We start from the raw sequence: 121,896 nt of genomic DNA on the forward strand, positions 1-121,896 counted from the left end.
ATCTGCATGTCCATGTTACCTCTCAGTACACTGCAAAAGATCTTAAACAATAGAAATGAAAATGACAGGGCATAAGATCTTGTCCTGGGTTGTGTGGATACTTCCCAGTTTAACTATAGGGCTCTGCATGTTCCATCTTCCCTCAGGCATCGATTTTTGATAGTCTTTAAGTGCCTGCTGCAAGGCAATTAGCTGTGCTGAGTAGGTCTGGAGGTCAGTCCCTCTTGAGCTGAGTCATAAACTGCCCTTGGCAATAAGACAGAGAGGTGGTCCCTGTTTTGCCCAGGTCTTAGTGCAGTGCATCTGTCTGCTTGCCAGGTTTGCCCAGAGATGGGAAGAAGTCTGCACTTAGGTGAACTCATCAATAAATACAAACGAGTTTGCTGGCCAGACCCTCTGTTTGCAGGGTAGAGCCTTTTTATGTAGCTGGATTTTTAACAGAAGGTGTTTCATTAAATAGCCCAGACCTTGTCTCTGTTCTATACTGTTTTATCTCTGTGCACTGCATCTGATAATCTTATACATCACATTGAACCAAGCCAAAAATAAAACGTGCACCAGACCTTCCTAGCTGTCCGTGACTGTCTTGAGAAGCACTTCCATCAAGCACTGTGGATTTGTTCTTATCCAGATTTCAGCCTGTTTGCCATCTGCAAATATTTCCTTAGTACCACTCCTCAAGAACTATTTTAGATGTCAGATACAACACCTTTTCCTTTGAAAGAAGAAAAAATCAGGATCCATTTTCTCTAATTTTGTGACAAATTCTGAAATCAGTTATTGGAAAGGTACCATTCCTCTGCCCTAATTGGATAGCTGGAAAGTGTCTTAACAGCTATCAGAGATTCTCAGGTGAGTAAAATGCAGTGCTAAAATTTTAGGAAAGTTTTTATAAGTGAGCTGTACTCACTGATGTCATTCATTGGAACATCCAGAGGAGTTTACCCTTTCCTCTGGTTCATGTGCTCTGCAGGCTGGCCAAAGCTACTTGCCTTTTTTTTTTTTTTTTTTTTTTTTTTGTTTTAATGGCATATATTGAAATATCCTTAAAATAACGGCTCAAGGAAGGCTAATAAGGGCAATAGCTAACAAAGAATCAAAAAAGGTCTTTTCCAACCAAAATGATTCTAAGATCATGAAATCCAACCATTCTCTAACTCTATCAAGGCTGGTGTAAACCATGTCCCTCAGCACCATATATTTCTGCCTCTTTTAAACCCCTCCAGGGATAGGGATTCAACCACCTCCCTGGGGAGTCTGTTTCAGGCTTTGAGAACCCTTTCAGTAAGGAAGTTACTTCTAAATCTCCCCTGGTGCAACCTGAAGCCATTTCTTCTCATCCCATCACTTGTTAGTAGGTAGAAGAGACCAATCCCCCCCTTTCTACAACCTTCTTTCAGGGAGTTGTAGAGAATGAGAAGGTCACCCTTCAGCCTCCTTTTTTCCAGGGAAAAAAAAAAAAAAGGACCCTCTTGCCTTTCATGGTGAAACTTGGCTTACTGAGTGTATTGGTTTGTTCTTCTCATTTCTTTTCTCTTGATCAGAACCATCTGACCCTAGTGTTTAAAGGAAAGTTCTTTGCAGGTTTGAAGTCTGCCTATTATAACATCAGTTCTGCAACCTGTGAAAGGAGCAGGCAGATGCACACTCAGCTGATACTTAACAAATCTGTCTCTCTTGGCATGCAGAATCCACGCGTGGAGCATCTCCGCAGTGGCCTTGGACCCTATGCAGAGTGTAAAAATCCAAAGTTACAGACTCCCTCACTCTGTCAAAATGTTCTTACATGTACAAAACACTGCACACCGTTGTCTTGTGCAAGCCTTCCCTCCTCCTGTTTGGGATGGCAGCTTTTAGCTTAGTTTGAAATGCATTTTCCTCTCCTCTGCATGAAAAATATTCCCAGCCTCTCCCTTACACATGCTGTTTTTAAAGGCAAAAGAAAAATACTGGATGCGAAGAGAAGTGCACCCAGCAGCATGAGAAAAATGTGCTAACAAGTCAGGCAGTATACACCCAGCTTGTGCACAGGACCAAGATCAATGCCTTAGCAGTGACATCATGCAGGCTTCAGGAGGAAACAAAGAGAGCTGAGGTGGGGATTGCTGTGATACATGGGCTCCCTATTTTATGTTCCCAAAATCTCTGCTGTCAGAACAGAGCAGCAGGCAGTTTGTGTTTAGTTCATTGCAGAATGGCAGAGTAGAGAGGGTAGTTCTGTTCCTGGAGCCACATTTCTTGTTCTTTGAAAGTGCAGTTTCATGTTTCAGTCAAGCTGGTCTAAACTGGCTTTGTCTCCAAATTGTGTGGTTTTGCCCCTTCCCTTCAGCAGGCAGACATGATGGCAGGCAGGCAGTTGGTCATCGGGATGAGGAGGCTGAAATCTAAAGTGCCTTGCCCCCTTCCTTGCCATATCAGCTCCATGATCTGTCTGACTTAAGGTCAAGCAGGAGCAGGAGATGAGAGGCCCACAGCTTCTGACAGCAGGAGAGGTTGCTGGTTTAGTAGACAGCAAAACACTACCTTCACTGATAACTGCATTAGGATGCAAGAGCCTCTTTATGCTTAAAGCTCCGTCAGCTTTCCAGTTAGTAACTTCCTAGGAAAAACAACTCATTGGTGTTGCAGAAAGAGTCAGAAAGCACCAATCTGGTGGTCTGGTGCAAATGAGCTCTCTTTTTCTGCTGATGTGAGACCTCTTGGTTTTGCCAAAATTCCATTTTCCTTTAGACCAAAGGAAATTTGAAATTAGGATTTCAGACTAGATCTTGTCCCATGCAGTTTTGGTAAACCAGCCATCGTTTAGATACCTAAATGGGGAGTTGAACTAATCTGGAAAATTTGTCCTTAATTTTTGGTATCAAACCATGAAAAAGTACCTTCTTTGTGTTACTACTTAGAAGTGTCACCAAAATTGCTGCTTTGGGTTTGAAATTCCTGGCTCTCAATTCAGAACTTGACCTCCTCTGAAAATTCCAGGCACTTTTCAGTTATTTAATTGTATAAATACACCCCTGGTTTAATTCCTGGCTTAAACTGTTCTCATTAAGGTGTTACTTCTGACTTACAGGACTCTGAGGTTAGAAACTGACCCTGATGATAACAGCTGTCCTTGTGTGGTTTGTCTCTGGTTAAATGTGATTTGTAGGTCTCTCATGAAAGCAAGTGATGGGTTAAAAGGAGCATGGTTGTGTGCCTAACACATTTGTATCTCAGACTTAGCACAGCTAGAGAGGGCTGTGCTAACCACACAGAGATTTTACAGCAGTCACTGACCAGGTGCTTCTCTGGAAGGATTTCTCACATCTCATTTCATTACCAGTCGTAAAATAGGTCACTTGGTGGCTCTGAATTCTGTAGTGAATCTGTTCAGGTGACCTCACAGCAGCATCTGACAATCTGGCATGGTGGGTTGCAGCAGCAACAATTTCTTCACAGCATGAACCTGCCACTGCCCTTCCTGAGTTTTCTTTGAAGTAGGTCAAGTCTGTGAACTGCTAAGACTCTGTGGACCCCTCATTATTTGAGCATTCTAGCCTCCAGGATGCAGGGCAGAGAGATCACCTCCTTGGTTCTGTCTGAGCACTGGCAGCTGAGGTGCAGGGCACGGGTGGTGCTAGGTCTGAAGCAGAAAGGCTCTCATGGTGTGCTTTAAAGAGTCAGGGAAAGCAGTTTCCTGTCAGAAGGCATCATCAGGTCTCGCGGCTCAGGACTGTGGGAGATCTGTAGCAAACATGTCTAACTTTGTCACTGCTAGGGTTAGGGCTGTCCCAAGATGCTTGGCAGCTGGTCTCCTCCCTTGTGAATGGTGTTGCACAATTACATCAAGGTAATGAATGCACTTCTAAGCAGAGAATAGGTAATTTCCCCCACTTTACTGACTGAGGAAGTTAAGGTCTAGAGAAAAGAAGTGATTAACAGAGCTTGAGGAGGAAATTGAGTCCAGAATGGTGTATGACAGACCCTGCACAGTGTGACATGCCCTGAAATATCCATCACATGCCAAAGAAATAAAATACCTGTTGCTCTTCTGTTTAACCAACTATCCCTCTTTCTTTTTTTCAGCTAATCTCTTGGAGCCAGGATGTGAGTGCACAGATGATGTACACCCAGCAAAATCATTGGTAAGTCAGTTACATTTCATACTCTAACCAAAGGAGCATGGTCAGTGACCCTGCTGTGAGACTTCATTTGCCAGTCAGCTGCAGCAGAGCAGCCAGTGGCCTTAAAAGCTTAGTCCACTGAATTTGAGAAGGGCTTTGCTGTTAACTCTGCTAGAATCAGGAGGGGCAGCCTAGTTTTGTTTACTGCTCTGGATAAATTTGAGTATGAAATCCCCACATTCATTCATTCATTCATTCTTTTAATTCCTGGGTACCAAAGCAGGCAGCATCAGCTGCAAAGTACTGGTTAAAGAAAACTTCCCCCTGGCTGCAAATGAAGATTGTTATGCTTAGCTTAGGTCAGATAATGGAGTAGCTGGAGGATGGCTTGTTGGGGTCTTGCAGTTAGTTATTTTCACATCCTCTGTCAAACAGAATTTCTTCAATTAATACCAAGAATTTTATGCAGGAGAACTTGGAAGAACCAGGTTGCACAAATGCCCTTTTTTTTTTTTTTTCTGCCTTAAGTTGCATTGCTGCATGTGATTTTACTCTTCTCTTCTCTCTGTGGAGCTGCAAAAGTGACAGTGCTTTAAATGGAAAGATTTGCAGCAAGCCATCAGTCATTGTGCATGGAGGATATATCTCCTGGTTTAGTCTTGCTTGTGCTTCCATAAATCAGCATAGCTAAAATATTTGTGGTTGCCTGTAGGAGATTTATGCAGGTGGGAGATTGGAGTCAGTCTGTCATTTTTGTGGGGGAAGTGAGAGATGGAAGGGGCTGGGGAATGCTGGCTTGCAGGAAGGAAGGGTTTATAATAATGTCAGTGAATATTTAGGGGTTCCATAGAGACCTTTAGCCAAAGTCTGTGTGTGTACATGTGTACATACCTCTCTGCTTTGGAAACAGGCTGTTGTCTCTCTGTATCATGTTGGAGTTAGAGGCACTATTTGGAAGCATTGCTTGAGTCAGGCTTGGGATTCTCTTCTGTATTATTCAGAGTGATGTGTATATAGGCTACTTGCTTATGCTGGCAAATACCTGTTCTGAAAATTGGCTGGAGGAATCATTCTGTCAGGTTACAAAGGTCTTATGACTGTCTCTTGTCACACACAGGCCTAGGTACCTTTGCTAATACCTGAGTTCACCTGAGCATGGGATGAAGAGTCAGGAGGGGCATGAGAAGTGCTTCTAATATTGGCAGCAAAATCCAGGTCACCTTTTCAGGTGCTGTAGCATTGGATGACTCCACTGGCCCTGCTTCCCTGGTTAACAGCAGCAATGAACCTGGCCGCTGTCTTCAGTGGTGATGCTGACTTATATCAGCTAAGAGCCCAACACTTCATTTTGGTGTGACAGAAGCAGTGCACCAGGAGTGCCAAGCATGGGACAGCTGCAGGTGGCCTCTGCCAGTTCCTCTTCCCTTTTTAGTCTCAGCCAGGACTGAGCAGTGTGAAGGCTACTGCTGTAGCTTCTCTTTCACCTCATTGCTAATGAGATCAGCCTTGTTCCTGAGTGCTTGCTGGTTTAGGGGAGATTCAGCAGGCCCTGGAGGAGGCTGAAGAACCTCAGATCCTTGTAAATACGTTTTGGGAAGCTTAAAAGTATAAAAAAAATTAGAAGGACAGTATAAAATACAATAGTTGAAAGTTCTTTAGCCTCCTTTCTCCCTTTGTGCAGTAGGTTTCTGATTCTCCAAATACCTCTTCTGCACCCTCTGATTCTGGTTCCCCCTCATCCCCCACCTCAGTTTTTACTTCAGTCTGAACTGTAACATGAGAAAACCAGGCAGCAACAGCCAGCCTGCCTTCAGAGGGAGCCTGGGGCATCCAGTGGAACTCCAGCAGACCAGTCTGCAGATTCCTGCCCTGAATTAATTTAATTTAGGATTTGAGGAAGGGGCAACTCCACCTGGAGGACTCCCCAGATCAACACACTGACCCAGTGGCACCAAAACCTGACTGGGTGAAAAATGATCCCCAAATTCATTAAGCCAAAATGAAAATCTCCAGTGCATTATTCATAGAGGTGCTTTGCCAGTACTATTCTGGGGGGAGAAAGAGATGAAGAAAGGAAGTTTTAACAGCTTTGTTGCAGTAGCATTGCTGTGCTGCATTGCCACCATTTACTCCATTAAACTTGAGGAAAAATCATTTCCAGGGGGGTGTGTGTAACATGAAAGGACAGAGATAGTGGGCTTAAAGCAGACTTTTTTTTTTGTTGTTGTTTTCCATCTTTGCCAAGTCCCTATAAATCTTTGCAGTTGTAGAGACAGCCTGAAAAACTGCTAACATTTTCAACTGCAGAGCATAACACTGAATAAGGATAGTTGAAAAATTTCTGTCAAAACTGTGTTTAATGGAAAATAGAGTTTTGATAAAATAGCATTTCCACCCAAAATAGCTGCCTTCCATGGAGAATGTTGGTTTTTCATTGCAATATTTTGACAGAAACTTTAAAATCTTGGGTTGAAATGTGTACAGCTGTTCAAGTCCGTCTAGTGCCACTCAGATTTCTTCACCTCTTCAAATCTGAGATGTTTTGCCAGCTCTTTGGTTTTAACATTGTGATACTTGGGGAGTTTTTGTCAAGCCCACCTCTAGGTTTGTGTTGTTGGACTCCTAGCTTCATGTTTAAAAAGCTGAGTTTCAATGGCTTTTGAAGCTGGAGGAAAAGACCTCTTGAAAGTGTGACCCAAGCAGATCAGGAATTAGAAATCAAAAGAAGCAAAGAGATTCCGTTTTCTTGTTCAAATAACTCTCAGGATTTGTAAGCCATGTAGGAAATATTTCTAGATGCAAAGTGCTTCATGGTCTCACTAATTATTTTGAATACATTTCTTTGCCTAACTTTCAGATGTGTATGATTTGTTAACCAAATTGTGTAAGGAATGCTTAAAAAAACCCCAATCCCAAACAACCAGAAAACACACACAAGAAAAGCACAAAACCCAAACCACCAAAACCACCTTAATTTTGTGCTGTGAAGTGAGTGATAATGATGGTTCCTTTAACCAGGCTGTGGTAACGTTCATTGGGAGTGTGTAAAACACTGTGTGGTCTTCATACCTCTGCTTCTTAGTTGGGTGGTGTAGCACAAACATGCAGCACCAAACAGGTCCAGATGTGGTGTAGCAGGAATTGACATCCAGACCCATTGCATAGGTGACAACACACAGGACACTTCTGGGGTAGGCTTGGAGGAAGCCTGTGTGATACCAGCTCCTTGCCATACTGGCTAGAATAAATCAACCTGAGAACAGATCCACAGCAACAGGCAAAAGATTTGCCTGGCCCAATATCCTGCCTCTGAGAACTGCTCACATTGTCACAAGCCCAGGAAAGAGTACCGCAGAGCAAAGGTACAGAGGTAGATGATCCTGCATTGGTAAAGTGCTGGAATGTTTCTTGGCAGAATTCTGGCCCACAACAGCAATCTTTTTCTGAGCGGCTCCCAGGTATGGTTTGAAGTTGGGTGGTGTGCCCCATGAGTCGTTTATGTGCAGTCACCATGCTCCAGAGTGATTTCTGACAAAGCTGTGAGCCACCCTCTGTCAGCTGCCTTTCATGTTGGCAGCATTCCTATGCACTTTTTGTGAATGGGGGTACCTGTTACACGGAGTTGAAATCTGCCTAACCCCCCTTTTGCTTTTCATGTCAACTGTACCTTTTAAAGACAGTGACATCACCACTGAAGGTACTTCAGGAGTTTGTTTACATGGTGTTTACTCTAAATGATACTCCTGTGGGTGTCACTGCAGCTGATGCTGTGCTCAGTGATTGCCTTTGATCAGGCAGAAAAACTTAGTGATTTAAAATGATGTTCAGGGGCATGAACTTTATGCAGCAGTGTGTGTGCATGTGTAATAAACTTCTGAACAATATTAATTAGTTTGTGATGTGCTGGCTATGAAGAGAGATCAAAGATACACTTCTCTAGAGCTATGTTCATAGGTAGTAGGAAGTTCTCAGCCCCAAAATACCACAGTTTGGAGTGTCTTAGGGTCAGCCTTTTATTTGATGGTCCAGGAAGTGCAAGGTAGTGGCTAATATAACATTCAGAAACTGGTATGTTATAAAGGAGAATGTGTGAGAGAGATACAGGCTTGGTGCTGCTGATTATCAAGGTTTTCCTTACACATTCTAAATAATTTGAGATCTGTTTGATTTGTCAGGATGAATTAAAAATGAGTGCTTCTGGGCAGTGAGTTTGGGGGTTGACTCCATGTTAGTTAACCCAGTAAAGAAGTGTTAGTAGCTGGGCCAGGTTGACTGAGGTGAAGGAGAAGGTCTGGTGCCTTTAGAGTAAATGCTGCAGCAGAAATGGGGCAGAGCTGGAAAGCAGAATGTGTAATTGAGACATGAAAGGACTAAAGGCTCCAGTGATGGGAGCTGCAGGCTTGCAGACTTTCTTCCAGCTTCACAGCTCCTTTAAAAAAGACATCAAGCAGATGCCAGTTTACTGGTTTCCATGGTGACTGTTACTCTGATGTGCAAATGCTGTGACATCAGTGATCACTGGAGGACCAGGATCATGAGAACTGGTCAAGAGTTAGGTCGGGCACTGCTGCACAGAGACCTGCACACACTGCCCTTAGCTGGAGGAAGGGAAGAAACTCCAGCCCCTGTGGAGTGGCTCCAATGACATTTCATAGGAAGGACTTCAGCCACTACTCAGCTTCTGATCAAAGAGGGGATAGCTGTCCTCAACCTGAGCTCACAGAGTACTTTCCTACTAAGTCACAGACAAAGTGACAGACATGAGCAGTTTGAGGGTTTGGAGTCCATGAACATCTACACGAGACCTTTCTGTCCCTGCATTGGGCTCTGACTCCAGCCCTACAGAGAACCTGAACAGTTCCAACTTCTGTAACAAAGTCACAAGGCATGTGAAAGAAAATTTCCCAGACTTGTTTGAAAGCAGGTTTTGGCCTTGTTGGAGATGAAATGCTTGTCAAGGTTTACAAGCTTTCCTGGTAAATTTTAGCCTTGTGTCAGGGGAATTCCCTGCAGGGGGTGGTGGTAAATTTTGAGGGAAGAGCTCTAATGCATTTGTGAAAGCATGAGAAACCATAGAGGGGTTTTCAAATGAATTTTCAGGTTTGTTCACAGCTTGGCTGAAGAGCAGCTGTGGGAAACAAACCTCCTGAGAACTGAAACCACCAAGTCTAGCTCAGAGATGCAGTTCTAATGTGAGGCAGGGAATGTTAGCATTTCGGTGGTGGGGAAACGAAACTGGCCAGGGCTCTATTTCACTGGGTGAGCAAGCAGCGCTTGTGGTGTGGACTTCATCACAGAGAAATTTTCAAGATAGAGGAAAAGGAAGGAGTTACTTTAGATTCCCTTTAGCCCTGACGTGTTTGGGAGGGGGATTATTTCTGGTTAAAATTTCAGATCATCTAGAGAGATCCTGAGCATCATTTCTGAAAGCATTGGGCCCCTGTAGGTGCCACGGAGCTCCTGACGTTAGCTTGTGCCTGACTGATGCTCCAGCCTTGCACACTGGACAGCATGCTGCATCCCAGTGGGAGGGTCAGGATGAGCTGAGTTCAGAGAGATGGTGCTCTGGGGTTTTGTCAGAAGAAATCTGCCTTTGGGCAGCCACACAGCCATCAGTGTTGCCTTTGCTCAAGCTTTGTGTTTTGCTGAGTGCAGACTCCCTGAGCACATGTAAACAATTTCCTGAGCGGTGTCAGCGGCACTACCAGCTGAAGGATCACAATATGCTTGCTAGCTGTGTTCTCTGCATGGGGGACAGGAGGGAATATGGAGTATGCTTCCCTCCTTCTCTTTGCAACTCCAATTTGCAGATCCATTTGCTCCACATAAATTCTTGGTGGAGCAGACTTTTTTTTTTTTTTTTTGAGAAGCATGTTATAAATGTGATGACTTTAAAATCAATGGCACTAGGATCCAGATTCTCAGAGGCTCTTAAGTGCTTTATGTCCAATGATGTCAATTGGCATCAGACACTTCTACGTCTTTTGCAGGTCTGTGACTTCATCTTTTCATTGCCACTAGAACAGAGGTGGAGTTTTCCAAGCCTGCCTGTCCTTCTGATAGCCTCATCTTCTAGTGGCCACTCTACAAGACCTCCCTAGCTTTATCTCTAAAATACCAAGTTCTTTGAATGAATCTTCATTTGTTCTTGGCCAGATAAGCAGTATCCCTGTAACATCCACTTCAGCACTGTCTTCCTTGACGTATGCAGCCTGTATGGTTAAGTCTTTATCAGATTAGGGCTTATCAGACTGCACAAATGCAGCCTGGACACTCTCCTATCTCCAGGGTTATGTTGAAGACTGCTCTGCCCTGCAGTTAACACAGGCTCGATTCTGGAAAGTGCCTAAGCACAGGCTTGGGCAAGTGCATAGTCCCATTTCGTGGTGATAGTTACTCCTTGGCTTTTTTAAGAGTAGCTTAAACACTTTCTTGGATTAGAGTTGGAGGCTGGCAGACTCATCCACTAAGTATTCATCTGTGTAGGAGCAGAGGTGTTAATTGTCCAAGCAGAAATAGGTCCTGGTGTTGCCTAGTTAAATGCGAACAGTCTGCACCTATTGCAGGGGCTGTTGGTGGAAGGGCAACTATCAGTTTTCCAGCAGTACCCAAGTAGTCTTGAGGCATGAAAAATACTGGCAGAGGAGAATGTTGTGCTGCAGAAGGTGCTGATGCACTGTGTTGTAAACTCTAGATCAGACTTAATGCAGGAAGGTCACTTGTGTAATGGGTAATTGAAATACAGCCTCAGTGCACATGATCTGAATCCATGCTGAGGGGAAAAAAATTCCACGGAGAAACACAACCAATGGGCAGGTTGTTGCCAGGACAAAGTAATGTTGCTTTTAAAGCAAAGGAATGTTTTCTGTTTCATAAGGCTCTGGGGTTGTAGAGAGGCAGGGATGACAGCAGAGCTCCCTGTTCAGCCAGCCTCTGCAGTTAGCAGTCAAGGCACAGCTCCAGCGGAAGGCACACGAGGTCACCTCTGCTCCTGCCCTCCAACCTGAGCTGCTCAATATTGGTGTAATCACTGATGTAAGTGGGACTGACAGCTGTGGAGTTCTTCCCAAGTGTGTTCTCTCTGAGGTGACAGACAGTCAGCTCCACCAGGGGAAAACTGCACTGCAGGATTCTGCTGATTTGTAGCTGAGTTCGCTTGGGGGAAGACACAGGGAAGAGGGGAGTGGGGAGCAGGGAAAAAGCCCTGGAACAGTGGCAGTAGTTATAGGTCATGACCTGCAACAGAGAGTCAAAAACATGCCTTGGTGATTTCTGCCAGATGGTTCAAGGCTTTAGCTCCCCCCAATTTCAGCTGCTTGCAAGAGACAAAACCATGTCTTTGGTGAAAAGGGAGGGTAAGTTGTTGTTTTGTTTTTTTTTCCAGAATACTTTCCCTGGATCGTGTCCCTTGCTTCATGGCTGCTTGCGACACAAGTCTCAGAGAGATAAAGAGCATTGTCTGGAAAGAGATAACTATATGTGGGTTTGTAGCCTGGCTTTGGAGGTGTCACAGAGAAGCACCTGAGGTGTCTGAAAGCACCACTGCCTTCAGCAGCTTGAATTTGCTTACAATTTCTTACTCATCCCACTGAAAGTGCCAAAGAAATGAAGCTCTTCTTTTGTATCCTTCCAAAACAGGCAGCAAGTACTCCCAGATGTTCAAGAAAAGCACCAGGCGTAACAGGATGCCCAAAATTCAGAGGACTTGACTGTCCCTGCCTTTCTTCCCTGAACTTCAGTGCCATCAATTCTGTCTGCATGAGTGGGTCGTTAGCATCTGATTGCTTTGGTCACCCAAACTGTAGATAATGAAATATCAGGCCTGAGAAATGTGATGTGTTCTTGAAGAAGCAACATTTTGGATCTTTCAATAAGAAGTGTTAGCTAACTTACAATATTGGTTGTGGTTCTGTGAATCTGTGGTAGGTGTGAGCCTCTCTGAGCCCCTTGGCAGCCATGGCTGTGTCTCACCTGAGCTGTGAGATTAATCTTTGGACTGCAGAGATCCTTGGTCTGATCTCCAGTGTGGCAGCAAGATAACAGCCATTAGGCAGGGTGCTGATTTAGGCTGAGTTTCAGTTCATACTCATTTTGTAAATGATTGATAGCTGCTTTAGTAAATGATTATTAACCCTAGCCTGTGGAGTGCTCAACCTGTAAAATGTTTATAACCTCTCTGAATGGTTTATTGCTTCTAAGTGGAACCTTGGTATGAGGCGTGAGTAAGTGCAGGAATAGGGGAGGAGAGGATAGGGTGTTTGGTATCAAGATCCACTGGACCTACCCATCTTTGTAGGCAAGTGAGCCCCTCTGTAGCTCTGAGCAGTGGCACCACCTGTGCTGTTCAGTGTACAGGAACTAGGACTTGTCAGAGCCCTTTGGTCTCCAGTGCATGTGGGATTTACCTTGAAGATGCAGAAGAGAAGGTGTGAGGGTGAGTGGCAGCTGGCAGAAGATGGGAAGCTCTGCCTGTTTCACTGGGAGCAGGCTTCTGTGGCTCTCAGATGTGCTGCATTTCCACTGATGACCTACACAGTGTTGGAAGAGTCAGTCCCTTCCTTTCCCAGTGCCTCTTTCTCCAGCCACTTTGTTTTTCATTGCTCCATCACAAATCACTTTGGTCTGTGTCTGTATCTCAGACTCCCTTCAGTCCTCCAAATTCTACCCAAATATAAATAATCCACAAAAAAAAAAAGGAGTAAGAAAAAATCACAAATACCTTCCAGGATAAGCATGATAAACATATTTTCCTGTATTTTCTCTTTCATCTTTCGTTTAATGATGCTTTTGTGTCTGGCTTGACTCGCCCACGTTCCTTCCATTTGGACTGGCTTCTGGTGTGAAGTTTAGCAGCTGTACCTTTTTTGATGTGTTCTCTCACTGCTGCAGCATGTGAAATTGCAGCTTTTTGTATGACAGCTTCTTACGTGGCTGCCTTAGCCAGCAAACACCACACTGTCAAACAGGCAGAAATCTGAACTGGTATTATCTGGGGTGACAGCCTGTGCCACCCCACCCCTCCACACCCCAGAGCTCTGGGGGAGCTCTAAGGACAGGGTTTGGTTAGGTCAGAATGAACCCAAGCAGCCTGGCATTTGTGTGTTGTCCTGAGCTGCTCTTCTTCCACAGGCTCATTCGTTGGGCTAGAATAACAGAAATAGAAAACCAGTCTAGGATCTCTTCTCTTGCTCCAGGCCTCAAAAAGGAGATGAACATGTTAGAACATGTTGCATGATCATGTGAACTGTTGGCCTGCAAAGGACTCCCTGAGGCATATATGAAAGCCTATGGAAAACCAAACAGAAATACTCAGAGAACAGTTGAGGCCAGAAGGGACCTTTAGAAGTCCTAGTCCAGACTCTAAATATATTTCTCTTTATGTTTTCTTACAAGGTTTAAATGGCAAAGTTGGAGGGAGCAGAGAAATGCCTTTAGTGGGGGAGTCTCAGGACAGCAACTTGCAGGGTGAGCTCAGTGGGGATTTCCACCATGAGTAAAACTCCTGCTCCATGGAGGTGTTTTCAGACTCGTTCATTATCTGATCTCGGGGCTGCTCGGTCGTTTCCACATAGCTGGCTCTCTCTCATGTTTGACAGAAAAATTGCTATGACAAAATGCTAAAAGCTCTTGCTCTGGGCTATTTTTAATCTACTGTAGGTGAAAGATCAGAAGGCTGTTTTGGAAGATTTGTGTGTCATACCCCTGTGCTGTGCTGGGCAGGATAAATGGGAGTTAACAAACTACAGGACAGGAGATTTAAACCATTGACCTCTGACACCAGGAGTCATCACAAGTGGATGTTGGCACGTTTGTGTTCAGGAGTCGAAGGCTTTACTCACAGGGAATCTCCTGAGTGCCTGGCAGAGGTGCACAAACAGCTCTTGGTCTTGATGCTTTCCTGTTGGTGATCAATAGTGAGGTCTCCTCTCAGGCCATTGTGGAGTGTTGGGTATTTGTAAGCAGTCTGAGTCTGGGAGTTTTTTGCGTAGAACAATCATCTCCTTTTCTTGCAAAGGGTGTAGCTGCTCAGTGACAGCCCAGCTTCAGCAGCCCCACTGTTTGCTGATCCATTAACAGACCACTCCTTCAAACAGCTTCCCAGCTCTAGGGTCTCTCGTTCACTGTGTCCGTTTCTAAAACAAAAGCCCTGATAAAGCAGAAAGACTTCAGGATGTGTGAAACTGCTTCCATACCAAGTGTCTGCTGCAGCCTCCTGCTGAACTAAGCCCCAAATTTCTGCAGTGCCTCATAACGCAAGAGAATAATAGGGGGAGGCTAGGCGCATGCAGCTGCTCCTCTGCCTGTGTGACAGATGTCATCTGAAACTGTTAGAGAACAGGGAGAAGAGGAATGAAGCAGTGAGGGTGAAGCTGATGGAGTGGAAGGTGAGTTGAAAGGTGATGGCCAAAGGGAAGGACTGAGCTTACTGCAAGCTGAGGCACTGCTCTTGTCAGTCCCCAGGCTGGAACCTGTCCTGTGCAGAGGATCCTGGCGTTCACTGCCTTCTCAGGCATGTGCAGCTGACCCCAGGTTCAGACACAGGCTGCATGCAATCCTGAGAGCAGCTCATGATGCTCACCATGCAGTGCATGTGTCCTAAATTACACGTCATTACGAGGGACACATCGTTAATTAGTGCATGGATTTGTTCTGCATGTGCAAATCTTTTCTTGGGCTAAGGAAGTGTCATAGAGACTTGGCTGAAGAAAAAAAGAAAACAGTTTAATCTTAAATGGTAATTGTCATCCTCTGGCTACCGATAAGCAATATTATGGCCTGCATATCAGCTGTAATGAAGCAGGGAGACACAGCAAGGTGTATGTTGCAGAGAGATAAGGCAGTGCTTAAGAGCCAGTGACCTGCAAGCGATTTATCTCCCAGCTGCAGGAGCCCTGCAGAGTGTTTGTACCTGTGTGCTGGTGAATCCACTGTCCTGCTTCCCCCATCCTCACTCTGCTTGTCAAGGTGCAAAAGCTGCAAGGGATTTTCATGTTACTTGTGTCACAGGACTTTAAAAAGCTCTCTTCTTGTGTTAGTCAGCCTCTGCACATGGGCTAAGCCTGCATGGAGCTTCCTAAGTTGTCATTCACCGGAGTTCTGGCAAACTGGCATCACTTAAAACGAGGCCTTCAGTGGTTTGTTAGACAAGTAGGTATGGAACGTGCAGGAAGGGTGCTCAGTGCTGAGTCAGGCACTAAACTGGCTCCTTGATGCCTCCCTGGAAGCAGTAAAACCTCCTCTGCCTTTGACCCATCTAGGTCAGGTGGGGTTTTTCTCTTGCAGTACAGGAGATAGTCATCGTGGGCATAAGGGGCAGAAGGGCCAGAGGACCCGGACAGCTGGGCCAGGACAGGCTCTGTCTGGGGAAGTGCTTGAAAACATCCAGTTCTCAGGGTTCCAGACTAAGGAGCTGAGTCAGCAGCAAACAAATACAAATTAAGTTCAGACAGAGGAGCCAGGGAAGCACAGAACAGTGCAGCTCCACGAGCTCCGTGCAGAGCTGTGGAAACTTTCTTCCCTCCCAAAGAGAAGTGTGTGGGAATCTGACTGCAGTCAGGTACCCTTCCAGTGCACATAAGCCAGCTAATAAAAATTCCTCTGGAGCGTACGTCACACAGCTGTGCTTTATGGTGTTTGTGCTCTTGTCCCACTGACAGAGCCTCTAGACCTGGATTACTCACATATCATCATTAACTCTGACACTCCTGGGTTTTTACTGCTTCCCTGCTTCCTATCAGCCTCTGCAAGTTTTATCCCTTCCTTGCAGCTGTGCCAAGATGTTTTCTTTAATGTCTTTTCAGCAAGCGAACGCAGGACTGCGTAAGGAGGGAGGTTTGGGTGCCTTGAAGCAAAGGCTCCCATTTCTGCTGAGTCCCCATCAAAGCTCTGCTGCTGTGTGCTTGGGGAGTTCTCCCTCTGCTCCACCTGCCAGGTAACTCAGGGGCTGGTGGTGAAGTGGTGATGACCGAGGTGCCGCCTGAGCTGAGGCTTAACCCCGGTTATGTTTCTGGAGCCAGCTTTTCTGCAGGGGCTCCACAGCGGTGAACTGGCAATGTATGCACCAGGGTCAGAGGAGCAGCTCCAAGACCGTGTGTGATCTGGGTGGGGGTTTGGTGTGTGTTTGTTTTCCTGGTGAATAACATCAGCTGTTGAATAAGACATGAAGGGTTCGTACTTCAGGACTCAGGAAATTTGATTTTTATTTCTGCTCTCCAGCAGCTTGTTTGAGCTGGGCTCAGTTCAGCTACCTTTGCCAAGTGATCTTTGGGGAGGGGGTGTGGAAGGACACAGCTGGAGCCTTGCAGTGATGCAGGCCAGGAGTGTTGACCACTGCCCCCTTGCTCAGAGCTCTGCCCATGGCCAGGTGGCAGAAACAGGCAATGCCCCAGCACCTCTGACAGCGAGAGGCTGTGGTGAGGCAGCAATGGAAGCAGATTTATTTTTTGAAGCCGTTTGATCATTCTCTGCCTTTTCCACTGCTTTACAGGGACTTGTTCAGAAATGTCCCAGAGCTGTGGAAACTCTGCAGCCATTTCTCAGAAAACCATGAGAGAATGGCTTTAACTCATGTTTCCATCCTCTGCCTCCTGTGTTTTTCCCTTCTTGTGTTTCTTTTTCTCTGCCCTGCTACAAACTTTCATACACCCATGACTCTTGTTAGCATTTCCCCACCAAGTCATGTGCATCCTTCCCACTTCAACCCCACTCTCCTTGCAGGCCTGAAAGAAAGTGTCTAGTTGAATGATGCCCCAGAGGGGCTCATTAAGAGAAACTCTGAGCAAGGTGCTACTCTAGCTCAGGCTGTTCAGGTGCCTCAGCTGCTCGTTGGGGTTGGTATGCCAGGACAGAGAGAACTTCGCAAATCCAGAGCGTGATGCTGTAGAGAAAATTGGGCTTGTGGTGAGCAGTGGGGTCTGAGAGTGTGCCCAGGAGAGAATGAGGGTAAGCTCCATGAGCTCCAAACTGGGCTCTAGGAGTGGTTTTGATCGGTCCTGTTGCTGTTACTTCTGTTGGTGCTTTGGATCCGCACTTGTGTGCAGCCTGGGGAATGGACACAAGTAGTTGTGTGTGTGCAGCTTTTGGAATGTTGTGGTGCTTAAGCTAAAATGAGGAAGTTTTGCCTTTTCCAAAAGAAGGTGCCCAGCACTCCTCAGATCCTGGGCCAGCCAGAAGTTTGGGAAGCCCACAAAGCAGACCAGAGCTCCTGCTGTTTTTTTTTTTTTTTTCTGGACAAACAGTTTTATTTTAGGTAATGCGTCTATACACTGTACATTCAGTCACTGTGGTATATAAGCATAGCTATTTTCATACATAATCTCATAAAGTCCTTTATTTTACAATATTATCTGCTTCCAGGGGAGGGGCTGTGGAAAAGGGGGTGGAAAAGGACTATCAAGGTACACAGCGAAATAGATAAATATGCCAAGCTTTTTTCTTATTTTTGTTTGTTTTTTGTTTAAATCAGGCATTTATAAACAAGAAAGCATACATTACTTACATAAAAATAGTTCTAGAATAGTAGAGTAAGTCATAATATTGTCATTAGCAGCAGCATAGGAGAGACCAGGATAACAAAAATGTGCTGAAATGCTATTGGCTATTATAAAGGTAAAGATTTTCTTTTTTTCTTCAATTGAAAAAATGTCATTTCTGTGAGTTTTGCTGATTTAAAATAATAAAAAAAGAACAAACCCAAAACAACAACCAAACCAACAGGAAAAAAAAAACAAACAACAAACCCTCTATAACACATGGACTGATGAGAGGGCAGAATGGAAAGGAAGGAAAAAAAAAATATATCACCCTTTTGGTAATAAAATACTTTACAGTGAAAATTAGGACAAATAAAAACGTGAACGCCAGAGAAAAGGTTTAACCCACATTGAAAACTTGCAAAAAGTTTTTGTCTCATTTTTGTTGTTGTTGTGTTGTTTTTTTTTTTTTTCTCCTAACAGACAGCAAAGGTTCTTCTCGGTTAAAAACACAACTCAGAAAACAAGACAACTACCAGGTAAGAAAGAGTTCTGAAAAAGTAAACACCATATACACTTATAATACAACAGTGTAAAATGAAAACAAGTATTTACAGGTTGGACTTTTACTTTTTTTACTTTTTTTCCTTTTTTTGTGTGGGTTTTTTTTTTTTTTTACATTGGCTAGTTCTGTCTGAAAAGCAGAATATTCTGTATAGAGTTAGCTGCTCCGTAGATATGAATGTTATTGCTGTTGGTTTTATTTTTTTCTTTCCCCTTCGTTAAGTCTTCGTTCAGTAATAGAAACAATGAGTAATTAAACTGAATATACAAGTAGTTAAGTAATATATTTTTAAGTAGAGGGAGAGTCAATAGCCTGTAGGAAACACCTCTTCTCCCTTTTAACTTCTTAAAGGAAACTAAAGAGCTGCTGAAATGAGAGGATGAGGGCTGACATGTCCTGCACTCCTGGCTGGAGTGCAAGTGGAATGCAGCAGGGACTGGAGGTGAGCAGAAGCAGCAGCCCCTGCCAGGCTGTGGCTGTGCAGAGGGTAGTGCGGGCAGAAATTACACAGAGAACTCCTCACCCTCAGCAGTTTCCCCTGCAGGTCCCCACCCTCTTGACAGCCTTTCTCAGTTAGTGTCTCTAGCAGTCCTTGGGCCATGCTGAACTTAAGTGCAGGGAAATTCTGAACTGGATGTGAATTCAGTGCTGCAGCAATAACAGGGCTGTGGTGACTGCAGTTATCACAGACACAGCTGAGCCTGTGCAACCCTCCCCTGCTGCTGCACTGCTGCTGTACAATGTCTGTTCCTTACTTCACCTTCCTGGTTTTAAACCTCAGTTTCTAAAAGTGTTTTTCCTGGGAGGCTTTCACTCTGAGCCCTAACCTCAACCACTGTGCACCTTGTCCTATGTCACACCTTAGAGTTCCTGCTTTGCACAGCCAGAGGAGGAACCCTTGGGTCTAACAGAGCTGTGCCTCCAGGCTGGAGCCTTCTTCCTTGCCAATCTGATCCCATTGACATGTGGAGCACAGTGCTGCTGGCTGCTTGACAAGAATAACTACCTATGGGTAAGAGACTGCTGCTGGAGTGCACTGCTCTGTCTCTTTCCTTTGAAAAAAGGAAATTTGGAGGCTGAAAGCATCGTGGGCACAGAGGAAAGGCTGCTGGTGGATCACACAGGAAACTGCTGCGTGTCACAGGTAAGGGGGCTGCTTTGCCTGGGCCAATAAGAGAGATGGACTTGCTGCCAGTCTTCTTGTTGAGGCATAAGGGAGAGACAGGGGGAAAACCCCAAACACCAAAATTTCACCAGTAAGGCTTTGAAGCAGCTGCCAGTGGGGGTGGGGCTGTTTGTTCTGTGTGTAATTTCTCAGCGGAGCAGGACAGCAAAGCAGGAGCGCTCTGAACACAGCTAGCACCTAAGGCTGGAGTTTAGTTTCCCTTGAAGAAATGTGAGTAACACAGCTCTGGAACTCATAAGGCTGAGAACATTTTATGCACACTGCATAACAAAAGAAACCCTTTACATAAGACAGTAATAATGCCCATTAATGACTATACGTGTGGCAGAGACTTTACTTCCATGCATATGATTTAATAATTGCAGGAAAAAAAACATACAAAGAAGCAAAAAAAAAAAAAAAACAACCCCAAAACAAACCAACAAAAAACCACATTAAAAAAAAAAAAAACAAACACCAAAACCAAACCTGCTTAAGCATAATCAAAATTCCTTTTGCATTGCACTTTGGAAGAGGAGATCTGCACCTAGACTCAGTCTCCAGCCTCCCAAACACAGGAGGGTAAAGCTCTCCAGGAACGGACAGTTTCACCTCCTCTACTTGGTAGAAGTGTTTCTTGCTCCCAACAGTCTGACACTGTCACAGGCACCCAGCTCCTTCCAGACTGCTGCTTTCTGTACCAGAAAGGTGCCCAGGGACTTCTTGCTAATGCTCACAGTTGTTAGGGTGGTGAAGATGGCTTCAAGCTCTTGTTTAAAAAAAAGACTCTAAGGTCCTGTAAGTGAAGGCTCTAATTTCAGGACTGGAAGCTGCTTTCTGCCTACTGAGAAAGAATTTTGAAGCTCACACAGCTTGTGTTGCTGTCCAAAAGCAAGTGGAGGTTGTTGGAAATGGTGTCTTTGTTCAGAATAACTCCTGTGGATGATGATGCATGGGTTTGGGTGGTTTTTTTTCTTTTTTTCCTCCTTTTTATTCTTTAAGGTAAAAATAGTGTCAGCATTGCCTCCTAGAACGTGCTGAGAGGAGAAATGAGCTGGAAGGCACATCTGCAGCCCCAGGTCACATTGTCACTTCCTGCTGAGGAGCTCAAGTGTGTAAGAGGTGAGAGTTTGTGGGTGAAAATCATTTTGCTCTGTTCAGCAAAGCACTTTAATCACAAAGCACTTCCATGAGCATCTCTAGTGCTCCCCAACCTCCCTTGGCTACAACCCACATAGAACAGGTTTAAAACTGAGCCAGCAGTGCACGGGCCTGGAGAATTCATGTTTGGGAGCGTTCCACACCATGTAAAAGTGTCAGGGGGGTGGAGAGCAGATGGCTTGCATGGGTCGGGCAGGGCAGGCTGGAGAGCACTGGCTGTAAACGTGGCAGACATGGACTGCAATGCAGAGTGAGGGTGGACAAAGTGCAGTTAAATGACAACTCAACACCCAGAGTACCAGCACCAAGCCAGCAGTGACTCGCTATGGTGCGCTTCTATTCTGGGGCTGTGGCTTGGATCCCAAAATTAAAGCAACTTCTCTTTCAAAACAAAAAAAAAGGGTTAAGATGGAGGCTTATTCACAGCAGCACAAAGGTGGCTTCTGGGTTCTGGAGCATGCAGCACTGCGCCGCTGCGCTCCGTGGGCACAGAGCTCCTGACTGACAGTTCAAGACAAAAGCAGGAGAATACGGAGGGCATGGTGAGGTGGTGCAGCAGAGATGAGGCTTAAGGAAACTGAGAGCTGAAGTAAAGATTTCAGAGCGACTTCCAAACCTGTGCCTGCCTGTGCAGCTCAGCCATTGCCTTCTGCGCTGCCTTCTTCCTTTTCCTACAGCTGAAGTCTCTCTTGAGGGGAGTCCTTGCACGCAGCAGTGAATGAAGATGTCTTCAGAGAAGATGGTTTGGTCTGCAAGGCTGGGTTGTCATTCTAGAGCACACCTCCTCCTCTTCCCACCCAGCCCGCTTTACAATCCTGCATCTTCCTTTCTGCTTGTGTTCAGGACAGGAAAGGGAGAATTCTCCCTAAGGAACAGACCGGCTCAGAAAAGCAGCCTGCACTTCCACAGCCAGGGGACGGGATCAGAACTGCGATGGCTTCCTGGGTGGCTGGAAAACTGCTAATGAAGTGGTGTCATCACCAGAGGGCTTCTGCCATGAGAATCCCAAAGCCTGTTACAAGTCATTAAAAATTGTGCATCCAAGGTTTTGCTTTTACAGGTTCATATAAAAATCTTGTTAGTTTTTTTAATACCAAGTCTGTGTAATGAATTATTTTAAATAGCTTATAAGAAAAGTTTGTTTTTTAAATTCCAAAATGTTCCAAGAGGCAGAAGGGCAACACAAAACCACTGCCATGCTTGCCTTTGACTCTGATTTCAGTTGGACGATGCTGCTTGCTTGGAGTTTGCCGGTAGAAAATTTGCTGTGGACTCAAAAGTATTTTGTTTACAAACACTTCGTGTTTTATAGGCACAGTAAGACGTTGTGCTATGGACTGGAGAAACAAGAGGCGTAACTCAGTGCTTCTGTTAGCAAGAGGAACGTTTGCCTTCCACCTAATGGGAATCCACACGGCTAGACCTGTGTGCCAGGACACAACTACTCACACATGCATCACACGTACCCCACACACCTCCCTTACTGTGCAGACACCTCCTGCTCTGGGCTCTAATTGCTGTGGTGCTTCAGTTCTCCAGGCTGCTTGTCGTAGTCTCGCTGCTGGACTGACTGCTGGATTTAGGCCACAGTTGTTCCTGAAGTTCCTTGACTACCTTTTCCAGGTGTTCTCGAGCCTCCCTTTCATGCATCAGGTCAGCCCGGAGCTGCTCCCTGTCAGCCTCTGCGTGCTGAAGCTTAACCTGCAGGTCCTCAATCTAGAGAAAAGCAAATTAGAAATGCAAACTATTTGTGTATTTCAGTGCCACTGTGATGCTGTAGACTTAACCACGGACAATATGAGAACAGTAACAAACCCCTCCATTTCCAGCCTGATCCCTACTTTTTTCCCCTACTGCTACACAGCTATGAACTGTTTCACCCTGAACTACTTCAAGATTTCTGGTGGCTTAAGTTCCAGAAAGGAGAGTGTGCGCCAGAAAGGTCAGGAGTGCCTTGGTGGAACAGCTCTCTGCTCACTGCAGCCCTTAATCTTTTACAGCTGAGTGTGCTATCACAGCTCTGCCACCCCCCTGTGCTGGTGAGGTCGCAGCCCCCCTAAGCACACAAAACAGGACCCTACCAGTGTGCCAGCAGCGGCCTTAGCAAAGCCCAACCTGCAGCAGGTTCACCTGCTGCAGTCCTTTTTGCAGTGACTTCAGCCTTTCCTATCACCCTGTTTGTTCCGTCCCAAGGAGCAATGTAAGAGGACACTGAAACTCCCCACAGACAGAACCTTTCAGCCCCATCACACCACCAGGGAGGAGACACCTGCAGCCCTGCAGAGCTCTCTGGTACCTTCACTGTTTACTTTTATCTGCACTTGCTGTGGCCTTGGTTTGTTTGGATTTCTTTTTGCTTGAGTGGAAGTGAACTGCTGGTAACGCCCAGCACAGCAGCTCTGCTCTGGTTGTGTTTAGTCTGGACACCTCTTATCAGTGAGACATCCTGTGATGGCAGAGAGGAAGCCCACATCATTTCCTGCTCCTGGTTAGACATGTCTCATAGTGGTACCAGTGGACCACTCCCCTTCCCGTTATTGAGAGCCTGGGCTGAGAAGAATTTCTGATTGCTGCTGCTTTTTCTTTTCCTCTTTCCCTCCTCCCTTAAAGTGCCACGGGCAGCTCTTGCATCAGGTGTCACAGCAGGGCCACCAAGCACCAAGCAGGAGCTGCTGCAGCACACACAGGCTCCAAGAGCTCCCTGTAACACCACTCCAGGAGTTATCCTTAGGGAGAGAGAATGCGCAGGAGCCCCTTTGTAGAGGATGTGGGACTGACACAGGTGGTGCAGCAAGTTGGTAACAGCCTGTGTAAGGACTGAGGTTGTCAAGGACATGATGTGGGCAGAGTCACAGACAGCAGCCAGGTTTGTATCAAGCCAGACAAAACAAGGCCACTGGCATTAGACTACAGACAGAGCCTGAAGGCTGCAGAGCCAGTAAAGCTCCCCTGCTGGCACAGCTTCCTGTGCTGGGCTTACCTGTGCTGAGTACTTGGCCCGCAGCCTGCCGGCTTCGCAGCCCTTGTCACACACCCGGATCTGCCTGGCCTGCTCCAGCTCCCTCTTCAGCCTCACCCGGGACTCGTTGGCCTCCTTCATCTTCTTCTCATTCTCAGCTCTCAGGCGCTCAATCTCTTTCCTTAAGTTGCGCTTTGCCTCTGTTGCTTCTCTCAGCTTCTCCTTCTTAGCCACTCTTAGGAACTCCAGCTCCTAGAGAACAAAAGCAGGGGCCCTGTGAGAACTCAAGAGTGCAAGGAAACAAGAGCTGTGCAGGGATCAGCCCAGACCAGAACCCCCATCTGCTAGTTATGACCAGGGCTGATGCCTAAAGCTCACTCTGTACAAGCCCTTCTCCTTTAAACCAGCACCAGATCCTGCACTCAAGATACCCTGAGTTCTTGGATAATGAAGAGCTACAGCCACATTTTGCTTTGTCAAGCAAAATAGCTGTGACCATCTGTGACTGAATAAAGATGAAGTGCAGTTGGAGAGAGCTCTGAGCAATGTGCTCTGCACCAGCTCAAAGTTTCAAACCCCCAAGTGCCAGAATGCCTGCGCTGAAACTGAAGGCACTGAAGATGCTCAGTGCTATGAGAGGTGCAGTCTTTGAGTGCCCTTTGTGGAGAGCAAAGCTGAACAGGAAAGTTTGTACCTGCTGAGGCAATCCATCAACAGCTCCATTTTATCAAGTCTCTCAAGGCAAGCATCAGAAAAACCAATTTGTGAATCTTCTTTCTAATTCTAGGCAGTTTGGGTTTGTTAGAGATGACTGGGGTGCAGCAGGAAGGCTCCTGGCAACCAGCCCATGGACAGCTCTGTCACAGCATCTGGAAATCTCCAGGCTAAAACTTCAGCTAAATCAAAACCAGGCTTTGCTCTGGAAACTGCCACTGTCCAAGTCCTCAGCAGGAGCTGCTACCTGGAAATCTCACGTCCAAGAGAGAGCAATTAAGTGAAGTGATAAAGACAAGGAGCCTAAAGGTCCAAGGGAACAAACTCCTAGGCTGTTACAAAGCTGTTAAGGGACATGTCCAGCAGCAGCACAAGGATGGGGCTCACTAAAGGGCTGTCTCCTAAATGGTTAAATTAGAAACTGAAGGTTGATTTTTTTTTTTCCCTGTGAAGCAGCATTTCCTCTGTCAGAGTCAAACCCTCACAGCAGCTCATTTCTGTGAGTTACACTGCAGTGGGGTCATGGGAAATTCACTCTTCTAACAATCTCACCTCCCGGGCAGGCTGTGGTCAGCTCAGCCCTGCCCCTGGAGCACCCACAGCTCCTGCTCTGGAGCTGGGAACCTGCAGCTGCCCAGGTGGGAAGCACGGGCCAGGTTCCCTCTCAGCCCAAGGTGCACTGAATGCCGCAGCACTGCCTCAACCACTCCTTTGTCTAAGGCCTCTTCACTTCAAGTGCAAGCTGACTATTTATTTAGACATGGAAAAAATCGGTTTAAATATCTGTTACTTATAAACATCTACTTTTTAAATACATAAAGCCAAGCATCTATTTGCTGAAACAGAAGGGAATGAAGTGGCAGGCTGCAGGTGACAAAGAACCAGTGTGTCAGTTGAGAGGACAGCTCTGAGCCTCCCCTCCCTGGGCCCTTTGTACTCCAGTTGTGGTCACATCCACACACCTCACACCATCCTCCTTCACCTCCTCCTGCCTGCTGGAATCTGCTACTGGCCATTAGGGTTTGGGTGCTTCTTCAAACAGTCCCACTGGATGCAAATCCCATCTGTGAGCTACTGTTCTTTACTCCATTCACCAAAGAAACAGAACACCTCGTGCCAGCAGCTGCCCAGAGCACACACCTGCTCTCACCACCAGTACTGGGGGGTACTAGTTTGCTGTCTTCCATGCCAGATGACACAAGGCTCATCTGTCACAGCTGGCACCCATTTCATGGCTGCCACTTCTAGCTGGGTTACAGCACCATAGGCCCTTCTACACATTCTATCTTCCATTTCCATGTTCCACTTCTGCCCCAGCTCAAAGAAAGAAGGTCCCTGGCTGCTCAGTCCCTGTGATTTGTGTCCCCCTGTGATTTGCCCATGGCCAGTGCTTATCTGCAGCCTTTTCTGCTCTGGCCACCGTTGGACAGCACCAGCAGCTGGACAGCAGTGCTGGATTGAGGACTTCCAGAATGAAGGAACTGCTTCTCTGTCTGAAGCTTCCAGTGAAGTGTGGTTTATGCTTAACAAAGACCTGCAGTTCAGCTCTTCAGCAGAGCTTCCACCAGTGTCTGTGTCCCAGGAATACCCTCCCTCAGGATTTCCACAAATCTTTAAAAACTATGGATAAATCCTCCATCAGAACAGAAATGTTTCTAGTTCAGTGAAATGAAAACAAAATAAACTGTGCTGGACTAGAGGATTTTGACAGTAATGACGAGATGTTGATTTTGGTAACCATGGATTTATACCCGAAGGCAAAAGCAGGTGGCCAGCTTACAACTGTCGGAATGGTTCCTGCACACTCCAGTTTCCCAACTGGATTTACAGCAGCAACCCAGAGAGGGCTGTTGCTATTTGGGAAAAATGAGGCAACGCTCCTTCACAGGAGACCACCTCATGGTGTCTACCTGGACAAACATTTGCAGGCAGTGCTAAGAGAAAGCTGCTTTGGCCTTACCTGATGTAGACTGCGTTTGGCTTGCAAGGCAGCGTTTAGCTTCTCTTCCTGCTTCACTCTCATCTTCACAACTTCATGGAGGAATTTTTCTTTGGCTTCTTTAGTATCTAGGCCACTGTCCAGGGCCTGCCTTAGGTGCTCCAGCTCAGCTTCCAACCCGCTGCTGTGAGAGTCAGAATGTGTTGCAACCTCATAGGAACTGTTGACTGTGACTGGGGCTTGCATCCCAGGTGAGCTCATGTCCTTTGCAGAGCTGGATGAAGTAAATGATGGGGAGGAGAGCGAGGATAAGGAGGAGGTGACTGAAAGACAGAAATGTCAAAAATCAATTTTAAAAATGTCTAAAATAGCATAACCCCCCCTCCCAGTTATGTTCCACTCTTGGTTTTCACTCCCACTGAAGGCTGTTTTACCCCCCACTAAGGTATTTTGAACACAAGCCAAGCAGCTAACTCCTGTGATTCCTGAGGAAAATCCAGCACAGACAGAACAAGGTAAAGGCAGCTCTGTCACTTACATTCTTCCCTGGTTTCTACTTCAATTTCTGCTTCTGACTCCTTGTCCTCTTCAGGCGCAGTAACAGTGGCTGCAGCAGTGGCTGCTGCCTCTGGGACAGTTGTGTTCTCTGCAGCCAGCTTCCTCTTCCGTGGCTGGACAGTGCTGCTCAGGGGCTCGCTGCTCCGTGATACCACCGTGGCACAGGGTGGGTTGCTCACAATCTTCTGTTGGGCTGGAGGTGCAAGTGCCACATTGGGGGCCACAGCATTCTCAAAGCTTTTGTAGGAGTAAAAGCTGCTTTAGAGGGGGAGGCAAAAGGAGAAATCAGTCACATTCTTGGCTTTCAAATGCTTTCCAGGCCATGTGTTACAGTGAAACTGCAAGACATTTCCTGGAATGCCAGTGAAGTTCCACTGCTTTTCACCAGCTAAGACTCTGTCCTTATTTGTTTAGTGTTCTGCACTCACTTAGACAGGGAGATGATTCCTGCAGCTGACCTCCAGCCAGTTCAGAAGGGGACACATTCAAAATGCCACATGTTCTGAGAGCACCAGAGATGAGATCTTACAGAGTCTGGAGGTCATGCTGCTGTTTATGATCTCCCTGCATAATTAGTTTACTTTTGCCTATCCACAAATGTTTGGTGAACTTGGCAAAGGTACCTCCTTAAGAAGGCAGAGCAAAAAAAACCTCTTCTTGAGCATCTTTAGCTTTTGACCCAATGTGAGTCTGAGAGCATAGATGGCAAACCACAGCCCAAACCCCAACGAAGGGCAGCAAAACTGTAATGCCAAACATGGAAGTTTGCAAAAACCATAGCAAAGACCCTCTCTGCAACTTCAGTTCACTATATACTGCAGTTATAAACTAAAATGTCCCCACAGCTTCGAAGAAATTTGTTCATATGGGCAGCAAAATCTGTTCTCCAGAATGCTCCCTAAAAATACCTGGCCACTTCTAGTCAAACTTTCCAAAAGCAATCATTACCCTTGGACAGAAATCTGGCTCAAAAGTTTGTCAGACTGAAGAGTTCCAATTGCCTTGATACCTTCCATTCTGTGACACCAGTGACTCATTCTGATACCAAGTGCAGGATCTGGCCTACAGCAGCTTTCTAATGGGTCTTACAAGCTGAGGAGTCTTCCACAGGCTCTCCTGCCCAGTGTGCTCCACCATGACCACCTGGACCCCTAGCCATCAGGAGGGAATGGTGTTGCCTGGATTGAGTCCTTCCTCTTCCCATGGCGCTGCCAGTGTTACACAGCTGCTGCAGGCACCAGTTGGAAATTGCCTGGAAATAGCTGGCTGGTCCCTGACCACCACTAAGAGTAACTCAATTTTCCTCTAAACAGTGAAGTCTTAAGAGCTTCTGATGACTGTACCCACAAATGATCCTAAGTTCCCAGCAGCAACCTTCCTTTAGCCTTCTGTGGCCTAAGAAAACCTCTTTCCTGGACCCACCAAATACCCATTCCATTGCTGTCTCCCTTCTGCATCTGCAAATGCTTTTACATCTGACAGGAGTGGGCTGAGTGAGTTACAAAGCCACAGGTTAAAAGTGCCAGAGAACAACCATCAAGCAATCTGGCATCAAATAAATCTCCCCAGCCCCCAAGCCCTGCCCCTTCAGCCACTGTCCCCTCACCTGTCTCGGATCAAGGCAGGCAGATGGGTGGAGAGCTCCTTCTCATTTGCTGACACCGCGGGGGACCAGGGCCGGAAAGCAGAGAGACGCTGGCGAGGATGGACACAGCCGATGCTCTGTGGAGGAGGGGAAAGAAAAATAAGTCCATAGGAACAATCTTCTAAACTATGAATCACAGCAGAGTGATGCTGATGCTTCCCAGGGCACAGTCTGGCATCTCTGAAACTACTCCCCATGGGCTAGAACCTGATCTGTAGACTCCCTGGGAGAGGTGAACTGCACTGGTGTCCAACTTCCCATGGCTTGGCTCTGCCAGTGAAGAACATGGAGCTTGCAGAGACCACAAAAGGCTTCTGGGTCTTGCAGGATTCTTGTAGCTCAAAGGTGTGAAGGGATTGTGTCCTTCACTGTCACAGTCAAGGACAGTGAGCACTGGAAGATGACAAGGGAACTGGGAGGACTGCAGAGCTCAGTGTTTACTGGGAAAAGGATGGAGATGTTACTGATGTAGAAACCTGGGCAAGCTCTTCCTCTCCTTTTCCTTTCTGATTTCAGCAGAGTCCTTGAGCAACCTGCTGTAGTGGGAGGTGTCCCTGCCCATGGCAGCGGGGTTGAAACTAGATGATCTTTAAGGTCCCTTCCAACCCAAACCATGCTACATGCATCACTCTTTGGACTGCAAAGTATTCAGCAATCACCTTGTTAGATGAACTGGATAAGGACCGTAACCAACTGGACTGTTTTTCCTTCTCAGAAGAAGCTGGAGATTGGGAAGCAGAGTCATCTATTTTGGGCTTTTTGGAAGCAGGAGGATCTGACAGGACCTGAAACAAAGACAGGCAAGAAAAATCAAAGACAGAATTACTCATTTTGCAATCAGCTTAGAAACAAGTTACAAGGCAAAAGTAAATTCTATATTTAAAAGAAACATGGGGAGGGGTTCTGCTTTTTTTTAAGCCTAAGGACAAACAAAGGAGGGACAGGCACAAGCTATGGCACAGTGTGGCTTCATCCCTGTATTTAACATGTTCTGATCGAGTGTGGATGGTGCTGGAGCAATAGGCAGTGCTGCAGTGAGACATTCACACCATGATACAGAGAACCATCAGCCCTTTCTTATTTTTGCATGCAGAAAGGTGAGGTTTAATGTGGCTGCTGAACTGGAAAGATTATTTTAAACGAGAACAGAACAGACTTTGTTATTCTGTTTGCAGTGGTTGTTATGCCGATGACTTCACTACCCCACAGCTGCAGTGGATTCTGGGGGTGCTGCCAAGAGCTGCTTTGCCTTTTCCACAAGTGGCTCAGCTTGGCCCATAAATCATCCTCAAGCATAAGAAAGCCCTTTGGCAAGCAAAATCCCTTTCCTTCAACACTGTGAAGGAATAAAATTCCTATAGTCCCAGCGTGGCTTGCAAAAAAATTGGTAACTACTGGTTTAACTGGTGCACTGGGGATACCAGCCTGAAGCCCTGCCAGCACAAATACATCTATCAGGAGGGAGGGAGAAGGTTCTGGACCTTATGCTGTGCCATGACCAGAAGTAAGAAGAGAAATGTACCACCTTGGCTTCTATTTTTTCTTCTTTCTGACTGTCTGCCTTTCCATATTCCCATGCAACCTGGTTCTAAGGAAGGTAGTGGAACCACGCTGCTCTTGTTTGCATTCATTTTTATCATCCTTACACCTCGCTGTGATTTTTGTGTATTTATACAGGTGTGTCTGCACAACATCTGGAGATCCTGAAACGCTCCAAAGCCAGGTCTCTTGCCAGTGAAAGGAAGGATCTTATTTACCAATGTCTTGTGTTCAGAACATCAGTCCCCATCAAGGCATCTTAAACTGGGGACTTGGAGACTGCCCTCCAATGACGATCCCCTCCTGAGGGTGGCACCTCTGTGGCTTTACCTCAGGAATACAGGACAAACCACAAGCAGCATTTTTAAAATGCACTTCTCCAGGCTCCCCCACCTGACTTCCAGGCCACTAACTAGAGCAGTGCCATCCCTTTTGCACACCTGAAAGAGGAGGAAATTATGACCTCATGCCCATGCAGAGTCTGCTACTTCCATGGCAGCAGGGCAGTGGTGTGGAACTGTCCAGCTGATGCCAGTTCATCTGGCAGCACACACCACTCTTACTGCTTCCCCAGCCCAGAGTGCATAGTAACATAATCAAACCAAGGCTGGAGGCTTTAGTACAACATTCCCTGGCGCTCAGAGCTTGGGGCAGCTTTCCATATGTAGCAGATGAAGAGGAATGACATGGGTGTGTATGTGTCACCCCAAGTATAAAATTAGCCTATGCCAGTGCCAAATGCCAGCTCCAATGGATTTGCAGAGGATTCTTTGGGCACAGCTTCAGGCTTCCCTAGGGCTGATTCTTGTAGTGGCTGTAGCACAGTCCCTCCCATCTAAGCCAAGGAAGAAAAAGGCATTTCTGTAGAAAACGCAGGACAATGCGTTGGAAAAGATTTGGGTTTGCTTTCAGAGATGCTGTCTGTGCAGAATTAGTGACAGCATTAGAAAGGTATTTGGCAAATGACCACTGATCCCAACCCTATCCACTGGGGACGGTGAGCTGTGTGGGGAGGGGAACTTGGGGTGGAGGGTGGGGAGGAAGGGGGCTTGGAATGAGAAAGGCAACAGGTGGCAAGACTCAGCATGGAAACCCATTCCTCCCCCCGACCATCCACACTCTGCTGTCTGCAGAACATTCTGTTCAGGCAGGCGTGGAGTTGGCCATCCTGGGCCCTGTACCCCCCACGTACCCTCCTCCACCACAGGGCTCCCACAGCCAGACTGGGACCAGTACCATGGGTCCCGTATGAAAATAAGCAGCTCTGGGGAAAGGAAAGCAAGTGTCAGGTTTTAGAAAGGTTGGAGGCAAGGCACAGCAACAGAGTGATTTCAGGGGCAGTTCTACAGAAATGGTGTCTCACCTCCAGCTTTCTCCTCTGTCCCTCACTCCCTCCCTTTTAAATCAAGGCTGACACCGAGGATCAGGAGGGCTCTGAGCACAGAACATTTCAGCAGACCTGGGAAATGATGCTTAACCTCTTGTTGCCAGGAGCCAGTATTGATCTGAAAACATGAGCTGCTGCTAGAAAAGCCCCAGCAGCAAACAAGGGCATGCATGGGGACAAAATAGGTTTGTCTTCCCCACAGAGAGATGAAGGAGTGAAAAAGGGGGCAGAAGAGCAGGTGCTAAGGGGGGTGTGCAGATTTCTCTAACTTCAAGACATTTCCCACCATAGCACTCACCAGTGCTGTCTGGAGTGGTTACACACTTCAGCTGGCCTCTAAAAAGGTCTGCTGCCAACTTAATCTGTGAACTGCTGGGGTGACCTCTGTCAAGTTTCTTCTCCATCCACTCCTCCTATTCAGTTTACACAGATCATCTGCTGCTTGAGGCAGGAATTGCCTCTCAGCACACGCTTAACCAACTCAGCATGCATCCAGCTTCCATTTTAACAATGCAAAAATGTCACAGTTCCAGTGGTTTCCCACCTGGTCCATGAAACATAAAGGCACTACACACTGCTATCAGGCAAGAAATGTAGGTTCATCTCTGAAAGTCACCAAACAGCTTCTAACTACAACCTGTGGCCATTTGATTCTATTTTTGCTATTGCATCTTTCTATCTGCTTGGACATCCCACTGAAAACTGCCCATGGCAGAGGGGTTGGAACTAGATGATCTTTAAGGTTCCTTCCAACCCAAACCATTCTATGATATGATATAGAAGACTTTTGTCCCCCTCTCTGGAACTGCTGCAGCTGTGAGGTACTGCACCTCTCTTACTTCGTGCAGCCCCTGATGCTGAAAGGGGCAGAAGCACATCTGCTCAGAAGACAACACTTAGATGTGGAACAAGACTAGATACTGAACACAAAACCTCCTCTTCACATGACTCACCAATTACATCCCACTCTAGGACAGGTTCCAGGCAACCATATACCCCATTCTGACACTTCCAACCCAGCCACAGCAGCCAGCAAACCTTGGTATTGGCTCAAATGTGGATGATTTTACTTCATTTTCTCTCTTTGCCAAATAATGAAACATACAAGGTTGCAAAATACTGAAAATATGATGTAACTTTTTTGTCATCTTCATAAAATGACTTAAGAAAAACTTGAACACAAACCCTAGAAAGCTGAAATAAATATTTCCTTGCTTCAAATACCATTTTTCTTCCATTGAAGGAAACTTAATAATTTGTTGTCAAATGGGCTTTGTGCTGGGCAAAGTGATTTGGTAATATTTATTTTCTCCAGCCCACAGAAGAAACTTTGTGATACAAAATGGGACTAGGAAGGCGATGTGAAACATTTACTTAAGCTTTTGGATGTTGTTTTCTGAAGCAATTGGGTTTTGAGGAAAAACAGATCTAGAAAGATTTATAAAGTTACTAAAAAAAGCTTTCCAAAGTACATTCCAAAGGGAAGTTTGGGCATGTGAACTTTACTGTCAGCCATTTTAAGGCAAACTGAAATTAAGCAGCCCAGTTTGGCCTCTAGCCAGCCAGGGCCACATTTGACATGTCAGATCACATTTTCTACTTCGATTAAGTGTTACAGTAACAAACCCTGAGAGCAGGAGAATTATTGACCCCCTCCTCCTCACACAGAAAAGCCTTCCCCAGTGCTCTGCACCCAAACAGAACCAGCAGGCCTAGCAGCAGCAGCAGCACCAGCACCTTGCTTCGCCTTGCAGCAAAGAAGCAGGAAAAAGCAAAAGTCTTCAACGTTAAGATTTGGGAGTGCTGATGGCTGAGCTTCTTGATTCCAAACCCCATTCCCTGAAGTGATTTTCCTTCCCTTATTTCAAACACTCTTAACTGGGTTGAGGAGATGACTTCTGCTCTCTCCTCCCCCATTGCTTGCTCTGTCCCAGAGGCCGCTCTGTGCTGTCGGCGGCATCCACTAGGGGCTAAGCTAAGACCACTCCAACAGGACAGAGCCTGGGCCTTGGGAGGGACACTGCCAGACCAGGCCACGACCTGCGCTGCTCAGAGCTCACAGCACTGACAGCCCAGGCCTGCACAAAGGCTCCTACTGCTGAACGACCCTGTGTAAAACCCCCACCAGCACCGAACGAGTGCTCTGCACCTTGTGTGAAACCCCACCAGCACCTACTGCCCAACGAGTGCCCTACACCCTGTGTAAAACACCATCCAGCTCCTACTGAACAAGCTAACACCGCCCCCTGCAACCCCACGTCCACAAATCATTGAGGTCCCTCTTAAAATCCCTCCGATTTCTGCTTGCTCTTTCTCAACCCAGTATTTGCTTTGTTGCTAAATCATGTGCAGGGGCAGTGAAAACTGGGCTGCTTTTGCCTCGTTAAGAATGGAAAAACCTTAGGTGAAGGGAGTTGAAAATATTTAAGAGGCCTCCTTGCCTGTGGAACTTTGAGCTTAGAAAAGCACCTTCAGAAAAGCAGCCCATGCTCCACATTCAGATCTCTCCCCTGCCAATAAAATCTGCCCATAACTGGGGCTAAGTCTGGCATCCAGCTTCAATCCCTAATTGAAAACACAGATCTCGGTTAAAGCAGGGCGAGAGCCAATGTTAGTCTGTGGTTGCAACCTTTCCAGGGCTAGGTGTGAATGCATTTCCACCACGTGTGGTGAAGGGTATGAGTGAAAGAGTAAGAACTCCAGGCTTCTCTGCTCTTCAAAGGCAGGGATGCAGGGCCAGCCTGGTGCTGGAGCAGCTCTCATGGTGGCTTTGAGAGCCTCTGACAGGCAGGGAGCAGGTGCAGTGACCCACACTGCATGGGGCTGCTCATTCATCTCTATGCAGGAGGCAGCTGAAGGGGCACAGCATGCTCTGTGCAGACACTGATGAAGCTGGGCAAACTGTCCCTTGGCTCAGGCCACTCCTTTTAAAGAGGGACTGGGAATGTGGATGCCATGCCAGCAGAAATCACAGCATCCTATGCGGCATCTTCAGAAACAAAAGATTTAAAGCTCCCCAAATCTATCAAGGACCCCAACACACAAAGACCCCAAGGTCTCTTGAAAAAATTAATTGGGAAGATACTGGGAGGCTAAGGAATTCAATTTCACATCCTAACTTGGTATAAAATCAGGAACATCTCCTCTGAACACACTGCAGTTAGAAAAACAGGTAGAGCCAGAGCAGGCTAAAGAACAGAAATGGGCTGTAAATCTCTAGATAGCTCAGTATCATTTGGTTCAAGCTCCTGCTTCTGCTGCTGGTTCATGCAAAGAGCTGAGTTCAGTTATACCATGAGAAAGGGTGAGGCTTCCTGTCTCCTCCATACCCTGTCTGGGTGTGAAAATCAAGCAGCTTTCTCATTTCAGGCACAAACCACAAGCCCAGAGGCTGGTCTGATATAAGCATGGAGAAACCCCAGAGGCTGCCTGGGTTCACAACGTGTCAGACACCTGAAGGTAAAAATACTCTGCAAGAGCAAAAAGCTGATGGTGTGCATCCTGCACCACCAGCTTGGAATGCCCATGTTGGCGCTCAGTGCTGAAGCTGCAAGCTAGCCTGTGCTGCACCAGTACAGCACTGCAGGCTCAACTGGTCTGTGCCTGAGGAGCACTGAGGGTCCACTGGGTGAGCAGAATCTTCCACTCATTTAGTGAGCCTCTGATTCAAAGTTATCTGGTTATTTACTATGTTTTTGTTAAAACCTCTCATCTGCCCATCTCAGCTCACATTTACTCCAAGAGAATCTGTTGCAGAAGCAAAGACCTCGACCAGCAACTGTCCTACAGAGAGAGCAGAGGTGCAACTCCTGCTGGCAATGAACATGTCTGCACCACAAGCCATGGAAATTTTGAGACCAGTCTAACACCGCAACCAAACTTCCCTCCTATGGTAAACTGCCTGGAAGAGATGACTTTGCAGAGGACACAGTGGTGGAACACACAGGCAGAGAAGGGCTTGTGACTCCAGGTTTTGCTACTGATTGATCCCCCTGATTCTATGCAAATCATTTCCACTGCCCTCCCTGAGGAAGCCAACACTATTTCAGTTCTACTTCAAAAGACATGTCAAGAATAAAAGCTATCTCAGGCATGCTGCTGAGATGCTCTATGTATTCTCCAGGCTTTGCCAAGCTTACTTCACCACCACTAGCTTGCTCTTAGCAATACACTTATCCAATAGCCAAACCCCCATACACAGTGAAACCAATGGATTGAAAGCACCTTTCCAGGCAACTGCATTGCTCTCAGTTATGGCATTTGCAAGTGAAGCACATGACAATGCTTCTTGTTGGTCTGGGACTGGGACAAAGCCCTTCATTAACATTTCCTTGCAGGAAACGCACTACAAAAAGCGAAATACTGGGAGTCAAAGCATAGCAGGAATAAAAAATGGGAGAGATTATTGTTCTCATTACCTGCACAACTATTCAATAAAATACATGAAGTCTGAGAAGCTCTAGAAGCACCTTTCTACAGGAATCGTAGATGATGACATGCCAGTCTAAGCCACTACCCTAACCTGCTGATTTCATGCTGTTGGTAATGCCAGAAGAGCCCCAGGAGTCTCTAGAAAATATTTGCATAGACCATTGCTGAGAAATCAGTGTGTGAGCTCTGCTCCTACTCCATGCAGAGCACACTGAGTAAATTCAAGTGGTAATTGAAAGACAGAACTTTTAGGTTCTCCTCTAAATGGCTTGACTTGCTCACTGGTGTGACCATGGAGCAGTGAACTCAGCTGACCCTGTAGAGATAAACCAGTCAGTATTACTTGTCCATTTTTAAAGAGTGCTAAGAGGTTTATCTTCTACTTTTACTCGGAAGAAAAGGATGCAAAGACTTATTTTAAGCACAATGAAGCCAAGGCACTGAGTGGTGACTCTACCAGTGTCATTTTTTTTCTCCAGAGCCCTAAGACTGGTACTGACACACAGATGTCTTGTTGCACAGCCTTGTAAAGTGGCATTTCAGGAGAAATGGACCTCTACCAGTGATCAGTACTCAACACTGCTTCTGGAGGTTACGGAGACCACAACTCCTGAGCTTGGGAACTGAACTTAGAATTCTCCTCATGGTGATTTTATCAACTGCAGGCCTGAGTCTGTCTAAGAACAGCCCGACCCACGTGAGAAGAGAGTGTGTTCCCTGCTCCTCTGGTTCTCTGAAGACTTCAGATTTTGAGTTAAAATGAAACTAAACAAGGCAAAATGAGAGGTACCTTCAGTGGGGGTAAAAGGGCCCTTTATCTGCCCCCTTTAAGCCTTCACAAGCTATGGATAGAACACTTGCTTCCTAAAGCCTCTTTGTGACGTGGTCCAGAAATGATTAATAAGGCATTAAAGATCTTTCTAAGGACTACACTTTCACATGGATTAAAAAGAATAAATATATCCAGCTAGAGATTGAAAGCTACAAAGAGTTTGTGTCAATAATAAAAACCAGCTAAAAATACTGCTGTGCCAGGGGGGTGTAAGAAGCTTTACTGCTTATCTACTGTATACCCTGAAAAGAGGAAAAAGCCTTCCACACTGCAGTGTGGTTCTAGGCAGTGTAGGGAGCATTTGTTTTATTTTCTTTTTTACAATTTTGGTTTGATTGGGCAGGAGTCCAGACTTTCCATCTTCCCATTTTTCACTGCTCTGGTGGAAGCAAAAGTACTCATTTTACCCTGTCATTTTGGGACGTGTGATTACGGGAAGTATTTGCTTTCTATTCCTGCCTTCACAGCACACATGCTGGCTTCCAGTGTGTCCCCCAAGTTTGACCTGTGGGGAATCTTCAAAAACCACACTTGAGAACGCTTTGGAGAGTGCCTGTAATGCACAGGCATAAAAATGAGCTGTGAAAAAAACCCTCATTGGAACCAACCTGCTCTCCCTATTGCTGAGCTGACAAGGACTCACTTTGTCTCATCCAGAGGGGGGATCTTCTGGTTGTGCAAAGGCCTGATTTTACTTCACTGGTTGCAATGTAAAGCCACCTTCCTATCCCAGCCAGTCCAAGGAGGTGATGTCTTATTCACATGGTTATAGAGGAAGCTCATCTTAAAGAAATCAAGAAACAAGTTTCTCAAACCTCTGCAAAATCTTTAATGTGGAATCACATCCAAAATCTACCGCAGAAGAAGTGAAAAGGGACTGGACTATTTTATTCCAGACACAACCTCAGTTTAAGGCAAATTCCTACAGAGTACACTTTGATGAATTGATTTTGTAAAGGCAAATCTAAAATATTCTCTAGAACACCCTATCCAGAACCTGGTGTAAGCCATCATCTATTTTCAAAGCTTCTTGGCTAGCATAAAAGAAGAACAAAGTTTTTTCTCCTGTCTCAACATTTCTTTCTCTTATTCTTTAATACAGAAATGGGGCCAGATGATATCTGATGATTGCTCTTATCCTAAGGAGCACATAGTAAGGCATTTCTGCTAAGCTGAGGTATAGCAAAACCAGCAACAACTTCCAGCTCCAGAAACCTGATTTTGAAATGGAAAGAGGAAATGGAAATCATCTCTCGAGGAAATGGAAATCATCTCTCTACTTTTCTAGTCAACCATAGGACTGGTAAAATTTCTGGGATTCCACTGGGCCATTGGAGACTTTACAGCAGCTTGCTAACTTTTTCCTGAGTCCAGTATTAGTGAAGCTTGGTTAAAATGCTGCTTAGAAGCTTGCACTGAGGAATCCGTGGTCTCAACAATTACTCTTTTATGTCACTGTTCTACTTGCTATTATATAAAACTAATCTTTCATATAGATCTGATCCTATAAATCCTAAAAACTCTCCAAATCTTCTACAAATATTTACTTTTCAACAGCCACTCTTGCACTCTCACATTTCCATGAATTTTTAGTAGCTGCTCAACAAAATGAGTATTTCCCATTCAAAGTGATTTTGCTTCTTTGATTCTTCCAGTTGAAATCCCTCTGCTGAGGGCAAGCATAAGACCACCAAAGCCATCATACTATGGTGTGATGATACCCACTGCACAGATGGGAAAACTGAAATAAGCCAGAACCAAAGTAAAAGCCATGTGTGAAATGTGGCTGTCAACTAGCTCCATGTCAGCATTAAATCCCTCAAATCAAGCACTCCCTTGACTTCCCCACCCCCCACACCCCCTTTTTTCTTTTAAAGACAACTGATTACTTGTTACATGGTGTACTTGAGTTTTGCCTCTTGGCCAATGCAACTGAAAGCCTCTTTTCCACTGGCTAAGAGAGTCTGTTTTGCCCTTCCAGTGGAAACTAAAAGTTACAGCTTGAAAAGAATTCCCTGCCCTGTGCCTGAAAACAAAACAAAACCACAGAAAAAAACTTCAGCTCACACTTCCCACTGGCTGAGCAGAGCCAGTGATGGAGACAAGCATAAACCAGGTCAGAGGGGCTAAGGAGGAAGAATGGCCTCTTTTCCCCTGGTCGTTTTTATTGGCAGCAGTTGCCTGGGAACTCTGCTGCCCTGTCAGTGCGACGGGAAGGGATGCAGCCGAGTGCGGAAAACAAGTGGAGCAGTAACTGTGCCATGGGTGTTCCAGGGAAGCAGAGCAGCCCTGGCAGCTGGGATGAGCTGAGGGCTCTGCTGTGCTCTGACTGAAGCTGAGGGAAGTTCTGCCCTTGGATTCATCAAGCAAAACTCCAAATTTCCTCTATGAACAGATTTGTTTTGTCCAGTCTTTGCTGCATTATCTATGGGGTCAGGGCCCTGGTAATTAAAAAGCTGCTTGCAGACAGCATTTTCTCCTCATATTTTCTCTGAAATGGAATCAGGTTCTCCTGCTGGAACTGCATGCAAGTTCTAGCTCCAAACTCTCTCCAAGGCAGCAGTTCCTGTACTGCAGAGACAAGTCCACTCTGCCAGCCAAAATCCCCACTTCAGTCTCAAACGTTACATAAGGGATAAGCATTCCCTTTGTGATTCCCACCAGCCCCAGCTCTTCTCCCAGCACAGGCTCTTCCCCAGGTAGCAACTAACACTTAATGACCTTCAGCAACCAGACACTTTATGAAGCCAGGGAAGGGGCTCTAAACTTTTGGAAAGGGTTTTTGGTGCTCTTTTGTCCAACCATCATGCAGTTCATCTGAATTTCATCTCCCTTACTTTGGCATCTTTCCTACTCACAGGACCAGGAGCTGGCTCTTTGCTTTGAAGCCCAAGTGCTACAAGGCACAACTGCAATTAGCCCAAATGTCCTCCAAAGTCACTGACTGAGTATAACACATCACCAGTAACTGATTTTTTTTCTGTTTTAACCAACAGACAATGCAGTTTTTCGACCCAAGACTGCTTTAAACCTATCTTGGTGAAAGTATAGTGGCAATACATTGATCATGGATCATAGTTACAAATCCTATTAAGGTTAAAATATCATGCAGTGGAAAACCCCTGCTCCCAGTGAAACAAAATGGTTATCCACCCTGTTGTACAGGAAACTACCACCCTGTTATCAAAAGATGAGCACATTTCTGACTGAAGAAGAAGAGTAGCAAGCATATAGCTAAGGATATTTTAGGTGCCAAGAGCTTTAAGGTACTGAGCAAATTTTTTATCATTAAAAGGAACTTGGTTTTCCTTCACATCCTTTCAGTCAAGGCCATTTCTGCAAGAACACACTTTTTTGAAGAGTAACTTCTCACCATCCATATATAGAAGACAGGAAAACCCTAAATTCTTTGCTTACAAAATGTTTTGAAAGCTACAGACAGGCAGATGCTTCCTTAAGCAGCCGACAACTAACGTGCTCTACAATTCTAAGAAAGCCACAAGAAGCTCATCTACTTTAAGTAACAGTTATTACTTCTGAAACCTCCCCAGAGCTCCAAGGATAAAGGCAGACAACCAATTACAGTCTTAGACTTTCAAAGCTTATTTTGCTGCCTTTAGAAATAAGCATCACATGCTCTTTCCACCAGATGCTGAGATAAAGGGGGGTTGGTGTTAAGAGGGGAAGGAGAGAGTAGGAGGAATGAAGGAGAGGAGAGGACCCTTTGGTTTGCTCTTTCTGGTAAACCCATGCAGCACATCAGTCCTCTGTCAGCAAGGGTTTGCTTTGGAAAAACCTTTTCTGTTCCACTGACTTGTCTAAATAGAACTAATTTTAGCTGGAACATTAACCATGCAGGAGTGATACACTTAGAAAAGGATTTCTTTGTCCTTCGAAAGAGCTACAAAAGAGAAACATTTGCAACAGTTACCAAAAAATTAAATAGCAGAGCAAAATACTACCCTGGGCCTACCAACATGAACACCCATGCTAAAGAAGAAGCCTTTAGCAAATTGTCCCTTTCAATACACAAATTTTTAACAAAAAGCCCTGGTTTTCCTTTTTTCCCCCCCACCTTTTGACTACAGATCAGAGATCCAAGATGAAATGCCCACAGAATTCTGCAATGATGTACAGAGATACACAACAGATTTCAAAAGAGCTATTTTGTATAACACCAAATGAGGCAGCAAAAGATAAATGTGAAAGAGAAAATGGAAGGGAATGGGATGGGCAGGAGGGGAAATCTGGGCCACTCCAGGAAGGCTTTCAGTTCTTGTGCAACGTGCTAGATTTTAAGCCTTTAGGGAAGAAGTGGCTGAGCAATATCAGAGTGCAGCGTGACCGCGTGGCCACATGGGTTGTGTCTGCTACAACTCTATTAATAGGAGAGAAGATTACAGAGGTTTGCCTACATGCAGGCTACATCTACCAACATAATTCCTGCTTTCTCTCCTTGCTGCCTTTCCTCTCATTGCCTCAGAGGCTCCTAGGGATGTCAAAACACCAACAGCAACTCAGAAGAGCCCACTGGAGTCCAGACTTGACCTTACCCTTGAGGTATTTGCTGGCCCTAATTCACCCTTTTTATCTGACAAGGCACTCCAACTTCTCTTTGACATTACTCTGATGTTGAATATTCACACTCAAACATTAACAGGCTTTAAAGACAGACTTCACTTCTAGTACTGAACTGAACAGCAGAATTTGGGCCTCAGTAGGTTCATGTGCAATGAGCTCTGTTTGTGGTGCCCCAACAATAAACATAAACACCCACTGGGCACAACATGCACTGTTGTTTTTTTTCCCTCTTACTTCTCACTTTCTTGTTACAATGCAAGTTCTATTCCCCATCCCCTTTCTGCATGTGTAATGTGCCTGACCCCTATAAAGATGGTCAAATAAATATCTAGTGACCTCACAAGTATGAACATAAGCTTATTTGAAAGAAAATGTATATCTTCAGGGGCTTTGGCAGTAACTTTCAATTATTTTTAATTGCCTGGAAAATTAAAGTAAGAAAATAGTGTGGTATAAATGTTAGGGCACATTATTAAACCGTTTTCATAATATCTTAGCCATAAGCTTAATAGACAAAAAGGTTTTTTTCAGGCTCGGTCATCTGTTCAATATGAATGGACTGTCTGTTCCCACACTTCCTCAAGGGGTAACTGAATTGAAATATTCTATGATAGAAACCAGATTCTCTTTGACCTGGTGGGCAAACAAGAACTCCACAGAACCTTCAAAATTTGGGTTTAATTACAAACCACCATGGAGTCTGGACTCCAGCCTGAGATCAGAAATACAAAGAAAGGAGTTGAGAGAAAGTTTGGAGCTGCAAATGCCAACCTCCCTTCCCCCACTTTCCTTCTCTTAAACTATGGGATGGATTTTTTTTTTTTTTTTGCCCTGTCAACACAACTGACTTAAAAACTGCAAAGTAAGCAAGATTTCCAAGGTAGCAGTCTCAGTCTGCCTTTCTTCCTTCTGGTGGAATTATGCTATCACAACACTGACACTGCATCCACACATCATGGACAGGAACACAGAACTGAGATTCAGCACTGGGATCATGATGGCTTCAAAGTCTCACCTTTTATTCTCTTGTCTGAAACTCTGAAGCCTCCAAACCAGTCAGTTGTTAGTTGACCCTTTCTAATGCAGCCTATAATGCAGTGATGGAAACACACCAGCTTCTGAGAAGTATTGTGGCTTACAAACCATCAGGAACAGCTTAGCCAAACTGAAGCAAGCAAAACCTTAACATAAGCATGGGTCTATGGCCTTCCAAATTCTGGGCAGAGTAGAACTGTGCTGTAGTTTTGCCAGAGCTGTGGTATAAATTAGCAATAAACACCTGACCCAGAACTCCTCGGTCATGGAAAAGACTGGATCTGGCCCTCACTCCATCCAAGCAAACACCACAGCATCAGTATGAGTGGGAGGACGGAGATCAGACCTCTGTGAATGGAACAGTAATACAAACAGTGCCACAGGCTCTGCATGTCAATGAGGTCTGCAAACATCCAGTATGCAAATTAATAAAAAATAAGGGAAGAGATGGTGTGTAACCATCTCCAACAGGCACAGGAAATCTCTGTCTAGTGACAGGAGCTGAAGTGAGCCTGGATCATGCACAGAAGGAAACTTAATAACCATAGGCTGAGTCCTGCACAGGAAATTGTGATAACACAGATGAAGGGCTTGGGGTGGCATGAGAAATGTCAAACATCTGCAGTCAGACACATGCTGCCCTGCTTCTGAAAGGAAGGAAGGGAGGAGAGAAGCCCTGGTCATTTTCATGAGGACAGATTGGAGCACCAGGTACTCTGCTGGTCTCTGCAGTGCTCTTGTGGGCTCCTGCCCAGCCCAGTATGTATATGTACCACAGCCACCAGACTAAGGCAGTCCCTAAGGCCTGCACTTGCTACTATAGAAGGACAAGGACAAAAGACCAGGAAGATGACGGTGTGGAAAGATGGCCTGACATCTACCCAAAAGGACCAGAACCAGAAATTCCTTCTCTTCTGTAGCACTGGAAGACAATTTTCTTTATGCTCTCTATGATGTTGCCATAAACTGAGCACTCAACCCAACAGAAAATGGAGAGCCTGGATAGACTAAGTCACAGTGCAGGTGTTACTGAGGTAAAGTGGCACTAGGGGTGAAGAGATGTTCCTACTAATGTGTCTTATTTATTGGTGACTAGATGTCACCAATCAATTCCTGAAGCTTTACCAACCTCCTATTAAGAATCTCTCAGTTTCATTTTTCTGAGATTGGAAATAAAAGCTCCCAGGTTGCCTTGAAGGTTTAATAGAATATACCTGTGGCAGCTGAAGGCCAAGACCTGCACTGGAAATAGAGCAGTGAAATACTACAGTGCTCACTACCCCAATGGGAGAAGGTGTAAAGCTGGCTGAAAATCATTTCTCTCTGTGTGCAAGGTACCAACCTGGCTGCAGGAGGCTGAGAAGGCAAAGTGGACAAGATGGGTTGGGTGGAAGGATGACTCCAGACAGGGCAGATTTTTGTCTCCCCAAGGGAAAAAAATAACAGCCTGCTGCTATAAATTCACCGTGCTGTCTATGGTGTAAATTTAGCTTAGAAAGTGTGAATCAGAGGGAAGCTGACATTTCACCTAAAGAAACACTACTGAGGCTTAGCAAAGAAATAGTTCCTCTCGAGGAGAATCTTGCCAGCCAACAATGAGAACAAAGATCATCACCTTTAGGTATATAGAAAACTAAACCTACCTGGAGCAACAGCCAAAGGCTTGAGAGGCCTCAAACACATTAAAAATGACAAAATGCTTCACAGTCAGCTGAGCTCTCCCAAACCTGTGGCTTCAGGATGGTTTTACAAGGAATTTGGGCAGGTTCTCTCAAACCACGATACCAAGACTCTGCTAAAGAGGGAAAAGTACTGAACCATGCTGCAGATTCACCACCTCTGCCAACTCTATCTGACAAACTTGCAATCTTTTCCTTAACAAGGCCAAGTATAATCAACTTCCAGAAGAAACAGAAAATTCTGCCAGTGGAATGGAGGGAAAGCAGCACACTGAGGGAGGAGGGAAGGAAAAATTATTTTAAATACCAAACAGAATCCCAAAGATTTATTAAAGAATAGAGATTAATTTTGTGAGAGATGAGTTTATCATTTCAACTGCTGCTGCTGCTGAAGTGGGAGGAAGGAAATCAGGCAAATAATGCCTGGCTCAGCTGTTCGGGGTAGCAGCTGTCCTGCAATCCTCATTGGAGGGAACAAGCCAGGAGGTCATGGAAGTCATGATTATTTGGAATGAAGAGGGGAAACAATAGGTTGGGGCCCTCTGTCTTCTTGCCTTTCTCATGTCTTTTGCTAGCTGCTGCCTTCCCAGAACAGCTGGCTGGCTGTATTCTAGGCAGAGCTGGGTTTGGGTTTGTAGAAGCCTTTTCTGACTCATATACACCTCTTGCAGTTACCTTCAGCTGACCAAGAAGATTGTTGGAGGCTTGAAATTTAGTCTTCTCAGTTCCCTCTCCTCTGCTGAGTTTCCCTCGTAGGGCAAAGCTAATGCCAAGCTGCAGAAGACATGGCAACTAACAAACCTGTCAAAATCTCTGCTTGGCCTGCAGGCAGGAACACTGCAGCTGCTCTGGTCATCACTGAGAACCTTTATGAAGGGGGGAGAAGTTAGAGGAGACACTGTTCTGTTTGTATACAGTGTAACAGAGCTGAAAGCATCTGGAGGGCCAGCAGGGCCTGGTAACAGCTCACCAAGTTTGGGAAACAAAAATGGCCTGTTGAAAGCTACACTGCACCTAATACCAGGGCAAATCGCAGGTCAGAGAAAAAACATTTCTTGTTTTAAATATGTGGGGTTCCTCTCCCTTTTCATTTTTCCTCCATACAGCTTTAGCATTGCTCCAGAGCTTAGGGAGCCATCAGAATTCCTTAATGGGATACTTCTTGTGTTATAATCTTGGTGTGTTATCATCTTAGTAAAGAGACCCAGGTATGGATTTGAATAACATCTTGAAAGGAGATTGAGTGTAATAAGAAGGCAGACAGATTGAAAGAAGATTAAAACTTCATTTGATCCTCAACTCCCAAGCAAAGCATACTAAGTCCTGCCCTTGCTCCATCCTACACCCACCTGCCTCCAGACACCACATTAAGAGGCAGAAGGCACATGAATAAAAAAACCCCAAACAAAATCCAGCAGGTTTTGCGTTGTGTTTGGGACAGGTTTGCTGTGCACAGGAGATGAAGCCACAACACAGTCAGGTGATTCTCATGTTGGTTGTCCACCACCAGCAGACGTGAAACTGTTGCAAAGCAGTGCTAAGCGATTTACAGCATCACAAACTATTTCTGAGAGCTAAAGCTTTTCTTTTTTTCTAAATGGTATTTGGCTTGGCTTGGTTTTCTGAACTGCTGTTGCTCTCAGGTTCAACAGGAGACATGTTTCTCTAAGCTGATTTCTCTGTGGTTGAGGATTTAATCAGATCAAAGCAGTGATTAAAACATGGGCCATAACCACGATCTTTAAAGGCACAGCTGCACCATGAAGCCCTTCCCCATTCCCCTCTCAAATCAGAAGTGCAGCAATATCCATCTCTGGCAACTGCTTGCTTTTAAAACAGCAGGAAATGTTGCTGCCTTCTGGGTCACCTTTCCTCTAGGAAGGGTGCAAAGCTCTTGGGAAGCACCAAGAAACTAAGATATGCAAATGAACCAAGGGCTGCACTTAATGTGAAGGCATTCATGCCACCAAGACACCCCTGCAGGTGGCTCTTCTGACACTCACTTTGCTCCAACACATACTCTGCAAATTTCCAGCACAGATACCTCAGACCCTGTCAGTGCTCTTGACATTCTTTCCTACACTTTTCCACTTGCTACTTTGTAGGTCTGTGGTTGTTTCCATCCATCCAAAGACAGCACGATAGCATGTTCAGAGTGTGAGAATAAGCAGTATCAAAAAATGGAAATGGAGCAGCATTTTCACAGCTCTGCATAGAGGGAACCAAACATTAAGACCAAACCTGCTCCTCTTAGTGACAATAATTTCAGAAATCAGGCCTAATTTTACAGCAACTTCAATCATGACCTGTCTGAAGAGCCAACAAGCTGTGCCATCAAATCCAGGAGCCCTGCTCCCATCTTCCTCCTGCACAACAAAAGCAGGCCAAGTGAGTCACTCCTGTGAATGCTAGAGCTAAGGATGGAGGCTGCTGGATGCTGGCTGATCCCATTCTCACTTGCACTTTGGATGGGTATTATTCTCAAAGATGCAGAGCAAGAGCAGCTTCTCCTGAACCTCACAGAAGCTCTGCATCAGGAGCACACAGGGATGTTTGTCATTAATGGGAGGTGGGCATGTTCCATTGGAAGTCAATATTTATTTAGTAAGCCTGCTTGGCAGTTTAGTCCTCTCCTCACTTCCATCACTGTGACACCTTTGAGATACCAACTCCTTGGTATGTGGGATAAGATCTTCTTCCAAGCTATTCTTGACACTCTACTCCTACTTCTCTTCTATGTGTTTAACCATTTTAAAGCTGATTTGGGTCATGACTAATAGGATTAGATACTAAAATCATGTGCTGTTAGCAGCAGTCACTGTAGAGCTAACAGGACACATGAGTGGAATGCAGGCTGGGGGAGCATTCAGAGTGGTGGGAAAGCATTCATGTTCATGTGCTTTCTTCCCCTCTTTAGCAATAATTAATATTAAAGCTGGACAAAACCCCCACCCACACCCCTAAACCTCAACTCGACTCTTTTTATAGTTTATTTCTTTATTTGTCAGACCAGTCTAAACCCCAAAATTCTATCAAGGCGTGATGAAGTGGTCTTCAAGCACTGCTAGGGGTGAGCTGAGACACTGAATAAGTAAAAGCCAATAGGCTAATTTTAGAAACCACTGAATTGAACCAGGCACACTTGGGGTTTCTACCTAGGGTCACAGACCTAGGGTTTGTGCAAAGTTCACTGGTTCTGGCTACTTTCATCTCTCTCTGACTGTGAGGGGCACATGTCCTTCTCATGGGCATTTCCAAGAACTGTTTCCTGTTTTCACAGGAAAAAAATATTAAACCAGAAGAAGAGAACACCCCCCTCCCACTCCCGACGTTTGCAGAACGATCTATTTATCTGCTTTAGGGCAAGAGTGCTGGTTACAGAGGCCTGAAGGTCAGGATTAGTGTCTTTTATTCCTGGCTCTGCTACTGATATTATTTGAAGGGCTTTAGGTAAATCAAATAATGCATGTTTCATTAAACTACATTAGTGCAAACAACAGTAGGAGAATTTCCAAAGGAGTTTGAGATTTTCAAATAAAAGGCACTAGAGGAACGAGACGAATGTTTTCATAGAAAACAAAACCCAAAGAATCTCATTTTCCTAATTCTTTAATAGGGTTAAGCACCATTAATTCCAGCTGGGAAACAATTCAAGCTCATGAGTTTTGTCTTCTGCATGTTGAGCTTTCAGTTTTCAAATCTTTTTCTGCAACTTTCAAATAGTTGCTGAAAACTGCTGCAGGAACAGTTGTGGGAACTCCTGACAAGTCCAAACAGCTCAGTTGATCATTCCCAACAAGAACATGCACTTTAATTAATCAGATTTCACTTAGCCTACAATACCATTCTCCAAAACTGGACAGGCCACAAGAGCTGCTTGGGTTTTGCTCCTTTCCCTGACACATATCACCTGAAGACGCTGCAGCCTGAGCTTTCCACCCTGCTCTAAAACAGCAAGGTTATGTGGCAGGTTCTCACCTGAGTACCTATATGTGGAACATGATGATCTACAATTGGCTTCACCATAGACGAGCTAGCATCTGCTTGCAGATGTTAACAATGGAGCTGTCAACAGCTGAGGCAGCTCTCTAGATTCCTCTGCAGTCAACATAAAGGCACTTTTAGGCTGCAATTCATCCTGAAGTAGAGGCTTTAAAGCATATCAGATAACCTATCAGCACAGACTTAGACACCTACACTGCAGGCAACCAGTAACTTTCCTAAGTTTCTTCAGGCATCCACAAAGAAAGGTGTCTAAGATCCTCAAAAATCTGTTTGAAACCCTCTACAAGACTGGTCCCTGTTTGGAGAGGAGCAATCTTCAAGCATCTTTCCTCCCAGCTTGCTTATGTCAGTTGACCAAGATTTGTTAACATCTTAGACAACACTTGTATGCCTCATGCATAAATCACATTTATTTTTGTGGTGTCTTCTCCTCCACACGAAACCATGAGGCTAAAGAATTATTTTAATGAATGGCTCTCTTGCCATGATTACTTTTTTCAGTAGGACAAAAATAATGTCCTGGTTCAGAGCAGCAAAGGAACCAAGCTACTTTTCTTCCAGTACACAGAAAGCCCTTGGGTAGTAACCAGAGAGTTAAAGGCAGCTCTTTCCTGCTGACAAAGGTGTTTCACCTGAGATTGCACTCCAAATGCAGATCATGAATGAATGAAGTTATGCATGTGTAAAAGTGGCTTAGCTGTCATGGAAAAGTTATACAGTTTTGAAGGCTTTTACCACTCCAGCCACAAGCCTGAATCATTCTACCTGCTGGAGCTGTGATTTCCCCCATTCTGACGGGTTTATTTGCAGCATCATTAAGAGGAGGTTACAATTCTGCAGGGCTAACAGTCTGACTAATGTCACCTTTGTACACACGGTCCTTGTAAGACACTGTGCAACTGAACTACACATCCTCACTCCCTTGTTTCCCTCTTCCCTAGAAAGGATTCTACTCATTCAGAGGACACCAACATATTCCATAAAGCCACAGTGCATCTGGTACAGTGCTGAGGTTGCAGTTTTTGCATGTCCTCTACTTCCACTTTCTCTTATGTCAGATCACATTGAAGTAACAATCAATTTTTCTGTCTGGCACTTTCAGTGCCAGCACCACCCCTCTTCTACCCCCTACCCATCCCAGACCTTTCAGAGGCAAGAAAAATTTGGCTTACAGCCCATGGTACATCAATAAACCAGCCACATGGCTGGGGCAATAACCTGACAGCAGTTTGTCTTCTTTCCTCTTTTCAATGGCTTATATTCAAGCCTCATACCTACTGAGTGTGATTACTACAGAGATCAGAATTTGCAGAGGTGCAAAATGAAAATAGAGGGCACACAACCTGGGCAAGGACACTGCTGTCTTAGCAGCCAAGGTGTCACCTGAGTGGTTATGCTAAATGAAACCCTTCTTACAATTGCAGCATCACACCTGGCTTGATAGTAAAATGTTTCAAATGGGCACCGTACAGAACTGGCAACTGAATATTCCAGGCCAAGTGCATCAGCTCCATACTACTGAATTCCAATGGTCATTAGGAGTTTGAGCAAAATCCAGTTTTTGCCTCCCCAAGCAAGCAGAGAATACACAAGCACAATACTATTGCTGCACTTCAGACTATGCCAGGCTCTTAAGCAGAAATATTTGATCAGCATTTAAACATCCACCTCTCTGAGCCTGTGTCTTGACCTGAATCTTACATCAACTGTGCTGTTTCAGTTCTACCCTAAATTCATGTGAGAATTCCACAAGCACCTCTCAGTCACAGCAAAGTCATGAGATTTGGAACACTGAGGTCTCCCACCAGCCTGCTTGCTCATCATCACTGCTAGCTATGGTAGCTGACGAAGGGGCTGCACCTAGAGATCAGGCCTCCAAAAGCTGTGCTCACAGTGTCTGCTAATATTGTTAATCTGCAATGATAATAGGAACAACAGCAAGCATCACCTGGAACTCTGCAGCTATTCCTGTTGAAGTGTTCCAAGCGAAACCCAGGAGGTACAGCAGGTAGAGTCTAGGAGACCCTCTCCACAGTGCACAACATACCGAAGCAGGACAGGAGGAATTGTTGCATGCAGAATACAGAATCATCCCTGGAATTCAGTAACAGCCCAAACTCTTTGATGCTCATTCCCATGCCCAATGCACTCCAGTTTTCCCTGAAAACAGCTGAGGTGCCACTCTGCACTCTGTTTGCCAAACCCAGTTCATACACATCACCTTTCCAAAGGTTTTGTAAATCTGTAAGGCTAAATGAAAGCTTTTTCAACTTATAGGCCGGATAGGAATCTTCCTAAAGAAAACAAAAAGAGGCATAAACTGAAATTGTCACCCTACCACTGCACTGCCAAGGGTCTGTTTACTACCTGCTTAAGCAATCCCATTTTCAGCCCTGCATTTTCACTCCCAGCACCACACACGCTCACCACAGGCACACATTCTGTCTCCATCACTCACCTACAGTCAGGTGCCCAGAATAGATCTGCTCTGCCTGAATTACTTCATCAGTGCTGACAGCCCTGTGCCTTAATACAGTTGACAGTCAATTCTGAAAGAGGCTGCTGGGCTCAACAGGATTATTTCCCACTACCAAAATGGATTTCAGATCAGAGGAAAGGCATTAGACTCCCTGCTCTATAAACTGAAAGCCACTCTAGCTATAAAACAAGAGGTCCAGTAGCATAAGTGCCATGCAAAATACCCTCAGCTACTCTTCTCAGAGCAAAAGAGAAAATCAATTTCCAAGGCTCATTGGGTCTTGGTCTCCCTCCTAAGCCCACTCAGCAAGGCTCTGTGTGTCCCCAGCAGAGAGGCAAGCCTGGTGTCTCCAAAGCTTTGCTGATGGACTGAAGCTGATTATTTCAGCTTCTATCAGAAGCTCAAAGGATTTTTAGGGACGAGGGCAGCAGTGCAGGTGTCTGTAAAAATAAAGAGAAACCACCGAGTCTCCTGGGAGGATGGGCTGAGATGAGGAGGGGAATTATTGTGGTTTAGAAAAGGGAAGGGGCTGGTCGAGAGAAATGCTATAAAAGCACCATGACGACAGAGCAGGGTGATGGAAAGGTCAGTCCCTTTCAATAATGCTCTTTTTTTCTTGTCCAAATGAAACACTTGGCCACGTCCATCGCCAGAGTTCAGTCAGAGGTAAATGACTAGACAGGGGGTCATAAACTGTCTAGCAGGGATGCTGCTCTGCTCTGGATGGGGCCTGTCCTGCCAATCCTTTTCCCCAGGCTTCTACCAAGGCAATGCAAAGAACTCCAAAACTGCACCTGACAGAAGGTGACTTGTGCACCTCACAGGCACAGAGTTGGACTGGGACTCCTGTTTACCTCAAGCAAACATGTTCTGATGCCTGAGCCCATCATGAAGGTTTGCAGGAGTGAACAAGAAGGTAGTTGCAGTAATGAAATAGTGATTAATCCTGATAGGCAGGCAGCCCTTACAATTACTTTTCAGCTGCTAGTGGTAGGTGGTCAAATTATACCTTTCCATCACATTTCCCACTATACTGCACATCTCCTCAGTACATTTTCTCATGAAACACTGTAAGGATTCAGAACAATTAAACCTAACCACTGAGTAATTCCCACTCCTTTCCCCCCCCCCCCCCCCCGCCCAGTATGAAATCATTCTTTCTAGTGCTTTAGGAAAAGAAATGTAAGCTCCAGAGTTCCAGCTCATTCTTAATGTACAAAAGTGGTGCTTTAGAAGAAGAGATGCAGTACAAAGCTGTATTGTTCCCCAGCAGTGCTGCCATGGCCAGCTGAACGGTCAGTTACAGTTTTCATCTACGCATGACAGGTGGGAAAGCCTTCAGGAAAGAGAAAAATAAAGGATTGTTGTCCAGTGAATGGTTCTGATATTACCCAAATGAGGACATTCCCTGCCTATCACAACCTTCCCAAGGGCTGGGAGCTTTTTTCTTTGCTATTTATTCACTGACAACTGATCCTTCTAATTGATTTCTTAAGAGCACTGGAATGGTGGCACACAAGCAGCTATGTCAGGGAGCAAATACACAGCACTTGGGCTCCTCTACAGACATATTCCTGCAAAGCCAGAGTAAACCTTGAGTAGCTTTCCATTAAGGGATAGAGCTTTCCCTCTGCCACTGACGGGTGAGCTACTGTGTATTAACAGAAGCTACAAGTCTTTTATCAAAGTAGCTGCTGTATGGCAAGTTCCAATCCCAGCTTACCTGCTGCAATGTGTTTGTGTGCCTCTTACTCCTTTAGTAGATCTGCTGACTGATTTTACACCATTCTTCAGTTCCAAATCCCTCTACCTCAACACACAGAGTTTGTGTGCTCCAAAACACTGCGAGAGAGTAGAACACTGTGTTCACTTCTTACTTCCATTGACCAAGTTCTTTTCTGGTTTAGTTATAATTTGTTTTTTAATGTTGTCCCCTTCACACGCTCCTCTGAATATTAAAATGGAGCAGTTCCTACCCTTCCAACTTAAATTTTAATAGGCATGACCTGAGAATCTAAAAAGAAAAATGCAGAAAACCCTTTTATTCTTCCCTAGATTCTAAAACTTCAGCTCCTCCCAGGCAAATTCTCTAACATACATTCCCCTAGTGACATCAGTTCTTTTTTCATGGTCACTAACAGTACCTGGCAGCTCAGCAGCAGGACTGGCTGAGCTGATGTAGTGGGGGCAACTGAAGGGATACCTGGCTCAGAGCTCTGCTGGCTGGAAAAAAAACAAACCAGAATTAACTTTTCCATCAAGAATTAGAGGAAACACTGAACATAAAAATGAAATGCAGGGTGTTGTGGTTATTCTGCTTGGAAAATGTTTTTCCTAGGATTCTGAGTAAATTAAAAAAAAAAAAATCTGTTTTCTATGAAGATTAGGTTTGCATGGCTATGTTTACAGTTTTTTAGTTGAAAATGTGTTCTTGGGCTCTGCTGAGTTGTGCCATAACCAGGCTTTATGAAATGGCTGACAGTTTGGCATCCCTCTACTTTTTAGATGCTAGCAGAGAGTGCATTTTCATGACTATTTTTCATCAGTACAATTTTATCATCCAGTCTACAACCTCTTCAGAAGGAGCAGAAAGGCTCTAAGTATTTAAAGCACAGCATTAAAATGGGATGTTTGGATGTGCTGAGCAGAAATGGAGGGGGGGAAAAGACAAGAAATGAGCAGAACACCGCAGGCAGTAATTATAACAATACCTTGTTGCCTTGCTAAGTGTTTCAGAGCATGACTCATTAGATCCTAACAATGCCTGTAAGATAGGAAGTGTCATTATCACTGTTTAATAAGTGGGGGAAACTGAGGTGGAGAAATGGGCTATACTTGTCCAAGGTCACATACCAAAGCAGTACCACAGCAAACAGCATGTCTTGTGAACCCAGCCTTGGACTCTCCTCTGAAGCAGTCACCCTTGAGCTGACAAACTGCTAACACTGAAGAGGTTGATGATATCCTTTCAGTAGCGTCCACTCTGTTACGACTTGGTGAAGAGATCACCAGAATGGAAAAGAATTTGAGTTGCTACATTACATAAGTGTGTAGTCACCACCTAGCAATGGAGAAAAAAGGGCTGGATATTTTCAGTTACAACTAGATTTTCTAACCAGATGGCCAGAAGAACTGACGTCACTCACATTCCAAATTATAGAGCTGCTTGAAAGCTGCTCCAGCATTAAGGATGCAACCAGGCCTGCATTCTGAGTGGTTTTTCCAATCCCCATTCTGCACAGATATCAGGAGGGGCTTTGCCACCGTTTTTGCTACTCTGTTGAAAATCTGCTTCTTCTGGGACACATCTGTCCCAGATTCCCTCAGGGCTGTTCACCTCTCCTTCTCCTGGAGTGAAGTCCCAATTCTGACCTAGCATTTAACACAAGCTTCAGATTATGGCTCAGCAAGGTACTCAGAAATCTGTAACTTGGGAAGTTTTCTAACTTTCACTGAACACTTCACAGAAGGAGGTGTCCCCTAACCCTGACTGCTCATATTTAAATCACGTCATCAGCCAGAGCTGCACTGCAGAAGAAAACCCCAGGCAACACGTAGCAACCCAGGCATCGCAACAAGACAATGGGAAAAAGGAAAAAAGGGGAAATCTGCCTCTTCTGGAGGTTTACATTTCAGCTTCTACACAGAATTAAGTGAAGTGTTTCAGGTCTCCTGTCCTTTTTGCTCTTTTTTTTTTTTTTTACTTCTCTCTCTCTTTTTTTCTTTAAGAGCAAGAAGTCCATAAGAAGCCAGCAGGAGCTTTGCAGCACAGGGAATGCTGGATCAGATTCAAACATAAGAACCCTCTCCATCCCAGCTAAGTAAAACGTCTGAACAAGTTCCAAAAAACCATCAATCACTCGCTGGACAATTTCCCACCTCCAATGAAATGAAATACATAAGGGGCCTGCAAAACGTTTTTTAAAGCAAAGCATTTTGGAGTTATGGGAGACCAACAGAGAAAACCAGAGAGATGTGAAAACAGAGGATGTTGTATTTTATACATCTTAAGAATCAGAAAAGTAGCATCATGTATTTTAAAATACTGTTCCTCCCAAGCTCTGGCATTACTGTACTTCAGGACAGCTGGCCACATTTTCATGGCATGCTGATACTGACAGGCTGCAGAGCACATACAGATGTACCACATCCAACTGTGACAGGAGTAACATTTCTGTTTCAAGAAGCCATTCGCCACAGTGAGAGGACAACTTCTGGGCAGTATGGACAATCAGAGCTAAAGTCTGCACTAAGCACAGAGCTTAAAAACAAGGCTGGAGGTGGCATTACCATTCTTTTTCCGTTCATTGCAGCCACATTTTAAGACCACCCATAAGGAGTCTGTAATTAACAGACATTTGCAAAGTGTTCTGAGATCCAGACAGAATTGCAAAACACAAGCACTGCTTGCACACACACAAAAGAGCAACAGGAAAGAGCTCTTTCCACTGGCTATTATCCTTAAAGACATACAAGAGGAATGTTAGTAAAAGTAATCTGCTGCAAAATGCACAATTTTGAAGGTGGTAAAAGAGTAACAAGAAGAAAACAAGTTCTGTTTTTTCCAGCAAGAGGTACAGTTCTTTAAATCACCGCCCGGTGCAAATTAAGCCCAGCATTAGTTGTGTCTGGAAGCTGGCACATGAAAGCCTGCCAAGTTTCCATGCAAAAGAAAACCTTTTATTTGTACAGATTTCTCCCTCTCTCTCCCCCCTCCCCATGCAGAACGCTCAAGGTTTGGCACAGAATAATGACTTAAATATTACAGTTTAATTATGATGAAATATGTTAAGGAGGGGTCAAAACTGGGGGGGCTATGAGGAAGGGAAAAAGGAGACAACATTAGGTAAAGAAATAAGGGAACTCAAGGAACTTTTGGAAAGCTGAGAAAGGGTAGGACGTGCTACTGCTCACAGTTTGAGAAGAAAAGCCAAACAAAACAGAGTAGGGAACGAGAGATTTCAAAGATGTACAATACCAGCCTCAGTCAGACACCAACATGCATCTAGAGCCTGCTCACCCTGGAGGTTAATGAACATTTGACAGGGACAAATCCTATGCAGTTCATTTGGGAGCATGTGCAGTGGGAAGTACCTGTGGTAACTTCGTGACCTTGCAAATGCAAGTTATCTGCACAGCTTGCAAATGCAAGTTATCTGCAGTGGAGACAAAACCCCCAACTCCAGGATTCCATTATTTCCTTTGCCATAGTAACTGTTTGCTACAAAGGGCCACTGAAATAAAAGGCATGTGCCTCAGCTGCACAAGTTTTGATCTATCCATGCAAGAAGAGATTAAGAAATGCTCAGCAATGCCCCTGGAGTTATTCTGGCGCTGACTTTCTCTCAGCATGGATGCTGTGTGCACTACACCAATAACCCAGGACATGGGGAGCATGGAGGGAGAGAGAGGAAGAGTTCTTGATTTCTTCCTCCCACAAACTTCTTGTACCAATATTCCCCTTTACAGATCTACTGCTTAGCTGCCAAGTTTTAAGTATTTCATTTTCCAAGATACTACACATCAGAAGCTACATAATCAAAGTCCTTGAGAAGATAAGATGACTCTCTGTGATGTTCCAGTGAAGCCCTGTCTACTTCAGCCCCAGAAAAGAACAGACCCCACAGCAGGAAAGAGACAATCTCATTTCTACTGTTTGTCTTCCAAACGGTTTAGTGCTTTTGTTCAAATGGAGTTTTACCTAAAAACTAGATCAATTCATGGGAGAGTTGATGTAATGAGAACAGCTATCAGCTCAGGAAATCTACAACTGACAATTCCAGGAGGGGGGTGTCACTGCAGTCCTAGGAGAGCTTTGCTCACACCATCATTATTGACAACTCTCCTTGCACAGAAACATGCACACACACCTTCATCACTCATTACCACAGCCCTGTGCTGCATGACTTGGAATATTCAGCTATAATAATGCTTCTTGACTGCTCCAGTCATGAAAAGGTCAACCCTCATTTCTGGTGGCTTTTAACGTCCCCCCAAGTAAATCTGTAGTACACAACTCTTGCTCCAGTAATGAGACCTAACCATAACCACTGCTGCAGTATAACCAAGAAACTTTGGTACAAGTACTCATCAGAAATTAAACACAACCCAAGGCAGTGCATTGACACTGAAAATAACAAGGAAACAGGTAAGGAAGCAGTCAGCTTTGTGGTGGGAAGTACACACACCACACACAGTTCTGCAACCCAAAGTCCCACAGCCAAATGTGGAAAAATTCAGTAAGTGACAAAGCAACTCACTGACTTTAGACATTTCTACTGTTACTTCATAAATGGACTGGATCAGGTGCTCTGCGGTCTTTCAAATTATTATTCTTGGTAATTAGGAAAACTAACAGCATTGCCAAATAAAGTCAGGGTGTCTGGGGCAGAATTTCAAGGCTGCAGTCTAAAGTAAAATGAGCACTTTGCTTACCTCTGCCCCATCAACTCCACCAGTGCACCTGTATGCATGCTACAGACACTCCACCCTTAGAGCCACACATCTGAATTCACTCCTCATGTTAAAAGCAATACTTAAGTCACCTTATAAACACTTTCCACCAGTGAAAACCAGCTATTAATTGCAAACCTAATGTATTGTGGACTGAGACACTTCTATAAACTGAAGAACTCTCCAAGGAACATATGGGATTAAATAATAGGCTTATAGTCATTAAAAGCTCTTTACTTCTCCATGCATTGGGTTTTCTTGCACTAACTGGTATTTTATTTCACATCACTTGTCCTAGACAATTGATTATCTATCACGATCAAAGGAGGTGAAGAAAGCTTGTTTGACTACAGCTATTAAAGATCCATAGAATTTGTTAAAAAGGGAATCATTAGTCCATTGCTTTTTTAGTTGCTCTTCACTCTCCTTTCCTCAGTTGTAAGAAATTCCATTTTTATCAGGGATCACAGGCACAAGCCAGGATGTCCTGTAGTTCACCTCACCCACTGAGGTGTGCCAGACTGAATTTTCCAGAAACAACCACCAAGCCAGTTGCTTTGTCAGCCTTGGGAGCCATCATAAATGTTTATTACAATCAAGATGCTAATTATGAAACAAAAAACATACTACTAATAATGTACGTTTAAAGAAAAATAAGCCTTTACAAGTACCAAGCAACAGAAACTAAATTGAGAAACTGCAGCTCATACACCTGAAAGGATCTCCCTAAAATATCAAGGCTAATATAAAATCAGGAGGACTTGCACTGGATGGTTTGACACAGAACTTTCCCAAGTGCTATTCCAGCAGACATTCAGAGATTCTAGATGCTAAAAGAATTTCCCACATGTGTTCTGGGGAAAGGATTCAAGAACAATACAGAAGTCAAATATTTACCTCTCTCCTCTGCAAGCACAACAACTTCTCAGTATTTGCATTGTATACAGAATTTATTTATGAGAGTGCAAAAACAAACTAAATGAATGTGGAAAATAAACTCCATCAGGGTAGGCAAAATGTTCCATGAATCCTATTCGGAGAGAGTTAACTCAGCATGAACTTCAACAGCCTCAAGAAAGGACTTCACAGCTTTCCTCTGTGGGACCTGCCACCATGGACTCTGAAACCTATGCTTTCAGTGCTCAGCAAAATGTCCACAACACTCCACAAAGATGATTACAGCGTGACAATGCACATTCAGCTCATCATTTTGCCAAATTTGGGCTTCATTTGAGAAAATGAGACCCAAAAGACATAGTAGTGGAGGGACTGAGTACAAGCACCTCGGTCTCCAGAAAAAGGGAGTTGCTTTCTATGAGCAGAATACTAGCACTTTCCTCTGCCTAGCTCTCAAGCTATTGCACCAACAGGTAGTCATTCCCCTCACCACCATTTTACACAGGCAGGATCAGGATGAGCTAAAGAAAGCTGGTACATGGCAGAGCCAGGAAGATAGGAATAAGGCTTGAAACCAAGTTTGGCAAGATCATCTTCAAGGTTGTAACAAACACACAGCCCATTCCTCCCCAAATCATGTTCGGTCTGTGGAATGGAGTCAAGTCCTTGAAAGAGTGACTCTTCCAGACATACAGACAAAATAAACAGCCCCACAACCCAAACAGCCAGCACAATTAGACTAAATTGTTGATCATTCCAACAGCCTGAAAAGAATAGTTGATGAAGAAACATCTGTGTAAATTAAAAGGATACTTACAGCCAGAGGAGCCTTACTTGAGATTTCAGGATCCTCTATAAACACTCCAAGCAGTTTGTGCTAACTTCCAGACAGCTGTTCCCCATTTCTGGGTTGCCGATGCAGTTTTTACCGTCGCTATTTGGACTTACAGTAAGGTACCAAATGCTTTTAGCACAAACAGGCTGTTTGAAAAACAAATGCTTCTGCCCAGCTCAGCCTGAACAGCTGGAGTGATGAAACGCACAGATAACAGGGGAAGGCAAAAAGGGCAAAGTGGGTATCATTATTTTTACTGCGAAGCTGAGGTGCTTTGGAATTCATCTTAAAACAAACAGCAGCAAGAAAAATCCACACTCCAAAAGCTCTGATTCTCCCATCACTTCTGTTCTCACCCAGATAGGAACAGCTTTATTGCACAAAGTTATCCATTAGAGAAAACATTTGGGGCACAACTTTGGAAGCCGTGGAAGAAACTCTGCAGGAGATGACAGCCTGGCACGTGCATATGCATGTAGCATGGACATGCCATCTTTAACATGCAGGAGCATTCACTGGATGGAATTCTGCTGAGTCCATCCAGGAGACCTCAGTGTTCCTCCATTTAGAATTGCTCTCAGACCTAGTAAGATTTCAGGTAAACTGGAAGACTCCACTGGGTGAAGGGAGTGATAAATACACATTTATCTACATGTACTTACTATTGTGATAAAACAACCAGGCCACACACCAGCTATCTGCACTGCTGCTACACCTACTCATTACCTCTGTCCTCCTCTGAATAGTCTCATTCATTTGCTTCATTTTCTGCTAAATTAGATTTCAAGAAGTAATGAAGTAAATGCCTCTCTCTGCATTTATATAGCACTAAGCACAGAAGGTCACGAGTCTGTTTTCCAGCCCCTACTCCTGGAGGAATAACAATGAACCTGGTCTCTAGATCTCTTATCGAAGAGGGACTTACTGTTATGAGCACAGAAGAAAGAAATGGCAACAACTGAAGGGCAAGAAGATGTCAACTGAGCCATTCCAGTCTTGCAGAACTGTCAGAGAACGTGAAATCTGAAACTTGGAGGGAAAAATTCAGACTATTCTCCTTAACTGTTACAGCTACTCAACTGGATGAGTATTCAACATAAATTCAGTTCTTTCAACTGTCTATCCAATGTCCTAGTCTGACATAAACCTGGAGTAACTCCAGGTTGCTACTGAGAAGAGAAAAAAATAATTAAGATGACTAGTTGAAACTCTTAACAGTTAAATTAAATTAACTAACACAGTAGGAAGATATTTCTTCTCTCAGGTCTTTGCAGGGTGAGCCCCAATCTGGATGAGAAACTGCTAAAATTCTGAATGTGTTTTTCCTTTCTGAGGTCAAAGCTGTCTCTTTCCCAAGGTCCCTGTTAACTGTATCTACAGTTTACAATCTGAGTCAAGAAAGACATTTTGTGCCATTTTTATAAGAATTCTGCAAAGACTTAAACACCTATCTAGTGCTCAGCCTCTGAGTCAACACCTTCAGGTGACTCTCTGAACTGCTGCTTTTCTCCTATGGCAACCACCATCATCACTGAAATGAAAACATGCTTTAGAAAAAAAAAAAAAAGGAGAGAGAGAAACATAAAAAGGGGAATGGGATTATATCGTCAACAGCTCAGTTTCTTCTCTGCTCAGATGAAAAGTAAAAAAATCTTAGTTTCTAGGTGGTGCAGACTTGTTGGCAGATTCAGAAATGCATGGAGAGGAAGGAAGAAGCAGCAGGCTGGGACAGCTCAAGTTATGTTCTCTATAATCTCTTCTTTTTTCCATCCCAGCAGTGGTTCAGAATGCTGATGCATGTGTCTTTGGAAAGTTAACATTTAACAGATTTCAGGTCTACCAAATTCCAAGAAATAAAAATAAACTCTTGCCCTGCTTTAGCTGCCAGCTGAGGCCAATGTTTATTGAGGGGAGCGCTAGGAACCGAGGAGATTTGGGGTGGCAGAGCTCCAGCAGCCTTGTTGGCCTGTGCCCCCCTACCACACACCCTGTTTCCAGCTTGGCCCCACTGCTGCTTTTCTCTGCACATGAATGCCTCCTTATCAAACTTCTGCAGCTACACATTGCTAGTGGAGTTGTTACAAATAATCACCCCTGTTTATTGTGGTCAGAGAGAAGGGTGAAGCGAACGGCCCCCGTGGTGTGCCAGGCCCCGGTCAAGCCCTCAGTCCTACACATACCAGTGCTCCAGCACATCCTTCAGCGTACAATGGCACAAGAGCATCCTGCTTTCATCTACCAGGCCGGGGCTAGGCTGTTGAAACAAGGAGGATTACAACAGCAATGTCTCAGCCTCCAGACCATGTTGCAATTAAGGTATTTGAAACTGCCTTCTCTGCAGTCAGTGTCTGAGCTGTCCACATTTCCCAGGCTCTTTTCATTGCTGACCTTTGGTTTAAAGCTAAAATGCTCAAGTTGACACTGTTCAAAAATGTCAGGACATCCTACAGGACATCCAACAGGAATGCCCAGATTCTAAATAAGATACGAATGCAGAAATCAAACCAAGGTTAACAATAACTAAACCCCACACAATCTAGTCCACCTTTCCCTCACCACAGAATTTCTTTTGTGGTTGGCCAGCCAGATGATGACCCACTGGGTATGTCCAAACCTTGTCCTGTACTTTCATCTGCCTTATCTCCAGGTAAGAACAGTGGCATAGAACAGGCAGATGCAACATTGTTTGAAAAGAATATTATCTCTATTCAGTGACCAAAAAAAAAAAAAAAAAAAAAGGTTAGACTGCGCTGCCTGAAGCAAGAGACTGTCTTTATATCGAGACAGTCTTTAACATGTGAGATTCTGATGGGTGTCTTCTCTTTTTTAACAATCTTTTCCCTCTAAAGCCAATCTATAACAGAGAGCATACTTTGTGTGTTATCTGCCTGCAAAAGCAACTGCGCTGAGCCCTAAAGTGCAAACAGTGATGCCCAGAGAGTACAGAATTTGTTCTTTCCTTTGTATTGATTTCTAATGTAAAATATGGGAGTCAGAGAAGCCTGGAATGTGACACACTTATCAGCACAGGAAAGTTTACACAACCCAGAACTAACAATTTCTTTTAAAGGCAAAGATATCAAAGTTCTACGACTCAGCATTTCTGAGAGAGGTACCCTTAGGTCTCAAAAAGAGGGAAATTCCTTACAATGAGGAAGAACTGAATATTCTACCATGAGAAACTGCACTGATGAGGGGTTTTATTTCAGATATATATGTCTGTATCCATCGTCTGACTATTTCTGATGGCAATAAAACCAAAACTCAAGGGGAAAAAAAGACAACACAGAAATTCTGTCTGGTTTCTACACAAAACCATAAATCGCTCCCAGCTTCCCCAAAACCCAAGTCCAGGCCTGGTCAAAAAAACAAGTTTCCAAATCTCAACAACTTCACTCCAAGTTTGAGTTATTATAACAACACCTAAGGACTGTAAAATTTCCTCCTAGCCTGAGGTGTGGGACACTGCAGATAAAACATCAGCTCCTGTGTAGGACTGCTTCAGCTTCTGGCATGAGTGAAATGAGGGTGGGAGTCTCACCTCTAGTTATACAGCAAAGCTACAAAATGGAGGATCAAATCCTGCAAGACTGCAGGAGACCCACTCAATACAGAACACAAAGGTTTCCAAGGACAGGTTAGAATTGGCTGGAATTGTTCTGTCTTAGTAAGAACAGAGGTGCCTTGTTCTGTCCCAGTAAGAACAAGTAAGAGATGCAAACAGCTCCGGAATCATCCTAAAACCCAGCGATGGAGTGATGGACTTTAAACCCGACATCTCTCTAGAGGATGGAGGCCAGAGTATTAATCTGAGGGCAGCTAATTTCTTCTTGATTTGTTTTGGTTCCTTCTGCATCCCGATCAGAACACGTCATGCCTCGTTGCTTTACAGGAAGCTGCAAGAACTCCCCAGAGTCAAGATCTTAAAAGACATCTCCTACAGCAAGCAGATGGAGAGCAAGATGATAAAACCCACTCACTTCCATTAACAGAGAAGTTGCAGGGGCTTTTATCTGATGCCAGAGGTTGCTACTGAAACATTTGAAACATATCTACTGAAAAGTGACTTCCATTGTAGACAGAAAGAGAGGGGCAGCAGTTTGAAACCACTCCTCAAAGAGCAGAGCACGGAGCTTGCCAAGATGGACTGCAAAATCTAAGGCAGGCAAGGGAGAGTTTGGAATCACCTGGATGAAACACTCGCCCCGTTAATCTCTAATTCTGCAGGATCATCCAGAGGCTTTGACAGAAATACAACCTAAAGCACCTCTGTGATCTACCATGGGTGAACCCTGATCTGTTTCCCACACCACTGGACATGGCAGCTAAAGGCTCTAGGGTCAGAACCTAGCCCTTCTGCTTGCACTCTCTGTTAAGGACTCTCACCCTTCAGTCTGACTGCAAGCCCGGGATTCAAAACCCACTATGTACAGTTCACAAACAGGGGCAGAGGGGTGGAATCCAGATTCCACCTTCAGAGCACACAAGGATCACATTTCTCCTCCACCCCACACTCTCCTCACCACCCACTCCCCCCACTCCCCCCTTCCTCCTCCTCCTTTTTTTAATACTCTTCCAGGTCTGGCAACCCCTATGTTTTTTTTTCCCCTCCATAGAAACCGACATAACAGCAAGTCTGAGCCAGCCCCAGCTCCACAAACACAGCCTGGCCCGAGGCAGACTCAAGAGAAACACAGAGACAGGGAGAGAAATGTCCAGGATACCCACAGGCTGCCAAGCACATCTGATCCTTCAAGGTATTGTTCTAAACACTGGGCTGAAGGCAGCAGACCCATCCATCTAGTGCTGGGAGGCCTGGCCAGGGAGGCCATGCAATGTCCTTCCCCCTGCTCCACACCAGAGATACAAGCTCACACCAACAAAACTTTGCTAACTTCTTGCTTTTTACCTCTTTTCTTTCTTTCCCCGACCCCCCCACCCCCGCTTCCAGCAGTTAGGAGAAGACTGAACACTTGCAAAAGCGGAGGGATCAGGTATCCACACCCAGACTGGACCTTTCTTTGCAAGCAGCATTTGCACCAAAATTGGACTCAAATACACTGTGTTCCCTATTAAAAAGACATCTGTGACATGGGATAAGTGCACAGACAGCTCCCAAAAAGGTTATGCTTGTTTCCAAAGAGAAGTAAGAACAGTGGCAATGGCAGACTGACAAAGTTTCCTGTGCAAAGCTGGTCTAAAAGAAGCAACATGCTTTCTCCCAACCTCTTCACCACAACTCTTTGAGTAACCACTACCTGTGGTTGTCTTCCCTGGCTCTGAGTGCTAAGGCAAAATCACCAGAAAACAAACTACAACCACCACTGCCTTGGGGAGTATCTACAGAGATCCTTCCATCCATGAGCCATGTCTCCAGTCCTTTGGACTCCTCTGTCTTCCCATCTACAGCCAAAAAGCCTATTCTGTTCAGGGCCTGTGGGTGCCAGCAGCTCCAGGATGCTGCTTTGTACAGCAGGGAGCTACTCTGGTGACCTGATTTTTTTCCTCCTCTCTGACAGGGCACAGCTGTCCCACTGAAATGGCCTTGAGAGCCCTGCAAGTTTCCCTGGCACAGGCTAGCTGCCTCTATTGGGCAAAACCCTTGCTGCTCATCTGCTTGTGCTCACGTAACACTCGACATGCTTGCTCTTGCAAATGGGACATCTCCTTGGGGTGATGAAAGAGGCCTGCTGCTGCCTGGCACTGCCCCTGCTCTGGAGGATGCTTGCACAGCTCTGAAGGTTCTATCTGGACTGCAGCAGCACTCTGGACCAACCCAAACACTGTAAATATTTATCTCTTACAGTAAATATTATCCTTTCCTTTCTCACTGTCCCTCAGAGTATGGGGGTGAACTTACTGGGAGAGGTCAAAGGTCTGAATGTGTATTGTACTGACTGGAACCTTTAGTGCCTCAAGTCATCCTGAGATGAGTTGTTTCATCACCTTTCACATAATTGTGTACTTTTGCTATTCTTCTGCCTTTGTCAATCTCCACATGCCAATAAAAATAACAACTAACCCCAAAATCAGAGACAATATGGAAGAAAAACTGAAAGCAAAGTAAAACTGAGGGGTTTACTGCTGCTCCATTTTAGCTCTTCAGCGCTGACCCACTCATGGTGAATTTCAAAGCATATCCCTCTAGACATCAGCACTGTATTGCCTTTGAAGCATTCCTGAAGCACCAGTCATAGCCTGTACAGAGCTCAACACAGGCTGTCCCAGCCTTTCCCAAAGCTCTTTAAGCCAAGTATCAAAAAGGACACTGTAAATCACCAACTGACCTTAAATTGTTGTTTTATTTAGGTCACATCCTTCTAATACAGCTTAGAGTAAGTTAATGGTTGCAGCTAACAAATAATAATAGAAGGAAGAGACACAAAAGACTTCACACCTGAACATAAAAATTTTATGAGCAGAACCCAAGGATGCCCAGAAGGACACATGAAATGGTCCACTGTCTTCAGACTAGCAGACAGGACTATGAATTAAGACTCTGGAGTTCTTTTCCATCCTGATGTGTAAGGACAGATCCCTGGACCTATCTGGCATGTCCTCATGCATATATAAAATAAGCACAATATTATGAAACAGTGCCTATCACAGGTAATTGAAGACAAATTCAAGCAGGACAGAACAAATAATGCAGCCAGCATCACACTCAGTGAGCAGCAGCTTGTCATGACACTTTACAGCACTGCAGCACTCGTCACCCAGACGTGGCTTTGCTCATAGAGCAAGCACAGCTTGAACAAGAACAGCTCAGCTGTGTCAAAAGCCACGTGTAGCTATTAGTTCTCCTTTATCTAAGCAACAAGGATTTATGCTTGCAAGAGCAGGAGGCTGTTTCCAATGTTAAAATCAAGTTCTGACTGGAGAGATCATGAGGAAATACATTGCTGGGTACTGATTTACTCCATTACTATGTAGCATACAGAAAAAAGAAATCTTCATACAACAAACTGACATAAGAGAAGAGAACAATGAAGCAGCAATAAATGGAATCCATGATTTATCACAGTTGAGGGGCTTCTGTAGCATTTTTTATTTCAACACAAGAAGCCTCAAAACCTTTGAAGAAAAAGATTTCCAAAAGGACAGAGTAAGTGAACTACCAGACCTGCAGTACTGCAATTACTCTTCTGCAATGTTTGGTAAGAAAAACAGCACAGCTACAGAGTATGGAAATGCCAAGTGAAAACAATTCCTGCAACCAAGAGAGGTAGGCTCAAAGCTCCCTTGCTGCTCTTTCCCTCCCAATCTGCAGGAGACACCAGCCTCCCCTGGGCACTCACTGGCCTCCCATGGGCACTCAGGAAACAGTAAGGGCCACAGAAGGAAACAAAACAGGCCACAGAAGGCTGGTGAGCAAAAAGCTGCACGAATTCAGCTTTTTAGAGAGGAGGAAAAAAGGGCAGAGCCTGCTCACAGCCAATACCATGACCCTGCAGGCTGTGAAAACAGCATGTGCTGCACAAGTGTGGTGACTCCTGCTTTTGGGGGGTCCCTCAGGGCAAACAGTGATCCAACTCTGGAAAAAGAAAGCTGCAATGTTCCCTCCCCTCTCCTCTAAGGATAGAGAGACAGAAGGCTGTAGAGCATCACCAGAGAAGCTGGCATTATCCTAGACCCCATCTGCTCTTCCATGCTGTCAGAGAGAGACTACGGTTATGTGGCAAATGCAACAACTGCAGATTTGGGGGGGGGGGAAAGCCCTGGGACTAACAGCTGGATTCTGTGAGATGCCACGCACCAGGATGGTGGTTTAGCCAGGCCTGCAGCACACAGTGAAAATATGACACATGCTTCTGATGGCACTTGGAATGCTCACATGAAGGAAGAAGATCCTTATGCAGGTGACTGATTCAACTTCCCTGTTGGTGGTGATCTGAAACTTTGTGCCAGGGCATTAACCATCATTAGGGCGTAAAGCAGAGACTTGGACTCTCCATTCCGTCCCTGCACTTCCTCAGGACATTCTGAAACCTCTGCGCACTCCTTTTAACCTCAACAAATGCAGGGCAGAAGAATCAAACAACTCTTGCATTTCAGTGAGGTCATACTGGAGATTCCCCATCAACTGCCATGTGACTTCCAGAAAGTCATCTTCGATTGACCCTAGCTCAAGAGAGACTGGGATCAATCCAGCCAAGCTCAACTCCAGCTCTCATTGTCTACCTTCATCACTACATCATTGCAGCATCACAACAGAAATCTCCTCCTGCACCCTCATCATTCTGCTCCTGTTCTTCCTCTTGCTTGCTGCAATTCCTCCGTGACCCTCGCACAGTCGCGCATTTGGGTTGATTCCAGAATCCAACTGCACTAGCAATAAACAACTTTTCCCAGAATTTCATTCCCAACCCTCCTTCCCCATCCCATGTATTTTATCAGAGGCTGTGGTTCAAAACATCCAGACAGAATTATTGCAACCCATCTTTTTTACACACTGCGCCGACTGTCTCCTCAGCATGATGCATTTTTAATAGCTTCTCTAACTGCAGACAACCAGGCTGCTAATAACAAGCTTTCTTTTCCCCCCTCTCTCCTTTGTTTCCTCTTTTTTTTTTTTTTTTTGCACAAGGTAAAGCTGCTGCAGAGCTTTGATGTCTCACTGCACCTTATTCAAAGGAGTAAGGTTTATATGGCAAACAATTACAAAATACACAGCACTCGAACTGTGAAGACTGCAACATTTCCCCACTAGAAAGATTCCTGTGCTTGCCACTTTTGTTAGGTCCACCACACATTTTCCTCTCACCAGGCAGAAAAAAAAAGAATGCTATTTGAACATGAATTGAACAAAAAAAATCTGAGGATGCTGGGCATGGAACCAACAAAAGAGATAAACTCCAAATTTAGCATGCCACAGGCAAAGCCCACCTCCTCCTGCCACACTTTGACAGTTTGGAGAGAACTCCTCCTTCTTGTTGGACTGAGATGAAGAAAAGATGTGGTGCTATCAGGTTAGAACACCTTTCACCTCCTGTCCTATCTACATCTCTCCCATTTCTTTACTTTGCAACTAACCTCTGTGCCTCCTTGGCACCTCATAAATTGTAAGGCTATCCTTCTACCCATCAGTCCACAGTTACTTGGAAAAGGGCTGATCCTGCACTTCAAGGTATGGCTTTAATGTATGCCCCAGGTGTGACAGGCAAGGAGGAGAATGGAAGGCAGCAAGCAGGAGGTTCTGGCACTGCTTGTGGGTGGGTGGATGGATAGATTAAGGAAACATGGATAGGCAGGCACACTCTCCTTGCTATGAAAGAAGGCATCACCCTTAAGCTTTCCTAAACCAATTGCACTTTCAACCTTTAGAAGCGCAGCTAGGATTTAGCTTTGCTTTTGCTGAAGAAAATAAGCACATAAATAAAAACCAGGAGCACTGATGTCACTAACTTCTTTTCCCCCTGCTTTTCCAAAAACGGAACTTTAAAAATGGGCCAAAATGCAGGAGAAAAGGCTCTACTGTCTCCAGAGCTAAAATGTACCAGTTTGACTTGGCAGCTGAACAACTTTCCACTGATTTGATGCTTTCCCCCTCCTCGAATTCTCCCATCCAAATGCAGCTGGAAATGTCGTTAGAGAAAAGAAGAGGCATTTCCTGTGCGGTTCCCCCTCCCCCCACCACATTCTTGGCACAAAAGGCAAGGGAAAAGCTAGAGAAACAGAGTGTGCATAAGAGGGAGAAAAGAGAGGCAGTGTGCAGGGATTTCTGGCTTCTCACCAGAAAACGTACAACAGGAATTGCACGACTCGAAAGAGACAATTTACCCCTTTTCTCCAAGGCTCCAGCACCAAATTGATGAAGCACTTGGTTCAGTATGGAATAGTGGTCAGAGACAGGAGCATGCCACTACATCCTGGAAAGAACACTTCCCAGATCCTGGAGAGTCTCTGGAAGAAAGATCAGGGATACTTCCCACAACCAGTCACACACAGCTTAGTTATTTACACCTTAAATCCAGCTGCATTAAAATCCTTCAGTGCTCCAGAAGTCTAACAAATAACGTGGCAGGGGGAACAAGAGAAAAGAAGGCATGTTGGAATGCTGTACTCCCTGACCAGCCTCGTTGGACTTTTTAAATATGATTGGCTTGACATTTGAAAAACTGACCAAGGAGCACACACTCTGGAAGAGGCCACAACCAAAGGTGTTTTCATCTGACAAGTTTCCAGCGTCCTGTTTCCCAGAAAGTGTGCATTCAGCGCTTCGTGAAAATTAAATCCCTCTCAGGTATCTAAACCCAAGCACTCAGAGGGGTTGGTTCCTCTGAAGACCCCCAGAGGTTTTGTGACCCTGTCTGCTGCCCAGTGATTTTGCACTGTAGTGCACTGCAGAAAGCAGCCATTGTCCCAGCTCCAAAATTCATGATGCCACTCCCAAACTGCTTGTAACATTCAGTGTTCTTTGTGAAACGATCCTACAGCAAGGCCGGGAGCTGGGGCACTGCAAGTTGACTTCCCCTGGTTTCACTTAGTCACTCTTCTCCACAGTGGATCAAAGCCTCCTCAAAGGTTGAGTCAATTTAAACATTCAGTTTGCCTCTTGAGCTGTGAATTAAATGCATTCTTTGGTGGCTGGGTAGGGATGGGTGACTCAGTCTGTATAAACATTAACTCTACAGCTAATGGAAAAAAGAAATATGGAAAGGAGAAAAACAGAATCATACCCAACTTCTTGTTTCAGCTGGCTGCAAACCCACGGTAGGCTGGTGTACAGCAGCCTGCATGGACTCTGCACCATCCAGTCTGGTTTGTTCTAGGTAATAATGAATACACCTCTACCTTTAAGATTCTTTAGTTCTCAGTCCAAAATTCACATCCGTGCAGGGGAAGGGAACATTGAAAGGGTGTGGCCTAATTGCTTCCTCCTTTGTTCTGCAATCAAATAACAGTACCAGGCTATCTATACCCTTGCTTCCTCCTTGGCAGAGGGGAAGAATTCTCAGCTCACTGAGGAGACCTCGCTCTCTAAAAACTTTCAATTGATCCCTTTCTTCCAGCACAAAGATTGCAAAGGATTTTACAGGTCTCCATCGAGAGCACAGTGCTGCACACACACAATTCCTATCCCAAAGAGTTTAAAACCCAAGAAGAGGAAAAGAAAGGCCCCTTTTCACAGATCTGGATTAACACGATTTGGATCATGCTTACAGAGGATTTATGTGGCAAAGGAATTAAATTTACATATCCTTAGTCCCAGCTTCCAGTGGAGCGACCGCAAGGCTCTTCCTTCCCTGCAGTATCACAAGCAACACGTTGAGAACTGTACCTAGGCAGTAGCAAAGCAGCATGTGGGGGCCACCGCCGACATGGCGACACACTGCCTGCCTCTGTGCACAGCCAGATGTTCTACCTGCAGCTGGGCTGTCCCTTCAATATGGAAACAGGCAAAGCCACAGAGATCATATTGACTTGCTAAATTGGTACTGACACCTCTGTAAACACTGTCCCACTCCTCCCAGGGCACTGACCTCTCCTTATCTGTACACGGCTGCACTACTCAGACACGATGATAACGTGCACTTGGCAGGCGGCATCAGGAACTGCTTAATGCTGTTTGACTTCAAGATGATTTAGAGGGTCGGCTCCTGCCGCTCTCTTCTGCTACTGCATTTCACTATCATCTCTGTGTTCCATTAGAGTGGGAGAGAGGTGGTCCTCAGGAAATCAGCCACACTCAGAAACAGCTGTTAATTTTCCCATTTGTGTGCTTGGAAGCTGGTGACAGACAATGCTGCGTGTGCTAAACTGCATTAAAATCTCTTTATGGCAGCATAAAGGAGCCTCCAAGTGAACCAAGATGCCCTGTAAGAATAGATTTTACACAAATGGTTTCTCTAAGGGTGCCAGTTCTGCTTCAGCCCCACCACAGGTGTAACTGCATTTGTACTCATCAAGGATGTGTCTAGACTCAGACACAGTAACAGAGCAGCCCTGAGGCTGCTGTAGAGTTCTAATTGACCAAGAAAGGCAGCTTACCTTGGAATGACTACTAAGGAAGTTGCCTATGGATGGCCACTTCTCCACAGAAAGATGCTGTAGGTCAGTAAGGAATTGTAAGCCTTGCTCAGAACTGGAAAGCTTGCTCACTTTACAGTACAATACTGATGGGAAACTTGACTTTACCCAAAATTAACTTGAGCTATACAAGCTATGCTGGTTAACACAGGCCCCATCTGCCTGAGAAGTCCTTATTTCAAGTGTTACAAGCCTTTAATTCCAGCTGGCTGTCCAGCATACAAGTGTAAAAGAGAGAGAAATCATCTGTAAGGACAAAACTGCTGGAACAGATTGTTCTACACACATTGCATTAGGAGTGGGGGGGAGGGAGGGGGTTCCCAAGCTGTTCCCTTCTCTGCCTCAGTTTTCCCAGAGGAGAAACAGGGATTGTAGTGACCTGACATTAGAAAACATTGCTCTGTGCAATACAGAAGGCTTAAAATTGTGACTAACAACTTAATTTTTGAACCCATTTCAGAGCCTGTCATTCCATAACCTATAAAGTCACTTTTGAGTAATGAAGCACATGGGCACTGTTTGTAACTCACCCAAACCCGAGTGTTGCATAAGTGTTCAAACAAGCACTCAGCTCACAGGACAGATCCACAGAGGTTTGTTGCATTGCTGCAGCTTTTTCCTTCTGAAGCTGCTAGTCTTTACCACGGCTACCAGTGTGGTTAGATTAAGGTTAAGAAACTGTGGTTAAATATTTGCGGTCATACTAAGCGAAAAAAGGTGGCTGAACTCAGCAGAGGTGGGGGTGAACACAGGCAAGGACTAATGAAATCTGTTAAGTATCAGCTACTCAAGCCTCCTTTCCATGAGCAGCCATGTTCACTCTGTTCTGGGAAAAATGAGGAGAAAACACCCTCTTTTTACTGTGTTGGAATTTACCAAGCAGTGACATCCATATGCAAATAAACACTACAGTTTTGTCAGGATGTTTATCCCTGGTGTGTGGATATCACTGCCAACAACACTTGGATACTCCCAGTTGTTTATCACCATTGTTTTGTGGTACAAAACTAGAAGAATGGAAACTTCCAAACCACCAGACCAGTATCAAACGGCAATGGATCTTCCCTCAAGTGTGAATTGCCACACAGTTGACACCCAGTCACTGAGATGGTTGTGCCCAGGTGGACAAGAAGCTGCACTGTCTCTCCACAGGCAGTGACAGGCCTGGTACTTGGGGCAGCCACCACCCCTTGATGACTGACAAGCCTGACACGAACCAGCCTGGCTTCTAGCTGAGCTGCTCTTTCGAAGTCCCTTTTGTTTCCCCACAAGACTTTGCATACTCACTGTCTGTCTCCACTTCCTCCTGCTTCCCCTGCGGTCGGTGTGGGGAGCCAAGGGACATGGGCCAATTAAATGTGGGAGCAGGTGGCAGCCAGGTGGAATTATGGGAAGGAGATATGAAATTTCCTCTATTCTCCAGGATCTGCTCTCTCTGCACTGAGATCATACTTACAAAACAGGTGCTGCTGCACCATATGTCTCAGAAAAGTCACACTAAGCAAATTCTATCTTGCAACAGAAGAATCCCTTCTTCTTCTTTTTGATCACCCAGGTACTAAAAGCCTCTGAGGAGAGCCTGGGCTGCTTATGCAAAAGGTGCCAGGAGCATTCTGTGTATTGATGAATCTTACAGCTGAATTCACATGCAGTAACATTTAGTCCATTGTAGCCTTTCTGCAGAATCAAGAACTGGGGCACAACTCAGTGTAGAGACAGAGAGGTCTTCTGATTCTGATTGCTGTTTTTTCATACCCTTTATTGAAGAAGTAGAAAAGCAGTCCAAAAAGCCTCTCAGACATAATGATGTTACACTTTATTAGGAAGCCATTAAAGAATTATTGGGGTTGTCAGAAAGGCCTAATAGAAACACTTAAGTCATCTGCCGACTGTCCTCTCTTTCACCCCTATTCTTGGCCCTTCCTTTGCAGATGAGTATCTTGCACAAATAAAATTACCTTTGATTGCAACAGCTGAACTTTTGAGCGCAGTGAAAAGCGGCTTGCTGACTACAGGGAGTGGGCTGCCACAGAGAGAAACACAGGAGAGGAGACGAGAAAAACAAGTTTGAATTGAAGCCACTTCCAGATAATCAGTTTTTCCTTTAGTATCATGAAGTTCCAATACAGGTCTAAAGACCCTGATCCAACTGACATGTCAGATCAGCTGACTGTGATTGAGGGCAAGGTGTGAAAAAAGCGTGATCCTGCAAAGTGCTGACCACCTCCAAATCTAAGAGACCATATTGTCCATATTTTACTTTCCAAGCTCTAGGTGCCTGAGTAGCAACAGTGCTCCAGCAGCCCTTCCAGAGACCAAGGAAGGACTGAGGGGATGCCTGTGCCGACAATAGCCCTGCTCATGCCTCCCAGAAAAACTTACACATTTGAGTTAATGCTGCTGATAGCAGGTGGAGGAGTCAAGGCTCCTTGTTCAACGTCACCCAGCTCCTCAGAGGCTAAATCGTGGGTGGCTCTTGTGTCCCCAGCCCAGTGATTGCTACAGCCTGCATCACAGAGTCCCAGAAGAACCAGCAATTCTTAACCTGAATTTAACAGCCCAACTTTTACATCAAATGTTCTCATCTTAATTGATGTAATCTGAGAGAACAATTTGGGATTATTTTTAGCCAGTGGCTGCTGCTGCTGCTTTTTATGTATATACACCAAGTAGACAGCCATGCCCAGTATCACTTTACATTATGGTCAGGCATAACTGGATGTATGAATATTTTTATACATTCATATGCACACAGATACACACACACTCTCCCCCTATGTATTTTAACATACTTGTCAAAGAATTAGATATGCAAGGCACAGTATATACCCTGGCACTATGCTACACAATTTCCTTTGAACCACTCGGTTCCCTTAATCTTCACAGACTGATCATCCCTGACACCATCAGAAGAGAGCCATTAAAGCACTGAAAAAACCAGCGAGCATAATGAAATTTGCAGCTCTTGGGCTCGGTGGTTTTCGGGGGGGTGAGGCTGCCACGGGAAGCTGATGACATTTAGATTTTCAAGCAAGGGGAGCAGCATGCCCCCTCCTCAGCTTCCCTCCCCTCCCTCCCCCCCCCCCCCCCCCCCCTCCCGCCCCCAGCCCTTTTTCCAAGTGCACAGTGCCTGTAAAAATTCCTGCGCGCTATTTGCAGGCAAGGTCACTGCGAAAGGGCATGGCTGGGAGCCAGGGTGTTCTTCAGCCGAGCTGCAGGGAGGGGAGGGGAGGCTCAGGAACTCAATTAGAAGTTTCTCCAGTCTAGCCAGGAGGCTGGGAGCCCAGACTGCGGCTGTTCCGCCCTGCGAGCGCCCGCCCCGTCTGCCCGGCTGCCCGCCGCCAGCCCTGACGCACTTCGCAGGCATCCGCGAACCGCGGCGGGGAGGCCCGGGCAGGAGGCTCCGTTCCCTCCCGGCCTGGGACAGCCAGCTGCGGTTTTCCGGCACGACACACCGGAATGCGGCAGGCATGTCGCACGACCTAGAGCGGGCGGCTCTGCCGTGTGCCCGAACCTGCAGCCGCTGGGCACCTGCGGGCGGTGGTGGCGAGCGCAGGACCCGGCAAAGCCGAGCCGTCTCGGGGCTGGCGGCAGCCGCTCGGCAGCCTGCGATTAGGAGCCACTGCTTTGTCTCTCAGGGACACGCAGGGTCATCCCCAGCCAGCAGATCGTTCATCCTCCGAAGCCTGATGTGTCTGAAGGCAGAGAAGGAGCGTGCGGAGCTCGGGAACGCGCAGGTTGCAGCTGAAATGTCACCCAAGGGAAACCTTTGCCCTAGAATTGTCACAGAATTTCCCCGGCTGGGACCATGGCCAAGGCAAATCCATTCACCAGCACCACATGACTTCCCCTCATGCCTCCAGGACAGGCAACCCCCTGCCCGTGGTTTAGAGAAGCATTTGCCTGGAAGAAGCTTTCTGCTCTCTGGGTTTCTGGGTACGCTGCTGTCCGGCTCCACACTCACCCGAAGCAGCACCTCTACTTGCTCTGACCCGACTCTCAGCTATAGACCAGCAGCAAAAGCTATCAGACAGCACGGTTCTAGCACTAAAAACTCCCACCACCTGGGAACACAACATTAATAAGCATGTTTGTGTCCTACAAAGATAGAGCCTGCTACTGTACCAAACACCAGGGACCTACACCACACACTCAGTATACCAGAAATCCCCCTTCTCCCCATGCTGGCTTTCTAGTTACAGGATCTAATTGGAATCAATTTGGCACATCACCATGGAAATGAAATGACATCTTTAACCGGAGTATTTCATATATAGACCTTTGGAATATGCATCCATATAGAGACATTCCAGCCTCCAAAGTGTTCACTTTGCTTGCCGAAATACAGCCAGTTCAACACAAACAGGGTTAAGGTTAATGGCCCAGCAGGACCTTCTCTCTTGCCTGAAAATTCGGCAGCAGTTCCATTCTTGCATGAACAACTCCTCTGCTAAGAGACACACAGGACAGCCCAGAGACTCCAGAAGCCTGAATGTACTCTACAAGGCAAGGAGGGGTTTGTCTGTGGGCAGATTCCGAGCGGAGTGAGGCTTGGATTGCTCCCCTGAAGCCAATGCATACCAGCGGAGCTGAAATTAGAATCCATTTTCTGAAGTTTTTAAGGTCATGTCACCTTAGATTTTTTTTGATAAAGGCTGAGTAGTGCTTGCCTGAGAATGCGTTCAGCCAGTCCTCAGAGGCGTTGTTGCATGTCAACTGGAGGAAGTGATTAAAAATTAATGCAAGCAAGGAGATAGAGAAACCTGAAAGGGTGTGCCCGTAAAATACACTTTCAATCTGTCTCGTCAGCAAAAGAGAAAAGAAATCAGATTCTTATAATACCAGACTCTTGGGAAGTGGTTGGGGCATGAACTCAGTGTTCTTTTACAGATTCACCTCCAACAGTTCAGAACAAGAAACTCCACATTACCACAGAGCTGTTTCTTTCTTACTTTCCGGGTGGGGATGCTGGAAGGAGGGGGAAGGGAGCGTGGGGGTGTGGAGGTACAGCTGTGGGTGGCAATTACACTGCTGGGATGTGTAATCTCAGTAATTCTATAACATATGGGAGTGAGCTGGCCTTGTATTATTCAGTTCTGGCTGGAGTTTTTTATTATTGTGGTTGTTGTTTAAGATGCATCCTTAAACAACCTTGAAAGAATACAGAATCTGTTTCTCAAGGCTTCTCTCTGCTTGGGTTGCTGGGGCACAGAAGGCAGAACACTGGCACATCAGGGAAATGACAGACAAACCTAACAGCTTTTCAGGAAGTTGAAGTTGGATCATTTTGTGGTTTTACACTACCCTTCATGCACAAACCTAAGCTTAAGATACTTACTTAGGCTGGTAATGAAGATCTGATGAATCCAAGAGAAGAGCAGAACCTTCCACTGTCCATTAAAGGAATACTTATTCTCAAACTGGAAATGTCCTCATTTTCTCCAGAGTAAGCAACCCTGTTTGGAAGTTTCATGGCTCTTTGGATTTTAATAATCTAATTAGCAGATATGTTTTCTTCTTTGGAGTCTGGGAAGCAGCAGGATTCAATCTTATTCTCCTGAAAAGACTGAACTGCTAATCTGGGGAAAAAAAAGGTAATTTGTGGTTTGGGAAAAAATGAGATAGAAGAAGGTATCCAGTTCATTGGATTAGCCTCACAGAAAGCTTGGGCTGCTATTCTTTCCCAATCTCCTCACTTTCTCTACTAAAAATCCCAGTCATTTCATTAACAAGTTCAGACTGCCGCTGTTCTTCCCAGTAAAGGGTCTTAACCTGTGACCTTTGCCATTTTCAAGCCCTCTTGACTCCTCCGTGCACCATCATCTACCCCTGGGACTTCTATTTTTCACTGCTCCGACTCCATCACTGGTAGTATAATGAAAAGATGGAAATGAGGCATAAAAAGGGATAATACTAACTGTATGGCCTTTCTGTATAACAGAGCTTGCACGCTGAGACAAGAATACCTTGCTACTGATGCCATGGCTGACTGGAAGGCTGTGGAAGAAAGCTACCATCGGACCCCTGGATCAAGACCTTATTGCCTAGCAGAGCTGCATCCCAGCACTGCAGTTATTACAAGTAAATAAATAGATGGAATCAGAGGTATCACCAGCAGGACACCTTAGAAAACCACTTAAAGTCTCTAACCAACCTGCCACTGACCACTGTGAGAGTATAATCAATGCCAACCCCCCCCCAAACAACAGCAAATGGCACTTGAGGGGGGGGCTGAAATCAGTAGAGAAATGTCCCTCTTATCATTCCTTCTCTAGAGCACAGAGCACACACTACTTTTCTTAATTATTCCTGATGTTCATTGGAGGTTGCATCATTTTGGAACATCGGCGGTATCATTTTTAAAACTCTGGTTGCCATGGCAGCACAGAATGTGGCTCTTAAATGTACTCTGCTTGCACATTCCTCTGACGAGAGCCTGCTTTGCCTTTTTTTTTTTTAAGGAAAAAAAACACATATCCATGAGAAACATGATATAATGACAAAAAACCCTAGAGAACAAGCACAAGAAAATGGTGGCTTAAAAAAATAAATATATATGTATGGAGGGGAGGGGGCAGAAACTGGGCTGAAAAATATAGCCAAGAGGACACTTTTCTTTTAAAGGCAGAATCTAAGCAGTGCATTTTGGATTGTCTCAGGAAGGCTGTAAATTCAGACAAACCAAGCCACTTCCTTAGTGACAGCATTTACAGCACTGTATTCAGCCATTGTTTCCCTTTGTAAGGTCTGATGCTGGACTGATTACTCAAACCCAGAACTTTAAACCTTGAGCAGTCTTTCAAAGAAGTGGTGGCAGGTGATAAGGGACAGGTTTCTATGCAACCAAGCAGACACTCCCTTACCTCAACTGCTGCCCCCTTTCTAACCCTGGGCTGTCTGCAAGAGCTCTTAAGGGCAGAGCAGGAAGTAGGCAGGGCACAAAGCCACTGGGGCAGCAGAGCCAGTTGTGAGGCAGACTTTACCCACATCTCCATCACACAGTAACCTTCAACATCGATTCCAGTGTGACACAGGAGCCTTCTCTGAAATATATCATTTGCAGAGATCAAGATTAGTGAACCCTTGACATCACTGCCACGCCTCACACTAAAAAGAAGCTGCTGCTAGTAATAACCAGCTCTTAACAATAAATTTTCCAGCTGGCAATGGAAGCTTTGCCATCACTGCCCTGTAAGCTTTAAAGATACTGTACAGTTCAGAGTCATAAGGGTATTTTTTCTGGCCTTGTCTCTGCTTCGAAGTCTGATCCTTTCATTAGGAATCTTCTAAGCAAGAGCCTTAATGCAATCAGCAGGGTGCTGAGCAATCCCAGTTTAAAAAGGAATAGCAGATTTGGTTATTTTTTGCACCTCATAGGACTGTGTCCTTCAACAGTAGCAGCAGGGTTTGAAACTTAAATAAGAATGCAGTCTTGTCAGTGATCCTCCAGCTTTATTCATTAAAAACAGGGGTTGCAGGTCTTTCACGGGAACTGCTGCACTTCCTGCTTTCCTCCAGCCCTAAAAAAGCTACTGAGATTTGCTTTTTGAAGTACTTCTTCCCTTCTGGCTTTCACTAGCAGCAAGAGTGAAAATTTACATTCAAATCCATTTCTCCAAATGTTCAGTGCAGTCTAGTTTTGGCACAAGCACTCAAGCCATTTTATCCTTCCCTAACAAGCAGGCTATCAAAGAAAGATAACCCTCTAAGTGCTTCATATAAGCCTATAAGCAGCATTATCTCCATTTTTGCAAATAGGTTAACAGAAGCAAGGATTTCGAGTCCATCACTCAGCAACAGACAGAAATAGAAACCAATTGTTCTGACCTTCACACCCATGCCCAGTTCTTAAGATCACAATATACTCTGAGCATAAGAAAATAAATTACGTCCTAGGTCAGAAAAATCAGCAGGAATGATGGAGAAAGAAAAGACACTGAGCATGAGTTAAGCATGACACAGCCCCCACCTGACTTTGATAAAATCACAAGATGCTGCTCCAGGTACAACCACCAAAGAACTGCTCTGCCTGGAGGACTGGTTTAGAATTTAAAGAACAAAGGATGATTTTACCTGCCTTCATTTCTGGGGGCAAGAGTGAAGTTCAACTAAAATCAGGTCCTAAAATCAAGATAGACATCTACTTTTCAATAGCTGCCCACTCATTACTGCCTCAAAACCCCAAGGCTCATAGACTGTCTTAGGCAGTCCACCCAAATTCACAAACAACTTTTGGAAAAGAATATAAATCCCTAAATGTAAAGCTTATGTCATTTCATTTTTCTCTTGCAGATTTCCCAGCAGCCTCTAATTCCATATTTCAGCAACCCCTGGATTCACTCTGTCATCATTATAACCAAGATGTAACTATGACCCAAGTAGAAATCTCACCCTACTTCTGCATTACAATCACAAATGATTTTTTTCTGTTCTAGAATCTCCTAATGAGGTTTTCCTCAGCTAAAATATTCAAGACTCACCATCAGTCTTATTTGTATGTTTAAAGAATCAAAGTTTTCTGTCTGAGAAAATAAGAATCACACAAACCTACCCAATTCCCATGGATTTCTACATGGGCAGCTTCTTCAGAACTTCACAGAGGGATGAGGGTAGGAGGAGGTAACCATAACAATTAGGAAAAGGAAAGGATGTTTGCATGTGAATTAAATAATAAGCATCCTCTGATAAAACAGTGCACTTGGAGTCATGTCCAAGTCAGATTTTTACCATTTGGAAACTGAAATATTTCAGAATGAAAAGTGCAGCAGCAATCAATGTCTCTTGCCCCCTCTCCTCCTTGCTTACACAGAAGCACATAGCTCCTCATTTCTTTCTTCCATAGCTGCACAGTACAGCCACTGACAGAGCTTCCAAAGACATCAGAAGAGCTTCTGTGGACACCTTCCATTGATCAGCTATTTCACAAGTCTCTTTTGCTGCCTTGGACAAACTGTTGCTGGCCAGACTAAAATGCATTCCCCAGTTACATTAAGCATAAATATTAAGTTAAAGAAAAGCTGCCTGGTTCTCCTCTGGAGATTTTTAACAATCGTTCATCCACCTGCAGCACTGAGATACACGGGAATAGAAATGGGCAGGGAGCAGTGCTGGTGGTGTCAGAGCAATGGTTTGATTAAAAAAAATAAACAAACACCAACTCCCCCCTGCAAGAGGCCTGAGTTTTGTGAGACTCCATAGACTGTGCAACCTCAGAAAAATACTTCCTCTACTGTTTTTTACACTACTGCTTCCTGGGCTTCAAAGTTCAAGAATAACAGACACCACCTTCTCTGCCCTCTTCTCAGGTGTAACAGCCTACTTTCTTTATCTCAACAACTTCAGCAGGAGGAGCAGTGTCCTGACTCAGTCAGACAGCTGATGCTGCTTTTATTGGTGGAGATTAGCTATAAACTGGATTGTGCCCCGAGTTCAGAGTTCAGCCTTATCTATGGAATCCTTCCCCTCTTTACACATTCCAAAGGTTCTTACAGCTTCAAGTCACTACAGCCTGTGAGATTAACCCCTAAGCAAGCTTTCACAGAGCACTCAGAAGGAAACGCAGGTTGGGAAATTTTCTGCCAACCTGTTTTTAAATGCAGAAACAAAATTTTAATTCCTCCAAAGCAATCCATATATCCACTTTTGTGTCAAAGCCATCTAATGAAAATCATTCTGCCAGCAAGTTGCACACAAATATGGACCAGGCACTTGTCACTGGGTACAGCAAAAGAAGCAAATAGTCTTCTAACTAGTTATGCAGCCAACAGGGACACCTCCCTGTGACCCTTCCTCTTTCAGAGTTCCTCTGGAAATGCAGCTGGGAATCAGATCTATTCCGTATTCCAGTAGTGCCAGGCAGATCTGATGTGATGTGAATGTGGCGGTATTCTTGTTTCCTGGGACACAATGGCATTTCTGCAGTTGGTAAATTGCTCCAGCCTGATAATTGAGCAAATGGAAACTGGGATTTTGGGTTGGTTTTAGCGCACATATACCACTGTGTGCTGAGGAGTTAAGTTAGCTTTCTCCAGCTCTCCACTGCATCCAATTAGTTTTCTTTAGGCTTACATATCAAACTTCTCAGGAGTGGAAACATCTATTCTGACTTTAGGACCTCCAGTTTCTACCATTATACAAATAAACAGTGACTAAAAATATACATACTGATTGAATAACATTTTGTGGAACGTTGTAAGACAAAGCTCCAGACCTACAAAAGTGCTCAGTGCTTACCAGAAATTGAACCCTTCTGAGGTGGTTTTGGTTTGGACAACCAAAAACAAATACTCACTTCCTCACTTTCAACATTTTGTGACAAAAAGGGGAAAGTTCAACAGCAGTCAAGATGCTGAACTTTGATTGTGAACTGCTAAGCAAAGACAGCGATTAATTCCACTAAAACCTTTGGAAGTTTTGGAATAGGTCTAGCCCAGCTGTGGGTTGTCAGGCTATCAACCTTCAAATGACAGAAAAGGCTAAAGGAGGAAAGTCAGGATCTGACAGACCTTTTTTTTCCTTCTTTTCACTGGGGAAAGCCCCCACCTATGTTAACTACTTCTGACTTAGTGTCTTTAAAAAATAGGAAATTTAAGCACACAGAAAATAAAGCTTCATCTGGTAGTGGTAAACACCAGGCAAAGCCCATATTGCAAGCCCTGTGGCCTGAAGTCAACCAACTTGCAGCCATGTTCACCAAGAGAACAGTTTACAGGGAAAAGCCAAAATACCACAACGCTAATGTCAGATCAGCTCAAACAGTCTGAGCCTTGAGCCTCTCCTGGACCTTGCTTTTTTGAACAGCATCTCAACAAAACCTGAGATGGAACAGAAAGCCAACAGTTCTGATCTGAGGTTTGCCCAGAAACATGAGAAGAGAAAGCACAAATGAAAAGTGGAGCTGCAGTACAAACCCTCTGCTTTTCTTCCCCAGATCCTGCTTTCACAGAAGCATATCTTCAGTTTTCTGCCTTTCATAGCACTCATTTTTCACAACTTGATGAGCAAATCTTTCTTTGGGACTCTTGCATTTTTTCAGGACACAACACTATTCCAAAACATTACTGTTCTTAAAGTAAAGTAACACATGAGATGTAAAGACCTTGCAGTATTGCAGGTATGTGTTTAAGCCACCTCAGAGCTGAAGTCCAACCCTCCTACTGCTCGCTTTTCAGGGGGGTTCTCAGACGATGACTGTGGGATTAGAGAAGATACCAGTGAATTATAAAAGCTAACATGCACTTCTCAAACAGTCCACCTGGGTGAAATAATCAGTGCTCTGGGATATTTCTTTACAGATGCACACAAATTCTGTAACAGAGTGCAGCAGCCTTAGCTGTACTTTTACAGAAAAATGCCCTGTTCCGGTCTCTTATCAACAGAGCCCTGAAGGAAGCCATTTGGAAAATATTTTCCTATGCTGTTTAGAAGGAAATTAAAATATAATTTGATTACAATGCACAGGAATGGGAAGACAGAGGTCTTCTAGCAAGAAGGAATAATACATAGCTCTGGTATTCAAATACTTCAATAATCATTTGCTTGCATTATGTTTGTTTAAAATAAATTGGGAGGCATAGAACTAAACTACTTCTGGTACACAACAAAAGTCCCACACCCACATGGACTTCCCTGTGAAACAAGAGCTGATGTGCTCCACCTTTCAAAGGTGATGCTAAGGACCAAACAGGTCTGCCAGTCAGAAAGCAAAAACATTTCTCTGGGAAGCTACCAAAACATTTCTCTGGGAAGCTACCACCACACTTTCAATATAAGACACAAAATATGTATTACTTACCTACTCTACCATCCAGCATACAGAGCAACAAAAAGGGGGGGGGGGGGGGGGGGGAGGGAAGTGGGATTCTTCCTCTTTCGCCCCAACCCTGTTCACTTCTCATCACGATTTAAGTGCAATTTCTTTGTGCCTCATGACATAGCAAGTCACATTTCCCAGAATTAAGTTTCACATTTTCAACTGGAAAAAAAGCAATGATTAGTAAATCCTGAGGGGCTCCCCAAAATGGTTTATGGCTATACTGGGCATTGGTAGGCAGTAACACAAGTCCTTCCCTGGGTAAAGGAAGGGTTTCTGTTCTGAGAAAAGAGAGGCAAAATGATGCATAGCTGCTTCTTGCCTGTTTTCCAGCCTACTATTTCTCCTACTATTAGACTGTTTTTTTTCTAGGCAGCTGGAAGTCTCCCAGTTGCTTTGAGCTTTAAAGTTTTCATCTTGCTTTAAAATGAAGGTAAAGACTCAGCTCCTCTTGAAGAATACAGATGTTTCAAACACTGATAGGCAATGTTACTTCCAGAACTTTAAACTGAGCTTGTAAGAAAGAGAAGGAACGACTGCTTCTCCTAAAAAAAAAAAAAAAAAACAACCAACCCATCCAACAGTCATAAAGAACAAGATAACACCTCTGACCTGCCTGATGCCCTGGCCAAGACTGATGATGGTCATGAAATGGGACTCCTGAGAATAAAACAGAAGGTAATAAACACACACAAGCTGTGACCTTTTGAGCTCTAGATCTACACAAAGGTAGTAGACACAGCAGTTCCATGCAGGAAGGACGCTTGGTAGTCGCAGCAGCTGCAGCTCCTTACTGCTGGTGCTTGCAAGCATTTGGAGAGAAGCCTGGGTCTGACCCAGCGAGTGAGGCAAGCAGAGGTAACAGCCCTGGACAAGGATGCTACAAACTGTTGTTATCTTAACAAATTCTATGAAGTTTACATGTCAGGTTGGATGGCAACACAATCAGAGAGGCAGGCATACACTCAAATGAACAAATGAATTAACAAGGGGGAAGGATTCAGACACAAGTCACTTACCCCCTGAATTCTCCAAGCAGGGTGCTGGTGGGTTATTTTAACCGTATTATGTGAAGCATCACCTGCATTCCTCTGCTGGCCTGTCCTATCCTCCTAACACTAACAACTACACCAGCAGATGGTCCCTGATGGTCCCTGCAGTAATCAAGGAGGAATGGTTTCTTCCTGACCACTTTCACACTCACTCCCAAGTGACAGGCACTAAATCCTGACACAAATCACTCACGCCTGCTTCATCTACCCACCTGCATGGCAGCTCCTAAATGCAGGATGTGGATGTGTCAGCCTGTTTCCTACAGAACCACCCTTCTAGCTTCATATTTTACAAGAAATGATGTGTCCTGTGCTTTTTACCATGCTTTAGTCAATGTTCAGACCAGCCTTTCATGCTTGCCACTTGATTGATAGCAATTAGTTGGCACTGACAAGGATATTGCTTGATGTGACAGACCAACAAAACACACCAATTTGTGCCAAGAAAATGTGTTCAAAAAAGGTGGGACATCTCAAGCTCTTAACAGGGCTCCTGCAATAACAACAAAAAGAATTAAATATAATGAACAAGTTCAGTATAAATGAAGGGGAGGCAGCACCTCACTGCATGGATGGGCATGGATTTGATACAAACCACTGTTACAGAGCAGGGGGGAGGTTATTTATTATAACTCATCACTGTAATAAGAGCATTAGGACAAAATTCAGTTTTATGCTAACAAGACAACTTCACATTACCTTATTTTCCAATTTGCACCCAATATTCACTTTCAGCTAGGCCAAGTCATTCAGTGGCAGTGATTTTGATATGCCCACAGTGTTGTTCAATAGCCAGCAGAAAAAGACACAGTTCAATTGTGCTGCATGTCAGAAGCCTGGCACACACTCAGCTGGAGAGTTCAGCTTCCTCTGGAGAGGAGAGCAATTAAACTGCATCAGGAAAGGAACAGCAGCACCACTCCTGCATTGAAAAGCTGCACAAGTTTCAAACTAAACTGGCATCAACAGCAATGGGCTGGCAGTTTGTGTTGGTTATACTTAAGATGTCCCCAACTGACAAATCCAAACAGAAAAACCCCAACAAAACATTCTTATGGGGTCTCTTTGTACACACCCCAAGTACAGCTGTACTGACTGGGCTCTCTGAGCTTAAATTCACCATTAGGTTAAATACTGTGTTGATTTGCCATGTGGACACAGCACGTTGTGGATCCCAGATGTGTAGACTCTTAGGTTCTGATTCTACAAACTGCTCAACCATGTTATGTATACCCAGAGGCCACTCTGAGACCAGTTCTTAGGTCATCACCACTGAAACAAGACAAATAGGGCAGTTTTGAAATGGCTTCTGTACCAAAGCATGCTTCCACATTCAGAGCAGGCCTGCGACTTACTACACTGCACAGAGTGCTGCAGGCGTGCTCCCCAAGGCACAGCTGAGTACCAGGAGGGTAAGTTGGGTTTGCTGAAGATGTGGGCTCAGTACTCCAGTGCTACCCTCCACATGCTTTCCATGCCATATGCTAGTGTTGTTCGACCACAGATGCTTTTGCCAAGTGACCAGCACACAAAGCATGAGCTTCCATACACACAGTCCTGCCCCGCATGCCCTGTGCCACCCACCAAACCTCTGCATACCCCTACAAGTGAGTGGAGAGCACTTGGAGATCCAACTGACTTCCAGGGTAGGCCAAAACAACTGAAGGAAACAGTTATGCAAGCCACAATAGTGACCAAACCCTACAACGATTGTCACATCTACTTAAAAACAACGTACAGTTTCTCCTAGCCAATCTGGACAGGAGCTGTGTTGAGTGTTCACTCATCTGCAAACATGTCCCTGTTGTGAAATGAAGTCAACTGCACTGGAAGAACTACCTGAGCCTCTCTAGCCATAAGCCTCTGATTCCCTCTGCAACAGCATTTCAGAACAAACTGAAATGAGACGATTTATGCCAGAGCAAGCCAAACTTGCACACATTCTGTAACAACTTCTAAATCTCCCACTGGTTGACCTGGGTAAGAGAAGAAAGTACTTTGTATGAGGACATGCAGAATTGCTGGACAGGAAAAAAGCACTTGGCCAACCAAGTATGTTGTGACTGGCTGTCTGCAGAGATGAAGGTAGGGTTCTGTGGTTTTCCGGTAGACAGTTGACTGACACAACAGTAAAAAAATCAGCCCTCCTGCTTCCCTTTCCTGTCTTATGACCTTTAGTGCCACTTGTGAGGGTTTACTGTATGCACAAATTCATCTTTGAGTTGGAAATGCAAAATAACATCTTTAACTCAAGAGAGTCTTAGCTCTTAAACAGCGTGTGGACATTTTCTTGACCTACCAAGAGCATCAAACTCTTCTACCTTCTGCAGGATGGTCATAAAAGGAGTGCAGAGTTTTTTCAGCATTTATTTCTAACTTTCTACTACTAGACACCTCCCCAGAATGTCTAGGAAGTTTCACAGGTGTTTATTAACCCAGATTTCACTGAGCGATGAGCCAAACTTCTGCATTTATAGTAACACTTCCAGACTCCAATTCTGGAAACATTGCTAGTCAGGTCAGATCAGTATTCTGATGTGAAGCATCTTTAGAGCACAGGGATTAAGTCCCAAAGAGAATTATCCTAAGCAACTTCTAAAATTATGTCCTGAGAATTGGGATTTCAAAGTAAGCATTTCTAATCTTCCATGCATCATTAGAAATGCTCCAGCCCTCAGAACCAACCTCTGCCATGCTCCCCTTGGCTACTCCACATTTTGGTGCAATTTCCCACTTCTAGGCCAGAGGTCCACCAGGAACAACCAGCTGAACCCAGGCAGTGACATTTTAATTGCCACGTTGTTACAATTCCAGGACTATTACAGGCAAGGCTGTCAAGATGGCAGCAGCAGCAGGATATTCCAAAACTCCCAAGTGTTAGCGTAGACAAAACCTCAGAGAACATTCACTCAGCCCCTAGTACACTGCTTACGCTCACAGCCTCTGGAACTTAAACGATGGGAGTGAAGCTGCGCACAGATTTCCATGGCATTCTGAGCTCCTCAGCAGGACACTCTATTGAGCATAAACTGGCCCTTTTAATAAAAATTGCCTGGCAACAGGGGTTTGTATAATACAAACACTTCTCCATAAAACCCAAGGTAGCTTTCTCCATGTGATTACAGCCGGGCCCACAGTAATGCAGACCAGATGTGCATTCTGCATTCCAGCATATTTGTTAATCTGGAGGTTTTTTGCAGTGCTGGAGGGGGCCAAGGAGTTTGCAGGATGATTCACATGAACCAGGTATGGTGTAAAATGGTCTTTACTGGTCAGAAAAAGAAGCTAATCAAGAGGGTTTTATGTTTAGAAAAAGCTCATTTGTCACCTTTAAAATGCTCCATACTCAAGAGTTCAACCTCCCCGCTCCTGGGCTCAACATGTCTCTGGATTGTGTTGTTGTAATATCCTAAATCGCGTTCTGTCTGCCCACTGATTCTGCAGTGGGTGTAGCTGCTGCATCAGTACAGTTACTCATGCTCCTTATTTTCATCAGGAGAAGGAGATTCAGGCCAAAGGGTTGTGGTGTTCACTTGATGCACAGAGCCCATCTGTAAATGTTACTGCAGTCACACCTGGTACACTGCAATTTTCCCCCTAAGGTGCAGGTGACTCCATCAGTGAGTGAGTAGCTGAGTGGGCTCAGCTAAGCTCACACACAACATACAAGTCAGCAGAAGAGAAAGCCTCATACAGTTATCCCAACTTCTACTTTTCATAGGGTATCATTCAAAGTATCAAGTATCAGAAGTGCTGAATCATTGATCTGTTTTCTCCTTTCACGTCATCTGCTTCTGTGATAGCAAGGCCCAGAAGCACTCCCCTGCCAATGCATCACCTCTTGGGAAGAGGTTTTGCATGCTGCTCTGAACACCAGGCTCTGGAATCTTTGTCGTTTTCCTCCGAGGTCTGGTACATCAGCACAATCTTTTATAAGCTACTAATTGTGCTCAGGAAAAAAAAAAAAAAAAACAAACAAAAAAAACCCCAACAGCTAACCGAAAAGCCTGAACTTGCCAGCTCATTGTTTGCAGGCTGCCCGGTCACTCCATCTAACCATAGCATTTTACAAAGTTCAAGCTGTGCTGAATTTCTGTTCTCCTGGAGCTCCAGCACTGAGCCTGCGCTGCCCAACCTCCACCACAACACAGCGACGGAGAAGGAAAGAAAAGGGTAGGAGGGGCTAGCAGGGACAAGCCATTTTACAGTCTCTCGGCATTCCAGTCCCCGGCCTAATTCCCATCTTTGGAAGAAAAAAAAGAAGGGGGAGAGGACAGCCTGAACTTTTGACCTGCAGCACAGACACCCAACCAGAAGAGAGAAGAGTCATAAAGGTGTCTGTGCAGGGCCCTGATCTCACGACAATCGTCTGCAGCTTGTTTCCTCACCATCCTCCTCAAAAAAACGTTGATTACTTGTTTTATGATTGCCAGATGGTGGACTCCTCTGAGAACCTTCTTCTTCTATCCACAGTGACTGCCTGACCCCATATAAAACTGGAAGGGGCCAAACCTTTTTCTCCCCATCCCACGGTGGGAGGATGCAAAGCCCTTCAAACCTTGAAGAAGCTACTCCCATTTGCACCAACGTGTTTGCAATTCTCTGTGAGAAATTCACACCCACATTCAGACCCAGGAGAAGGTTTGCTGCTCGTCAGGCACTGACATTATACGGAACGTGGCTAGGAGGCAAACACAAGATGAGCTTCTCCTTGCCTTGAGAAGGCGATTTAAACTTTGGTGCTGCCCTGATAGTGCAGGGACTGTTGGTCTCTAACTTGACTTTTGCAGTACTCCAGCAGAACTGGCTTTTCACTGGAGACACCAATATTGATGAAATGGAGTACTGAGAGACTCAAGGAAGGAAAGTCTCTTAAGGCTATTAAACAAAGATGTAACTTCCAGCTCAGAAAGCCCTTAAGCCACATGTGACTGGAGTATACACTGGGGAAAGACTCTCTGTGCCTTAGCCCAGGCTCTTCCCTTACACACACTCACACACCACAGTTAACCTATTTTTTTGCCTTCTAACTCCAGCCCACAAGCAATTCACACTCAGAGCTGAATCGCTCAGGCTCATTCTATTATTTTGTTCCCTTCTTCCAATTACTCCCTCTGCCATTTTAACTGATACAGCCCCAAAGTTCACAACCTCACTGTCCTAGGATTCCCCTCAGATATGGTGTCCTCCCTCACACCAGTGATAAACAAGATTTACAGGGATACTGAGTGCATCATCCTCTAATCTCCCCTTCGACATACCAACAAGCCATAAAGTTTAGTGTGACCCCCTTTCTGTTGTTGTTTACAATTCAATCCTGCTTTTGCTTCTGTCTTGAATAGCTATCAAGGAGGTCAGTTGGACCTAATTGCTCTCGGTGCCTCCTAATGACCACAAATAGCACCTTTTTAATGAGCAGAGAAGGGGGAGAAAGAAAGAAAGTAAAAAAAGAAGAGAATTCAGCCTTTCAGAACCAGAGAAAGCCTCAGCTCCATGCTTCTCAATTACGCAGATCTTCAACTTCTCGTGAACTTTAGTAGATGCCCAGACAGGAGCTCAGAAGGTATGTTAATTTTTACTACCTAGATTTAATTTGGGGGTTGATGCTCCACTCCCCTTGCTCCCTCTTCTCCCTTAGGTGTTGAGTGTGGTACAGCACAGACTCAGCTATGTTAGCAGGCCACAGTCACACATGCAAACAAGCACCTATAGGTGGTTCACGTAGAATTTCTTACTTACATACAGATTTGTTCAGGTCCAGTCATCACTTTAGAGAATTTGGATTTCTTATAGTGGCACCTGAACACAACTGGACTAGCTGCCTTTAAAATGTGAGAAATTTACACATCATCCCTAATTTTTCTTTGCAAAGGGACAGATCATCCAGAAACCAGTCCAGCCTAGAATAAACACCAGCCAGTCAAACTATGTACAGCTGAACTAGAGGAAAAGAACATGAATTCAAAGCTTAGTGTAAAGCAAGATATGTAAAGTTTCCATTTATTTACAGTTAATTCCTGCTATAATTAAGAGGTTGAGGTAAATAATTAAGTATCTCCTTCAGCATCCTCTCTATAAAGTAACATACCATAAGCAGCTTTCATTAAAATAAATACCAGTTTGCAAAGCATATTTCTGCAGAAAGCTCTCAGAACATGCAACACCACAGAGATGCTTTTCCCACACAAATGTGGAATGCAGTTTGTGCAGAAAACCAGAGTTAAGGCAGTTTCCATTTTGCAAATACTGTCTATGGGCGTGGTTGTCAATCCAGAGCCTCTTCACTCCCCCCCCCCACCATAATTGCTGCTGCTAAGGAGCTCTATTCTGAATGCAGATCAGGACATTTTGATAGTCATCCAAATTTTCATCTTTCTTCTCCACCACCAAGGTTGGTTTCTGGGTTTTCTGCTTCTTCAAAGAGGCACCATGTTACCAATCGGGATCCTACTTAATGTGCGTACAAGGGACCTACAACCCAACAGATGAGATCTCAGACACAAAGCTTCCTTTCTACCCTTGTTAATCAGGATCTCCAAAGTGAAATTATTTTTAAAGAAAAGCTCTTTGACATAAGCCTAGTATTAGTTTATTTCTCACCTGCTTTTTAAGCATCTCATCATCCTCCTAACCACAGTGATGACTGCTGTATAGCTGCCTGTCCTAATCCACACCCATGAAGATATTCCACCCCCCCCCTCAGGTTAGCTCTCGTGCTCAGCAAGGATCAGCTGGGAGGTTCAGTACAGGTGGCATGGACATGCCAACAGCACATCATCCTTACTTGCCTTAGGTTTGGTAATTCCTAAGCATGCAAAGAGAGCACAGAACAAGCGGGGAGGATATAAAATAACTTCAGAAAGAATTCAAACTTCCTAAAGTGATGAATGCTGTTGGGAACCTCTATGTTTGGAATGTTTCAGTAGGTCTTTGTTTTGACAGTGCAGGACACATCTTTCGGAAATCAAACCCCAAGGATGTATCCCAAAGCTAAAAACCCAAACACTGACTGAAAGGAGGAGTATAACAGAATATCTGCACTTAGAGCAGCATTGAGCAAAGCAATCCTAGAAGTTCTAGCAGTGTCTAGAGAGGGAATCAAGCCACAGAGCAGCTACCAGGTCTACGCTCCATTAATAGAAGGCTGCATTGGCTCACTGGAAGCTGGCAGGTCAACCTCCTCATTGACTACATCGTTTCCTCTGGGCACTCATGCTGCAGCTTGCTGCTTAAAAGAAGAGACTGGTAGTCATGACACCCAGCTTTTATTCTCAGGTCTGGAGATACAATAGGGAGGGTCAGTACACCACGCTGGAGGTGAAGACTTGCTGGTCCCAGGCTGCATGCCAGGAGCAAGAGCTTATCAAGTCATCAGAACACAGCATAGCCTGGACCGTAGGGTTCTAATTGCAGGTCCACCAGATAACTTCTTGTGTGGCCACAGACACGCCATTGGGTCGTTCTCTATCTCAGCTTACTCCGAAGGAGCAGATAAAATAAAACTCTTTGTCAGAGGGTCACACAATGGATGTTTAACATATGTAAATGATTCTAACAGTCTCAGGCAAACTAAGCAGGAAAGGCAAAGCACTGCTGGTGGTACTGCTGTAACTGCAGTCCTCAGAGGCTGTGATGTCACTGGGGCAGTGAATCTGAATGCTGAGCACACAGAAGTTTCTTTAAATGCAAAAGCAAAGCCCTGTGAAAGGATTGTATTCCTAATCAGGCCTCCTGTCACAGCCTTGCCTTCCATTTGCCCTTAAATCCCAATGCGGCAGCCCTGTGTGTGTATGCGAAAGCACATGCATGCCTGGCCTTCCTCTGAAAAAAAGAGTCTAACAAATCCTTCCAGACAGCATTAGAGAGGAGAGGAGACACTGCCAGATTAAAACAGCCACCTGAAGTGACCCCTCTGCTTCTTCAGAGACAGTTACATAAGCTTTGTGCAGCAGTGGGAACCGCCAGGAATGCGGCACGACAGAAGGGCTCCTGCCAACAGGTTCCCTTTTGCTGGCTACAGGCAGGTCCCTCTCCAGCAGACAATGAGTAACAGGACCTGCCCTTGAAAAGCAGCAATATCAAGCAGCCACCCTGCTCCAAAGAAGTGGCACCACAATGTATGAAGGGACACACTTGACAGAGAAGCCTCTTCTGTTTGCTAGACCCAAGAAGCTCCATCATAACAAAATGCAGCCCACTAAATGTTCGGACAGCAGCAGCACCCCTCGGTCACTGTCACTGGGAAGGCCCCAGACAAAAAAAAAAAAAAAAAAAAAAAACAAACCCACAGCATGTTTATTCCTGCTTGGCCCAGCTCCTCTGCCTCAACAGAGTGTTTAAGAAGCACTGTCTGTGGGACTGAGACACTCAAGTTCTGTGGCTGATCACGCACATGCTCCCGAGGCAGGGAGCAGAAGAGCTGGCTGGAGAACTATGCCAAAATAAGTGCTGAAAACAAAGCAACACCTTTTAAACTCAGCTGGGGCAGTGAAAGTGAAAAGGCTGGACTAAGATTTACCAAGAGTTTTGGTTTATTCATTTTGTTTTCTGAGTATCCCCACAGTCTTAATGGAAGATGGCAAAGGGCATTCTGAAGATCTTAAATGCTCTTTATCCTGTAGGGACCCAAAATAGCATCTTGTGATGTACTTGTGAAATTCTAAAGGAGCCGCACAAAAGCCTGGAAGCCACAGGCAGTAGCAAATGGAGCACAGCAATGCAACATATGATCACACAGACCACGGGAACATACAGCAGAGGAGAAAAGAGGGACATTCATTCCCTAAATGAGTAGTGAATGGGAGCCTGGGAACTGTGTGTTTGGGAGAACTTTCAAAGGGACTTTTAAAGAAGGGGCAGAGGCTTCCCCAGCATTGCCCTGCCACTAGTAAATCACAGAGGTCGCTGGCTTTTTACTACTATGAGCATCACCCTGCTTGAGAGCCTCACTTTTCATCAGTATCTGACTTAATTGCAAGCTGCTCCCAGAAGATACTTGGGCACAGATGAAAGAGTGCTAAACACTTTGACAGGCTTTAGCTAGGGACCTGTGCTGTGGGTAATTTAATTAACAGTTCAGCATCCAGCACATGACCGCAGCCAAGTCTGATACTGCAAAGTCTCCAGGCCCTTGGAGAGTGACCTATGAATATTCCAGAAGAGAGAATACATCTCCTCTTGCTTACTGATTGTTCCTAGACAAGGTCACTAAGTGCAATACCACTGTGCTTCCTGTCGTCATTCTTCTTTTGACATTAAAAGCTTTTCCTTTATTACATGAAGGAAGTGTTGTCTCCCCGAAGATGTCCCTCAGAGGCCTGAAAGCAACAGCCCATCCAGCTCCAGCCAGCCAGCATCTATGATGTTAAATTAGTAGATGATGTTACTCACAGGGGCCCTGAAACATGCTGGAGAACATCAGAGCATTTCCAGAGATGTTCTGAAAGTTACTGCTGAATCAAGACTGATTACAGGAATGGACCATGAAGCATTTCTCAATCTTTTCAAGTGGATTTCTCTAGAACATGCTGAGCTCTCTTCTTAGAGAGGTCAGAGCAAAATATGCCAAAACAAGAGGGGAGGAGAGATGCCTTCTTGCTAAATCCTTTTTCTGCAAAAGCAGAACTGGCCCCTTCAGCTGCATTCAGGTAGTTCTGCTTTTGCTCAGTTCAAATGGGAAACCATTAGAAAGAGAGACAAACAACAGGGACAGCCTCTGTGGCTCCACAGCAGAGCTACCTACCAAGCTCCTTCAAATATCCAGAGATGAACACCATGGATTTTGGCTCATTTAAAGGAAGATGTGAAGGGTAGGCTGCTTTATCACAGGAGAGCGGCAGAAGGCTGTATGGCTGAGAAACATGGAACATTAGAAAGCTACCTTGTCTTCCCTGAGAAGGAGATAAGAAGATAAGATTTCTACGCACCCCTTTTCTTTCAACACTCCTGGACACAACCACCATGATTCAACCGTGGAAAACAAGAACTTAATGCTCCCTGTTTCTCCGTGGTCACACAGCTTCAGATTTTCCAGCAGCTCTCTTGGTGGTTTACAATTTCCAGTCTTGTATGGCAAGCAAGAGATGAAACAGAAGATTTTTTTCTTCAAAGGAACTACCAACGTGAAATTACTTTCATCATATCAAATTCCAGCATCAAGTGCAAAGAGATAGCTAAAACTTCAACTGCATCAACATACACAAATAGGAGCTGAACGCTTCATTTCACTGTCACCTTATTCCCACAGATGATGCTTTACCCCATCACAGCATTTCAGAGAACAAAGCAGTGCTGTCAAAGAAGCTGTAAAACCTGAGGGACCTTGCTCTGCCCTTAGCTGGTCCATTCACATCAGCAGAAATAAAAGGTGTCACAAAGCACAACTTTGGGCTGTTGCTGCTCACCAGCTGCATGTTTTATCTAGAAACAATCCTAAAATTTTGAAAAGACCACTGAGAAAACTGAGAGGGGATCTTCTCAATACTGATCAGTATCTAAAGGGCAGGAGTCAAGAGGATGGGGCCAGACTCTCTTCAGTGGTGGATAATGACAGGACAAGGGGCAACAGGCACAAACCAGAACCCAGGGAGTTACACTTAAACATGACAGAAGCTTCTTTGCTATGAGTGTGCAGAGCTCCAGAGGGGTTGTAGAGTCTCCTTCTCTGGAGAGATTCCAAACCTGCCTGGACCTCGTGATTCCTGGGCAACCTTTTCTGGGTGACCCTGATTTAGCAGGGGAGTTGGACTGGATGATCTCCAGAGATCCCTTCCAATCCCTATCATGCCAAGATTCTGGGATGTTAGAAAGATCTTGTATCTTTCAATATTGGTAATTTTAGAATATCTGTGTTTGGTATTTTCTGAAGAGCAGGCCAACACCAGGCATGTCCAGATGTACACACAAACTCACCAGGGTCTTTTGAAAATCACAGGCAATGAGCAAATTATGCTCTAGTTATGTCAGTGCAGATCCCCAATCAGTGAAGTTAGGCTTTCACTGAGAGCAGGCTCTGCCCTATTTACTGTATCAAGCACACACAAAGCACAACTGACATCTTGCTGGCACCAAGCTGAATGAGAACATGCCTCTCACAGCTAGCATTTAACACTATAGATACATGGCAGGATGTTGTTTCAGAGTTACTATTGTTTTCTTTCCCCTCTAAAGAGGAGATTCCCCATCCCCCAGCCCTCGGCAACCCTCTCCACCTCATTTCCATCTGGCTGACTCTGCATTAATGCTAAACCTCCAGCTGGATCCCACAGTATTGTCTTGAACATTTTGTTCCAGCAGGGCTGAACTCTAGGAGACTCTGGGCTGGAAACACAAATCACAAGGCTTTATGTACATACAAGAGCAGGCTCTCAATACCAGACTGTGCCCCTGGTATGGTGGCAGGCAGGCTGGAAATAGGGCTGGTTGATGGAAGGAGGCCAGCCGCTGTGCTGGGAAGGTTGTTTTGGTTTTTACACACTGCCTCTTTTCAGATGAGGCAGACAAACGGGGGAGACTCCCTCTCCCTAATGAGAGGGGGTTTACCCTGTAACTCTGAAAGCCTTCTCAGCCTGATCCTTGATCCGAGCTGGGGGTCACCCTCACACAGCTCTGCAGTAACACAGCATTCTGAAAGCAGGCTTCATTGACACAGAGAAGTAAACTGAAAGAAGCCACAGCACTCCAGCCACAGTTCCATGTATTTGCATTTTTCACTCCTCCAGTGATATACATACAGCCTCTGGCCACAAGGGAAGCCAGGACACATGGCCAACTTGGAAAGGCTTGACTTCCCAGTCTCCACCCCAGGTCAGCACGTACCATTAAAGACCACTGGACCGGTTAAGACATGGCTAACAGGAGTACCTTGCCTTTCTGAGGGCAGGCGGTTCCTCAATGACTTCTTCAGGCACAATGCCTTGCACTAAGAGTTAACAGGACTGGGCTGCTCTATTACTTTACCCTCATCAAGCATGGTAAGAGGCCTCCCTTGCTGGAAACTCCTATGACCCAGTTAAAAAGACAGTGACCCAATTCTGTTATGGCAGGAATGAAGCCCTTCTAATTTTCTCCAACAAGAACAGCTTCAACTAACCAGGTCGATTCCATCAAGCAGCCCTCTCATAGAACAGAAATTTGCCAAATGCCTTTTTTATTGCCAGGGCCTTACACTTTTATAGCACCACTCATGCCAGTGTATCTTCAAGGGCTTTACAAATGAAGAAGCACATTTAACACTGAATAACTGCCCACAGTCAAATTCCCCTCTTGCTCTCCTAACCTCAAACCAGAGCAAGACCTTCCCACTGTCAGGAGTGCTGCTTTCAATGCATTGTTACTCCCAGTAAGAAATGTACAAACTATTTTTCACTTACACTAAACCCCCTTTGCCACTTGAGCAGAAAGATCACGCAGAAACGCCCTGAAACGCATCTGAGGCTCCTGGAAAGTATCTTTGGTGCTTCACAAAAAGGTACTTTCGATGAAAGCTGTCTGAGAAGCCCTTTGCATAGGAGAATTAGGTGCTACGTGCCATACAGACCTCACTGCAAGCACAAGTATGACGAAGTGGAAAGTCAGCCACAGAGAGGAAATGCTAATCACTTGTGCTCAAAACCAGGAAACAAAAGTCTTCGCTTTACATGGAACTTTTTTTACTATTGTGGAAGGATCTGATTTATACAAATCCTCAACCTGACACTGACCAATGATGCAATTTTAAGATGAATTGCTACATAAAGACTTTTCAAATCTATCCTTGCAATACAAAGCAGAGGAGCTGGAAAGGGTGACACAAAGGACCGGGTTGAACAAGATTTCTTACTCCTTCAAACAGTCACCACCAGCTCTGTAACATCTGGCTGTTCAGCACAGGTTACCCCATGACCCTTACAGGATCAGGGTTGCATCAGGGGTAAAAAAAGAGCACACAGAGCCATGACAAACAACAAAAACCTCCTGAACCTCAAAATGAAGAGAATTCAGCCAGCAACCTCCGCATCTGATGAAAAAAAATTATAATTAAAAAAAAAATCCAAACAACCTTTTTTTTTTCTCCCCCATGTAGCATGTTACTTGCAGCCTGGGAAAGATACATTCTGTAGCTAAAAAAGAGAGATCTGTTTCCCTCAAAACAACAATTAAGAAGTTTGAAGTTCATTCCATTTTCCACCACTGAAATGAAGCTTTCCTTTCTCTGAAGAATCTTCTCAATATGGAGGTCAAAACTGTAACTAATGAGTTACATAAAGAGTTGTTCACAATTCACAAAGCATTGATACCAGCATGCTCATTCACTTAAGAGGTAAAGCATCTTCATTTCCAACCACACAAATGCAGAACTTTGTAAGAACAGCAGCACTTCCAAAAGCTCCTCCCCTGCAAATGTTAACACACAAAGCTTAGAACCCCCCACATGAAGTGTCTCCATGCGTTTCTGTAAATAAGGCTATCTGCTTCAAAGTCACATGAAGAGAGTAAAAATGCCATTGTTTCTGTCAGAGATGTCAACAAGACAGATACGGCTAAAGGAAACTGAGAAAAACCTAAGACAGAATCCCCTTCAAATGCAGCTACTGCTTCAGAGAGCTGCTAGCTAGGAGCGCTGCAGGGGAGTCATTTGAAGACTGGACACTACCTGATCCCATGAAGCATCATTTCTAGTTGACAGCTTCCATCACCAAGTTAAAAAAAGTGTTTCTGTAAACAAACTGAGCAACTTCCAGCAGCCTTTATCATAAGGCTGGAGTGAAAAACCTCAAGTGCACAGAACTCCTCTAGAAAAGAAAGTCTCAGCTGAGTTAGAGCTGCAAGAGTGAGTCCCAGAAAAAGGAGATGGGTAGCCATGCATGCCTTAGTGCTTTTAGCTACCATAGAAATCCTCTGAAGCACGGGTTTGGGGAGGTTTTCTGAGGGAGGAGGGAGCACCAAATGTTTTGCTAGTGCAGACCCATTTTTTTAATCACAGAATTTCCCCTAAACTGTGTGAAAATCTACTGCATCTCCTGAACCCGTACACTTGGCAGGACCTGAGGAAGAGACAGGGCTACAGCACTCCAGAAATTTCTAACAAACTGATAAGAACAAGTGATGCTTAATCCACTTTATGTTTCTTCATCTCACAAGTTCACTCTTTAATCCATTACAGCCACAACGTGTGCCATGAATAAGATGGCATTTTAGACATGAGCGTTAACAGCCTGGCCAAAAAGCACAAACTAAGACGTCAGAGGAGGAGGAAGCACAGTTGTTTATTCAGCTCAGAGCTTCTGACAGGTTTCTATCTGACCTAAACCTGCCTTGCCAACACAGTAGACTAAAATCTAAGATTGCTGGCTCTGAGCAGGGACAGGAGATGTTATCTGATAGCTGTCATTATACAGTTGACTCATCACCTGAGAAGACCTACAGCCTACAAGGCTGGAACATCTATTATAAAGCCCTTGGTGCTCACATACCTCTGTCATTCACCAACTTCAACCCAAACATGCAGTCCCATGACAACTCCATGTAAAAAGGCTTTCAACACCCTACCCCCCCCCCCTTTTTCTTTTTCTTGAATAGGCAGGAAAACTGAAACAGAATGAAATACTGAAGAGTAACAGCCATACAGCCTTCAAAAAATTCATTAATTCTTCACGTGGCACCTGGGAACAGCACGAGAAGATAAAATAGCCAGGGGTTGTCTGTGTGGGCACCACCAGCACTACGAACCAGTGCAGTGGTTCAAACGAAGGTCATGGCCATAGCAAGTCACTGTCAGCCATGCTGCCATTCTCAGCACACTGCAGTGTGCACCAAGAGCACAAGGCAAGCCTATGACCACAGCTTTCAGTTCCTGCCAAAGCAAATCCTCCCTCAACCACACAGGTCTGCTGTGGTCTCCTCCACAGTGTTTCTGTCCTTTCCTTTTCAAACTGGAGGCCCTCCCAGCTATGAAGCCTCATTCAAAGCAGCCCAGATGTACTGCAGTATTGATGAAAAGAGGAAGTTTTCCTTGACACCACCAGTGACACCCTGGAGACAGTGCTTGTGCAACCTTCTCATGGGTCTCTGTGTTGTTGATTACCCTGTCAAAGCTCAGTTGTCAAGATTAAAAAATAAAACTACAGCACAATGTTTCATCATCATTTCTCCCCTTCTCCCTCAGCACCAGGAGCTGCATTGTAGGATCTCACTAAGTGTCTACAGAAAAGGAAAGGATACTTCATTGGACAGGAGCCTTCCTAAGCCCCATCCCCAGAACTCCTCAGAAAGGACTGCATGCTCAGAAGAAATCTATTCTGCTTTTAACACAGTGCTAATTAGAGAAGGAGAAATTGGGTTTGCCACTTTCTCTTCTGAGTATGTCAGCATCTTTCTCTTCTGAGGACAACACACCTTGTCTCTTCCACTACCTAAACTCAGAGCAACTACAAGCCTGTAGTAAGTTGTGCGTGAAGGCCAAGGTGAGGTAACGTCTTGGCACCTTTCATACATATTCATAAAGAAACATCAATTCTTATAATAAAACAATCCTGTGTGTATGCAAAATGCTTCACAAAAATCCTCTCAACATCCCTGTTGGGCAGGGAGGTAAACACTGTTAGTCCTGTTTCACAGACAAGTGAAGTAACTTGCCCACGGACATTTCATGAAATGCTGTCAAAAGCTGGGACTGTGGAAGAGTTTTTTTGACTCCATCTTCTGCCCTACCCACTAAACCAGTATCACCTCCCTGCACCTTTGCTAATGCCACAGGAGGAAGATTTCTTCCCCACCACCCATGAACAAGTTCTACCCAGCAAACAGCAAGTAGGTTCAGAGGAGGATTGAAAGAACTCCTATGTTAATTCCAGGAGCTGATCCAGTCCAGGCCTGCCCATGAACTGAAGGAAATTCTTTCACATGCACAGGAAGAAGAACAAAAAAAAAAGACGGAAGAAAGACAAAAGTGAAGAGCTCCACAGAGAGTGACGCTTTGTAACCTGTCAATAGGAGGTAAGACTGACTGCCCCAAAAGCTGAGCTGCCCAAGCAGGGATGCAGTTTTTAAGTACCTCAATTTCTTGCTAGCCTGACTTACCCTGCAAAGCCTCCAAGGTGTGCTTGTGGCTTTAAATATTTTCTTGTTGCTGCTTTGAAGGCAAGAACAGACATGATCGCCAAAGCATCCACTGATACACAGTTGGGGGGGGAAGGAGGAGGAGGTGAATACTGTTGCTAGCTGAGAACTGTCAGATTGTGTTTGCCATCAAGGAATGCCATTTCCCAATGCCTGAGTTTAACTCTGGAATGAGATGCATGCTGCTGCTGACCCCTCTGCTGACATTCAGTAGACTCCCTTATCTCATCAGCCCCTGAGCATCCCATCCTCACTCCTCCGCGTTCATGTTCCCAAACTGTCAATCTCCCTGCAATGACTCACAAGGTTCTGAACCCACCATTCGCCTCTATGAGGCTTACTATTTTTTCATACATTTCCTTCTGGTTTAGATTGAGAGGCATCTTCCTCTTCTTAAACGTTAAAAGCAAAATTAAGAAGAATCACTGAAAGCAGTACGCCCTCAGCACAACAACCTCCCCAAGAGCACTGCATACTTCAAAGAAAAACACAAAAATCTAATTCTGCTCTCCAGTTAGAGTGCTCTAAATTAGGAATAATTCTGCTGAAGTCAATCAAGCCACAATCATTGTAACAACCACTGTGAGCAACAGCAAAGCAGGGCCTGCCTGTGGGCAGATTTTAGGAGTGACAATGGATCAGAACATACATTGCTGACAGGATTCAGGTTTAGGTCAGCTTTAGAGATTCTCCATGTACGACCCTTACAGCCCACTTAAAACCAGAATTTTCTTTACCTACATGATAATCCTCCTCATTATACATGACAGTTGAGTTGTTTATGCATTTACTAGATTAGATATTCAGAAGCAGTGGTGCAATCACCACCTGTGCATTACTAACACAGTTCTGAAGAAGGTGGAGTGGTTCGAAATGGATGCCAACCAAAATTCCAACAGAGGCTTCATCTGCCATGCCTATGTGGAACGGCTGTATCATCTGTCATGGATGGCTTGCCTTCTTTACCTTCTGTCACCTCCCAACACAGATTAGGCCACATTAAAGCAAAGGCTCGGCTACCAGGCCTTTTGCAAACTGGGAGAGTTCAGCAGTCGATAACAGAACTGTTTGAATGGCTCCTCACCCAATCCCACTGCACAGAGCAGCAGGAAAAGAATGGGATAAAGTAAGGTGGATCTCCCCCAGACATCCATTCAGATGCTTTGATGTTCCTTCAGCTAGCAAGCAGCTTGACCAAAGTGGGAAGGGTTAAAGAAAACCCAGGATGCTTACTTTTCAGAGAGCATAGAACCAAACACAAACATGCACATCCATATATTATTGGATTTGCTGGTTTAATCAGCAAGTACCAGTGACTCAATTAGCCTCTTAGCAGTGCCTAAATGCCACTAATTCAGCCTGCTGGCTGCTGCAGCACACATACACAAGCTTGTCCCTTTGGATTTAGCAGTAACAGCACCGCTATTCTTCTCATGACAGCACCAGGGGCCCAGACAGTCTCCTTCTCTCTCTTTCTTTCTGTTCTGCCAACCACACAGAAAGAAAAGACCCCAGGGCTGACTGTGTGTGAGCGCTGAGTAGGAGGAAAAAGGAAGAGGGAGACACTATTTCTATTCATTTTACAGCTTCTTCCATCAAAAGCCTTTCTGAAAAAAATGAAAGATGCATTACCAAAAGCTCATGGTTTAGAGCAACAGCCTAATAAGGTGTTAAAGACAAGACACTGACCTAATCTTCAGCAGCCACATCCACTACTCCAAAATTTAACAAATTACAGAAGCTGGGGAGGGACTCTCTAACTCCAGCTCACACTCCCACCATTGCTAGTCTGTCCTTTAATACTGTTTGGGTTTAGGATAAAGGAAGAAGCACCAACATGTAAACCACACTTTCAACCAAAACCTCCCTATCTTTGGAAATCTCCAATAATAACAATAACAATACATAAGGCCATGGAACCCAATCCTGATATGCTTTTCCTCTACACTCAACAGCACATTTGTTAATTTTTCTGACTGTCCCTTATATAATGATTAATTTTCAGGCAAATTGATTCCCTGGTGAGTTATTGCACATTGTGCAGCTATAAAAGCACTAGTGACAGTCAAAGAAGGTGACAGGAACAGTAGGCTGGTGTTAGGGCAGAAGCCAAAAGGAGTTTTGGCAGCAACTAGGTATATGTCAAATTAAAGTGACCAAGCAACTACAGCTTCAGAAGTATTGACTCAGTATGAACAAAATGTGCTGTCAAAACACAACATGTCGGGACTGAGCCCATCAGATCTATTTTACTTGATGACTACACATAGAATTACAGGTCAGGAGAAACACAGGAGATCCCAGAAGAGGTAAAAAACCCTTTTGCTAATTAACTCACAATGTGGAAAGCAGAGCATCCTTACCCAGAAAACAGAGCAGAAGACACATGAGCTCTTTTCCCTTTTCATATAATTCTTCTCTCAACTTACAAATGAAAGGACATTAAAATCTGGTCAAACGTGCATGCACACCAGGTTTGAGAGCTACAATATTTGCAAAAGAGGCAATACTACTTTAAATCCCCCCCAGCAGCTTCCCAGATGACAATCACTTGGCATCCAAGGGTTAGGTAGGAAACTTGGCAATCACACAGGATTTCTACAACAATATTTGCAACGTAAAATGAAACAAACAAAAAAAGAATAACCCTTTCAAGTAGGAGACAGTAAACAGACCCTGCACTCCCAATTCCCCTTTCCTTATTAATATTCAACAGTTTAAAATAAAGATGTACCAAAACCCCACCAGGGAATCCAGGGAATTCATTAAGTCACCAGTTTCTGATTTCCAGTCAGCTGAAACTGGAAAGTCATTACTTCAGCTGCAGCCCAGGTCAGACTAATCACACTCACCAAGCTGCCAGATTTCAGGTTCAGGAAGAATGCAGGGTAGGTTTGGAATTACAAGGGGCTAAAGAAAAAGCAGTATCTTAATTAAGGAAAACCAAACAACCTGGCCCAACAAACAAGGACATATCCTCAGCTAGCACAAGGCTGCATTTCTTAGAAGCCACTAGATCCACACAATATGGAAACTGTAAACAGCATGGCACAAAATGACTACGCTCCTGAATGTGTACCTGGATTTCATACCTCCTTTGGAGAGATGATCAATACCTACATGTTTTATATCCTTCACACCTACCACCCAAACTTAATCACACCCAGCTAGTGTCTCACTAATAGAGATACTGCTGAGGCTATTCCAGAGCTCCCCCTGCACAAAAGCCCACATCATCTTCCCTGATCAAAGTGAGAGGAAATTGTTGCCACCTCAGGGAATTCCATGGGAAGCCTGTGCAGAGCCAACATCCTGCTTGGTGAACCCTAGGAGCCCAGCACAGCTTCTACAAATGGCCAGAGATGTGCAGGGCAGCTCCACCTGTGCTGCTGTATCCACTGCCCACCTCCCTGCCCCTTCCACTGATAAATCCCTTTATACACTCCCAAAGCCAGCTGCTCCCACAGCACCCCTCTAGCAGCAACTGCTGCTCCTCTTGCAGCTTGGCTTTACACAAACAGTATAACAAGACAAGCTTCTGTTTGCAGCACGGTTTTGGGGGGGTGGCGTTTTCTTTGGTTGGGTTTCTGCTTAATAATCAGAGCTCAACCACCCAGGGTGCAGCACAACTACAGAGCAAGGAAACTTTCCATTTTGAAGGTGTCCCAGAAATGATAACTTGCAGCCTGCTATTTGGTAAAAGCTGCATTTCCCTAAAAGCTGTAATGAGCAGGACAGAGAGAATTTCTACCCAAGTGAAGAGAGATCAGATAAAATGAAACTGCTTCTCTTTAGTAGGTGATGTTACTGCAGCTTATGGACATTTTGTCTTCCCTCATCAGAAAAGCTGGCTTGCTAATTTATGGGCAGAGTGGGAAAAGCAGAGGGATACAGACAGACACAGAATACTTAAAGCAGGACTCAGAATGGAGACAAAGCTCCCCTTTCACCTCCTGCTGCTATTTACCATCTGGGATCCTGAAAAGGGGGTGATGGGGAGTTTTGTGATAGGTTTGGCAAGGGGCAGGACATTTAGGATTTTCTATGTGTAACGAGGTCATGTGTCAGCGCCTTTGCAGCACATGGGAACACTACCCAAAAGAAGGTGCAACAAAAGGCTTGCCCTGGCTGAACTGGAAAGAAATTCTATTAAAAACTAGCCTGGCACCAACACAGGATCTTAGGAAGGTTGAGAATATATTTGAAGAATGTGCCTCCAGAACCTAGCTTGGAAAAGCACAGGGGAGAAAAATAAATAACATCCAGTTCAAAAGGGTTGCTTTTTATTTTTACATCTTTAGAAGTGGCAAGATATTTAAAAGAACAATAAAAATTCTGCACCACAGCATCTACACTTTATCTGGAAACCAAACAGGCCAATTCACTCCACGTTTTGGGTTAACTTTGGCTTTCTTGATTGCCTTACATTGTGATTAGGAAGCAAGACCTCAGCAGGCTTATGGAAAACGTGCTGCAACTCTGCAGAAAAGGAGAAGTACTTTGTCCTGGAGAATTCTTCCACATTTCCACTAATATTGTGGGTTGGAGTGGTGGAGATGTAGCAAGGACTGAAACACTGAGTGCAAGAAATGCAGCACTTTTTACTCTCTTTCTAGAAGAGCTTTGTTACACAAAAGCCATTTACGAAGTGCTGCTGTATCAAGTGAGGAGCTCTGCTTTAGAAATGTTTCTTCTCTGTTCATAAAAAGAATTCCTAATAGAGTGAATTTCCCATCATATGGCACTACAGTAAATCTTCAAACAGGATTCTTTAATCAAAGGACCTGAAGGAAACATGAGTATCCTAGGCTACTGCCCAGACTGGCTGTCTGCTGACTAAAGTGATTCTAGCAGCACTGCTACTGCAGACAGGATCTGGGCAGTGAATTATTTAAAATCTGTGCTCTACAAGATGCATAAATGTCAGAACTAGAACCGATGCAGTAGTTCCTTATCCAGGGGTCTCAGACTTCTGGCTGATAGGAACCCTGTTTGCAAGTCTGTGCAGTGAAATAAAGGCTCTGTGCTGTGGAAGACAAAGGAGCAAAATTTTGAACTGTATTGATGAAAAACAAAAAGTGATGTCAGACCAAAAGAGCAGATCCTGCAAAACAAGCACTGGATAACACTGGCAGATTTGCCTGTACAACATCATCATACAGCATCAGCCTTCCCTTTCTCATCTACCTGCTTGCCTAGAGACAGAGGAGGCTGCTCCTTCCCTGAACTTTTATCTAAAATGCAACATTTCAAAAAATACAGCTGGGAGGGTCAGGGGAAGTTCTTGGTCCCAAACCAGCACCTTTCAAACCAAATGCTGCAGCACACTGCGGTGCTTCATTGCCAAATATCCTACAGACCTTTCAAGAGCAATCGCTCCTGTTTGTTCACCTGCTTTTCTAGTGGCATCCTGGCATTTGGTAATGTCAGGAGAGGGCATGGGAGTGAGGGAGAGAGAAATACCTACAGGCTAAGCGCCTGAAAGCAAGCCAGGTTCTTCTCTAGAGCCAATCTGCCTGAGTGACACCAGGTGATAAACTCTGCTCTGCAATTCCTATCTGGCTTTGCAGTAGCTGCTATCATAGGAATAAATACTATTTGTTGATGAAAATGGGTATCAAAACAGCAGGACTGCATCCAGTTACACCAGAAATTGTAATGTGTCAGGAATCTCAGCAGCTAGACCATCTGCTGTACTCAGCCAGGGGAAGGGAGGGTCACATAGTCCTATCTGTCCTGGGATACATTCAAATGTGATTTGGGGTTATTAAGGGAGGAATTTATAGAAATTAATCTCATTTCCTTCGTCTCTTAGGGTTTTGCCTTAATTTTGCCATTCCCAGAGATTCTCACATTGGGGGCAGGGAGAAGGAATCAAAGAGATAAAAGGTAGAAAGGAAGAACCAACATTAGCTGGAGGCTAGGATGTTTCAATTCAGATGGTCCTGGCCAGACTCTGGAGGGATCATTTTTGAATTCAAAGCATTTTTCTTGTGATTTCTCAATCTAAAGAACATACTTTTGACCAAAGTATTTCCTGAAAACAGTCCTCCTGCCTTGGTTATCAGTTTAGGAATACAAAGCAGCCATCAATATAAAACTGAGAAGTAGTAAAACATGAAGCTACAGTAATCAATAATCTGTCTTCCAGTCCTGATGTAAGTGGTATGAGTGGTGATCCAGCAATGACTGATACCACATCATTCCACAGCACATTTTCTAACCCTTAATGTTTCAAGAAATCCAGCACAAGGCCACAAGGCAGCACCATCCCAATGCATCAACTGGAAGATCAGGGATGGCCTTCTGAGTATCACAGAATTCAGTGGTGCCCCTCTCACACACTCAGATATCCCACAAGAGATGACGTGAAACAAATCCCCACCCATTCTACACCACCACTGAAGCCTCCTTGTTTGTACTGGGTTCCTTGCACCCATGCAGCAACATTCTGACATTCTGCAGTGGTGCAGGAGAGCAACTTGTCAAGACAGAAGCAAAAGCAACCCTTTACTATAACGCATGACAACCTCACTAGGCAGCTACGCAGATACTACTAGAACAGTGTCAGCTAGCTACAACAAACAACAAATATATAGCCTTTCACTCCAAATTTTAAGTACAAAAGTCCTTTTTTTTAAATATATTGTCTACTCCAAGGCAATAGAGTTTTGCTTTGTCCCCAACATTTTGCAAAGAGCTTTATAAAGAAGGATGCACAGCAGCAGTACCAAGGTCAAATGCCCTGAGCAAAACTCAGGATGTGAAAATGTTAACTAAAAAAAAAAAAAACCCACCACCTCACAGTTTTGATACTTCTGTGGGAAAAAAAAGAAGACTTAGCAAATTTGCAACAAAACTGTTAAGTAATTAAGGCAAGACACTTCACACATGAACTTAAACTGCTAATTAAATCCCCCCTGCTTAATTGACTAGATTTGCATATCATTCAGTGAGGAATGGGACTGGCTTGGGCATTACACAAGCATTTTTTTTTGTTCAGGAGGCAGCTACATAAAATAAACTCTGGGTAGGAAGAAAAAGCAATGACATTTTCAGAATGGAATAGAAATTTCAGCTGAGGTTTTCAACATTTCCCTGCTAAGAATATCAGAACATAACTGACTCCAATCAGTCACTGTTCCAATAGTAATATTCTGAACTAGAGCCAATGTTCTCTACATGATAACTATTCCCCTACTTCAACTTGTGATCACTACTGTCTGCCTGCTCACATACACAGCAGTTACTCTCAAAAGTGGGTTTGCATGCAAGAGAATCCATTTCTACTTTAAAAAAAACCCAAATATCTTCATTTTAATTTTCTGTAGGAGAAAAAAGTATCAATGTCTGGCCCTCTCTGCCACTCAAAACTTTGCATCAATTTAAAGAACAGTTTGAGAAAATTTTCAGACCTGCAACAGAAAAAGATTTTTAAAAATTCCTTTACTCCGAGATTAACTCCAGTCAAGGGAAACATGGAATTATCTGCCAGCTCCATCGTATATAAATGACCCAAAGTGTGCAGGACAGAACTAGGCTGTCAGAAGGCCTGCTCCCAGGATGGCAGATGATGATGGAAGTGGATAAAATTCCCCACAATGTAACATGGACTCAGTTTTGAGGTGGACAGTGCAGCAGGAGCCAATACCTGCTCACAGTTGGAAGATTACTACTGCAGAAGTGATGCTAACACAACACCTCCCCTTTTAAAGGATGAGAAACAATTGTATCTTCTAATATGCACAGTCCTCCCAACAGAACATCAGCCTCGTATTGTTTGTGCTGATACAGGTGATGCTGATGCCACTTCCACTCTACCACCATCTACCACAGACTCTGCAGCCTTAAGCTAGTATAATGCTCACCATCAGTATCTTCTTTGAGAAATACAACTGAGGAATAAAATGCTAAGAGCCAGGGGCTGCATCTGCACTATGCATGAAAGGAGATTTAACGCTGATCATTATTATGATATCTTTAATGAGACAAATACAAGCAAAGGTTTGGTTGGTTGTTTTTACCTTAAATTGCTTTTTAATTGACCTGCAGACCTGACCAGGAGAGGCAATGATGACTGCAGACAGCTGAGTACTTTGGGTGTTACAGAAACTTTCCCATCTGATTCCTGATAAACAAAGCAAAAAATGCTCTCAGCTGAAACGACTTTATGTTAACATCAGGAAAGCTACTTTTTTCTATCCTTTACCAGGCCAAGCAGGAGAAACTTAATTGCAATCAAATTACACACAGCTAATACTGATGGGAGCAATTGAAGAATCAGGGCCATTTTCACACTCAGATCTCAAAGAGAAGAGCTGATCTCACTGAACTCCTGACTGTTATGGAGGTTGACCTCACATCAGTCGATAGCACATTCTGCTCACACATATTGATAAGGAGAAATTTTTTGTATCTCAGAAAAACAAAAAATCTATCCTTTATCTAATTTTAAAAGGTTCTCTAAGTCTTTGAAACATTAATATTCTCCCTAACAAAGCCAGCAGCTGCTCTGCCAGTCTGTGACATGGATGGTTTTGTTAAAAGGTTTTCATGTGGGTTTTTTTGTTGGTTTTGTTTTTTTTTTTTTCAGTGCAGTGTGCTTTGCATATGAAACAGGACATTTCCCCACCCTCCACCCCCATTCCCTCCTAATCCAGAAGGGACCTTACTTCCTCCCTCTCAAACAAGCAGCTCATTCAGCAAAAGGGAAATCCCAAGATGCACTTGGGCAAGAAGCCTAGAGAAGGAGCTTGGATTAAAAAAAAAAAAAAAAATCAACCAACAAATCAAACAAACAAAAACACCACCCACCCCCAAAAAAACAGCTACCAGAGTGTCCCAAACAGCAGGAAGAGCAACTGAGATGGTCACTCTGAACTTACTTCTGCAAACTGCTACTTTAGGACATCGATCTGCCATGCAAGTCATCTGAAACCTTTTTCCAGGGTAGCAATTCAGTTCTGGCCCCACAGTAACAAAACCCACAGAACTGCAGCTCTCCTCTGCCAAACAAATTACAGAAAGCCTGTTTGGAAGAATCTGTTACATGATTACTGAGGAAGATGTAGTGGGGGGAATTTGGAGCAACTAGATTGTTGCTTTGCAATTATAATCTAAAGCAATCTGGTTTTAAACTGAAATAAAAAATGAAGAGACCTTCTCTTGCTTATGAAGCAGGATCCTCATGACTCCACACTTATCTTCCCTGAGACCTAATGGTCACTTTGTAACATCAAAACTGTCCACAGTGATTAATTCTGATGGCACGGGGGACTATGATTTTGACTGAGGGTGTGAAAAAGTTCAAAAGGGAGGGGGAGGTCTAATGAATAAGAGAAAAAATTTTAAAGAAACCATACACACAAAACCACTAAGACAGCAACTTCAATATAAGGGTTTCACATCTGTCAAGATGGGATCCTGAAGGAGAACATGAATAAACATCCCTCTTAGAAATGAAGACATAGATAAAGTTTAGTGTGAAGCTACAGAAATCAGGAGAATCAGTAAGAGAAAACTGCACCAAAAAAAAATCAGTCCAGCTAACAAGGGCGAATCTGAGACATTTTTAGAAACCTAAATTTAAAATCTGCATGTCAATTCGTAAGAGCAGAATTAAAATGTAGACATTGACTTCTGGAGAGAGAACCTCCAATGAAATCCCAAGAGTTACTCTACATTCTATCTCCCCAAGTGCTGTCTCTTCCACTCGTTTCTCCTACAGCCACAGGTGCACCAATGAAGCTTTACAAAGCAAACCCAACCCCAGTGAAAGAGCGAGCACACTGCAAATTCCTCCTTCACAGGCTCTGTCTCCACTGACTCATGTTGGTTTCTAAAGACTGGGCTGTCCTCTGGTTCTTAGAATTAGAAGCTGCTGTCAGAAAAAACCCAAGTCAGTTGTGCAGCACAGTATGGAAACTACAGGTGGGACTGGAATCCATAGGCCGCTGTTACTCCTGATCTGGTTGAAATGTGAAGTCACAGCTCATCCACCAGCTCCCTCCAGTGCGCTGTGTTGCCTAACTGCAAAGGAGACGTGTAACATTTTTCATCCTGAGCCCTGAACTGCTCAAGTCAGGATAAAGGGAAGCGTGACGGGCTGTACAGATGCAAATGTCCCAAATGCCAAGACTAACATTTCTAAAACCTAATTCAACTCTTTCATTTCTTAGCTGCAGGCCGTTTACTGCCACTCCTTTTTTCACCCAAACAAAAGACGAAAGGGATGACTCAAAGCAACTTGAATTTCAAGCTAAAGCCACAAAGCACTGAATGCCTCATCTTTAATACTAAACAGGTCTGCAGATGAGAGCCATTCCAGCCTCAGCACGGCTGTTCTGTTAGAAAAACGGCAAAAGACCGAATTTGCTTAAAAGACACATGGGTGAGTTAAACACTGCCGTGAAGATGCTAGCCATATGGTATTACAAGCAAAGAGTAGCTACAGCACTGCAAACTCCATCTACACATTTCTTCCTCCAAATCACTTATTTTATTCACACAATTCTATATAATGAAATGATAAAATTTTAAAATAAATAATTTTAAATATAAAATTATATAATAATAATAAATTGTATTTTTTCCTTTACAATTTAGTAGTATCACACACAAAGTCTTTGCTCTGGAATCGACATGGCTAAAGAAGGATCAGTGAATCCCTTATGAAAAAATATTTTCACATAAATACAATTCTAAAAATGAAGTTTTGAAAAAGGAAACTCCTAATTTGCTACACTGTGAGGCCAAGGCATCAGAGTAGCAGTTCTGCCTGTTCACTAACTAGTGCAAGAGCACTTTACACCACTTCCATCACTCTCTGCTGCTGAATATGGTTCAGAGATTATTTGGCTTCACCTGTTTTGCAAGAAACAAAACTGATGTGGCAAAATAAAAGGCAAAAAGGCAAACCTCCTGAAATCTGTGAATATATTAGTGCCATGATTCTTATTAGTGAAACGGAACAAGGAATTATCAATAATGGACCTCATGCTGTAGTCTGCACCCTTCAGAATCCCATTTACTTGTCCCAGCAGCTCTGCACCACTCCAAATCCACTGATTTAAAAGAAATATTTCTAAATCATACCAGCATGGTATGATAATTCACACCCACTGAATAAACTGAAACTGCTGGTGGGGAGTTAGGAATGGCCAAGTCTTTTTTTTTTTTTTCCTCCCTCTTGAATGATACTCCATTATCTTTCATCTCAGCTCTCAGTTTCAGCTGTGGAATAACGGTATTTTTAAGCATGCTTAACATAATTTAATGAGAAATTCTTAATAACGGAAGTGTAAATCTGAAATTCATTACATCAGCAAAGGTTACTGAAATCAGAACACTTTGTAGCCTTAATGTTGTCTAGTTTCTGCCTTTCTAACCTGTTGTTCTCTATCAAAGCAATAAAACTTATGTATTTATAGCAGTAAAATAAGCCTGAACAATCTTGAGGACTTTGGGCTTGGGGTTTGTTTTTTTTTTTTAAAGATAGCTGCCAGAAAATACAGGACCTGGACAAATTTAATATTTACAGAGGATTTTTTCAATTATTTAGATTAACTCATTGCTTCTAATTGGTACCTCTACAATCTCTGCCTTGGTAAGCAGCAGGATCCCCATGCAACTTGTATTTTTTAGTAGTCAGCAGAATTAATTTTGTTAGCTACATCCTGACAACAGCCCCTACAAGCGTTATGTATGCAGTCCAAGATAGGCAGCACTCCAATGTTACATAAAAATAGAAAGAAAATTACTATCATGATCCCATTTCTGCTATCTGAAGTGCACAGACAGCTCTGAAGTTCTGAACGGCTTCCCCACTGACATTGAGAAGGGTCAGTGTGTGCCCAGGTCAGCTGCCACAGGTGGGACTGCAAGGTACAGTCAAAGAGTCTTGTGCAGAAGTTCACATCTAAGCAAGGAGTTACTTTGGCCTCTTCCAAGTTAAAAAAATGCACTTGACTGCAGTAGCTTTCTTTTCCTCTGTTAAGTGACACAAAACAGACTCATTTTGCTGAAAACAGGCAGGAAAGTCAAAGATTGGTCAAAGATTTGGTCCAAGATGACTAAGAGCAGCATTACAGAAATATTTGAGGCTCTATTCGTTGAGAACTTCTTCACCATCATTATGTTCTGCTTAATGATAATAAAGCAACAACTTCTTACAAAAGAAGAAAATCTGAAGGCTGAGAGAAAAGAGGTGACACCATTGTTGATTGTAACAGCACCACGGACATACAGCACTAACACAGGCATGCATCAAGGATCCTGCAACCCCCTGGGTGCCTGGCTGGTTCTACTTGGGCATGACCATTTACATCCCCTAACACAGGTAATGTAAGAAGAGGAAAGGATAAGGAGCTTCATCAAAATACAGGATATGACAGTGAAAGGAGATGAAATTATTTTCTTCCAACTCTAACAGATGTTGTCCAATTAAGGATGCAAATAAATCACCCTCTGCATTGCAAGTCAGAAAAGAGATACATAAAAGCTTTCTAAATACATTTCAGTTTAAACTTGCATAATTCTCCCAGTGGAGAAATCATCTTCAACTTATGTAATCCTTAGAAAGAGACATTATTACATACAATTCTGTGCCACTTAGAAGGAAGTCACATCTCTAGAAAAGAGGTGCACCCACACACAATTAATTATATGGGTGTGGAGGGAACAGAGGGGAAAAGCTGTAGCAGGGATGCAAAGACCAGAGGCTGCTGTTTCCACAGAGACTGAACTGTAAGCAAGCTCAAGGGGCTGCTCCCCTTTCACCAGCCAGAACTGTCTGTTATACTTAACCCAGACTTCCGAACACTTGATATCCTGTCTGCTATTTCAATGCCCTTACTCAATGTTTCAGACAGACATTACACAAACTGGCTGGTAAAAAGGGTTGAGAAACCAAGAAGCAATCCAAGTCAATGACCTTATTCTACAAAGCGATACCAGTGCCTGAGCAGAGGATGAAAAACAAAGCACAGGGGTACATCTCTTCTGAACATATCATTGGAAAAGACAAGCACTGGGCTGTTAGTTTGTTAATGTTGCAGCTGGCTTTTGATCCCTAAAGCCTGAGCAGTTCTTGTGCTTCCAGAGCAACCCCATCCTCATACCAAAAGAGAAACAGCTTCCATTTAAAAATAAACAAACAACAGAAAAACAAACCCAGAAATCACATTTTCTACAAAGCATGTGCAAAGGTAACTGTACATAAATCAATAGACAACAAAGCCAGAAACCAAGTTATTGATTAGCTCCTCTGCTGTTTATCTCCAGCATACAGAGTTTGCAGTTTTTACATATACACAGAATCTCCATCCTCAAGTCTGTTTTCCCTGGCTTTTGAAATCAGACTGTTAAGCAAAGACTACTTAACATCAGTACGGGTGGCAGGACTGTCTCACTGAACAGAACACTTGACTATGCAGCTTATCAGGTTGTTTTAATATGCATCCACTGCTTGGAGAATTTTATGTGATAGCAACCAAACCATAGATGGAGGCAACGATAAGAGCTCCACACATGGGAATTCCCACTGGCTTCCAAAGGAGCTCTGTCCAAAAATACTGACAGGATCAGAGCTTGAACCTCTCAGTGTTTTTGTTACCTCATCCAAAGGTCAGAGTCAAAGAAGTAGCTGAGCGCAAAGGGGCCAAGCTCTATCAGCCAACAGGCTTGCCCAACACTCACAAAACAAGCACACTCAAAGAACTGCACCTGCACCCAATACTTCTCAGGCCAAGTTTATGGTCCTTGAGTTTGCATCAGAGGGAAAGGCTGGCCCTTAGCCAACATCAGATGTATTTCCTCATCAGAACAAAAAAAAAAAAAAACCAAAACTTCATTGACAAATCTTAAATACAACAACAAAAAAATCCCACTCTGTAAGGTAGTGACCTCCAGACAAAATCCTTTCATCCTGAAGGTAGCTCCCAGATGCAGAAACTATTGGCCCACTCATCAGGATGGGAGCTGACCATCAAATGCCTATGAAACCAGAATCTTGTTAAGAAGTAAAATGAAAATACTGCAGAACTGCAGCCTCTGCTCTCAGCTTCAGCACAACCCTCTTAAGTGCCAGGTAAGGCTGCAAGCTCAGTGAAGCTGCTTTGTCTCAACATGGGCATTTGCTGGCTCAGAATCTGTCCCTCTGTTCTGTGCCTGCAAGCCCTGCCAGTCAACACACAGGAAGAAGCCTGATACATATACAAGTCTTCTGTGGTTTGTGGGTGAACTGGTTCCAATTACTACACCGGCTGATTGCTTGAATGAGAACTGCAGAACCAGCCCCAAAGCCCCAAACCTTGGAATTAACCTCGTATGTTCCAGGAGACAGGGGAACAGGTAATTTTAGCAGGAATCACTGACAATGAAATGTCAAAGGCACACAAGGTGTAGGTGAGGAAGGGAAGGGACCAGAGCACATCTCAGAGCAAACTTGCTTCTCTGTTTTCCAAGAACATATACCGACTGTATTAGAAGCAGAGGGGAATGGCATTACAGCGGTACAGATGTATGAATGTGTATTACCCAGCCTCAGAAAACAAATGCAAGCAAATTAGATATCTATTAAAATGTATCAATAAGACACAGGTTGTAATTGACAGATTTAAAACAAACCCACATATATTACTATATATTGAAGTAATGCTTCCTGTACATGAAGATCAATTTGAATTAAGTGCTCTATGGCCACTCAGCTAAAATGGATTAGGCCCAGTAATTGACAGTATTCTATTGATAAATTAACTGCAATTCCAAGTTACTTTTGTCTACACCCTATTTTCTTTCCAAGAACCTTCAGTTGGATTTAGCGTCACTGCTCTAGGACAGTCCCCTCTAAATAAGAGCTGCAGTGTCAAGATCAAAGTTTGGGCTTTTTTATAAAGACAAAAAAAAGAGAGAGAGGGAAAAAAAATCTGGGTCCAAGTACTGCACATAATGAGACACAACTCATGCAATGGCAAAGCAGTTTGGCCAGCTGAGCCAGCAATGTGAGTTCCAATCATCACTTATCACCAGTAAGAGCCAGCCAGCCCACTCCTTACCCTAGTCAGTGCCACTCAAACTGGGAAGGACCTGTGGCAAAGTAGGCAAAGTAACTTTGCCAACACGAAAAACCCACAAGTTTTCAGTAAGAATGGACAGTGCATCTGGAGACACCCACATCTCGCTTGGGCTCAACCACCTGGACGTAGTCCCCAAGTTCCCCCTGCTCTAGCAGTGCTGAGAGTCACAGAAGGTGTAGATAAGGTACAAGTGGCTGCCAGAATTCTCACTGCTGCGTTGTCTAGACACGCTCGGAGCAGCCTCATACAGACGCCTCCAGATGCTTTTACAACACGATCCAAACGCACCTCTCAGCAAATGAAAACACCCCCTCCTTGGTCAGTGCACCCAGCTAGAGATAACCACGGCCAGACCCTGGCAGGGAGACCAAGTGCTAGCTCCTCACACATCCCAAAACTAAACCCTGTTTACATGCATCTTCAAAGCCTGCTACTGTTCAGGCAGAACAGACGTCCAAGCCCAAAACCACAGAGATGGAGAGGCAAGTGAGGCAGCCCAGCAATGAAGAGAGAGGCAGATGTTTCACTATTTTAAGCAGTGATTTTCCAAAGAAGAGAGTGCATAGAATTCCCTCCCTAATTCACCAGGCCTGAATTCAGGAACTCAAGAACTATTCTGGGGCAACAGAGAGCCACAGTTGACTCAATGTCATTAGATCATTATTTGCAGCATACTCTTGGTCTAACATACATGCACGTACCTGCTCCTTTGTTCTCGACCTACAACATCTATAAAACTGTTTGCACGCTTGGGAAGAAAATGCTGATGTCTGCTTAAACACTGACATCTCCTCAGGTGCAAAGCACTTTGTTTACGTGTGGTATCGGATTTGAAGTTCAACTTTTTACAAACTTAGAAGATTCTGAACTAAACTACTGCTTCAAGACTCCAACAATTTCAGTTTAGGGACTTCAAAATTTTTACTGGAGAATCTCTAATACAATTCTTGAACATCAGGTAAGAGAACAAATGACTTCATAGCTCCACAGAAAAACAACTGAAGCCTGAGGTCTTAAGCAACGTTTTCCAAGAGTATCTATCAAACAGGTTTGTACCAAAAAGACTAAATCCACCCAGCAGTCTGAACACTGCCACTGCTGCCTCTGAATGAAACTAGAATCTCTGCTATGTCCACCACAGGATATATACTGTTAACAAACGAAGGTTAGTGGAGCCAGCAGGCAGGACTTGAGGATGCAAAAAGACGCCACATTGTGGCTCTACTCCTGCAGTCTTTCAGGTGGCCATTAAGTGCAGCACAGCACCTAGAAGCCCACAGCTACTCCACAGCTCAGCCAGAACTGTGCTATTTCACCTTCAGCAATTTCTGTCCTTTGATTTGGCTGCACACTTGACCTGGCTAAACCTCACTCCAGCTGAGAGTGCTGCGTGTTGTGGCAGCACTGGCTTGGTAGGCATTGTGAAATAAAGCAGGAGGCCTTACGTGCTCATTTGTGTGTCAGTACCCAGAATGCTGCTTCTAGCTTCCAGCTACTTCATAGAAGTGCTGCTGGGACTTGAACCGTGGGAACACTGCAGTGCTGGCGTGTGTGGGTGTGTTCACACGTGTGCAAGGAAGGCGCTCGCCTTCTCCCCGTGCCTGAGCACAGCTCTGCTTGGAGCACAGATGTCTGGCACACAGGTAGCAAACAGGAATGCACTGTCAAACCCTGCTGGGCTCACTGCTTAGAAAAGAAAAAAGGACTGGAAAGATGGAGTTAAACCCACCCTCCTTCACTGGGAAGTGCACTGGAAAGCCTTCAGGCCTGCCTTCTGAAGTAATGCAGTCCCAGTGGAGGCACAGTGATGTTAAGGAAGAGCTGTCACATGGGTGGAAAGTGAGAATGCGACACACACCAAGGCCATATCTACACCAAGTGAACACTCAGCATGCACCTGCCACGGAGATCAAGAAAAGGGCTTTAGCACTGACAATGGATTTCTAGGACCCTGTTTTGCAACCCCTTCAGGTTATTCATATCTTAAACTTTTAGAAATAGTCCAGAATGTAATGGTTGTGCTCCCTGCCAGTGATGGCAGATGAAATGAGAGAGGCAGGCAAGGAAATGGGACACCCGCTCAAGTAAAAGCCATGAAGAAAACTGAGCAGGAAAAAGCCTGCATGAGCATGCAAGAAGACCCAGGTAGAAAACCCAGTCAAGGATACAAAGGAAAATGGAAAAGTTAATATATGGCTCAAGGAAAGAAAGAGCTTTGTGAAGTGGCAGGAAGGTGAAGGAGCTTATGGGAGATCAATCACTTATCCAAAGGATGAATAGGGACTAAAAAAAAAAAAAAAATTTTTTTAATCAGGAATTGGTAAAAATTGATTGATTTCATTGATAGAAATCAATACAATTATTTGAATTTTAGAAGCATGTAAGGCAAGGGGCTGAGGCCACTACAGTTCGTGCTCTGGTGGGGCTCCAGCTATCACAACTCTTTGGTTTTCGGTTAAGACCTTTTGTTGACTTCATACAGGTCTAGACAACAGCTTCTACAAGTGGCGAGACCAGGAAACGTGCATCTTGTTCAACCCACCATGCTGACTGAGACAATACATCTGCATCTCACCATATGGCCAGATACAAATGCACAATGGATACTCGAAGCATATAGAAATATACCTTGGGAATGAGATAGCTAGACAGTGCTATGCCTTGTCACAATGCCTTAAAAACACACCAAAGTAAAAAGGAAGGGAAAAAAAAAAAAAGATGGGAAAAAGAAGGCAGTTTTGCCAGTACACTGAATCTGCAACAGGGGCTTGTGCCAACCCAGCTCTCCATTTAAGTGAGATCCTTAAAAGGCAGAGCTGTGCTGGCAGAGATGTGCATACCTCATCACACAAACCTCATGAAGACACACAAAAAGGTCCAAAAACTCACTGCTTCTTTAACAGCCATAAAAACGGCCGTATGCATCCCAAGCTACCAACACACTACCAGAGCCCCAGGGAAAACAACACATGAAGCAACGTGTACAGACACACACATACACAAATAAATTGGGAAACTGATAAAAAGCCCACTCTTGAAAGTAGGAGACCAAATATCTGACACAGCAGATTATGGCACGCAACACACACAAGCATCCCTGTATAAAACAGAACAAAGCCACACAGAGATCTACATCAAAAAGAAAGCCCACCACAAAGACACATATGCTTCACCCTTTCATCCAGAGAGACAGACAGACACAGCCCAACACACACAAAACCCACACAGACTGTCAGCAATTAACACACACAGGCAGACATGGACAGGCCTTTCATTTCCTTACTAGGCATCTAAACTTTACTCCAGTATTACTTGCCCCTGGCCACAGTCTACCAATCTTGCAGCCTGATTAAATCTCTCCATAATCATCTGCATGCACTGCTACAGCACAAATGACCTTAGCAGAAGATATCCGTTGGCTAAGCCCAATGGAAAAAGACCTCAGGAAAAGGAAGGATAAGTGTGCAGAACTCTGCCAGCACTGTTAGAATCTCCTCAAGACTGTGCCCCATTAACAGAACAGCCATGGAGGCAGCTCAAAAGCCTGGAAACTTAAGCCCAGTTCTGCATAGGCTGCATGACAAAGCATTCTTTCCCCCTATACCCCATCCTCTGAGGACACATTTACCACCCTCCTCTTCCTCACCAAAACTCCTTCTCACCTCCCAGATGAACCCATGCAGGACATTTCACACCTTATGATGACAGATTTTTGGCAGAATTTTCTGAGAAATAGATGGCCACGGCTTCCAGACATAGTTTCCATGTCCACTATTACATATCTTGAATTCACCCAGCAGAAGTGTTGCATGCAGGTACTGGAGGGTGGGGGAAAAGCGCTTGCCAATCTATGAGCTAGGACCTATGAAAGGGTCACCAAAACAGTAACACAAAGCCAAGATTTAGTCATCTTTTCTTGTTTTCCACCTGCAACCTCACCTAGGGTGCTGGATACATCATACAACCGAAGAGAATGCCCCAACAGCACACTCATTTTCATGGAGCTCTGCAGGTACCCTAGCTAGGTACACAGCACCTCTGCGGAGCGAGAATGGGGACATTTCTTAATTTTGTTTCCCAAATGAAGCATGCCCTAGAAAATTCATTTCCCAACATGAAAAATGCCTCCACTTTCAGAGGCGTATTCTCTTCTCACAGACATTCATCTCCATCTATCCCACCATTCCATCTTAGCACATGACTGACAGAGAATAGACAGGCCATTAAAAACACATCCACCTCCAACCACGGAGATAATGTGGCTCATTACAGCCCAGCTTTGTCACAGCGGTTCTGACACTCAGGCGGGAGGAAAAGGAGGGGTGAGCGCAAGGTCTGAAACGGGGGCTAAACACAAGACCAGGACCGAAACTGGAACTTGAAGGAGTGACACTCTACTGCTCAACCCAAAATCAGAGGCCAGTCAAGTGGGTTAACCAGGCCGCTCGGCCAAGCTGTAGCAATTACTGCATTGTCTACACTGGATATTTTTAAAACTCCGGGGTCTGTTAAGGTATTTTTGTTGTGGGTTGCTGGGTTTTGTTTTGTTTTCTTTAATAAATAAAAGCCCTGAGTGTGCGTCTGTCGCCTTAAACAGGTATTTGCAAGTTACTTAAGAATTTTACTGAACATTCTCAGTTTTGGAGGTTTGTCATTGCCCTGCCACACAAACTCAAAGAAAAGCTGGAAAATTTCCAACAGATGAGGCAGAAGCCAACCAACAAACGTGCAGTGTAAAACTCAGTAGGCAAGAGTTTGCTTTAACATTATGCTGGGGCGGGGGGGCGAATCGGGAAGGGAATTGTTCGTGCCACAGCCCATCGCTCCATGGCCAGCTAAACCAGACAGCCTGGTGTCTGCAAGGAGTCCTCCAGGCCTTGTGGCACTGCTGCCCATTGATCAGGACTAGTGCCAGATGCCAAGGCAGCTTCCCACCCACACACCAGGGATTCTGGGATCTAAAGGCAGCTCAGACTGAAAGAAAAACAAAAGGCACCTAAAAAAATGGTCTTGAGCTGTCTGGCTCCCACGGCGTGGCATACCTTAAGAACTGCCGCAGCTGGCCCTAGACAGATTCATTTACTGAATGTATACATAAACCAATATACAAAAGCCTGTCTGGTGGGGAGATTCAGACTCCACAGGGATACTCCATAAGCAGGGACTTCTCCATTTACGCCGCGCACACTTGCTCTGAACACCAGTAATCTGCATAACTGTCAGGATCTTTTCTTAGTAGCAACATTTTATCTCAATACAAGCATTTAGACAATTTACCCCCCACTTCCATCTGCAGCTCTTCAGAAGAGTGCACATATTTGAGCCTGAAGCCATCGGTTAACTGCTATTTTTTTCTGGCTTCTTGTCTTGACCCCCTAAGTGAAACTCTGAAGACTCGAAATCACATAATTCCTGCTAGAGTCTGGGATAGTCTGATGGGTTTCAAAGATCAGGTTCCGCGCATAGAAAGACATGCAAACGCACACACGTCATTTAAACAAACTCCAAGCTCCGTGTTCGGAACACTAGCAGAGGAAAATAAAAGGTGTCATCTCGGCTACATTAACACACACGTGGTGAGAATTAAGAACACGATTAGACTGCTAAATGACTCAAAGGAAAAGCAGCTGCTAACAAATTTGGTCTCTCAATGGTTGGCACCGAAATTAGAGAACGTTCCTTTTCTCTATCTCCCCCCACCCTCTTTAAAATTAAAGGCATCACTTACCCTGGGGGCTTTCCTCTTGTATTTGTTGTTATAGTCAAATTTTTCTTTCATTTCATCTAAGAGCTGGCCGAGTCTAGCTTTCTCCTCTTTCCCAGTGTAATCCTGGCTGAGGAGGATATAGGATCTCCAGTTTGCAGAGTCAAAGCCCCAGTGGCAAGTCCTGTTTTCCAACGATTTGTGAGAGTGGACCACAAATTTGTGAGGTGGGTACATAAGCCTGCAGTCCAAGCACTGGATGCAGGCTGCGCTGGGGTTACTGTAAAGCTCTGGCACCAAGAGTCCCTTACACTTCCCAAAGCACTCATGATATACCTTGAAGCTCTTCTCTGTGAGCTCTAGCTCAATCGTGCTAGAGAATTCCTTCTTGCAGTGGGGAGGATAGGTGCCACCATAAAGCAAGGCGTTACAAAGCCTCTCAGCATCAGTTTTAGTGATGAGCCCGCAGGAAGGAGCGGAGAAGGGCAGGATGCCCATGACTTTGAGGATTTCCAGCTGGTCAGCAGTGCATCTGGAGCAGTAAATATGTAGCTCATCACACACCGAATTAATCTGCTGCAGGGAGAAGTCCCTGAGCACCGAGTTCAGGATCTGGGGCAAGCAAAGCCGCTTTTCTCCACCCACCACGAAGCAGGAGATGGTTTCCCCTTCCAGGATGGTCTCGCACCTCTCAGTGGATCTGTCCGAGGGCATGAAGAAGGGACCAGGCATCACCGGAGGAGGCTGGATAGGGGGCAGATGCAGTACAGGTTCTGCTGGGTCTTTGCCATTGTCTTTCTTGTACATCTCCTGTGCCCATCGTGCTGAGAAAGCAGCAGGGCCACCCAGGGAGCTCATAGAGCTCAGATGAAACTGTTCCAAGGTCTTCTGCAGTCCTGGATGAGGCTGGAAGCTGCTTCTACTTACAGTCTCCATTTTTTAGTTTCTATTCCCAAAACAAACAACAAAAATCCCCAGTTATCTTCCACCCTGGTACAAATCCACTTAAGGGATTTTTTTTTTTTTAATACAAACAAAATAAAACAACCCACCCTGGTGGTTTTTTGTTGCTTTTGTTTTTTTTTTTTCCTCCTTCCCACTCAGGTTTAACAATCCACTAGCGAATAGGAAATAAATCCTTTTTATGCGTGTCTCTCTCTTCTTTCTTTTCTCTTCGTTCCTTACAATCTCAAACCCTCCAACTCTCCAAGCTGCCCCGATGGAGCAGAGAGTCACGGCAAAAAGAGGTCTTCATCCGAGCACTCACCCCCTCAGCCAACCCCCCAGGCAAACCAATCCCGCCTCCCACACCTCCACCACACTCACACTCACACACACACACACGCCAGCCACGGAAACACAAAAAGTCTGTGCCACGCTCCGAGCACCCGCGGCTCAAATATGTTCTGGCGGCTGCTGCTTCTCTGCAGTAATCACCCTTCTGTCCATATCCACCGACAGGAAGGCGCGGGGGAGGAAAGTAAAAAAGGAGGAGGAGGAAGAAAGCTTGGTCTGTAGAAGGGAACAACGCAGAAGAAAAGGCCCAAATCTCTGGCACTTCCAAAACGGCGCGGGGGGCTTCGGCCGGGCGATAAGCAGGCTCCCTTCCCCCTCGTGGTCCCTCAGCTTAATCTGGGAGGTCTCTTGGTTCGCCTTTCTTTCCCTATTTCTCTCGGTCTTCTCGGCGTGCCG

The 121,896-nt window shown here is 44.6% G+C and overlaps 1 protein-coding gene across 1 annotated transcript; it reads right to left on the reverse strand.

Moving 5' to 3' along the window:
- Window positions 1–21,884: 21,884 nt before the first annotated feature.
- On the reverse strand, window positions 21,885–121,140 carry SKI (SKI proto-oncogene). The gene is made up of 7 exons (XM_054395040.1): window positions 120,229–121,140; window positions 28,941–29,066; window positions 28,243–28,358; window positions 26,617–26,891; window positions 26,100–26,401; window positions 23,447–23,677; window positions 21,885–22,182 (listed from the first exon to the last, which is right to left on the reverse strand). Exons 1-7 carry the CDS (start codon window positions 121,138–121,140, stop codon window positions 21,994–21,996), a joined length of 2,151 nt encoding a protein of 716 aa, XP_054251015.1. The 3' UTR covers window positions 21,885–21,993.
- Between the last annotated feature and the right edge of the window lie 756 nt (window positions 121,141–121,896).

This window comes from Indicator indicator, chromosome 32, assembly GCF_027791375.1.
Source record: "Indicator indicator isolate 239-I01 chromosome 32, UM_Iind_1.1, whole genome shotgun sequence".
NCBI classification, from domain to species: domain Eukaryota; kingdom Metazoa; phylum Chordata; class Aves; order Piciformes; family Indicatoridae; genus Indicator; species Indicator indicator.

Bases quoted from the DNA above. Each gene is read 5' to 3' on its own strand.
- SKI (XM_054395040.1), bottom strand. From the start codon at position 121,140: ATGGAGACTGTAAGTAGAAGCAGCTTCCAGCCTCATCCAGGACTGCAG. The intron at 26,402-26,616 runs GTAAGTGACAGA...TCTGTCTTTCAG, and splicing joins AGTAGAAACCAGGGAAGAAT to TCACCTCCTCCTTATCCTCG. The intron at 23,678-26,099 runs GTAAGGCCAAAG...TTTGTTCTCTAG, and splicing joins CCAAACGCAGTCTACATCAG to GAGCTGGAGTTCCTAAGAGT.